The 143406-nt window shown below is 47.7% G+C and overlaps 1 protein-coding gene and 1 non-coding gene across 4 annotated transcripts; one reads left to right on the top strand and one right to left on the bottom strand.

Moving 5' to 3' along the window:
* Positions 1-43087: 43087 nt before the first annotated feature.
* PRDM5 (PR/SET domain 5) lies at positions 43088-141305 on the top strand. Of its 3 annotated transcripts, none has more exons than XM_066384510.1 (17): positions 43104-43220; positions 53025-53170; positions 55292-55375; positions 72950-73072; positions 85817-85997; positions 86863-87037; positions 88638-88730; positions 88983-89104; positions 91801-91880; positions 94585-94669; positions 95899-96056; positions 104513-104606; positions 108985-109145; positions 111539-111632; positions 117549-117634; positions 139559-139663; positions 140776-141305. In XM_066384510.1, the coding sequence occupies exons 3-17, from the start codon at positions 55328-55330 to the stop codon at positions 140938-140940; spliced, it is 1770 nt and encodes a 589-aa protein (XP_066240607.1). In that variant the 5' UTR covers positions 43104-43220; positions 53025-53170; positions 55292-55327; the 3' UTR covers positions 140941-141305. The 3 variants fall into 3 exon arrangements, with proteins under 3 accessions (XP_066240595.1, XP_066240607.1, XP_066240616.1); XM_066384519.1 differs by lacking the exon at positions 43104-43220 and adding an exon at positions 53393-53476 and having other exon boundaries at positions 53132-53170; XM_066384498.1 differs by lacking the exon at positions 53025-53170 and having other exon boundaries at positions 43088-43220.
* Positions 102916-103022, bottom strand: LOC136390330 (U6 spliceosomal RNA). Its single transcript, XR_010748735.1, has one exon. It is a non-coding gene; the product is annotated as a U6 spliceosomal RNA (small nuclear RNA).
* Positions 141306-143406: the final 2101 nt, after the last annotated feature.

Here is a 143406-nt window from a genome sequence, read left to right as displayed (position 1 = left end):
GAAGCTGCTAAAGTGAGTGCCAGGCGGGAGAAGTACAACCATGTCATCCTAACGACTGCGACAGGGAGACATTTGGCTGGCCTCGTTGAACAAACGGCGGGACCCACAGCACAAGGAGATCACATAATGGGCTCGAGGTCACCAAGTGTGGATCTTCCCACTCGCCCTTGCCTGGTGGTGAGAGTGAAGAGGGCTTCTCCACCTCTATAGAACACGTGAATGAAAGTATTTTCAAAGCTTGCCCTGGACTTTTACAAAAAATGTATCATTGGATAAACACAGAGGGAGGGCCAGAGACAGAAGGGAAGTAATTCACAAAGTGTTGCTACTTTCCTCCCACGTGTAGAATTTTCATTTTAAGGTGGACCGACACTATACCACAACCACCTTGCTTGGTGTTTGCCTACCACATAGAATTTGCTATAATGCTTACCTTGATACACTATGTCTGTTGTAATGGGATGCCAATAAACCTTTCTTTAATGTTTTTGTGCTTTTTAGCACACAAAGCGTGGTCTGTGGTTGTTCCTGGTGTGGTTTCTGTTTTGCCATCGTTGGGCCTTCTTTTGTGACAGCTTTTTTAAAACAGCAGATCGTGGCTGAGCCCCCTCCTAGGTCAGGCTCTGAGCTAAGAAGTGTATCCTAAATGGAGGCACTGTTGTTAATCCACGCTGAGGATGTCTCCATGGCCTCCCCTCAGGTGCTAAGATAGCTGGTTGCTGAGCAACAGAGCAGCGGCCCCCGATGGGCAGAGCATTGCCTGGTAGGGGGCTTGCTGGTTGGACCCAGGTCAGGGCACATGTGGGAGTCTGTCTCTTTGCCTTCCCTCCTCTCACTTAATTTAATATATATATATATATATATATATATATATATATATACACACACACACACACACACACACACACACACACACATTCTACAAAAATTGAGTTGTACAGAAAGGCACATTTCTGCAGGGAGTCATAGAGTCAAGAGAACATTCACCTTCATAAGTAGGGACAGCAGATGATAGCTTATGAGATCCTGGGCTGACTGTCACCCTGCTCTCCCAGATCTGTGACAGGTGGCGTATGGGAAAGAGAGTTTCCCACTTGATCAGGGATTGCAAGGACTGGCACACTCCCTGGAATCAGCGGCTACCCAGGCTGGGACTGGCACACTTCAGAGCAGAGGCTGCATGCTCCCCCTCCTGGGTGGTTGTTGATTGCTCGGAAAGCCATGTTTCCAGCCCATTTACTTTAAATGCATTCCTCTCCAAGGTGTTATTCTGCATGGCCAGCACTCCTGTGCTACCCCGGGCATGGGCATGGCGGCTGATTTCTCTGTAATTAAAATCCTCATGGGGAGAGCAGAATGCCGGCCTCTGACATCGTTTTCCTCATTAGTTTGGTTTTCCTCGCCTCTTGGGTCACCGTTCAGGTTTGTCACGGGGAAAATTTCACTGGGGTCTCTTGGCTGCCGTGTTGTTTTAGCAAAGTGGATGGAGTTCAGAAACCCAAACAAACACCTCACCATCGTTTTTGGCCAATAAAAGACGGCACTAAACACAATCACCATTTTTTTAAGGGCGTGACTTCCGTGATTCTTTATTCACCACTGGATCTTTGATGGCTGGTCAAGACCAGGGCTGAAGGAACGTTTACTAATGTGAAGTCAAGATTTTAAGGGAGCTCATTGTGTGTTCCACTAGATTTAGCACCCAGGCACCGAAACTCAGGAACATGGGAACTCCCGTGTGGTGTTGACTTCTTTCCCTGGTTACGGCCTGAGCCCTGATGGTATAACCGAAGACTGCTGCTTTGGGCCCATTGCCATCGTTCTGATTTTTACTCTTTTTGACCTCAGACATCTCTCCCCAGATTCAGTTGGTATTGCCAGGCTGCATGTGAATGCCTACTGAGGCGTCTATGGAGAGAGCTCTAAAATACATGTCCTCACACCCCAGCTTTAGACTCTCCTCGGTTGGAGAAGCCCGCGTCCAGTGGCGGCTACATGTGTCATTGCTGCTGGGTTGTTGCTAGGTCCCCTGGGGACAGAGCAGTGATAGCCACTTCCCTGGTCCTGCTGCTGCTCTGTGCTGACCTCTACCACCACAGTGGTCAGGGAAGCCTGGTACTAGCCTCCGCGTGCACACACGCGTGGGGCTAGATTCTACCAAGGAGCCATAAATAAATTCCAGGTCGCTGACACCCAGTGCAAACACCCAGGATCAAAAGAAGAAGTTGCCTGGAAACGAAACCTGATTTCAGATAAGAAAAACCTTAACCTTCCAATTTTTTTTCCTCTTTTGTTGACATATGAGTCTTCGTCACCTACATGTGAGCCAAGGCGAGGTCCTGAACAACACAGCTGTGACAATGTCTTGCAAAGTGCCCACTTGTTTGGCAGCTGTAAAAGTCTCCTGGCTTCTGGTTGCCTGTTCTGGAGCCACCGTGGAGAACGTGTCACTTCGATAAAGAAGGAAGAAAAAGTGTGTGTTAATCATAACCTCTGTGCCCAGGCGCTGGCAAAAACTCCGCTGTTGAAATGTATTTCCCCAACATGACACTCTACCGGGGCCAACGGAAACTGGCTATTTGCAACAGAGGGTAAATGCCCCTGTGTGGGGTCTGCTTAATGTCACAACATGAGCTTCTGTGAATCATTTCTTTAACACATGCCTGTTCTGAGAAGCTTAGGTAATAATGGTCCTGTGGTTTCGGTCCTAACTTATTAAAAATTTTCTGGGACCCTCCCCGCCCACAATACAGACTATGTGGGGGCCTGCCCAGTGCTGTAAATCTGCAACATTACCGAGCAGGCTCCACTGATGAGAAACGGACAGTGTTTCTAGGCAGCCATTCAGAAACAGAAGGGAGACAACCCCACCCCTCCACACTGAGTAATTCCTAGCAGGTCATAAAACCACAGAGAGAGAGGCCGTGTAGATAACTAACCCTACAAGAGCTCCCTCCACTTGTCCTACCTAACATTCTTGCTTTAAGGTTAAACAGGCGATCTCCAGGTGACACCACAGGTGGCCCGGGGTGACGCGGTGAGTAGCACAGCCTGTCCTGAACAGGGCTTTTTCTTTTTAATATGTTTTCCTTGTTTATCTCCTCCATTCAATCTCAAACTCAGTTAACAAAGTTTGACCTGAAGGTCATCATTACGTTTCTGAAGTATTCTCAAAGATCAAAACCCCAAAGGTCAACTTCAGACCGAATGGTAAATGTGACCGTCGGGAGCACAGACGTCTCTCTCTCTCCGTGTTTCCAGTTCACAGCAAGGCTGATCAGGAAATGCCCTTCCACGGAGCCATGCTGCAGACACAGCATTTACCCACCTGCAGTAAGAACGTTGAAATGAGAGACGGGCCTGTAAACCAGACCTCGGTCGCTCCACACCCTAAGATGCTCCACGTCTAGTCTAAGAGCATCTTCTCTTGGTAAACAAGTCCTGACCACTCTTTCTTCCCCGAGGGGCCAGGGAGGAGCGGTCCCTGGTCATTCGTTGTGTGAAACTCGCCAGGGGCCGGCTGCTTGCCAGCCTCCGGGTGAAACGAAGTCACTGCTTGTCAGAGCTGATGGCGGAGAGGACCAACAAAGGCCTGAGCTGGTGCACAAACAGGATCTCTGCCTCTTCATGGGCTTTAAAGTAAGGACCGGCCACAAACTGGCCAGTAGCAGCGGCGGCGGCGGCAGGGCAGCCTCATGGAGGAGCACGGTTTCTGCTGGGCACTGCCACATGCGGGAAACCGTGCCCAGGCGTCCCCGGGGAAGCCAGCCCTCACAAAGTGGGAGCAGGTGAAGTTGGCCATCCCCTTGGTTGTCAGAGGGGTGGGGAAATGGGAGAAATGCAGACAGGGGAGATAGTCCGTATATTGTGATGTGTCTGCAAGGGGACAGGTGACAAGGAGGAGAATTCGTGGAGGGCTCACGGTGGGTCAGATGTGCATTGTGTTACTGTGTGGCACCCGTGTGAGAAAACCCATGACATTCTCGGTTGACATGGTGGTATTTCAGGCACTCAGCCAGTGTGGCCGGACTTCTTGTGAGTGGGTTGATTGGTCAGAGCGAGTTTTAAGTCATTTGTCTCAGTTTAGCTAAAATGAATATATTGCACCCATACCACTTGTAAGGCTGGTGGCAGAGGCCAGGCAGGTGCACACTGGGTTCAGGCAATCGGCAGAGCCGGAAAGAGTCAGATCATTCCCGTTTAGGGGAGGCTCGCAGAGACAGGCAAGAGAATAAACAACAAAAGGAAAAGAGCTAATAAACAAAGGAAACTGCTGTTCAAAGTGAAAGGCAAGGGAGCAGGGAAAACCCGCAGCTCACGGTGGGGGGCGGGAGAGTGATCTGGGAGACTGTCCGCCAGGGAAAACACCCTTACCCTTACCCAGACCACACACACCTGGCCTGCCCCTAGCGCCCACGCACCAATCAGGCAAAGTGCTTGCAGCCAGTAACCCCGCAAGCAAGCCTAACACAGCTGTCTCCCTCACAGCACTCAGAGAGGAAACAACCTTGAGGGGATCTCAATCATTACCAAAGAGAAGCCCCTGATTCAGAGAAAACCACTGGGAAGGGAGAAGGCACCCTGCTGGAAGGTAATGATCACGTTGACAAAGCTGCTGCCTGGTCAGACAAATAAATCATCTGGTAGATTTTAGAAAAACTGCTTCATCACTCGACCCATATTTAGGCACCTGAACCGGCCGTGGTATGGAGTCACCCTTGGCTGGGTAGTTTTAAGGGGATTGCCAAGGATGTCTCTAGTGCACGTCTTATTGCCAACAACACAATCCTGCAAGACTCTAAGGATGGGTTGTGGGCGGGCATCCAACCTCAGGCTCCTGTGAAGAACTCTGACCCTAGTTCTCCTCCACAGCGGGCCGTAAGTGTCTTCCGGTCATTGTGTGCTTTTTCTCAGGATGCGCAGAGGGGTCTTGGTGGGGAAAAAGATTCAGAGGGGACTCTCAATATACTTGTTTCTGCTCTGGGGAAATCTGCCTCTCCACTGGCAGGGCACACACTTCCCAGGACTCTTACTAAAGAACTCTGCAAAGCCTTGGCTTTGACTAAAAAAACCACTCCTCTCCGCCCCAATCTCCAGTAGAAGTAGAGCCAATCAATGGAGTTCTAAAACTATGACTAGCAATGCTTTCAGAGATACTCAACTTCCCTCCGCTTATGGTGTTTAATTAGCTTTAGTGACAATAAAATCAACGACTGTGGGGATTCATCAGTTTCACCTTATGAATTCATAAGAGGCCACTCCTCGTATCTAGGATTTCACCTCCAGCCCCCGTGGCAAGCCCGTGTGGTCGGGGGCTGCAGTGGACTCCTGCTTCCACACAGCCTTAGCAGTAATCAGCCTCCTCAGAGCATACCTACTAAGAGACTCTGAAGATCTAAAAACTAAGAGATCAGTGTTTTAGAATAAGATTACCTTCAAATTTTGATTAAAAAACAACAAACCCTTATCAGGTAGTATTAACAATGGAACCACAGTAAGCACCTAGGTACTGGATCCTTTAATTCATGTTTTCTAATTCAGAAAACACAAACCACCTCCGCCCGGACCATCGGACATCCATTGCATCCAGGGACCTTACATTGATGAGTCTTAAGAATCCTCAGAGACAGAAGATGTTCAGAGCAAGGTTGTTAACCCGAGACCTGCAGGTCTAACTTCCATCTTAGATGATGTAACCAGACTATTATTTTGCTATCATGGTTACACCCTCTTTATCCTTTCTTTATCGTTAATCTTGCTTTGTACTGTACTTCGGTAACCCCTAGAATTCCCCCCCCCCAAAAAAAAATTTTTGTCAATATGTTGTTACATAGGTGCATAACGTCTAGAAGGCTGACCGGGCATAGCCCTTGCTCTACCACTAAAGAGGAGAGAATCTAATGGGTCCCTAGACTTGTCATTCCCCCATCCTGCTAACAAACATTTAATAAGTACTCAGTGAAAACATCAGAAGACAGTTGCTTTCCCTGGTCTCCTCAGGTCCTCACATGCACCTCCCATGACTAAGCCAACCTTCAGCTCTCAGGAACATACTTCTGAAACCCATGCAGCCATGTCAGCGGTCCTAATCCATGTTGAGAAAGATGTTGGAGCTATCATTTTGGCTGTCGTAGTTTGTCTGTTACTTGTTTTTGTTGTTGTTGCTTTTTTGTTTGTTTTTTGTTTTGTATCTTTTGTTTTTGGTTGGTTTGAGGGGCCTTTTTAGATTTTTTTTCCAGCCAACTCTGCAGGAACTATTTAATTCCACTGAAGGTATCTGCCAGCCAGGGATGAGGATCCCTAATTGACTCACTCCTACCGTGATAATCCCATAAAGATAATCACTCTGTGGACACCAGACTTGCCATCTCTCACCATACACAAAACTCTCTTGTGCCAACACGGGTTAGCTAGAGACTTTCAGAGGTGCCTCCAGAGTGAGTGACGTAGGGACTCCTCGGGGCCAGGTGGAGGGAGGCGTGTGGGGGTCAGGCTCCCCGGCTCCACATCTAGTGCACGGACTGTTATTCCAACAGTAGGCATAATTTAATTGGGAGAAAAAAAATGAGTGAAATGTGTTTTTAACCCAGGAAGAAGTTATTAGGAACATTGCAAGTTCCCTTGAAGTGCCCCCAACGCTAACTTAAATTCATTAACAGGGATTACTGTGGATCAGCACACACAGTTCTTGATTTTTCTTGGCGAGGCGAGGGGCAGGATGTGTCATCACTAACACTCCAGTTGCACCTGTGTCAACAGCACTAATCAGGTAAGAAAGCCTGTGGCTAGAATTAAAGAAAATTCCACCTGTTTTTCTAGAACAGACCCAACTGTACTATGAGTCCTATGTCCACGGCTTGGCTCTAGTCATCATCTGGTTTCCTGACTCCTCTGTCGTTTACAATGAGTGATGATCATTTGGGTTCTGGTCACTGTCTGCATTTCATTTGGCTGACGCCCCCTGTCCTGCATCTTATAGGACAACCTATAGCATCCGATGATTCAACAGCTCATTCTGTATCACAAGGAAGGTGGGCGAGGACCTTATTCTGTGCAAGAAATGCATACAAAGGACTCTCCTGCTGCCTTTTTAGTGAGTCCTTATCTCCAGTTCCTTTATGAGGAGTAACTCAAGTTGTACTTTGGAATCAACGATGTATCCTTTAATATGAGAATTCTCACACTTTTAAAGATCTGGCCACCGAAACCAATACATTTATACTGTGCCCCAGTAAGCACACGCATGTGTGCAAAATTGAAAAGGAGTTGTATAAAATAATATTTATTTACCTTACCTTGACTGATGCAGTATGATGTTTTCTATTTTATTTTTTAAATGATATTTTATTTATTTTGGAAAATGCCAGTTGCGACATGCTAAGTTGATGTCTCAATAATGAGCTGCAACCCAGCCTTTGAACTCAGATGTGACCCCATGTGACATTTTAAAGTCATGCCTGTCTATTCAGTTGTACAAGATTTTGTTTTTTAAGCGTTTTTCTACAAGTTTCTTCCCTACCTCATCCCGCCCTTCGGCCCGAGGGCAGAGCACAAGATCAAGGAGACCTGCTTCTCAGGCATTTGTGGCTCACGCAGCGTCGCCTCTTTCTCCCCGGGGAAAATCCCTGCATTACAGGTACTTTTGCAAACCTTAGTTGTGGCCTCGTAGAGGGCCCCCGTCTCCCTACTGAAGTCATCTCAGGGGACGCTTTCATGTAGAGGAGGGAAGGTAGCAACTTGAGTTCCCTGCTTAGTTAGCATCAAGAGGGGTTTTCATGAAAGACTCAGGCTTTGAACTCAGAGAGCAGAGACTGGCTGTAGTGGAGGAACCCGCACGGGAGGACTTGGGAGGGAACAGGGCTGGAAGCGTGAGCCAGCAAGCTCTACGGGCTCAAGTTCCAGTCCATGCTGGTCCAAGAGCGGGACAAGGAAAGACAGCTGTCAGAGACGCTCAAGAGGGGAGTGGACCATAGAGCATAACGAGGGTACCACTCTAAAATGTGTCTTTTCTATGCCTACCGGGACCATGCTGGCCCTTTAAAGATACAGCTTCAGATTAGGAGTCAGAACGGGAGGTGACTGCAGCAGGACGAGAGAGGGGCATGGGTACCAAAGGAGGTCCTTAAAGGATTGGCAGGTGGGAGGGGATGAGGGAGTCTAAGGATTAACAGGACAACACCTTCTCTTGTTTGCCCGTTTCTGTGGTCTGTGGTCAATAGAACCATGTTGTTGTCCAAAGACAGAGCCCCGTGAAGGGGAATCCCTGAAGATATCAGCAAGATAGGAGAGCGTGTGTGGAGAAATGCCCTAGAGGACTCGGATGGGACTGGAATAACTCAGGTGAGGGGTCCAGTTAGCTACCTGCTTGGAGGCAGAAGTTCTCCCCAACAACGAGGGAGAAGAACTCTGTGTGTATGAAGCACAGGCGTGAGAGAATAAGGAAATCAGATAGTTTCTTCTGCGTTCAAAGTGTTTTCACATTGATGAGCTCACAGTATCATCATGAATCATCTTCATGTGTGGCATTAACAAATTGAGGCTTAACAATGTTACGTGTGACCAAAGCTCCCCGGTGAGCAGCGACCCCGTGTTGCAGGAGTTTCCACTGAACCTCTGGGACGTGAGGCTCGCCGCACCCGCAGCCTCCTTGATAACCAGAAATATAAAAATGTAAAGTCATCTTTAATGAGGGGAAGAGGAAAGAGAACGCATATTTGGAAATGTGAAGCTTTCAGCATGTTTGTCATGAAAACCTTTCTTAGATATGGAGACACACTGATAATAAAACTTCAACGAATGCAGAGACCATGAACGGCCAAGTTCCAGTGAGACTCAGAAGAGCGTACAGGTCACGGTTTGGATTTTTTTTCTTTTCTTCTCTTTATGATTGTTTTTCTTTATGGTTTGTGGTTTTGAGAAATCCCTTTTTACCCTGAGATGATCAGAATAGTCTTCTCTTACTATAAAATTTTTTTTAATTTGCCTTTTATATTAGGTCATAATATGAAACCAAATAAATTAATCTATTTTATTAATATAAAGCTGGATAAAACCAGCAACCAAATATAATGTTTTTCTTTTTTTCCCCCATCAACTGCATTAAGGAATAACTCGCATGTAATAAAATGCACCCATTTAAAGTGCTCAATTCTACCACTTTCAGCAAAACTGCACACCCACGCAGCCACCACCACAGGGAAGATGGGGGACATTTCCATCACCCCAGGATGTTCCCTGTCCCCTGTCCCCTGTCTCCCAAGGCCAGGCAACCATGGGCGCATTCTCTCCCTTCCCGGTCCCCTGTCCCCTGTCTCCCAAGGCCAGGCAACCATGGGTGCGTTCTATCCCTCCAGATTAGATTGCTCGCTTCTCAGAGGCCATATACATAAAGCCACAGAGGCAGCACTCTCTGGAGCCCGGCTTCTCTCTCTCTCAGGATCACATCTTGAGATCCATCCGCATCACTATACCGATCTGCACACCGTTCCTTTTTATTGCTGAGGAGCGCTCGCGTGTATGAACAGACCACAAATCTCTTGAAGAGATTTGGGTGATTTCCAGTTATGGCTTTATTAAGACTAAAGCTGTTCTGCACATTTCTACATAATACGTTTTGTGGACGTACATCTTTATTCCCTCTGGGGTAAGGACCTAGAAGTATTGCAAGACCATGGGATAAGGATATGTTGAATTTTATAAAAAAACTTTGGAGAAGTTTTCCGAAACAGTGGTATTATCTTGTGTGCACACCAGCAACGTCTGAGCGGTCCAGTTGCTATACACATCCTTATACAAACTCACTAACCTTGGTATTGAGATTCCTGAGGGGTGTGTCTGTCTGTATATGTACATACATGTGTGTACATATGTGTGCACAAGCAAAATATGTATGTTTCTCTCTATCAGATAAGCCGTAAAGCGCCAGCTCCAATTGGCCCTGCACAGGGCCGTCTTCCGGGTGCAATGCAAGCATGTCCCACGTCAGTGGCTGCAGCCCATATGTGAGGAGCGGCCATTAAGATTGGAGTCACCACCTTATTAATGACAGAAAAAAAAAAAACCCCACAAAAAAAACACCCTTTTTTATTCTCCAAGACCAAACACCACGTGAAAAGGGGGCATGAGGAGAAACACCACCTCAGCTCATTTTGAGTGTTTGAAGATGTCACAGACATCTGTAATCACCTGGAAAATCGATCCTGCTTTAGGCTAGGGGTCCTTTGATGGAGAAGGGCGGTCACACATGCTTCCTCCCGGCACTCACATCAGATGGTCCACTGCCTGAGTCAGTGAGCCATGTCATCTGTTCCGCTCCGTGCCCCATCTTCCTGTTCAAAAATCTACATCCATACATGGAGGACGGGGGGTTCTGGCCAAGGGTACGGGGTCAGGTTTGTAAGTCCTGGCGGTTGGTTGCACAATAATGTGAATGTACTCAACACAACCGAACTGCACACTTAGAAATGGGGAAGAGGGTAGATTAAAACAAAAACAAAAACAACTGCCTTAGCTGAGGTCCGGGTAGGGACTCATGACACCACCCTCCCTGAATCCTGCCAGAAACAAAGTAAGGGACAGGACACAGCGCCTCCAGGGAAGACACTGTGGACTCAAGTTTGGGCTTCAGGAAGAAGAGCTACCCGGCAGGCAGAATGCTATTCCCAGCACGCTACTCCTGCTCTGGCAACCTCAGACCAGCCTCTAGACCCCCTGCAGTGAGCACAGGCACAGAGCCAGAGGGAGGCCAAGGGGATGCTGGTGCCAGCCCGCCTGACCCGCCACGGAGCAGAACTATTCAATGGATGTCGTTCTAACTCTTAGGAAACTGGTGTTTTGTTCCAGTGGTGTCTTGGGCTCCCGCAGGTTCAAAACCATCCGTGGTCCCCAGGTCCACACAAATTCTCATGCTGTGGGTCCCCTCGTCCCTTATCTGTCCCCCCTCCCTTTGACTGGACTCGCAACCTGCCTTCCATGAATTTTCTAAATTGCTGTACGATAATTGATGTCAATGTTCATATCTTTCATGGCAATAATTTTTAGAGAATTTTCATTATCCATAGAAAAATCAAGCGTCTCTTTTTTGGCAAATAAAATCTTCTTTTATAGAATCTTTGTATGATTCTGTGCTTATCTCTTTTTCTTTCTTTCTCTCTCTCTTTTCTTTTTTCTTTTTCTTAGTATTTGAGCTCACTTGATTTTCCTGTACCATTAGCAGGAGTCCCCAGTGGTGGACAAGATGACCCAAGGTCACATTCTGAAACTCACAGCTCAAAGCTCTCTTCTGCCACGGGAGCAGTTTTCCAACCCTGGGACTTGTTGACATTTGGGGCTGGATACTTCTGTATTGAGAGGGCTGTCTTGTACATTGTTGGATGTTCTCCAGATGTGACAACCAGAAGGTCTCCTGACATGGCCATATGTACTCTGGAGGGCAAAGTCACCCTGGGTTGAAAATCACCGTGCTGCAGTGAGGCTGTTTCTTTTCTTTTTAAAATTTTTATTTATTGACTTGAGAGAGAGAGAGAGAGAGAGAGAGAGGAACATCATTTTGCTGTTCCACTTATTTATACATTCATAGGTTGGTTCTTGTATATGTCCTGACCAGGGATCAAACCCACAACCTTGGCATATTGTACGGCACTCTAACTGAGCTACCCATCAGGGTGTAGGCTGTTTCTTTTCAACCTATGGGATAGCACTTTCTCTAACAGATGGGCCCTATTTATTTATTCAACAAGGCTTTTGCCACCAAACCAGGTTTTCCCAACAGCAACCTCCCCTGCCATGCACACGCACATGCACACACACACCAGAGGATTCTATTTGACCATCATCAAGAGACACTTTGCCTTCCAAGGTGACGAATGCACACACTCTCCTATCTGTATGTTACCAGCTATCGGCTCCCTCGGCCAAAGTTCTCACCTTGCTCTCTGCCCCCTGCTTTGTGGACGGTGAGCCTTGTTCCCGCCCCCCCCCCCCCCAGCACTCTTTGGCCTGGCTCTCTGTGGTCCCCCAGGGCGATGCCGTCTCCTTCTGGGAGTATTTTCTTCGTATCTCTGGCGTTGGCCTCAGTGCTTTACCTTTGCACACACATAATTTGCAGTGTTGGGTTTTTCTACATTTTCTAGCTTTGTAGAAAAGGCGGTTTGTGGGGCTGTTTTGTTTCCATTTTGCTCCCTTCTGTCTTTCTAGGGTTCAGGGGAAGCGGGGCACTTTGGAACTCAAATCCTCTGTGTCCCTGACGCACGAGAGTATGCTCTCTACGGATGCCTGTGGTCAGGTGTCAGAGGATTGTTTAAATACTGTCTCTGTGCAAAGAAAACAAATACTTCAAGAGAAGATGACCGAGGCAAATCGGTAATGCCACCCTGAGGACCAGCCGGGCTGGGAGCCTGCTGTGCCCGTACCTGACCTAGAGGTGTGCCCCTGGCATGGAAAGGGGACGCAGTACCCCGACACCCAGGCCAGTCTCACCACACACAGACAGGCGGCAGGGTGTCAGTAGCGTGGTGCAAAGGGAACAAGAATGCCAACAACAGGCGAAAAACGCCAACCTGGGTTACATCGGGCTAGTGACGATCCCAAGTCAGTGTCCCAATGGACTCTCAAGGGAGACTCGAAGTCTTAGGGACAGTCCTCAGTGGGAAGACGGGCTTCCGGGGATGACCAGAAAAAGTCACACTTTATCTACTGCACTCTGAAATACGGATAGGTTACGTTTGATGGAAAAGAATGATCAGGAATGTCAAACATAGAAGAAAAGGGATCTCCTGAGGGCTGTGTGGGCAGTGCAGCACCCCATCTGAGAAAGGTGGCAGAAGTGGAGAGAGCTTTGGAACAGGGGCGCCTTACCTGCAGATGACAGGGACCTCCGTCCCCAAGGTCTCTGTGAACACCCACTGCCCTCCTCACTGTCTTGGTACCCACCCAGCGTCACCTGGTTTCCCTATCAGCATCACTTCCTTTGTCCAGCAAAGATGACATGACCAAGGGCCACTGCCCAATTTATCACGCTGTCAGCACAGAGACATCTGAGTAAACCTCCAGCCTCTGGTGGACCACCCTGAAAAGAAACTTGACCTTCTAAGGGCATAACCATGGTTTCCTCTCTGAGAAACTGGCCAGCGTCTGTGCTGCAGCATGTCTAAACAGTTTGATGCTTCGTGTAAAGGTCAAAACTAAGTGCTTTGTTTCTAGGGTGCATGTCGGAGTTTGGATGCCAACAACGACCTTCTGAAAATACAGCATTCTGCTTTCAGTGTGGGTGCCCGGGACATCCTTTCCAACAAGGGACCGGATTGTAGTGCCACGCACGTCACTGGCTTTTACTGAGTCATGGTGGCTTGGGGGGGGGGGGGGTAGGTGAATGGACGGTAGAAAATCTGAGGATTCATACCCAAAAAGTTAAACTAAATGGGAGATGACTTAAGATAGCATTTAATTCTGAGCTGGAAAGGGGATCTGTTTGCTTGTTTCATGTTTGTTTTAACTTTATTTTCCTCTTAAGAAAGATTTCCTCTACCTATGTCCTCAGAAGAGACCAGGCAATTTTTTTTTTAAGAGTAAGGATGGTTTATTTTTTAAAAGAAAAGGACGCATTATTTTGGCTGTCCTACTTTGATCAGCCTGGCTGTTGGGTTTTCAGACATTGTGCAAATTAGCTTCCATTGCCTGGCCCGAAGCCCCCCACCCCCCACCTTCACCCCTCTGAGAAGCTGGAGAGTAATCACAGTCAATGCAAGGCTCTGCCCCACTCAGCCTGACACCACACTGTGCTCCCTCACTCTATCTGCCCTAGGTCTTTGGGAAGAGACTATTCTTTCTGGGTGGGGCGGAGGGCAGAACTTGATCTAGAACTTCCAGAAGTGAGCCTATCACAAAGCACTAATACATTCAGAAGCCTGCAATAAGTGTACAAGTACATACCCAAGTGAGAGAGTAAGGGTCAATTGTTTGCATTTCAAGGTAGGGAGGAAGAGAAGAAAGGGTCCTAGGCAGAGACACTGAGCAGGGTGTGCAAAGATCCTGGGGTAGGAAAAAGTTCAACACAGTCAAGGTGCTGAGAAAGGCCAGGAGGAGCTAGAGATTGGCTAAGGCAGTGATTTTCAACCTTTTTTTTTTCATGGCACAAACACACACTAATTACTAAGGTCAGTGCCCCTGACTAAATACAACCATTTTCATCTCATGGCACAAATAAATTAGTTACTAAAGAAGAAGAGGTCAGGGCCCCTTTTTCTTTAGTAATTAGTTTATGAGTGCATGAGAAACAAAGGTTGAAAATCACTGGGCTAAGGGACTGGCTTGTGCACTATGAGGCCAGCGTAATTGTAGGGCTTGAAAGCCTAAAATATTGACTCTCAGGCCCTTCAGAGAACACGTGTGCAGACTCTTGACCCAGACAATTGAGGGGCAGCAGCCAGGTGTGGCTGGTGAAACAGAACCTGACTGTATTCACGCAGGGTCCTGAGGGCTTGAGTTAAACTATTTTGACTTTCAGGTAATGAGCCGTGGGAAGCCACGGATGTGTTTTGAATGGAGAGCGCCATAACCAGGTAAATATAGCATTTCTAAGGCAGCACTCTGGCTTCTGTGTGCAGGACAGAGAGGCGGAGACATGAACGGAAGGAGATGAGGAGACCAGTGAGGCGGCCATTGTGGTCCTGCAGAGGTGGTGCCAGCTTGGGCTTGTGTGGGGTCAGTGAAACACAGTGGGGCTGAGACCCTCAGAATTTGGGGATGTATTTGATGTGAGGATGGAAGGACAGGGAGAGACCAAATTTCCCCCCAGTTATCTTGGTTCAAGAGTATCAACTAGACCCAGGCCGATTGGCTCAGTGGTAGAGTATCAGCCAGGTGTGTGGAAGTCCCAGGTTCAATTTTCGGCCAGGGCACACAGGAGAAGTACCCATCTACTTCTCCACCCCTCCCCCTCTCACTTCTCTCTCTCTTTCGCTTCTCTTCCCCTCCTGTAGCCATGGCTCGATTGGAGCTAGTTGGCCTCAGGTGCTGAGGATGGCTCCATGGTCTTCACCTCAAGCGCTAAAAAATGGCTCTAGTTGCAATGGAGCAAGGGCCCCAGATGGGTATAGCATTGCCCCCTGGTGGGCTTGCTGAGTGTATCCTATTGGGGCACATGCAGGAGTCTTCTCTACCTCCCTTCCTCTCACTAAATTAAAAATAAATAAAGAGTATTAACTAAAATTGAGAAAAATAGAATAGGGGATCCTAAAGTCCTCTTTGTTCTAAAATCTCATAATTCTGTTATGTTACCTTTGTGTTATTCTAGCTCTGTTGTGTGTGGTTATTATTTTATACTTACAACTTAGGGACCATTAAACATAATTATCAAACAATTTAAAATTATACCGTGGAGGCAAATACAAAGGGAATGCATATCAAAGATATTATTTAACTCATACATAAATGAAGGACCAGTAACATGCTATAATTGGTTCAAAGGACCTTGAAGCAATAAATGTCTGAAATTAAATAATAAAAAAAGAAATGTTAGAAAAATATTGCTAGATTAGATACTAAACTGGTTAGTATCTTGCAGGGTGATTAACTTTTGTGGTTATTGGTTCCACCAGACAGAAACTGTTTTCCCCTCGAATGGACAAAAATCTGTGATCTCACCCTTGTTCCTACAGAGTGGTAATCTACCCAAGACAATCAAACTTCAAGCCCAATAATGTCTTCTGTGTATTTTCAAGTTTCCTATCATTTTTCCATTAGGTGCGTTGTAGTGTTCCATCATGGAATAAACAAGACTGTTCATTTTGGCAGAATATACATTTACTGTAATTCTGTTTCTATTCTGATTTCCTGTCATCTCTCGATCACACTTGAGGGAGAAATGCAGGCGTGCTGGGCGGAAGAGCTGTATAGGTGGAAAGCGAGTTTTATGTGGGATGATGGTTGGAGGACTCTTTTCAGAGGCTGTGAGCTTTCTGTTGCTGGCACACTCACTAAAATCTACATCCACGAGTCCACTGTCAGCTACACAGACTCGGACGTGCGGTGGGGGAAGAAGCACTCCTTGAAACCGAGCTCAGACCGGAGGACGGCCGTGGCAGCCAGCAACAGAAGTGAAGGATATTTTCCTCGGTCGTTTCCTGCTACTATGTCCTGCCTTCTTGACAACATCCAAGTCTGAACATGTCCCGTGGTGGGCGGAAAGGCTGGGCCGCGTCCCCTGCAGAGCAGTGACTAGCAGCGGCTGTCCCTGCCGGTCAGCTTCACTCACACTTGTCTGTCTCGCGGCCACGCTGAGGGATGGGTGCTCTCGGACAGGATTGGTAATGCAGCACCTTGTCATTACATGCTCTCATGCTTCCTCGCTCCTTAAACTCTTTCATGCTCACAAAGAAAGCATGCCTTTGTGGGCAGTAGCTTGTGCGTCATTCTTTATCTGGCTTGCCAGGGGACGTCTGAGCCACAGGCAGCAAACCACTTGCCCGTGGTGTCCCGCTCAATACTTCAGGGAAGTGACGGATGCATTGTCCTAGGGGGCGGGAGGAATGGAAGCGTGGGGTTTCCTACTGGCCTGGAATCTGGGTCCCTGAAAATGTGTTCGAATGTCAAAAACAGAACCTCTGAGATGAATAATTTCCTAGAGAAATTCTAAGAAGCTTTGGCTTTTTCCTAGGTGTTGCTCGTGACAAATGAGGTGTTCTGTTGTGAGTTTGGAGAAGGGAACTCCCATGGGCACGTTCGTGCAATCCGGTGGGGAGGAGGACACATTGCGCTGCAGGATCTGACTTGGGAAATGAACATGGAATTACTCCCCGGGCTGGGGTTTGTCTGTCATTTACTACTAACTAAGCTCAAAGGCCCCATGCTCTTTCCCTTCTTGGCAAAGCTGATGCAAAAGGCAGAAGAAAGTTAACTATTTCTTACTGAACTCAGACTGTTCTAGCAATAATCCAAATGCTCCCATGATTTCTTTGATGTGTGGCGTGCGTGTTGGTCATCTTTGCACATAAACTCATTGTATTGTAGTGCACAGCCTCTCTCGTTTTCTGTGGGTCATTTGGAAAAACGAAATGTTGCCTTCTCACCAGCGCTTGCGGGAGCTGGGAGTTGGGAGCGGTCCTCTGTCGGTGACGAAACGTTCTTGTTGTTTTATAATGATCTCAAGGGTAAAAAGTAGAGTTTTCAATTAAAAGCACTTGCCATTACCTAAAACAAATTTAAATTCTTCATTCAAATATAGAAAGACACAAGTAACATGCTTCAAAACGATGTTTCAATCTCATGGATTATTATTTTTTTTAAGTAGAAATAGTTTCAGAATTCAATTTCCTATTTAAGGGGAAAAGCTCCAAAAGCAACTTGAATTTTCTCAGCAATACCCATAACTACAAAGACTCTTGTGGACATGTCTAAATATTTCAGAGTCAAGGTATACATACTTTCAGGCGACAGTCATACACGTGTCCCTGATTTTTAAGTTTCTGGGCATGTTACTAGGGGTGTGTCTCTCTCTTCCCTGAGGAAATGCGTACCTGGATCCTCCCGAGGATAGAGTGAAGCTATGTCACCTGTTGTGATATGGTAACATCCTGTCTGTTCCCCATGTCTTTCTCTTAGACAGGGTTCAGCTATTACAAGAAGTGAGTGGGTGGTCTCTGAAAATGGGATATTTCCCCTCAATGGAGAAAGAAGCAATGACCAAACCAAATATGGTAAGACCTGCCCTGGACATAACTTTTTTCTACTTTGGTGATATCAACAGCACTGGTGATGACAATGAGGATAACAGTAGCCACGGCAACAGGAGCAATGACTGAGCTTAACCAAGCTTCTGACACTCCCCAGGCCCAGGCTCACGTGGTCAGCAGAGGTCACTGACTATTGGCCATGTCCCTCTCTGAGGGGCCCACGGGAAAGCACACTCATTCACAGAAACACAAGCTACCAAAAAGAGCCATTTGTGGGGGCGCCATTAGGCATACTCTGATGTAGCTCACCATATTAACAACAAAAGAAACTTCAAAATCTCTTGTTTCATCATAAACATACAGGCTAACTTGACATTCTATTTCATAAGACATGTCTTTATTTTACTAGTAAAATGACATTTCAAATGACTTAATATAAAATCTATATTCCCTATCATTTGTGTTATTCACCTGATATTTGAACCTCACTTTCATTGAAGCCATCTTGCTAGATGAACTAAAACACCATCAGTGATTTTTTAAGATATGTGTTAAATAAAATAATGAACTAACCATTATCATGAGAATGAACAATTCTTTAATTCACCTGATTCAAGATTGTCGTCCTCTGTCTTTTTCTTCTACCCCTAAAATGTTCCCATGAGTTCAGAATCTTTTGACCAGCCCATCCCATGGCTTAGTCAAAGAGAGTGAGCAGAGGCTACCTGAGCAGTGAAGGATTTTGTGGCCACAAGTTGGTATCTTTCTCAAGTACAGACAGCCCTAGAGGACATCGACTGTGGCAATCTACTTCCTCCTCTCGGTCCCTATAACGGAGTCACCTGGGACATGGACCGTGGGACTCTGACCGTGTCTGCCCTTCCCTCTTCCCTTTTATTATCTCAGTTTAGATCAGCAGAGGAAAAGAGCAAGTTTGTAAGACACAGTTGAGTATGCCCAGTTCTCAAGTTCAGGGTTTGTATTTTCACACGCACAGAATTCCATTGATAGGTCCATCCTGTAGAGCCCGGCAGGAGGCATGTTGGCTTATAGTCAAATTTCTTGGGAGTCTCTCATGTGGCAACATTTTTTTTCTTCAATCCTTTGAATGAAAGAGACATCTTGAAAGGATTTGACATGTCTAGCACCTTGAAGTTTCTAATTTGCAAAGTAAGGAGGCGATCAAATTTATTGTTGATGAGAAGATTGTCAGTGGTGGCTGCTAGGCATTGGCCTGTGGGCAGGTAAAAGAGTGTGAGAAAATGGAGATGCTTCAGGAGACTTCAGGGGAATTAAAGCTCTTGCAGCATTGAGCTGTTTTCCCCAGGGCATCAGACAAACCCAGGCACGGGCAGCACCTCATCTGAGGAGGCATGGACACATTTCATCTTCTCACTCCTAGTGCAACATGAGCGACTGCAGAAAGATTTTATGTGATGTTGTATTATCATCATATGGGAATGCACTGCTTTCAAGGATAAAGTGGACAATCATTAGCATGATATGACAGCCTCTAAAATAACTTTAAAATCACTAGTAAAGAAGGGAAGTAGGAAAGCTGGACTTGGGTGACTTAGGAGGGGTTCCTACAAGGTCAAGGTCAACAACTCTCGGGTCACAGCGGAAGGAACATCCTAACAGAAGAACTCTTGCCATTCTGCCAAGATGACATCTCCCCTGTCCTGGACACAGTCACAGCCCATGTGGTGAGTCAAAACTGTTCTCCAGCACTAAGGAAAGAGGGAGACACAATGACACCAAGGAAACAGAGGCGATATGACCTGAAGTCCCCCTCGGCCCTTGATCAATTTTGGAAGCAAAGCTAGAGCAGGAAAAACCCCGTTTCCCAGTTCCTACTTTGTTTTCATGCTGCCTCCCGCTGACTGACAGCTCTGAAGTCCAATCCAAGCACACTAACCAGGCAGCTCTGCCAAAGGACCTGTTAGAAACCATTCTGTGGGCACCAGGCAATCTCTCCTGTCCCTGTACTTTTGTTCTATCACCCCTATAATTTGAACTTTACTAGTTTTGGATGAGAAGTGCACAGGATGGTTTAGAGCAGGGGTCTCAAACTCGCGGCCCGCGGGCCGCATGTGGCCCGCCAAACAATTTTGTGCGGCCCGCAGACTAATCCACGAAGTTCAAAATATTTTGGATAAAATTAAGTAAGCCTAGGGGCCTACTTGTATTTTTCATTTCTCTAGCATCCTAGCTAGATATTAGCTTAGTTAACAGCAGTTGTGATGCGAACTACAGTTTCTGGTCGTTTTGTGACACTGAGTAAACTGCATGTACGATTGTGCTTGTTGTACTGATTTTTTTTTGTTTTCAACTGCAGTGAGAAAAGTGTTGCGTAACAGTTGCCTTTTGTAGACCTAGTGCGGCCCGCCGAACGGCTGTGATCTTGCTCTGCGGCCCACATGCTGAGTTGAGTTTGAGACCCCTGGTTTAGAGCAAATAGCAGAATAGACTTGTGTAGTCAAAGATTTCAAAAACACACCATCCCAACTGGAAAGAGATATCATTTCTTCAGACCTGACCCTGGGACCCAGAGCAACAGAAAGCCGTCCTTCCCACGATGCAACTAATAAGCGGCTTTCCAAGGTCGGTTCTTTTTAGAGCTATCAACCGCTCCAGGGTTGTTGTGCAGCATATAGAGTATTTTCCAAGTGTTTCCTTCTGTCAGTATTCAATGACTCTACACTTCATCTGTCATGTGAAGAACTCGTCTTGGGGTCAATTTTGCAAGATATTCTTCATCGGGTATGGAAGAGACTGTAAAATTGAAGTAATTTTTTATTTTTTCTTACACAAAATATATAAATCCTTGAAAAATTTTTCCCCAATGTACTATAGTTATGAAAATGCTCAGAATGGATCCATTCTTGTGCCAGTAAGAATACTGTCTGGCAGTTATGGAACATAGCCTCTTAGGAGTTGTGTCTGTCTAAATAGCTATCTATCAACTTCCAAATCTAATCTAGTAAATGGTGGGGCAATCCACATACTTAACGCTTCACATTGAACCTCTCTCAGTGGACCTGTGTCTATTAGGAACGCTTCAGTTCCACAGTAGACCCACTTCTCTGGGAAACTCCCAACCTGGAATTTCAAAGTCCATGTCCTGTTCAATGGCACTACAGAAACAAAACTGTTAGAGTTCTCTCAAGGGTTCATAGTGAATTTGTTGTTGAACTGCCAAATGCAGAGAGAGAGAGAGAGAGAGAGAGAGAGAGAGTGAGAGAGAGAGAGAGAGAGAGCTGATAGACCAAAGCAGTCCCCAGGTCAGAACCTGATGTATAGGGTTTTCCAAAAGGACATTCCCTGCATCGGGGAAAACAAGTGAAGCCCCTGAAACATGCCAGAGCTACTCAATCACCTGGTTAACTCTTCCCACATGACTTTCAAGGTCACGTGCGCTTCCGGTGCCTCCAGTCCCTGCACCTGCATGTCTGCTGTGCTTGGATGGCAGAGCTGATGGCTCTGACGCGAGCCATCAAGAGCTCGGTGCAATTTGGAGTTCTCTTGCTTTCTTTGCTACTCAGTTTTTTGTTTGTTTGTTTTTTTGGCCTCAGTGACCCAGATCTTGGGTAACACCAAGCTCATGTGCTTTAATTATACTCAATATAACTGAAAGAATAACCCACCTCCATTTGACACTTATTAAGAGTTTGAAAAATCTCTGATCCTTGCTCATCACCCTCAAAGTTATTGAGCAGGGGCTATTGCAGCCTCTGTCAGAGTGCTAACTTTCAAATCTAGTTTTAAAATGCTACCCATCCATCCTTCCATCTGTCCATCCATTTATTGTCCATTCCTCCATTCATTCATCCATCTGTCCATCCACCCATCCATCCATCCATTCATTGTCTTTCCATCTTTTCATCCATCCATCTTTCCATCCATTCATTGTCTATCCATTCATTCATCCATCCATCTGTCCATCCACCCATCCATCTACCCATACATTCATCTATTTACCCATTCATTCTGCACTAACTGGGCACCTCTTACATGTAAGCCACTGTGCCTTAGCTGTTGCGGGTTTTACCATATGTAGAAGACAGCTGAAGAGAGTATGATTCTTCATTAAAGCCCTCATCCTGTCAAGTTGAAAGGTAATTCAGCTTCAGTCATTACCAGAAACTACATAGAGGAGAAGTTGGGGAGAGATCCTTGCTGTGCTTCATGACAAGACTTAACAGTTCCTTCATACCCAAACTTCATATTATTTCCTGGTTCTTGGTATATGGAATGATTAAACACAATTTCAACTTTGGAGGTTGTCCTGTGGAGTCAAACAAACTCAGAAACCAAAGATTCGATGATTAAACTATTCCCCAACTGAATGGACACGTTTCATTTGTTTGCCATTCACAGGCACTCAGTATGTACCCAGTCCTGCTCTGGGCACAGAATCTACAATGATAAAATAAACATTCCTTCCCTCTAAGAACCCGAGGCTGCATTTTTCTGACAAATAGCACAGCAATCAAAATATAGTATATAGGATACTATATACTTCTGTGTGCCTCTTGCAGTTGAAACAAATAAAAATATTTATAAAGGGTAGCAAGCTGAAGGAGTAGAAAGGTATTTAAAAGCTTGCATGGACATTTCTAGTGTAACTTGTGGCAAGTGGATTCTCACTCTATCCTCAGCTCTAAAACCTAACATGACGACCACAGCTCTGACCACTTTTCAACCATTTAAACTGACAATGTATGTACAGAAGACATGCATTTACACACAATTTTACTAACGGCCGTCTCTGAATAGGGTGTTGTTATTATTTATTCTTTATGTATTCCCGAATCCTCCAAGTGTTTTACAATAAACATACTTAGAAAAAATACTTAAAAATAAAATTGATCATATATATATATATATATATATATATATATATATATATATATATATATGTCATTGAGTTATCTTTCAAAAGGAGAAAGCACCTTGAATAAAAAGTGCTCTTACTCAGACTTTTCAATGGACCATTCTCAGGCGGTGGTATAAATTAGAGGTTAAAGGCAGGGACCTGGCACCCCTGTGATTTATCCCCAGAAATTGCATTAACCAAGTCAGGAGGACGTAAGCTCCTCTTTCAGGTCACCCTTGGTAAAGAGAGGGTAGCAGCCCTTCTTGGGGAATGACAACGGCATACTAGCTTCAGTCCCCAGGGTGTTCCAGAGATGAGCTCCCACGTAAAATTGCTTTGTAAATTTTGGTATGACTTAAAGAAATACGGGGGATGATAATTAATTATCTCAAGTATGGATATTCTTGCGTTTGAAAGTCAGTCAGGTGACATTGGAGTGTACACTCTTTCCCCAGGACCCACGCAACTGGTTCTTCTTTGATTTTATTTTTTATGAATTTTTGAGGCTGAGCGGGAGTTGGGGAATCTTGAACAAAAGATATCTATACTTTGCAAAATTAATTAAAATATGAATAGGATGGAGGTAATGTCCTAGAAAATCAAGAAATGGTTTTAGCAAAAGCCTCTTTCTTTTGGAATAGCAAGCTGACAGCATATTGCCAATTAAGTAAGCATCTTTCTACAGATCAAGAACAAAATTCTCCAAAGCTGACTCAGCCTAAATTTTACTTAGCGGCGGCAGGGGTATGGGGTGGGGTGGGGCGGTGAGGGTGCTCTAGTCATTTCTTAGGCTTAAGAAATTAATGGGCTAGCTTGAAATACTGATGAAAGTCAAACAGTTTTGAAATAACTTCTAGAAGCAAATGTCTACCAATTTTTACCTTTAAAAATCATTTGCTTGTTGCAAATCAAAATCTATCAGAGAGAAAAACATACCGGTATGTTCTTTGTGTCATCAAAAATGTGGGCAAAGACAACATAGAATTGGGGAGGGGGCAGGGTAGCCTTCTCCCTGAGGATGGAAGGACTTTTTCAGATGCTGACAAAGGCTTGTTTAATTGTTTAAGAAAGTAGATTCTATCTTTGATTTTTTTTTTTTTTTTTGGAGGAACCCAAGTTTGAAATCAGCAGTGAGCATGTGGTTTGTGTTGAGTTCCCGTCAATGTGATTGGTCCCAGGTCTTCTGTCTCTAACTGTCCTATTGCTATCAACCACCAGGCTGTGAAGGAAGAAGAGAAGTCACGAAGCTCAATCTTTCAGGAGCAGAATGCGCAGGACACGGGATGCTCCATGACCTTGTCCGTGCTCTGTGGTGATATCACATCCTCACATTAAATCCTTGCCCCTCCTAATGCCGCAAGTGGCCTTGTCTCGTGCTGAGCGATTGCTTTGGACACACAGAGCTGTCAAAGGCAATTTTTGTAAAGCAGGGTGTCACCTTGCAGACCCAAACCCTGAGTCTCAGCCCAAAACTGGCCGTGCATTTCCACGTACTCTCACCTGCGCCTGAGGAAACGGGCTCCCTGCTATAAAGGATCGCAGTTTCCTTCTTTTGAACTGGCTCTAATTTCCTTCTTTTGAACATTAGCTTGAACCTTCCAGGGGTTCCTTCCAGGCTGACAATTTTCTCAATCTTGCTCTCCCGTTCTAATGAATGGTGAATGAAAATATAACTCAGTGTTAGGAAGCACTAGTCACATATTTGCTGAAGATGTTATTTACATTGATCTTTTAGGAATATCAATAAAAGACAGTTTTCCAAAGGCCATGGACCTACCTCTTCTGTTAGGTTGTGGAAGAAACGTGCATATCCAAGGGTCTGTGCCTCATTTCAAGCATGTGAACTCCTTGCCTGATGTTTTCTGTCAACAATGTCTTAATCACCAAAATCAAAAGAAAACGTAAATATGGGAGAAAAATTTGCTTCCACTATTTCTTATGGTTCTTGCTACTGAATGCCTTGTCTCTGGGGTATACAGACTTTTGGCCAGTCAGTCATTAAAGAAAAGGTCCTTCATACATAATGACTATTATTAATAGTAAAAGTCTAAGTGCTGAGATAATATTAGGGTACAGAATGATGTGTATTTCAATACTCTAATATTGTATACAGTTTGGCATTTATATAAAGACCTTGCCCCTCGGAGATTTCTGTCTTTCTCAAACTATTTTTTTTGTTTGTGTGTTTGCCATAAACACTTAAATTTGAATAGCAAGTTAAAAGTGAACTGAACTCTGGAAAGTTTTCACACATTTATTTTTTATCACTAATTCTTATTTGCTAACAGTTTCCCTAAGAAGTCTGCTGGGAAGTTAAGGAGAATAATGATTTAGTTGCCTGAATAAAATCCAGGGAGAGGGAGCATTAGAAACCCTCTGTTTTAAAGATGCAATCTTAGATTTTTTTTCTTCATCCTATTAATTCCTTTCATATCATTATCACATATTCTTGCAAATGTATCCATGGGCTACTGATGGCAGGAGAGTTGAGATTCTAGAGTTCCCATTGAGTTCAGCTTCAAGAAATACCCTTTCCAGCAAACCTTAAGTATTATGCTTATCTTTCCTGAGCAGCACTGACAAAAGTGTTGACCACACGTTTGCAGGCCACATGCTTCTCCTATTTGTCTTCTACGCACAGAGGATTAGCACACGCTAGCTGTGACCTAAGTAAAGCTGACCTTGGCAAGGGAAAATTGCAGTGTTTTTTGTATTTCATTTTAGTTGCATATTTACTGATGGGCGTTACCGTAGGTTATTAACACTCGCCCATATCTCCATTGAGTTCCTGCCTGCCATGCTCCTGTTCCCTTCCCTGAGGAAGTTGTAGTGGACCCACCATGAGTAAAGTGATGGGCTGCTCGTAATTCAAGTCCTCAGAGATTTTTTTCCCCAAGTGCACAGTATGAATCACTTTTGAAGAGAGTACAGTATTATCACCATCATATAATCTGAAAGAATATATGCACCCCTATGCTCATTGCAGCATTATTTACAATAGCCAAGACATAAAAGCAAACTAGGTGTCCATCAACAGATGAAGGGATAAAGAAATAGTGGTGCATATAGACAATGGAATATTACACAGCCCTAAAAAATAATGAAATCTTGCCTTCTGTGACAACATGGATGAACCTAGAGGGTACTGTGCTTGGTGAAAAAAAGTCAGAGTGAGAAAGACAAGCACCACATGATTTCACTTACATGTAGACTCTAAAATAGTACAAATGAATAAACAAAACAGGAACATACCCATAGATATAGACAAGTTGATGCTGCCACAGGGAGGGTGGTAACTTTTTGTTTGTTTGTTTTTTTAAAGAGCACAGGCTGATGAATTTCTGCATTAGCAAGCTGTGGAAAAGGAGGTTGTGACTCAGATCAAACAAACAAACCAAAGTAATGAGGGGAGAAGGAAGCTAGAATAGCTCAGGAAAGAGAAGAGGTTAAAAATAAAATAAAATAAGAAGAAGAAGAAGGAGAAAGGAGAGGAGAAGGAAAAGGAGGAGAAGGAAAAGAAGGAGAAGAAGGAAAGGAAAAGGAGGAGAAGAAGAAAAGAAGGAAGAGGATGAGGAGGAGGAGGAGAAGAGGAAGAAAAAGAAGAAAAAAAGGGGGAGGGAGAGGAGGAGGAAGAGCAAGAAGAAGAAGAAGGGGAAAAGGAGGAGGAGAAGGAAATTTCAGGCTAGAGTGAGCCATTTCTCAGAGATGTGTATAATTTATGAAAGATTGTGTACCACCTACATAAATATAATTCTTTTAATGAAAAGGTTATTTGTTCATGGAAGGTGATTTTCCACAGTGAAACTGGAGTAGGGGCGCAAGATTCATTCCCAGCAGCTGCTTTAATATTGAAATCACCAGTGCTTCAAGAAAAAGGCGTGGTCTGAAGAAGCAAGGAAGACTTCAAGGTTCAGAATGGGAAAAAAAAAAAGGCGTGGAGAATGTTCCGGATTGAGGGCTGCACCTGAACAGATAAGAAGACAAGAATGAACTTACCTGACTGTGAGAAGATGCATCGAAGGAAACCAGGAGAAGAAATGGAAAGGAAACTGTTTAGAAAAATGACACCTGAATCCTTTAAAGGTTATTAACATGATATTTATACTAATGGAATTGAGGAAGGATGGATTCGATAAGCATTTTCCATTTATTGAACAAGAAGGTAGATAGAAAAGATGAGTTCGCCTTCACAATTCCTTTTCCAGTATTCTACCGCTTGAATGTGTGGACATGGTCTTTCCCCTAGGTTCTGGGAACTTGGGTGGACATCATTAAATGTGAATGTAGCAGTGCACACTTCTATAATACTGGAGCTTTCTAGGGGAAACACCCGGATGTGTGCACTATGTGGGGTGACCCAGAGGGAGAACCCTGGGGGTGGATGTTTAGATGCAAACACTTTACGTTAAGTACTGTATTTACTGAAATTGCTTCCTATTACCTGGAGGGAACGCAAGGGAGAATTTAGTTTAAAAGTGATAAAAACTTGCCTAAGTCTGGTTTAAATGACTTAATCTAATGAGTGATTTGCTTCTGAAAGAAGACCACTCATCCTGGCTCTCTGCAGGCTCCAGCATAATGGAAAAACTTCCTCACTGTTTTTCACACGACCAAGCAGAATCTGTTTTATTGAAGCAAATATATAAAATGACACACAAATATATATATATATATATATATATATATATATATATATATATATATATATATATATATATATATATATATATGGAAAATATTCTCTATGGTATACCACTGCTAAAGATGAGCGTTTTCTCGTTGACTAGCTAAGAAATAGTTGACTGTTGAGTTTTTCCAGAAGAGGGACAATTTTGTGTTTTAACTCTTTTAGCAATAAAAAAAAAAAAGGTTTGAAGAGGAATGGAAGGGAAAGGAAGAGAAACTGTTTAGTAGCTTTACATGTTATTAATAGAATTGGCAGTCACTCTTAGGTCTTTACCAACACAGAATGAAAGGAAACTTGAAAATCGTTGCACATTTTATATATCGAAAGGTTTTAGCTAGCAAAGAAAAAAAAAACCAGCTTCAGAACCTTCTTCAGCAAGTCTAACATTAACCATAAACTAGAAAATAGATGGGCACAATAGATTTTTTTTAATGTCCAGTCAGTATCTTTCATAGGTGCTATGGTTTGTATAATTTCATATTGAAATAAAAAGCGTATTTATTGGGAAATGAGCTATTGGAGTGACTATGCAATTTTACATGTTTAGTCCTTCAAATAATAGGTGACTCTAAGACCACTAAAAAAAAAAAATCAGCACGTGCCTTTCTTGGTTGGCAAATGGAATACTGAGCTGTGTATCTGTGCCTGTGAGCGTGTATATCTTACTTTTTATGAACGTCTTTGAATCCAGGGTGATGCCTAGTCTTTGAATCCAGGGTGATGCCTAAATAAAGACAGCCTGGGGAAAGTGCTGGCTAAGAGAGAGGACAGAACCCTGCTTGTGTGGAGCTTGGCAAGGAAGCGCCTCTCAGTTTTCTGTGCAAGTGAAGAGTCGGGGTGGGCTGTGGGGCCAGGGCAGGAGCCAAGGGAGCAGCAGCCTGAGGTACGGGACTCCATGGGGACTGGAATGCACTGCCTACGGTGGGATCCACTGACTTTCGGACCTGTGTCATTTTGTTCCTCTGGCCCCTTGGAATTCCTGGGAAAACTTATTTTCAGAATCTGACTGTTTGATTCAGAATGCAGAATTTATTTCCTTAAGGAAACGCAGAGGAGGCTCCAACAGGAGTGTCACAGCACTTCCTGAACATGACATAAAGACCTGCTGCCATCTTGACAGAGGTCTGGGGCACTGGGAACACTTGCGAACATCGGAATAGTTTCTTGGCTTGGTTTCTCCAGCTTGAGGAGTTAATGGGGATTTATCAAATCCACAAGCTTAGAGATGGGCTTCTGTGATTTAGAAAAGAGACGACAGATAGAAACTAGAGTATTCTGACAATAACTTGATTAAAAATCCATCAATGTTACATTTATTGCAGGAGACATGTACTTGATACAGTGCATTGGTTTAAATCCTTTCTCAAACCTTCATCACCAGATCAGCTCCACAAAGATATTGCATTTTACAAATTCCAAGAGATTAAAAGGAGGCCATTGGACGGGAGAAAGAAATGCCATTTAACTTGTTTTTCATGGAGGATCAGATTTTCAAAGGGACCTTTTTGGTTAAGTTAGGGTTAGGCTTAATATCAAGATCTATATTACTAGCCATATTATTAGGGCCTGAAAAAGTTGATTATCTCTTTGAAATGCAAATCACTGGGTGACTATTTTTTTGGCAGAGCCTGACAAATGGTCCCCATGTGCTTTAAAATCTTATTATCTTGTTCTCACTACATTTTTTTGACACAGGTGATGACAGCTGACGGTCAATGACACTTAATGTGACCTACGGAAGGGTAGTAGGACATTTTTGGGACTTTGTTATATACGGCAAGTCCTAGCAAACTATTATAATACAATGAATAAAAAAAAAAGTTGAAATCAAGAAATAAAAATGTACTGATTCCAGGCACATGCTAGTGTTATTAATTTTTAGAATTCAACAGTATCTTAGAGATGAACGGTTCCAATTGCTTTGCTCTGCAGTTGATGAAACCGAGTTATCGAGAGAACCCTGGAGCCCTTCTGTGGTGTAGCAGAGTAAGACTGGCCCATCCTATAGGACCCCGGTTCCTTGTCTTCTTCCCTCCATCGCTTGCTGTGTTTGGAGAGAAGTCCCTAGAACCCAAGGCCAGAAAGGCTCTAAGTGCCATAAACAATGTAGGTGAGTGTATCTGCTAGTCAGAGAAGGCAAGGATTATTTCCCTGGGAAGAGCAAGGAGGCTTCAGAGAGGAAGTAGGGTGTGGGTGTGGCTCTGCCTGTGTTTTGCTCCAAGTTTTAGGTTAGAAGAATACGCAAACAGGAGCTCCCTGGGGGGAGGCAGGGGCACAGGGTAAAGTCGGGAAAGGGGGGGGGGTCAATTTGAGGGATGGATTGGTTCCTATGCACATTTCCCAATATGTAAAGCTGGAACGTTGGCAGAGGCCGTGCTACCAAGACTCAGAGGACTGGGAGGGAGGGCCATGCTGTACGGATATGTGACATTAGACCTGGCTAGGGGAGGGAATTCATGTTGACCCTGGGCCCAGGTAACCCTTCTGTTGGGATTCATTCCTCTTCTCCCCAGCGGGAGAGACCTGCCGATGAGTGATTCAGACTTGATTATAACGGCATCCGGGAACTACTATAATTTTTTGCCTGCTTTTGATGTCTCAGACCTGGTTACATAAGTGATTGCATGATTGCATGTGTGCTCATAGGTGTGTGTGCCCAAGAGAGACCCCAAGTGAAGCCCCCACACATTACACATCTGCTCAGAACGTTCAATCTATTCTAGCTCCTCCCATGCCTTTTGGGCATTGAGAATGCCGTGAAAACATCCCAAAAAGTGAACCTCAGTTCTTTTTTTTCCTGAACTGAGAAGCGAGGAGGCAGGCAGACAGACTCCCACATGCACCCAACAGGGATCCACCCGGCATTATCACTAGGGGGCGATGCTCTGCTCATCTGGGGCATTGCTCCATTGCAGCTGGAGCCATTCTAGCACCTGAGGTGGATGCCATGGAACCATCCTCAGCACCCAGTCCAACGTTGCTCCACTGGAGCCTTGGCTGCGGGAGGGGAAGAGAGAGACAGAGAGGAAGGAGAGAGGGAAGGGTGGAGAAGCAGATGGGTGCCTCTTCTATGTGCCCTGACCAGGAATCAAACCTGGGACTTCCACATGCCAGGCCGACGCTCTACCACTGAGCCAACTGTCCAGGGCCAATCCTCAGTTCTTAAGGGATGATATCTATTTCTCCATAGACAGCTCTAAGGGGAGAATATTTTTTAAAGTTTTATACTTCACAAATACTCATCAACAGCCATTTTTATTATATGTGCACTAAGAATTCTTGCAAGTCAATGCACAGGTTTTCTATTGAGTGCACTACTTCTACAAGCATTCCTGCATGCCATGTAGGTCATGTGGCAGTTCCTGTGGAATGACGGTGCCTTATTTTGTTTATACCTATGTAGGTTATATGACTTTATATGTCTTTAAGTTGTGTGAGGAAAATGACTAATTTTTGAATCATGGACTAATTGACCTCAAAGGAAAGCGATAATACTTACTCTTTATAAATAACCACTCTGTCCTACCTTCTACCACCCCATCCCAAATTGTCAAAGATTCCACAAATAGTAATTTATTCCCACTTTTTTTCAGACTATTATCTTTATTTTTTAAAAGACTATATGGGTTAACTTCAACCAAAAATTTTTTTTTAATCTTACACCAGTAACTGCATTTAGACATATAGCTCTTAGACCATCATCTTTCTGGACACGCTGTCTCCACGGTGACTTGTATGCGGGCATGAGACTTTTTAAGGAATTATTATTGCTCGGGGGAGCGAGGTGCCCCAGGGGTTTGCATCTAAGAATTAAAACTGATCACAAATAATTTAGGAATCAATTTAGCCTTCAATGTGTTTATCTCTAAGTCACAGATGTTTTCTTTCCTCCTTTCTGCGTTAGATGTACTAGATTCCTCTTTAACTTTATAATCGGAGTTTAAATAAATCAAGGTTTTCGTGGGGGAAAGCCATGGACTTTCAGCAACGGTGAGCGTCACTGCATCGGTAAATTTATGTTTATTCTGCGGTAAAACAATAATGCACGGCCCTGGCCTGAATTCACAGATAAAATTTAATCTGTTTAATTGGGCAAGTTCAGGCTGAGGTCCTTCTGTCCTTCATAAAAATGGACACTGGCGGTTTACGACTCCAGCAAGCCTCGAAGAGTGAGTTATGATCTGGGGCTCAAACTGGGACCATCCACAGGATTATTCAGAAAGTAATACCCCAACTGGGGGCACTTTCTTTTTTTACAATGGGATATTTAATTTTACTGGGCCTAGAAATATTTGTCCAAGAAGCAAAAAATAAATAAAAAAGATTTTTTTCCCCAAAGACCTTTGCTTCTTTGCTCTGACTTTCCAGGATGATTAGTGGTGTAGCAGCCTCTTGGTTCCTTTGACTAGAAAACCAGTGTTTTAAAACCGTCAGAGGCATTTTAAAGTCAAAGCTACATTCAGGCTAAGAAATCACGTTTGAATTTAGGGCTTGAGTACTCTCCCATCCCTCTAGTCAAGTGTTTCTCAGATACATTGCACGTGGACTTGTGAACACACAGATTAGGCGCACCCTCAGAAAAAGGCTGAGCCCAGATTGTGTGCGTGTTGTCCTCATTAAATAGAAGAGAAGGAAACTGGTATTTTTTGAGCACCTACCACAGACAGACACAGTCATCTGTGTGTTATAAACATTAACGCATTCAATACTATTTATCTATATCTCTGTATATTATATCTCCCTGCTGGTACAGAACTATCACACATAATGTATATGATTATTATTACATATAATATATAATAAATATATAATTATACTTTATTAGCTAGTATATTATACTACATATACTGAATTATGTATTATAGATATTATCATGCTGTAGAAATTATTTTTCTATTATTATACTATATATACTAAACATAGTTCTATTATATATATTATAATATATAATAGTATTCCTATTCAGTAAAAGAGGAAACTAATGTTCAGACATCAAATAATTTTTCAGCGTGAAACTGGACACTAAAGCCTGATCTCTGTGGCTCTGAAATCTCTTTTTTCTTCATTTTTGTTTTTTAAAATTACCTATGTAAGGAAAAAAAATCCATTCTTCTTGGAAAACTCTAGAATAGTGTGATTAAACTAACGTGACTTTTCAAACCAGCTCTGATCCTGGTCTCCTCTTTTTCCTCCTCTGAGATGAACGATTTTATACATTTAATGTGTATTTTTCAGAATGTTTCTTACATATACATACCATAAAAAACAGAACGCACGGTGTTGGAGTGTTGTGTTATTTTCCCTATAAGACACAGGCAGCCCACATCATCATCCAAGTTGCTTTTCTCCCTCAGCATCACGTGTGTGAGACACCCGGTCTCCCTCCGTCGTGTGAAGTGCTCTGCCCTAGTCTGTCCTATTCGTGTGTGCTGCTGCAATGACAAGGAATGTTGTCACAGCACATCTCCTCGAGCATGCGTGCTTGTGCTCCTGGGAGAGGGGAACCCAGAAGTAGAACTGCTGGATTAAAGAATACATGTGGCCCTGGCCGGTGGGCTCAGCGGTAGAGCGTCAGCCCGGCATGTGGAAGTCCCGGGTTCGATTCCCGGCCAGGGCACACAGGAGAAACGCCCATCTTCTTCTCCACCCCTCCCCCTCTCCTTTCTCTTTGTCTCTCTCTTCCTCTCCCGCAGCCGAGGCTCCATTGGAGCAAAGTTGGCCCAGGCACTGAGGATGGCTCCATGGCTTCCACCTCAGGCACTAGAATGGCTCTGGTTGCAACAGAGGGATGCCCCAGATGAGCAGAGCATCACCCCCTGGTGGGCATGCCGGGTGGATTCTGGTCGGGCGTGTGCAGGATCTGTCTCTGTCTGTCTCCCTGCTTCTAACTTTGGAAAAATACAGAAAAAAAAAAAAAAAAGAGTACATGCGTTTTTAGGTTCAACCACTACTATGCTGTGTCTCCCCAAAGTGTCTGTCCAGTTCACCCTTGCAGAAACTGTGGGTGCGAGCCCCCACACGTCACCAATGCTGGGGGCTGTGCCCAGCTTGTCCGTCTTTGCCTGAGCAGTGGGATCAGAAGGTGGCGGCCCACGTTGCTGCAGTCTGTGCTTCCCTGGTGGCTCCGCGAGGTGATCGTGTCTTCTCAGTGGCCGTTTTTCCACTCCTCTTAGTTACTTTTTTTACTTTTGTCCAGTTTTCTATTAAAGTAGTTGTCATTTTCTTGCTGACAGGTGCTCCCTTATTTCTATTGCAAATATTTTCCTCAGTTCTGTACTTTGTCTTCTAACGTAATGATGTCTTAAATCATTTAGAAGTCTTACATTTTGATGTACCCTATTGTGTTGCTATTTTACATTAAAATGTTTATTCTCGAAGAAGGGTGACTCCACTCCAAAATCATGGAGATATCTTCTATTTTCTTTTTCCTAGTCATTCTAAAAATTTTTCTTTTTATACATAGCAATGTTAGACGATGGTGTGAAGTATTCATTGACATCTTTCCCCTGTCTCTTGAAACCTCAAGTTACCAAACAGTGTAAGTCTGACCGTGGGGACAAATCTCTGTTGAGACCAAGATTACTAATTTCTCCAGGGTCCAGTTCAAACAGGGCCTGGGCCTTGGCGTGATTTCTTAGTCCGACTGCAGGTACCAGGAAGGCTAACCGGCTTTGACAATTTCTAACCAATAAGAGAAAAAAGAGGGAATTTAACCGTTTGAATAGTGAATTTTTTTCATACTCGCTGACCCCCCGAGAGTTTTTTTCAAAAGATGAAATTAGTTCCAGTTAGAGTTTTATTAACTTAAAATTATGTTTGTTTGATAACCAATTTATGGAAACCCAAGAAGAACATACATCTGCCTTTTTTTAATGTTGCCTTACATATATTTAAAATAAATCAATCATACTCTGGATGGTCAGGAGGCACAAGGACGTACATGAACGTTTGTACTACTCAAAGGGTTAAAAAGAAAGTGCACTTGCTGCAAAATATGCTTGAAGTACAGCATTTTGGTCTTATCCCTATAGGTTAGGGCAGTGAAAGAGATGTACGTCTATTGAAATTTAAGGGGTTGCTTAAACATAAAGACAAGAGACCATTTGCCATGTCAAGAACGTGTAGAAGTAGAGGTCTAGATTGACATTCTAAACAACTTTTGAAGTGGAGGGGAGGCAGAGAGACAAACTTTCACATGTGCCCCAACCGGGATCCACCTGGCAAGCCCACTAAGGGGTGATGCTCTGCTCATCTGGGGCCGTTGCTCAGTTGCTCAGCAACCGAGCTCTTCTTAACGTCTGAGATTGAGGCCATGGATTCAGCCTCAGCACTTGGAGCCAATTCGTTCCATTGAACCATGGCTGCGTGCAGGCAGGGAGGAAAAGAGAGAGAAAGAGAAAGAGAAGCAAGAGGGGGAGGGGTGGAGAAGCAGATGGGCGCTTCTTCTGTGTGTCCTGACTGGGAATCCAACCTCGGACATCCACACATCGGGCTGACACTCTACTACTAAGCCAGGGCTGAAATACATCATTAAAGCCGGATGATTATTTCGTTTTTTAGTTTAATTGTTTTAGTATTTGTGTCTGTCTGTTCTTCTTAGAACCAGTGGTTCAAATCATCTGATTGCAACTAAATATATATAGTATAACATGGATCCAAATAGTGCTTCCTCATATAGGCAGTATAGCTTTTTCAGATTTTGCATTATGGAGGGTTGTCATCCAGAGTCTTACTGAGCTAGGAAATATTGATCCCATGAAAAAAGTGATGTTGGTGTGAATATTTTTGAATGAATAAGCACTCTTTATCATATGTGTCCTTTAAAATGAATTAAAGCTCTTCAATGATTGTTAAATTAGCTTTTTAATTGAATTTTGCTATATTATGGGGTTTTAATGTCTTCCCTTTGAAAGTTCTACAGTTGCTATACAATCATAAATGTAAGAAATATTTTACCCTACAATCATTTTAAATTTCATGCGCCAAATTCTCCCCTCATATGTACTTTATATTAAACTCCCACCGAAGTGACTGGTGGAAATATAGTTAAAACTATCTGAGGGCAAAATTGGAATCACATTTGTAAAGATATTGACTTTTCCTGACTCATGTTTTATTGAGCAATTGGACATTTAAATTGGCTAGGATTATCTGTAATAAAATATTTGAATGTGATGCCATTTAGACATATTGGGAAAAGTAGAAAAATAATTTTTCACTGTAAGTTGCTACTTTTTCAGATTTTTAACTTTCATTTCTCGTGGAAAAAAAATGTAAAACTGGAGAATTAAACACCTCCACATTTTTCCCTACTGAGCTTGAAAGTTAAAAGCATTGCAATGGCATGAGTAAAATATTTTTTATAGTATATAATAACACCGAGCTGCAGGAGGCTGGCAGGAAAAAGGAAAGAAAATAGAGGAGAATGTGTATGAAATATGGGACCCAGGAATCCAAAATAAATGAACTGAATAGTTTTCAGATTAACTCACATTATTTCATTTCTACATTCTCATTGTGTAGAAACTAGTACAAAGATTTCAAACAGTTCTCTCTCTCTCTCTCTGGTGTTGACTTTAATTATCTTTTCTAAATATTAGAGTCATAGAGTATATGTACCCAGGTGAAACTCAGCCCCAAGTAGACAGAATTCTTCAAGGGACACATCATTGTGTTGTCCCCGCTGGGCACCTGACTTCTGATGGCAAAGCACAGGCTGAGGTCATCCAGTTCTGCTGTTGACATTTAATTAATTTTGCAGGATTTTTTTTTTTTTTAGTACCTAATGAAAGATTTGTTCAAGGCGACGGTGCCCGTCCTCTTAAGGAGAAAATCTTCAGTGTGTTCCTCATGCCAACTTATAATTCACCATATGTCCGATTTGCTGTGTGTTCCCTGGGTAGACGTTGGGTCCTCATGTTGGTCTCATGTTGCCCATGCTAACCTTGTGGGGGAAGAATCAGGGCTGACCCCTGTGTCTGTCAGGTGTCACATGTCCCTCATCACGGTCCTCCCGGGACCTTTGCTCATGCACCTTGCGCAGCCGGAATGTTCATGCTGAGTTGTTATAACTAATGCGTAGAGGAGGCTCTGGGAGCTTCCCGTGAGCTCTGCAAGACATGTCCTGTGTCAGTGCAGGACCACAGGGTTCACCTGTAAGGTGACTGCTCCATGTCTGTGTCCCCTTCCAATTAATAAAGGGAATGCTCCGGTGATGGAATCACTGTCAAGCTGCCTCCTTGTTAGGAAGACTTGATTCCCCTAGGAACGCACTCCGCCATCAAGCCGAGTCCCTGTGCTGGGCCCATCCTTACAGATCCTGTGACATACTTGTCGCAGGATTGTGTGATGACCTAAAAGGTTTCCTTTTATAAATAGACACGGCATCATCCTTTTGAGTTAAAAAATCGAAGACCTTCTTAATAAAGCTTTTTAAATCAAGTGGGGGAATATCGTCACAAACTGCATGCCTGCTGACCATGCCTGGTCAGCACCGTTCACTGCTGGTGGGTTCATTTCCTCCATTCCGAAGAGACGTGCGGGGCCTACGAGCCGGGAGAACAATGTTTTCTGCAGGCTGTTGCGGGAATCACGGGAATCCTGCTCATCTCCATGGAAGCATCCCTGTCGTCTAGTCAGCATTTACAGATAGTAAAAAAAAAAAAAAAAAAAAAAGTCATTCTTGGCCTGGGAGGATGACTGGGGGCTACCACGCGAACGTCGCAAGCGAACAGACTCCCTTCTGTCTGATTATGGCAGAAACCCAGGTGGCTGGCCGAGGAGCATGGAAGAGGGGCTAGGAAACTCAGCCCCAGCCCTGGCGATCACAGCCATGCCTCCCTGTATGTGGAAACCAGTCCATGCCTGGGGCTCTGCAAAGCCACCAGGAGGAGGAGACAGGGTGTGGGCGTGGTTCCGAACCACACCTTCCCTGCGGGGGTCTCACGTGAATCCGTCTCCACTTGGTGACTCGATCACTGTGTTTCTAGATTCCTCAATCCTTGCTGTTGTTCCCATGGCTCCTGACTGCACCCACAGAGACCGAGATGCACCTGACAGGTAGGGCTCCCTGGAGCAGGAACAATGGAGGTGACCGTTCTGGCAGGTGCATTTGGAGGAAGAGGTTTCTGGAAGCTATGTTTGGTAGGTAGCCTGTATCATTTAGCACACACTCTGGCATGGTCTGTGTTTTTTATTTTTATTGTTTTTAAGTCTTTTGTTTCCTCCTGGCCTAAGGTTCTGTATAGCAAAACCTTGCAGAAACGTTCAGAATAGATGACTTGAGGAATCAGCATGATGCCAATTTTTTTCTCCCCGGCTGCATAGTGGCCTTCCGTAAAGAGACTTGCAACAACCCCACCCCTCAAAGCGAACAGCAGGGCAGGCTGGCTGGGTTGTAATTCATGGAGGAGACATCTGACCCGATGGAAGAAGGGAATCTGTTATTTTTGCCATATTTGATTATTTAAATTTTGGTGTCTTTTCTCCAGAGAATACACCTGTTACACAGCCAAAAGTCTTCCAATTTGGTTTGCTATATGTTGACAAGTTTCCTATAACAAAGGAATTATGTTATCTTCTGAGAGGTCATCAAGCCATCAGCACTCAAGTGTTGTATTTATTTGAAATAACAGTTTCTATGGAAAATGTTGATTCCTATCTCTGTGCTAAGGAGTTATGAAGACATTGTTATAATAATTATTTTTACTCTCTACATAGTTTCAGAGTATATAGACAATGCTCACGTAAAGAAAGAGATTCTTTATCACTTATTTGGAAGGATGTGTTAAGAAGGTGACTTTTAAAATAATACAAATTGAGCTCTTTAATCACCTTTTTAAAAAATTTATGTATTGATTATAGAGAGAGGGGAAGGGAGGGAGAGAAAGAAAGAGAGAGAGAAACACTGATTTGTTGTTCCACTCATTTATGAATTTCATTGGTTAATTCTTATATGTACTCTGGCTGGATCAAACCTACAACTTTGGTGTATTGAGGCCTGAACTACCTGCCCAGGGCTGTTACCATTTTATTTTTATAAGGGAAAAAGAAAACTAGTGAAATAAATTGTGAGTTTTTGACAAAGATAGGAATATTAGTATTGCTTTATTGATTGATTATTGATTCTTTTAAAATATTATTGTTTCTGTAGATTAAAAATTTGTGGATAAGCTAGGCCGTGTCATAAATAGGCCAGGCCACAAAATATCTGCCAGATTCAGGGAAACTTTCTGCAAAGATAGGATCTTATCTTACAGCCTCTCTCTGCTGAGGAGCTATTCCTGGAACCACATGACTCTGTCTTCTCTTGGACACAGGTGACCCTGACCTCGGCCAATCATATTGTCTTTCAGTTTTAAAGGAGGAGTTGGAGGGGAGTTGGGAGGGAAGAGGAAAGAAATGGAGAGGAAGAGAGAGAGAGAGAGAGATAGAACATGAACTGGAGAGTTCCATCTGTCCTGGGGTCTCTGCTAACCCTGGAGGGAAGTGTAACAAAGGGTGCCCGTCTAAGTCACTGGAGCTACACTCCAGGACATTGCAATCAGCCAGTCCTTACTTTGAATTACCGCCACCACTTCATGGATGTATGAAATTGCCTGAGATCAACCACCTCTCTGAGATTGTTTCTTCAAAATGGGGCTGTGAAAATTTACCTTGTGGGGCTGTGATGGAAGAGCCATTCGGGCTTTAAGATCATGGGTCCAAAGAACCCTGTCCAGTTTCTGGAATAGATGGGGCTCAATACATGGAAACTATTAGCCTCCTTGGATTCCTCCCCTCACGGTCCACCAGCTTCTGGTTACCCCTCTATACTCTGCTCCATGAACAGCGCTGACTTTTGGGGTGAGATGAGCTCTGACTTAAGCATTGGCTTTTCTTTTTATAGCATTCCTCACTTAGTCCCAGAAACTTCTAGGTTTTTTCTAATTAAAGGATGCCTGCATTCTTCTCTGGTTCTGTATCCGAGTCATTGGTGTCACTGCACAAAACCAAGAGATGATGAAAATTTGAATGTATGGATTTTCAGGGGCTGGGGGGCCCTATTTTTGGGGCTCACTGGCTCTTGTGCAATCCACGTGAAGAAGAGATGGTTTCAGAGCCCGCGTCCAATGTTGCATCCACCGGGTATAAGAACAAACGTCGGAGACTTTCAGGAGTTTAGATGTTACTTTATTGGCCAGTTTAACCTGCGCAGGGGCGAACTCCCAAGATGTCTGGAGACACTGTGCTCACGAGGAGCTGCAAACGGAAGCTGCGCCTGGCGCTTACAGCCAGGTCCTTATATATCCTAAGTGAGCAAGCATATACAGAAGCAGATGTGGCAGTTTAGCTATTGGCTAGGGAGGTCGCACGCAGCATAGCAACAGGGGCCGGCATAGCAACAGGGGCCAGTTTTAGCTTAGTGGAGAATTTCAAACATAAACTTCTGATAAGGGTCTCTGACCTTCTTTGTTCTCAGCCTCACAGAGGCCATATCAGCACTCCCTGTTCCTTCAATAGTTACACTCTTGGCAGCCCCAGAATATCAGTACTCCCTGAATCTAACATCCAACACTCAATTTTATTTTCAAGGATTTTTTTTCTTTTCGTGAGTCACACCAAATAAATCTTTATTCTTTTCTGCTCAGCAAAGTTGGTTTTATATTCATCCACTATAAAATCCTTGCGACTCTCAGGAAACTAAAGACAAATCAACATCAGTGTTCCTATCTGGCTTTTATTCTACTGTGATAGTGGGAAAGAGTCATTCACAACCGAGACACGATCAAAAGGGATCAACAGCAAGTATGGTAAAATAATTAACCGATACATAGTTATAATTCACGTCTTCCCTCGAATGAAAAAAAACAAGGCCCACGCCAGGACATGAGTTTGAATTCAATAACTATATATATATATATATATATATATATATATATATATTTTTTTTTTTTTTTTTTTTTTTTTTTTTTTTTTGCTAAAGCAAATTTAGAAGTAAAGAGAAACATGTTTGGAGTCCTTTCTCGTGTGTCAAGGTCGTGCAATTGTTTCTGGAATCAATAAGGCAGGAGCAGGGCAGTATTTTAATGTCAATATTTTGATTTTCTTTTAAAGGTTGGATTTAGACTTTTGCTGTAGAGCAGAATTTTAATTTCCCATTTTTCAAAGATAATATGGAAAGGTCACTTTCTAGCTCTGCAAGTTTTAGGAGATGACTCATCGAACCACCGCTGTCTTATAGGCTTCAACATCTAATTTCCAGCTGCCGTTGTGTGTTGTAACCTGGCACACATGTGTCCAACGGTTTCTCTCTTTTTTTTTTCTGTGTTGTAATAGAGATGATTTTTATTGCCGATTCCCATGTTTTAGGTAGTAGCTCATCGGAACTCTCCATCAAACAGATAAAAAAGAACATTGTATGCTTTAATGAAATACATGATTTGCTCCGTAACAAAATCCCTGATGGAGATTTATAAAAGATCTGGAAAGCTTCTAGGCTTATTACTTTCAGATTAATCTCTACAAATGTAGTTATTTAATTTTTACTGTGTCCTTATTAGGAAAAAGGACTGCATTCAGAAAGATGAGTACCTGGAGCTGGCCCACTGTGTTCCCCAGAAATGCAGTACGCAACCCACAGGGACATGGGCCCAGGCCAGGGTCACTGGTGAGCGAGGACTGTGTCAGGCTGAGACCTTTCTCTCTCTCATGATCAAGAGCTGTGGAAGCGTCAGTGCCCAAAGAGACGCAGCCAGACTGAAGGATAGTCTTCTGACAAAGGACACTTTTCTGTGAAGAGGCCATGGGCCACCCTCTGGTCTGATTCTAGGAGGGCCCAGTGTCCCAGGTCTGGGCTGGTTTTAGCACAGGTTAAAGGGCACCCAGGGAAAAGATACTCTAGTTCAGGTTCTCTGAAGCACAATGCTGAATTCTAGGGTCGTCATCGGCTAGTTTGAAAATCTCAGCTTAGCCTCGAAACTCACGTTCAACGAACAAATATTTATTGAACACCTATTATATGTTTCAAGACCATCTGATTTCAGATTTCCCCCAAACAAAGTCTGTGTTTGTGTATTGATTAATTTCCTCCGACAAAAGTTAGGAAGGATCTTCAATGGTGTATCAGAAAGGCCAAAATTCAGAGAATGATTCAGGTATCGTTTCTCTTACCCCTGGCATAGCCTCCCTGAAAAAAAATTTTTTTAAAGGGTCATTTGCTTTATTCTTTGTAATCTCCAAATATTGCTATTATTGATTTTTTTTCATAATGCTTAAAATAACACCTTTTTCTAAACTTTAATAAAATTCTTCTTCTTAGGAAATTAGGAACTGTCTGCATCCCAAGGCCTTCCTTAGTTCTAAAGAAGCAGGAGTCATTTCCATGGAGGTGCTATGAGAAACATGAGGACAGGCCCAAAATGGAGTCACTTATGCTAAGTACTGCAACCAAACTGAGACTAAACATATAGCTTGGGCTTCTCTAGAAATTGACTCTTAACACCAGTCTATCATGAGTTGTCTGATCAGCACTAGTGAAGTCACCTGTCTGAGACCTGCTGCCTTCTAAAAGAAAGTGATCTTGCAATAACCAACCTACGTTGTTGCCCAAACTTCCTTGGTCCCCTCCCCTTCCCTCCTGCCTATAAAAGTCTTTCATTTCATAAAGTTCCTCCGAGGTCCTATCTGCTATATTGGATGCTGCCTGATTCATGGATTGTTAGGTAAACCCAGTAAGGTCTTTAAAATTTATTTAGTTGTACTTTGTTGTTGTTTTTATTAAGAGTGCGGTCTTTAATTTTGCCAAATTTATTATTTTACTGGTTTATAAGGGACATTTAATGTTTATGGGGACATCCATGGTTTCCAAGAAAAGACCCTGCATAGAAAATTATCAAGAATATCAAGAGAAAAAAAGTAGAAAGCTCTTGGTTTGTCTTGAAGGATTCAACAGCCTTTTAAGTTTCTTCTGGGTCCATTGGAACACCTACTAACTTTATCAAAAACACTGAAAAAAGACCCGTGGCTTTATTTGATTGCTCTGACCGTGGATTCTACCGTTCCCTCCCAGGTCCCCTACCTCCACGGAGGTAGGTTTGAACATTTATTAGGTGGTTTTTTAAGCAAGAGAGGATTCAGGAATCCTGTGCCTTGGGAAATGTAAGAACTAAACAAACAAACAAACAAACAAAAAAACCCCAAAACAAAAACACTGGTTTCTACTCCATTTAAATATTAAACAGTTCAAGACAAATTCTGAATTAACTTTAAATGGATTGTTTGCAGGGGGTGTCCACCCCCTTCTCCTGTACATTAAACAACATACTTATAGGTCCCCTTTAACTTCAAAGTTCTCCAACAAGCATGAAAAAACCAAGTTGCATCACTCCTATGTGAAAAGGATCCCTATTTCCCGGCCCCCGGGGGCTGTGCTCTGGAGTCTGGAAGTGGGTAGAACCCTTTGGGAGGATGCCCGGGCTGTGGCTGTGTCAGGCCCAACTCCGTTTTGCATCCCAGGAGTCAAATCCCCGCCTGGCACTCCCAGTGTTTTCGGAGGGGCAGACCCAGAGCCGGACAGGGCGGGGGCGCTGAGCGGCCAGCGGCAGGCGGAGGCCCGGGTCAGCCCCGCTGCGGGCAGCGCGCCCGGGCGCGGGTCCGAGCCGCCACCCCGGGCCAATCAGGGCGCGGCGTCCGGCGCCCCTGGCCGGCTGGCCCGCGCCCCCGCCGGGGCAGCTCAGGCAGCGGCGGATCGGGGCGAGCCAAGGCCGGGGCGAGGAGGGGCCGAGCCGCGGGGGATCCTGGAATCGGCAGGGAGGTGGGGATTCTGGGAGGAAAGCTCCATTTCCTCCTTCCCGCCGCCTGGCCCCTGCACCAGCACCCCAAATTTCGATGTGTCGCCTCCCGCGGAGTGAGAATGCTGGGCATGTACGTGCCAGACAGGTTCTCCCTGAAGTCGTCCCGCGTGCAGGACGGGATGGGGCTCTACACAGCCCGCAGAGTCGCAAAGGTGGGTGACCCGACGGCCCGCGCGCCCTGCCCACCCCATGCGCCCCGGGCGCGGGCTTCTCGCCCGGGGTGCCGCCGGGCGGCCGGGGTCCTGCGGGGCGGCCTGGCTCGCCGGCCTCCCGGCGGCAGCGCCACGTCAGTGTCGGCCGCGGCCCGCTGCCCAGGCGGGGGGCGGCACTGCCCGCGGCCCTGCGGCAGGATGTCTGTCCTCCCGCTACAGGAAGTGTCCTTGTGCAGCCTCCTCTGGCCCGGGACCCGCGCACCCGCGCCTCCGTGATGGTTTCGCCCGCGGGGCGGGGTCCCCGGGCTTGCACGCGGCCCCTTGGGCCGTCCTTCCTGAAGAACCCACGCGACCAGAGCCCCCCCCCCCCCCCCCCCCCCCCCCCCCCCCCCCCCCCCCGAGCCGGGCCTTAGTCTCGTTCGGAGCCCAGGAGGGCATCCCTTCTCTGGCTTCTGGGAGGTGCCATCCACAGGATGTTTTTCCTCTGCCTCTGGCTTTTTCCTCTGACTTGGTCTTTCCTTCTATTTAGAAATTGAGAGGCAAGTGAGCAGGGCGAGCCCATAGCATTGCACTCACAGGACTGCCTGGGAACGCAGGACGGACGCTGAGAGCAAAAGCCTTAGGCGGAGCGGTAACTGGAAAATTCCAAACTTTTGCATTTGATAGACGTGCGTTTATAGCCCTTTCTCCGAGTATGTAAAATCTGGAGCCACAAAGGCAGGGGCGAGGTGCCCAGGGTAATGAGAGCCTCCGTTTACTGAGCGGATGCTTTGCTCCATGGCGGTACCTAGTACTCCACCTGCGAGAGAACCCTCACCAGCAACCACTCCTCCAGAACAGTGCTGACCATTCAGTAAGAGATGCAGAAACAGAAGTCCTGCAGGCTCTCCTTTCCTGCCAAGCTAGTGAGTTAGTCTTGGCACCCACAGCTTCAGGACGCAGAGCTCATGTTCTTTAAATGAAGGTCCCTTACCATCTTCCCCGCACCGCCCCCTCCCCCATCCCATCCTCACCTCCTTAACAGATATTTTTAGAAAGGGAGGTTTGGGCAAGGGCAGGCCTGTGCAGGCAAGGCATGCTGTCCAGCCCAGAGGGTCACTGGGATGCACCAGGGACACCAGGCTGCATTCTCTGAGTACAGACCTCCCACCCCTCACCTAAGAGCAGGTGGACCAGGGCGGACCAGTCCTCAGAGGGCTTCCCTGACATGACCTGTAAGCAAGCTGCCAGGGCCAGTCTGGAACAGAGAGGCCAGGTGATCCCTTTCTCGGTGGGAGTTTGAAAGGACAGCTCAGAGAAGGCAGGTATCTGAGTGAGAGGTGGACTCAGTAGATGCTTCTGCCAGATGGAGGAATGTTCAAGTCAACAAGCTTTCAAACCAGAAGCTGAAATTTTACTTTCCTTTCTCCTAGGATATAAAAAAGTTCCAAATGGATTTTTTTTCTTGAAGCTCTCAGGCTTCAATGTAAATACGTAAAAATAAAACTGTTCTTTAACTCTACTTAATGTTATTAATAGTAATGTACTAAAAAAGTTGGACAAATATTAGAACGACAGTAATTCCTATTTATTGCCTTATATGGGTAGGTTTTTAGGGATAGCTGGCCAGTGTACTTTCTTTTGATGTATTTATTAACTCTGACTTATTTTTCCATGTAGTTGATTACCTGGAAGTATTTAGTATTTGGGGGGCATAGCATGAACAGCTTCTAAAATCATCAGCCACCGCATTTTGCTATTTGCAGTACTAAATGCCCCCCCCCCATGTGTAACTTCTATAAACAGAACAGTCACATCTAGAATGCATACCTATATTTTAGGTGAATATGCAGATGTTTGCGATAAATCCAAGTGACAGTCTCTGTGGGTGACATAGATTTGTTATGATTATAAGATACAGAATCATACAGGCCAGTGATCTCAGACAGGTTTGTCGATGCCAGAAGGGATCTGGAAGCAGGTTTCAGCGCCCTTACCTTCCCAGCCTGAGGGGGGAACAGAAGCTGGATTCAGATTTTTTTTTAATTCTTTTTTTTTTTTTTTTTTTTTTTTGCACTTTTCTAAAGCTGGAAACAGGGAGAGACAGTCAGACAGACTCCCGCATGCGCCCGACCGGGATCCACCCGGCACGCCCACCATGGGGCGATGCTCTGCCCACCAGGGGGCGATGCTCTGACCATCCTGGGCGTCGCCATGTTGCGACCAGAGCCACTCTAGCGCCTGAGGCAGAGGCCACAGAGCCATCCCCAGCGCCCGGGCCATCTTTGCTCCAATGGAGCCTTGGCTGCCGGAGGGGAAGAGAGAGACAGAGAGGAAGGCGCGGCGGAGGGGTGGAGAAGCAAATGGGCGCTTCTCCTGTGTGCCCTGGCCGGGAATCAAACCCGGGTCCTCCGCACGCTAGGCCGACGCTCTACCGCTGAGCCAACCGGCCAGGGCTGGATTCAGATTTTAAATGAATGGTTAGGCTGACACTGAGGATCCAAATGCCTTTAACCTAAGTGCGTATAGCAGGGGTCGGGAAACTTTTTGGGTGAGAGAGCCATGAACGCCACATATTTTAAAATGTAATTCCGTGAGAGCCATACCACGACCCGTGTACATTACACATTATCCAATAAAAATTTGGTGTTGTCCCAGAGGACAGCTGTGATTGGCGCCAGCCACCTGCAGCCATGAACAAGAGCAGTAGGAAATGAATGGATTGTTTTATATTTTTAACATTATTTTTTTTATTAAAGATTTTTCTGCGAGCCAGATGCAGCCATCAAAAGAGCCACACCTGGCTCGCGAGCCATAGGTTCCTGACCCCTGGCGTATAGTTTCTTGATTCCTACATGTCTCCCAGGTTACCTGTACCAGACCTCACTCTGGGCCTAAGTCGAGGGGTCTGAGAAGAGAGTATTTCAGCAGTTCATTAAGGACCTTAATTTAAAGTTTTCGTATTCTCTAACCGGGTTATGGAATAGATCAACTTTAGACACATACGTTTGTTTCACAGACATTCAGTCGCCCTTGTAAGAACACAGAGTGGCGCGTAGACCGCTTGTTTGAGAAAAAGATTGCTACCGAGCCTCTGTTGAGTTCAGATTCGGAGAATTGAATCCAGATGGGTCCTGGGGTCAGGGAGCTGGCTGGAGACTCCCCCCCCCCCCCCCGCTTCCTTCACCCCTGCCGCTCTACACCTACCACTTGCTGCTCAGTGTGCCTAGAGTGAGGTCCCCGGCTGCAGAATCGTGACATTTCGGGTCTCTACCTTGGTCCTACCAGGTTTTTTCTAGTTGGTGATTATTGCTCTTTGCAGGCCTGTTGGCTCTTGTATAGGGGAGGGGAGGGGTAAAATCTAAGGAGTGACAACGAGGACTTCCTGTCCTTGTCTTTACTTGCCATTATGGGAACTGGATGAGGAGGGCCACCTGGTAGCTATTTTCTCCTGTAAGCCCTGCATTGTGGTTGGGGAGACAACGGATGAGAGCCCGTCTCCAGGTTACCTGCGCCCTGTCTTTCCAATCAAGGCCCGCACCCAGTGGAGGGCTTCACATAATTTAACGACTGGTTCTCTGCCCTAATGACCTTTTCAAGTATAAAAAAAGATATACCGAAACGTAGTTTATTATTTCATGCATTTAATACTTAAATAAGAACAATAGAAGAGGTACACAAAACTAGATGATGTTATAAGAGTTTTAAAATATTAATGAGAAAATATTAAATAATACCTGACAAAAAAACAATAAAATTGTTATTTGAAGATATTTCCATATTGCTTCTTGATGGGCGTCCTCACTTGCAATTTTTTTCACCTGTGGACGGAATGAACATGTCCACAGGCGCTTAGGATACGCTGTTGCGCAGATGAAGGTTAACAAAGAGTAAGGAATGTTAATTTGTGATTTCCACACTGGGTGGCTGCCCAGGCCCCCACCTTAGAGAGAACCCTGATGACAAGTGCCATTTTAACAACCGGTTCGCCAAACTCAACAAAAAATTAGGTATCGGTTCTGCTGAACCCGTGTAAACCAGCTGACTCCCAACACTGCCCACACGTGTCAAGGATCGTTGCCTATATCCTTTTCACTGAAAAAAGAAAACACTGAAAACTTTCTCTATTTTGATAAAATGCTGTGTCTGTGCTCATAGGGCGAACACAGACACCCAGGTGAATGCTTTTAAAACATTATTTTGCAAAAATGAGACCAGCATTACACTCACTTCATCACCTGGTGTGTCTCAGTTTTCTTGAGGAAATCCCTCTTAGTAATCTTCTTTGGCTCCCGTGTGTGGTTTTTGATGACTGACTGTATTTCTGTGCCGTGGATGTGCCATGATTTTCACTCACGCGGGCCTTGCCTCACGCCGTTGTTCCATACTGCTGCGTTGGCAGCTCTGTGCTGGCCGTTTGGAGCATGCTGGCGAACCAGACAGAAATGCTGGTGCTTGTGCAGCTTGCATTGTAGGGAGGGCAGAGGGAAAATAAACAAGGAGCATAGAAGATCAGTTTTGTACTGTGGTAGGTCGTGATCAGAGCTATGGAGAAAGGAAAACGGGGAGCTGGGTGAGGTTGACTGGACCTGGCAGGATGTGTGGGTGTGTACATTCAGGATGCTCTCATACCAGGTGAGCCAGTGCCCACCACACAGAGAGATCCGGGCAGGGATCGCAGCCAAACGTGTTTCTAGGGCAGAGCATTCTAGGCGGCAGCAGTAGGGCCTGGGCCCTGTGATGGGAGTTTACCTGTTGCGTCCAGATGAGGAGGCCAGCGAGGCCAGAATGGATGAACCAGGGGGCTGGGTGTAAGGGAGGAGGCCAGAGAGTCACTGAAGGGGAGAGGCACAAGCCAAAGAGCCACTTGCCTTCGACCTTTCAGGCCCCTGTGATGACAGTGCTTGGAGTGAAACAGGAGGGCTTGGAGCAGTGGAGGGACGTGTTCTGACTTGAGTTGATCAAGGGTCACCCATCTGCTGGTGAGAAGAGGTGGGCCCAGGGCAGGTGTGTCAACTGGAGACCGTCCGGGTTCTACAGCAGTAATCCACGGGAGAGGTGATGGTGGCTCTTAGACCAGGATGGTGGCTATGCTGGTGACAGACTATGCTGCTGGGTTACGGGTGAAGGAAAGGAAAGGACCAAGGACATTGCAAGCATTTTTGCTCGAGAAATGGGCAGGGTTGGATTTTCCAGTTTGTTACTCAGCCCCCCTCCTGGTAGAGAAAGCCTCGCACCAGTTCTGGGCCAGGCCCGAGGCTCCCCCACACCCAGAGGCCTCTACGTGATAATAGCAGTTGTTCTGCTCACGAGAAGCAATGAGTTTAGGGTTGGGGTTAAGGGAAACAGTGGTGCAGAAGGTCACCGTATACCTAGACTCTCTCCTTCCTTACAACTCTCCCATACAGTACTTCCCATTCCATACTTATTTCCTCTGTGCTGATTGCTTCCTTTTTTTTTCCTTTTTTTTCTATTTTCTGAAGTCAGAAACAGGGAGGCAGAGAGACTCCTGCATGCACCCGACCGGGATCCACCTGACATGCCACCAGGGGGCGATGCTCTGCCCATTTGGGCCCTTGCTCCATTGAGGCTGGAGCCATTTCCAGTGCCTGAGGTGGAGGCCATGGAGCTGTCCTCAGTGCCTGGGCCAATTTGGAGCCTTGGCTGCGGGAGGGGAAGAGAGAGAAAGTAGAGGGGAAAGGTGGAGAAGCAGAGGGGCACTTTTGTGTGCCCTGGCCAGGAATCAAACCTGAGACATCCACACACTGGGCCAATGCTCTACCACTGAGCCAACCGGCCAGGGCCCTATGCTGTATTTCTTAAAGAATAATTCTGTTATATCCTGGGCGTTCCTTCTCCCTCTGACTTCCACTGTATCAGCTGAGAGTGATAGAAACAACGCCAGTAACCTCAATCTTGGGGGTATATCTTCTCCCCATGACAAGAAGTTGGCAGGTGGACTTTTGCTCTCACTTCTGTGGCTCAGTGTCAGGGTGGGAGGCTCTGCGATTCTTCTGGCCCCAGGGTGGCTGCGGCAGCCTCAACCGTCATGCTGTTATTCCAGGTGGAGAGAACGAAGGAGTGACCAAGGCTGACCAGCTTACCCTAGCTCTCATTAAAGAACTTTGGTGGTTTCTGCTTGGCAGTTGTTAGCCCTCCTCACTGTCTCAGTGGGAAGGCAGTCAATGGAGTTTTGCTACCTGGGTACATTGGTACCCTCGACAAGGTCAGCGCTGCAGATCTCAGGAGGATGGGGATAGGGAGGGAGGCAGGTTGTCTCCCCCAGCAGTCACAGTAGGGAAGGAAGATTGGATATTTTTCAGAATTGCACTTTTTTTAGAACTGTACTTTGCGGGAGGCCCTATTTGTATTGCAAGAGCGCAGGCTCTCACAGTCACTTACTGTTGAAATACAATTATGCTGCCTGTGGGGACGCCGGGTTCCTCCTGGGAAAAGTCATCACCTCGCATCTGAAGCGATTCACTTTAATTTATTTCCACTACATGTATATATTTTTTATTTGCCAAACCATTTCAGAGTACATTATAGACTTGATGACAACGTACTCCTCAGTGTTGCAGGGTCAGGGCATGCTCCGAGGGGGCCAGGATGCCGATTTAACATCCCACAGAAATAACAGTGATTTCCTGCTGTCTTTATTTATTAATTTTGTGTGTGACAGAGAGAGAGACAGAGAGAGGAACAGATAGGGACAGACAGGAAGGGAGCTGATATGGTACGAATATCTATATCTCTATCCACCTTTTGCCTAATGGTTTTAGCCTCCTTTGATAATCCTTGCCTCCGTTACATTATTAGGGATTTCTTTCTTTTTTCTTTTTTTTTTTTAAGCACGCGCGAGAGACAGACAGGAAGGGAGAAAGGTGAGAAGCATCAACTCATAATTGCGGTGCCTTAGTTGTTCATTGATTGCTGTCCCATATGTGCCTTGACCGAAGGCTACAGCAGACTGAGTGACCCCTTGCTCAAGGCAGCAACTTTGGGCTCATGCCAGTGACGATGGGGTCATGTATGTGATTCCACACTCAAGCTGGTGAGCCCATGCTCAAGCCGGCAACCTTGGGGTTTTGAACCTGGGTCCTCAGCATCCCAGGCCATCACTCTATTCACTACGCCACCACCTGGTCAGACTTAGGGACTTCAGAATGGTGATGTCACTCAAATATTCCTCCTCTGTTTGTACTCTGGTGATCGTCTGTGAAGAAGAGCTTTCCTTTATCACTGACTGTCATCCTGTCATCCTGACCTACGGTTGTCATGGAGGAGGAGGCTGGCTACCCTGAACTATGATTGTCATGGAGGAGGAGGCTGGCTACCCTGAACTACAGTTGTCATGGAGGAGGAGGCTGGCTATCCTGAACTACAGTTGTCATGGAGAAGGACACATGCCTTGTTCTTTCTCTTTAATGATTTTACTAAGCTGTTATCCTCGAAGGATGGCAAATGAGGTGTTTCTTTCATTTTTAATCAGAAGTTTCTTCTTTCTGACGATCATTATGGCCGTGAGCATGAACTAACATGCCTCAGCCAGTTCTGCTCTGTTCTCTGGTTCTCCAGTTGCTCTACGTCTGGCCTGCGAGAGCGCTTTCTAATAGAATGTGAGCGCTGGAAGACATCTTAGAAGTCCACTAACCCAGGTCCCTGAGTTTTATCAACGAGGACACTGAGGCACAGTGGTGTGTGGCTTCCTGGTACGTCAGACAGCTAAATGAAAGACCGATGGACGGGTTCAGATCTCTTGAAGCCTCAGCTGGCGTGTACCCAGCGTGAACCCCTCTTCTAAGGGGGTAAGCCTATGGTGTCTTGCTTTCATCTTCTTACTAATTATGTTAAGCAGAGGAACAGAAAACGGCCCACATGTTTGCAATCATCCATTTTTTTGTTTGTTTATTCAAAGTTATTGTCTAGCTCAGTGGGTGGCAAGATTGAATGGATTAATTAACTGCTTTGTCCAGAAGCACCATGGTAGGCGGGGCATTGGGCCGGTCTGTGAGGTGAGTTTGATGTGGACAGTTTGCAGGAAGCGAAATTGGACATCCAACCACAGACAAGCCGAGGACAGGTCGGGCGGGGGTGGCCAGGAGGGTGCACCCACTCGGGCCGTTTTTCTGTTTTCCTCTGGAACGTCGTCAAAGAGCCGCGGATATTTGAGAGAAGCCTGTGAGGCGAGGGAGTGTGTGAAGTCCTCGCCTGGGAACGATCTTGCCATGAGAGCCCAGACCAGAGGCCGTGGTGATCATGCTGGCACACAGGAACTGCCGGAGGTGGGGCGGGGAGTTTGCCTACAGCTGGGATGGCAGCTTCAGCCACTCATACACAATGAATCATGTAAACATTTTTCATTTCTATAAGTTGAAAATGGTCAAGTATTGACAATTTCATACGGTGCAACCAAAAGAAAAATTACATATATATGTGATTATATATATGGTGTGTGTCCCAAATCTTTCCTTCATTGATATAGGAGAAACAACTGTGTTAGGGCTTGTTCACTGGCACTTTGCATGATTAGTGCGTGGCCATGTGCATGTAGCCTACCTAAGGTTATGGGCATACCCTCAGCTCGGATGCTTATCTGTAAAGGGCGGTGTTCCTGGTCATCCGCCTGCACGCTGCTGTGAGGAGTGGTGTCCCCCTGCCTGTGGGCTTGTCCGCTGTTGCAGAGACTCTAATAAATGGGGATGATCCACCGCGTTCCAGCTCTGCAGCGTCTCTGCTGTCTGCCCGAATCTACGTGGTCCTGCCTGGCCATGGCCACTGGCATCACAATAGGTGTGTTACCCAAGTGGGATTGGAGCCCACAGAGGGCAGAGACTTCATCTCCTAGGGTGGGGAGCAGAGCGGTGGACACAGTGAAAGCATGACTCTGAGGAAGTGCTGCTTGTAGGGTGGAAACCACAGTGCTCAGAGAGGTGGAGGAGGGGCGGGGGCCAGGCGCTGGGGTCCTTCGGGAAGCCTTGGGGTGCGAGTGGGCCTGGGGAGCCTGAATCTTCCTCTGAAGAAGTCAAAGGTAAATCGTGTTAATTACCTGCAGGGTTTCTGAGTGCCATAGCCATCCACGGTTAAGAGTTGGCCATCCAGGTTCTTATAATCAGGCAGCCGCAGGAAACTCCAGTTGACCTGACCCCCTTGTTCCGGTGCACTCGCAGCTGCACTCTGAAGGCTGTCTCTTCCGATCTGGGGTGCTAAACACTCTTACCAGTCTGCCTCCTTGGGGGCCTGTTTTTATGTCACTGATTTTCAGACTGTGGCAGCAACCTGTTGGTGAGTTGTGAAGTCAAGTTCCTGGGTCGAAACTCGTCTTTTAATGAAGGCGATTAAAACAGACTAGACTGGCCTGACCAGGCAGTGGTGCAGTGGATAAAGCGTCGGACTGGGATGCAGAGGACCCAGGTTCGAGACCCCGAGGTCGCCAACTTGAGCGTGGGCTCATCTGGTTTGAGCAAAGCTCACCAGCTTGGACCCAAGGTCACTGGCTTGAGCAAGGGGTCACTTGGTCAAGGCACATATGAGAAAGCAATCAATGAACAACTTAAGGTGTTGCAATGAAAAACTAATGATTGATACTTCTCATCTCTTCGTTCCTGTCTGTCCTATCTATCCCTCTCTCTGACTCTGTCTCTGTCTTTGTAAAAAAAAAATAAAAAGAAAGTAAAACAGACTAAACTGTGGGAGTGCGTGCATTGTGCAGAGGAAGGCTAGGAGTGTTTCACAAAATTTCTGTTTTAGTTCTGCATGTGTGCGTTTCTCTGTGTGTATGGGGCCGTATGCTCAACAGAGATGAGAAATGTCTCTCTCACTCAGGGTTGAGGAGAAAACAGCAAGCCGCATCTCTCCTAGCATGGGTTTGTGACAGAGTGGCCGTCCACCATCACTAATGAGGAGCCAGAGCCAGAGTTCTGAGTCTTTATGTTGAAGATTCAAAGCGTTGAGTCCTGGAAGGCACTTAGGTGGGTTTCCATATTCTTGAGTCCTTTGCAGAATTGATCGAGTCATTGTGTTTCTTCCAAATTCATCCTGACTGTCCTGGGCCGATGGGGTGCACTGACATCAGCTTCTGCAATGGGTGATGAAGGCTGAACACGAACACGTGTCCAAAGGGAGTACACATGTTAACACCACATCCTCCCGTGTATTACCAGAACGTACCGAGTCCTTGGTCTGTCTTCCAGATTGGCTTTATCGTCCGTCCGTCTTCTCGTGCCGTCCAGCGGTCAGTGAGCTGAGTGACTGCTGTGCACAGGCTGCCGGCCGGGGTAATGACGACATTGTCAGTGGGGCTGTGCGGTGATCTGTCCACGTTGGGACAGGTAGCGAGGGGCAGTGGACAGTACCTGTGCTGAGAAGGAACAGCTGGTTCCCTGTCCTCTCTCTGATCTTGGCCAGGTGACTGACCTTTGTCAGTCCAGTGATTTACACTCTTGGAGTCCCAGTGGCCTTCACTGTTCCCTGGGGACATTCTCACATGGGATTATTTGGCATGTGGCACATCGAGGTTCTGTGCATATTCAGTTCCCTCCCTCTTCTTTTGTTTCTTGTACTGCTTTTCTTAACTGCCCTTCCATACTGGTGAGGTCCCCTGTCGAGGTGACAACGATTCCCTTCTATAGAAGCCTCTTTGGGTCTGTGGTGTGTTCTGCCTGAGGAGTGGTCCCAAGTGTCCAGGGTCAGCGTGGAGTGGCGGCATGCAGGAGCATGGCCGCTTCTAGCCTCCCCGACCTCTGTTCCCTAACCTCTGCTCCCCAACCTCTGCTCCCTGACCTCTGCTCCCTGACCTTTGCTCCCCGACCTTTGCTCCCTGACCTCTGTCCCGTTCCGTGTGCTGCTTCCAACCTCCCTGACCTCTGTCCCGATAACTGTGTGCCGCTTCCAGCCTCTCCGACCTCTGCTCCCCGACCTCAGTACCCTGACCTCTGTCCCGATACCTGCACAGTCCCTGTGTCTTTGGTGAGCCCCTGTGGGGTTGTTAGGGTTAGAGTCCTGGCTTGAGGGATCTGAGCAGCACTCTCCGCCCCGAGGTCAGCATTCCAGAGGCTCGGCCTCTGTGGGTACTCAGGGCTTCTGGGGCCCTTTCCTTCCTCTGTGAAGTGGGGGGCTGGGGTGGTGGTAACACTTGCTGTCCCCAGGGGCTGCGTGTTCTGTCCAGCATTAAGTAATTCATCTTCATGGAATCACGGCTCTGCCGGCTGTTGTTCTCCGTAACTGTGTCCATCAGAAGAGTCCCTGGAGGTTCTGGGGCCCCCAGGTTGTACAGAAGGCCAGGCCAGCGCAGGGCCGTGTCCTCTCTGAACACGTGTCCACTCTCCTGTCCCCCCTTTGGACGCCTCAGTGAGACAAGCGTCGCTTTCCTGTGGCGCCTGCCTCACAGGTCCCTGCAGGGCTGACTGCAGCCCGTCCCAGTCCTCCAGGGGCTCTCACCTGGGAGCCCGTGGGAAGGCTGCTCCCTACGCCCCGTTCCAGAACTATGATTCAATCAGCCGGGGCTCCCACGTCCGAGAGTCTCGTGCAGGTGGGCCACAAGCAGGTGTGTGGAGATCGCTGGTTTCCGGCTGCCCCTTGGCTGTTTGGAAGATTGGCAGGAGACTTGAAACTTTATTTACGATGTCTTCTTCTGCGAGCGGCAAGCCTGCCCCTTCCTTCTCCACGATTGGGATGAATTTATGATCTTTATGGAAACCAGGTGATGTTCAGCCTGGTGGGCTTGTCTCTCAAGTCAGGCAGCCCCCCGCCCCCACCCCGTGCTTGTCATCTTAGGACCCCTTCCAGGGCGGCCACGCAGAGCCCTGTCGGAACTTGAATGCTACAGTTTACGTCATTTAACCCTTTGATCTTGGCCTCTCGTATTTTGGATTCAAGATCTTAGGCTGAAAACAGATTACATTGGATTTAAAAAATGTAAATGCTTTTTTTTTTTTGTACTGGACACGAGTTAATATTTTAAATGTGTCTCAATCATGGGGCCTGACGATTTAGAGATAAAAAGAAAATACTTTCCAGAAGAGAAAGAATAGTTTATTTCGTTAACTTTGTTGTACTAATAATGCCTTTTCAATCTGATTGTCACTGTGCAGGGCGAGAAGTTTGGACCGTTTGCCGGAGAGAAGAGGATGCCGGAGGACCTGGATGAAAACATGGATTACAGGTTGATGTGGGAGGTGAGGACAAGGTGGCTCTTTTCCACATCGTGTAAAGCGTGTTTCTCTGTGTGCGGTTTAATGCACTGAGTGGGTGTGCGTCGATATGTGTTGGGTCAACGCGGACGGTGGCTGCGTTGTCGTGGCTCAGCTCCGAGGAACCCGGATCACTTAAAAGACCAGCAATTTGAAGAAAAATACTGTTGTTGAACTGTCTTACTAGACAGTTGGAGAGCTCTGCAGTGTGTGTAGCTCACCACCGGAGAAGAAGTTCTCCACGCAGAGGATGCTTGGATATCAAAAGAAGCACGTTCTTGTTCAGGATGCGGGACATGCTCTCTGTACGTGAAATTGCGCTTGTCCCTTATTTTCCTGTTGTAGCTCTGACAGCATGGCAACAGTTCTGAGCTCCTCACTGGAGTGAAACATCCCGCCCTCCCTACACCATCCCTGAAGGATGTGATACAGTGATAATAACGTGTCTTTCTCAACACAAGGGCTTTAGGGAAGAAAAGAAAGCGGGATCTAAATGTTGTTTTGCACCCAGATGATGCTCTTTCTTACCCTCCAGAAGGTGTGGGCGTCTCCCGGGCCCAAAAGGACACGTTTGGGACACACGGAGCGCCCCGAGATCAGTCTTCTTTCCCTGCCCGAGCCCCACTTCCTGGCATTTTACAAGTTTTACACTTGCTGAATTTTCTAAGTCTTTCCCCTGGAGGATTGGTGAGTAAAAAAAAAAACAAAACTGCTATGTTTTGCATCTGAGGCACGTTGCAAAATGCAGAACATCAAGGTGTGATAAGAGTTGTTTGTTTTTCCCACCAGAAAAGATTTCCGTGCCTCCTGCTAAATGGCATGTTTTCCCAGCTACAAATCCCAAAGTGCATGGTCACAAGATTGGCCCATGTGTCTTGTGAGAATTGTTCATCTCTATTTATAGCAAATTGTTACTTCATCATAAATGTACACACCCCGGTGGGCTGGGGACCCCTATGACATAGGGCTGTAAACATCATAAATAAGGATTATTTGGGGAAACTTCCTTCCCAAACCCCAATTGTCTACCTCACATGCACACTTGGGTGGCTCTTCATTAAGAAGTCCCCTCTCCTTGCGGCTGACCGAGGAAGAACAGGTAGGCGCCAGGTGAAGACTGAGATAGCCACCTTGTGAACAGGCACACCAGAACCCATATGTGGCTCTTGACTCAGGACAGGCTGGCTGGGTGGCAGAGTATGACTTGGCCCCGAAGGCAGAGTGTGGACTTGATACTCTGCTTCTTTCATCCTGACCCTTGAGCCACACGTGGCAAGTGTTGGACCTGCAAGGTCAATTCTGAATGCATTAGCCTGTTGACAGCATGGACCCGTGTGGCCCGAGTCATGTGGGGGACACCAGCAGGCCTGGCCGGGGCTGGTCTCGGGAGCCGGCTGAGAAGGCACACTGGAGTGGCGAGAGGGAGCCCGGCCGAGAGAACTAGGACTGTCAGGGTCTCAGCTGTCACGGACCGGAAGGCACCATGCTGGGGGGGCACACCTGGAGTGCATTTACTTTCCTCTCTCTGGGAGGAAAGCAGGACGCCTGGGAAGGGGAGGGAGAGGTCACACTGAGAACACATACCGGGAGAATCCAGGTTCCTTTTCTCACCCTGAGAAAAGGAGGCGGATGTTTGGAAATCTTCCCAAAGCAGGACCAGGCCCGGTGAGCGAGGCCTGGAAGCATGCTCTGAAGGGTCAGCAAGTGACCCAAAAAAGGGCCATGAGTTACCAGGCAGCTCTGAAGTGGAAGGATGAGACTGTCGGACACTGAGCCTCCTTGTAAAGGAGTCCTGACTCAACACTGTGGTACTGATGCACGGGTGGACATGTGACATCGTCTTTCGTGAAGATGGTGTTAACAGCATGGTGGGGGGAGTGCGGCACTTAACAATAAGAGTGTTGGGTAAAAACAATATCCTTGCAGCAAAAAATTATCCTGACCCCTAATGCACATCCTGTATAAAAATCAAGTTAGTATCCTTGTAAATGTAAACACACCAGGTAAAAACAATAAAGCTTTAGAAGGAAATGTAGACAGATACCTTCATGATCTTAGGGTAGGTGAAGGTTTCTTAAATAGTAAGAAATAAACACAGTGGCCTGACCAGGTTGGTGGCGCAGCGGATAGAGTGTCAACCTGGGACACAGAGGACCCCGGTTAGAAATACCTTGGTCGCCAGCTTGGGCGAGTGCTCATCAGCTGAGCATGGGGTCTTCAGCTTGAGTATGAGATTATAGACGTGACCCCATAGTCACTGTCTTGAGCCCAAAACTTGCTGACTTGAAGCCCAAGGTTGCTCGCTGGCTTGAGCCCAAGGTCACTGGCTCTGCTGTAGCCCCCCCCCCCCCATCAAGGCACATATGAGAAAGCAATCAATGAAACAACTAAGGTGCCACAGCAAAGAATTGATGCTTCTCATCTCTCTCCCTTCCTGTCTGTCTGTGTCTCTCTCTCAAAATAAACACTGTGAAGGGAAAAATGATTACTTGGAAACCAGTAAAATTAAGAACTGTTCATTGGAAGAACCATGAAGGGAATGAAGAATCAGGTAACAGAGGGCGAGAAGATATCTCAAACTCATCTGTCTGCAGCTGGATCTGTGTTCAAAACATAGGAAGAACAACAAATTGATTTCACAATAGAAAAATGGGCAAAACACTTGAATAGACACTTCCCGGAAGGAGATATCCAGACAGCCAATAAACCTGCTGGAACCGGAGACAGAGACAGGCAGACCAGCAGCAGACATCCGTCCTGGAGGGGACTGCATCAGGGACCTGGTGTGATCTCTGCGTGCCTCGGGGTGGGGGGAGCCCTGGGTCTGCTGGGTCCGACCCAGCCAGCTGAGGAAGGTGGGAGTCCGCAGGGGTACTAGGAGGGAAGGAGTCTGTTTGGTGACCAAGGCAGGAGTGATTTGACAGGCGCTGGACTGGGGGCCTCCAGCGTGTGGTCAGTGAGGAGTGGCCGGCTTCTGGTTGTGAGTGGTGAGAGGTAACTCACCCCCCATGGGGCTTGCTGATGGGGGTGCGTGTCAAAAGAGGCAAGTCTGGAACGACTTGGAAATGTTTGGCCTGTGCCACGTGGGTGGAAGGTGGTGGCACACTTGAGACAGGGCTGTTGGGGAGGGTGAGTGGCAGGGTGGGAGCATGGGGTGGGCTGCTGCCCTGTGGACTGTTAAAGACGGTATTAGCAGACTGATCTTGAGTGCCTGGGATCTAGAACATCAATATACTTGGATAAAAGGAGAGTTTATGTCACAGTCAATATTTAACAACGTGTTAATATCTAGTAAGCATACTGAATAAATGTATGTTATTTTTACCGCTGGCCTTCTTAGGAAATGTAGAAGTTAACAGGAGAAACGGCTTGTCACTTCCCCTGGTGTTTTACCGCTGTGGGTTTTTCTGCTTGGTTGAGGATTTTCTTAGTCGCGAAGACGGTGATTTACTGAACTGTGGTTTGCAGAGAGGCTGCTTGGGTGTATATTAAAGTGGACATGTTGTTTAGATGTTTTTCTCTCTCTCTCTGCAGTTATTTTGTGATTACAGCTGTTCTGCTGTTGGGGAACTTGATTCAGCACCAGGTTTCCAATGTGTTTTAGTTTTGGGAAAAAAATGTTCTCAATTGTTTAAAATCTTTTATTTTCCTTGATTGTTTATGGAAGTCTTTTTTTTTTTTTTAGGTATTTGGAACCAAGAATTGTCTTCACCAAATGTTTTTCTTTTGCAGACAATAACATTTTGTTTCAGGTTCCAAATGGAACCACTTTAAGGGTCGATAGATATCAGTGGACAGATACCACCCAGGAAGCCCAGTTGGAATGCTGGGAATCCCAAAACACACGTCGTGGTCCCCTTGACTCGGACCTTGGACACCCGTCCTCTCATTGGGGATGAGGCAAAGCAACGGAATGTCATGTGTCTTTGGGAAGTTCCATGTCAGGTTTTTTGTTTTATTTTTCTATCAAGAGTCAGGGAAGTGGAGAGACAGATTGCCGCATGCACCTTGACTGGGATCTACCCAGCAACCCCCATCTGGGGCTGCTGCTCTGTTGTTTGGCTACTGAACTATTTTAGTGCCTGAGGAGAGGCCATGGAGTCATCCTCAGTGGCTGAGGCCAACTTGCTCATTGCTGCGGGAGGGGAAGAGAGAATGAGAGGGTGGGGGAGAGAGAGAAAGGGGAGGAGGAGGGGTAAACAAGCAGATGGGCACTTCTCCTATGTGCCCTGAGTGGGAATCGAACCTGGGACTTCCACATGCTGAGCCAACCAGCCAGGGCCTGCGATGGTTTTGTGGTTGCCTTTTATTTTGCTTTTCACAAGAAGTTTTCTACCTGAATATGTTAGCCAACTGCTGGCCGCTCAGCCAAACCTGACATCTGATTAGAAGAGTCCTGGGAATCTAGGCCAAGGAGCTTGGTTGAAAAAAAAACCCCAACAAGAAACACAACAATATCTGCATTGTTGTTGGCGCACGTTCACCGTATTTGAGGCCTGATCATAACTTACAGTGCTGTAGGGATTTTATAATAGATGCATCTGGCTCCAAAAACACAAAAACTAGCAACTACATCTCATGTAAACAAGGAGGCAAACGTCAAATCATAGGAAATTCTGGATGGTTGGTTAGTTAGCCGGGTGATGCCACCCACCTTATTCTACCCCTTTGCTGGCCTCCACAGAGGCTTCATCCTCAAGCTGGTGGCAGGTGGCAGGCAGGGCTTAGACAGGTTGTGTCCGTCTGGGGAAGACGCCTTGTCAAGAGCCAGGTCCTCCCTTGCGTTTCTCATACCGGTGGAGCAAAAGGAGGTTCCCAGCTGTTCCTATGGAAAACCATGCAACCACTAATGAACAGGAACCCAGAAATGAACTCCATGTTCCGTCTCCTCCTGACGGTACACCCACATTTGCCCCCTCTCCACTTGTTTCACTGGGTTGTTCCCTCCTGTGGTCGCCCTGGAACTGGCCGGTGGGGAGGGCAGCGTTAGGGGAGCATGGACACGGGAACAAGTTCTGTTCTTTGAGGAAGGAGGACGGCTATCCACTCCCAGGCTCCTTTCTCCACGGGATGTACGTGCTGGTTATTTGTCCGGTCAACAACCACTGGGTCTTGAATGCTTGCTCCATCCTGATGATGACGTGTCAGGGGCCGGGTCCCCCTCGAGGGAGATGCAGTGCCCAGCGAGGAAGGCCGAGCTTCCTGTCCGGAGGGAGTCCCGCGTTGGCCTCAAATCCTTCCTAGGTTCTCCGGGGTTTCGAGGGGGGGGGCAGTGTGGAAAGCACGCAGATTGGAAGCCGTTGGGTTTTTAGAGCCAAGAACGGTGGTTGCCCCTGGAGGCTCCTCCTAGACGTGGGGCGTGTCACGTCAGGCGGAAGTGCGAGGGAAGACAGGGGACGGGTGGACCAAGGGAGGAGCATGTCAGCCAGCCCGGGGGGTGGGGGTGGAGGTTCAGGACACTCCTTTTTTGTGACAGAAGTCATGTAGGAGGACGTGATGTCAACCAGGAGAGCGCTGGACGGGAAGTTCTAGTCCCCCCTGGTCTTCCGTGAGCTCACGCTCACGGGTCATTTTGTGTGCATTTCCGTGTGTCTTGAAGACCAGCGGGGACTGTGTGGGTTTTGATGTTGATCTCTTTCAGCATGAGCGGTGATGGGATAGCTTCTCTGACTGGTGATCTTCGAGTGAAGCTTCTGTTATACATGTTGGAGGCATGTGTGACACTTCTATAGCTGCTTCACTGAGATGGCATTCACGTGCCGTAAAGTCCGCCCTTTACAGTGCGCGAGCCAGTAGGTTCCAGCCTACTAATAGAAGGTTGACGTCATCACCCCTCATCTTAGACTATTTTTCATCACTCAACATAGAAACCCAGCACCAATGAGCAGTCGCTGTTGAATGTTTTGGGTAAATATCACCTTTCTTATAGAATATCTCACGGAAAATTGCATTGTCAAGAGCCATGGCTCCCTCAATGAATTTCAAACGCAGAATTCTGGTCATTTCCTTTGCGAACTGATTTTGGCCCCGGGCTTCCTACATGGCCAGTTTTCTCATGGAGACTCGGGGGATGCCGCGCTCACCTGACCTGGCCCTCGGAGGACTGGGGGTGTCGGGTCGGGCTGCCCTGCGAGGCGTCTGCCGTGCGTGACTGGCTGACAGCGGTTCAGGAGGAGCTCTGATTGCGCCCTAGTGGGCACATGGGGCCCGGCTCCTGACCCCATCTCAGCACCATGCCCCAGCACCACCAGTGAGCCACCGGAGTTGGCCTGCAACCCAGAGTCTCCTCCCCATCTTTGTTTGCATCTGTTTTCTGTGTCTGTGTGGTGTCGGCCTTGGTTGCTGAGGGCGCCTGAGCCAGGGCCCTCATATGGGGGGACGCTAATAGGAGAAGATGCACCATGTGCCTTAGGTCACCAGATCTGGCTGGCAGGCCACTTCCAATATTCCTGCCAGCTACCCAGGGAGGCGCAGGCCAACCCTCCGGACATCACTGTGGGCTGAGAACCCTGTCCACTGCTGCCCAGGGCAGACAGGAGCTTGTCTGCAGCCTGTGGTGGGGCCTCCTACCTGAGAACCGGGCAGGCGATGGGTACCCAGCTCCACAGACCACCTTGAGATCTGGGGCCATCTCCTCCTTCCCGCCGGGGACCTGCCATTGCCCCACAGGCCATGGCTGTCATCTCAGGCCCTTGGAAGGACACAGTCCTTCCGTCAGGGCTGGTACCTGAGAGAGACAGAGACGAGCAGCAGGGGACCAGTGTCTTCAGTGTACCCACAGGGCTGCCATTCCTGGCGAGGCAAAGACAGTCTCTGTTTATTTTATTTTATTTTAATTTTTTGGCACTGGCTACAGTGTTTAGAGTAGTGCGGAATAACAGTGGTCGTAATGAGCAATCTTGTCTTATTTCTGTTCTTTAATGTTGGTGCTGGTGTCTTTAGCCATGAAGATTTAAATTGGCTCCGGTTTTTATATGAAAAGTGCCTTTTTGTGCTTTGTGAGCTACTAAGAGGTTTTATTGGGAGTGTGGTGTAGAATGGAACCGGCCATCAAATAGAGTGAATTCAGATGATGTTTCATTTGTTTTCAATCTCCTCTTGTGATCCTGAAGCAGAAATCCCAGTTTTAATTGTGCATCATTTAATCTCTATTTCATCTAGTGAGTAAAGACAGAAAAAAAAAATAACATTTCACATCCCCGGCCTCCCACTTTCTCCTCTTTCCCGGGCTGTGTGTGTTGATCTGGGATTAAGCCATTATTATAGAATTCACATTATCAATCTTCTGCTTCAATAATACAACCTTTTCCTTGGTGGGATTTTTGACTTCCTGATTTTCGATTATGTGGTCAATGGATTGGGAAAATCTTCATTCGTGGAAGGGACCCCGAATCTGCATGAACCTTTTTTAAAAGTGTGTAATGTTTTTTTATAAGGCGTCCTCACTGGAGATTCCCAAGGGAGACAAGGACCTGTTTAAATTAGATCGTGGGGCCGAAACCAAGGAGCTGTCGTTCTTGCAGAAGCTTTGTATTCGTTTTTTGAGACGTCATGGAGAATAGAGCAAAGGAAGTTTTGGTTGGGGAAACGTTATCTGGAAATGACCCAAGTTCTTCAACTAATTTTTGAGTGAAAGACCAGACATATTGAGAGTAGTTAGGAGAGTGATGGCTCCTAGAAGCCCATAGGATGGAATGGAGAGTGAGTTAGACCTGTGAGAGTTTTCAAGCCTGGGGAGTCCCAGAGACGTGACAAGATTTGAGTGTCACATTTGACAGTGGCTGTCACGATGACTTTGTGCACAAGATGGTGGCAATGCGGCTAGAAGGGTGGACAGATGGTTGACCCCTTACAGCCAGGGTGCTGCTGGATTTTAATCTAAAAGGAGGCTCTGTCTTGGCCCTTCCTACCCAATATGTTTTATCCAAGACTCATGAAAATCGAGTACCTCATCAAACCAAAGGTATGCCTGAGCCAGGGTCACAGTGGAGAGGGGCAGGTAATATCTTTTCCCTTTTTTATTGTGGTTAAAAAAAAGATAACAAAATTTACAATCTTCACCTTCTCTTAAGGGTACATTTCAATCGTCTTAATACATTCACATTGTTTTGAAACAGATGGCCAGGAGATTTTCATCTTGCGGATCTGAAACTGTAACCCACGGACTTTTGCTTCCTTAACTAACCCCAACTCTGGTGACCATGGTTCTACTTTCAGGGGTTTGGTGGCTTTAGAGACCTCGTATAAGTGGACTAGTCAGGATGTGTCCTTCTGTGACTGTGTTTCTTCTCACTTGGCATGTCGGTGAGGCCAGTCCGTGGTGTAGCGAGTGTCAGGGATTCCTTCCTGTGTGAAGGCTGAGGATTATTTCAGTGTGTGGCTAGACCACATTTTGTTTATCCATGCATCTGGTAGTGGACATTTGCGTTACTTCCACCTCTCGGTCATTGTAAATAGTGCCGCTGTGAACATGAGTGTGTGCCTCTCTCTTTGACACCTTTCTTTCAAGCCTTCGGGGGGGGTGTCTAGAAGGGAGATTCCTCAGTGATACTATGATCGGTCTATTTTTAATTCCTTGAGGAACCTCCCTACTGTTTTCCACAGTGGCTGCACCATTTTACAATCCCGCCAACTGTACTCAAGGGTTCCGATATTTCTACAGCCTAACACTTGCTGGGTTTTTTTGTTTATTTTTTGTGTGTTTGTTCTTTTCTTTGTTTTTTGATAACAGCCATCCTAATGAGTGCGAGGGATAACATAAGACATATAGTCAGTATTCAAAAACTGTTGGTAACTGGAGTGTTGTTTCTATGACGGAGGTAAGCATGGATAAATCTCAAGTCAATTTTAACGTTTAATACGGGTGATACCAGACCTGCTATTGACTCACATGCAGATGCCTTAATTAAGGGTTTTTACTTGATTTTATGGACACTTTGGTTAGCAATATGACTTTTCAGAAGCTGAGCTGCCGTAAAAGAAGTGGGATGGAGGTTACAGGAGGGAACAGTACTGTCTCACTGCCGGGACTGGTCAGGGGGGTTGAGTCAAGTGTGGGGGTTTGCTCTGTGTCTGGACATTGCCGGCAGTGCACAGGGCCGTACACAGACAGAGTCTGGAAATGCCCTGTACGTCAGCTGGGGGAGGGAACTGGGCTCCTAACCTGAAGAAGAGCAGAAGCAAGGTCCTATTATTGGCTTCCCTTCCCCCTCTTCCTCCTCTTCCTCCTCTTCCTCCTCTTCCTCCCCTTCCTCCCCTTCCTCCCCTTCCTCCCCTACCTGCTTTTAGACTGTGCTCGCTGTCCATCTTACAGCCCAGCTCTCGGGCAGAGTCTGGCCGGCTCTTCTGTGCCACAGCTCGGGCATTGGCCACCTGAGCCCCGGCGCTCCCCAAGACCTTACTTAGAGGCACAGGTCTCAGAGGTTCCGGGTCTCTCGGGTGTGGCTGCGAGGGTTTCGTTTCTCTCCTGTGGCAGGTGAGCTTCCAGTCCACCGTGTTCAGTCTCCACATTTGCCATTTTATTCAGTTGTCTTTCTATTTTTTATTTCTATTTTTTTTGTGTGTGTGTGTGTATCTGTGCCAGTCTCCTGATACCAACCATCTGCGGAGTCTCCAGTATTATAGCAACACAGGCTGCGTTTGTATGCAGGGTAGTTCACATTTCTGTTTGCCCAGACCTTTTGCTGTTATTTATGCGGTAAATTAAACGTGAGAACAGCAGGCAGCCCGCAGGTCTCTGAGCAAGCAGCTTGGTTTGTTTATGTCGGAGTGGATACACTGTTGTGTGGTTACTTAGTTTCTTTGGTCTATTTTAGTAACGAATTATATTGCTAATTTATATATATATATAAATATAAAAGTGGACTTAATGAATCTTTTCTAAAGTTAGGTATGGTATTTTATTTAAATCCAAAAACACTGGCATGCTTGTGACAGCTCTGTAGACACTGGAGGCCCTCCAAGCACTGCTGAGAGTTTGCACCACACTCTACCTGAGGAATTCCATGTTCTCATTTTATAGAGAGAAGATTAATGTTCATGGACTTGAATAAGTTCCCTTTAATGATCTGGCCTATAATTTCCTTACTGTATGATAAATGAGTCCTCGGAAAGGACTTTGTTCTTTGAAGAATTTTTAGGACAGCTCCAATAATTAATGTTTTGATGTGCATATTTGTTACTTTCTAACTTTTGTTTAATGAATCATTTTTTTTTTAATCTTTCCGTCTCAGGGGCCCTAGAGATCAACTGAAATACATACAAATTCTTTTGTCCTCATTCAAGATGGTAATTTTGTATTTTTCAATCTCAGACATTTCAAAACCCAAAGGGAGGGTAAGTGTTGACACCCTGCCCAGGTCCTGCATGCTGTCTCCAATTTGCATATTCATGGGTAGATTGCTGGTGACCCGAGAAAGGGATTATATTCTTAGGTACAGACGAGACTGTAGAGCTGAGGATCCCTGTTTTAAATCCGTGGGCTTCACCACCATGCAGAGAGAGAGTGGGAGATGTTCCCTACCAGGACGCTTTCTCCGTAGGACTGTGTGCTGAGCCACCCTGTGCTCGCCACCTTGTCAGACCCCCAGCACTTGAAGGATCTCTGTGGCAGGCAGTTTGCATGTTCTCTGTGAATTCTGTGACCTTGCTCTTTCCCTGGGTACCACTGCGGAGCACCTGTCAGCATTCTAATAAATTTATCTCATCCCCGCCGAGCAAAAGGACTCAAATGGGTCGTCTCATCATTTATTTTAACCACTAGACTCATAGACACTCACCTGGAAACCTGCAATCCAAAAAGTTCTGAAAACCAAATAAACCAAATTCATTCCTCCCAACCTCCCTCCCTCCCTCCTTCTTTCTCTCCTTCCCTCCCTCTCTCCCTTCTTTCCTTCTTTCCCCTCCCTCCCTCCCTCCCTCCCTCCCTTAGCAAAACCTGACTTGAACTTAAGTGAGGCTGCTTGTAGCCTTTTGTTTTCTCCTATTTAGCATGCCTGCTCATACACTGAGTTACAGAACTATGAATATTTGATTATGGCATGGTATTTTAAGTTTTGGGGGTTTTTTTTGAGAGAGAGAGACAGGAAGGGAGAGAGATGAGAAGCATCAACTTGTAGTTGCGGCACCTTAGTTGTTCATTGATTGCTTCTCATACGTGCCTTGACCAGGGTGGGAGGAGGGCGGGTGGGAGGGTGCTCCAGCCGAGCCAGTGACCCCTTGCTCAAGCCAGTGGCCATGGGATTATGTCAGTGATCCCATGCTCAAGCCGACGACCTGGGGGTTTTGAACCTGGGACCTCAGCATCCCAGGTCAACGCTCTATCCCCCGCGCCACCACTGGTCGGGTGGTGTTCCAGTCTCCTGATACCAACCATCTGCGGAGTCTCCAGTATTATAGCAACACAGGCTGTGTTTGTATGCAGGGTAGTTCACATTTCTGTTTGCCCAGACCTTTTGCTGTTATTTATGCGGTAAACACTTTGTAAAAGTGTTTTGCAAACGCAGTATAAGTACCGTATTGCCTTTCTAAGACAAATTGTTAGAAAACTAGTTTTCCAAAACAACTGGCTGAGGAACTGTGATATTGTATAGGAACATCTCCAGTTCTTGCTTAGGTAAAAGTCCAAGAACTATTGACCTTCCTGAAGGAGGGAATCAGTAAAGGCAAATATAATAGGGGAACAATACTGAGTAAAGCAGTAGATTTTAGAGTCTGGAAAGGGCTCTTTGTTCATGGAAGTTCATGTCATGTATATTCATGAGATAGACATGGTAATACCCACGTGCACAAGCTGTTCTGTCTTCCGGGAGTTAGTTGCAAACAACAGGCTTGTTTTGTTTCCACTCAGTGATACCTTTGGGTGGTGAGATCATGGGGACAGGAGCGGGTCCTCAGAGCATAACACCAGGGCTTTGACCTGTGCCCAGGACACGTTTTCTCTCTCTTGTGCTAACAGCTGCCACTGAAGTACAGTATCTCTGGACGGGGAAGGTGTTTTTGTCACTTTGTAATGTTAGATGACTTATCTTAAAGGTGGTTTGTTGCAAAATTAAAAACAATCTCTTAGGGAAAGCCCACTTTAAAAAACTCAAAACCGATGTCACCTAATACCTTTTGAGTATCAGTTTCCCCAAATTCTTTTCTCCGTTGTGCTCTACCTTTGTATCTTTAATGGCTTAGTGTGCCTTTATGAGGTGCAAATATCATAGAAAAATGTTTGTGGCCAGTCGTTTCCTTATGTGTTACATTCTTGATGTAAGTTTGATATCTCTATACACACCAGTGAAAATGTACTCAGGCAGCTCTATAATAAATATTAAAAAAACATAATTTAAGATTTGCAGGAAACCGATGAAATGGGAAATGTAGAAGAATATATATATATATGTTTAATTTTATAAGGGAAAGTGATGATAAAGACTTAGAGTTAAGATTTAGAAAGACCATGTAGCAGTCTCTTTCCTATTCCGTTCCCTCCACTTCATTTAATATAAAACTAAATTCCTTACATTAAATATATGTTTATATTCTATTTAAAGGCTTTAGCATTTTCTTTTTTTTTTTTTACACAGCATTATGTAAGTTTAAAATCATCGTTTATCATCTCAACTAAAGTAAAAGAAGCAAGAACGTGTGGGCCTTTATGGGTCCTGCAGCCCCGAGAGACTGGCATTGGTCATTACCCAGATGGGCTCAGAGGCCAGTGCCCGCTCAGTCTTCCCCGTTAAACCTAGGCAGAGACGCGGACAAAGCACCTAGAATCCTGACCCATAGAACAATGAGACAAGTGAGAAGATTGTTTTAAGCTGTCCTGTTTGTGGTCATTGCTGTGCAGCAGTCCCAGGCTAATCCTGATGTTGGTACCAGGAGCAGCTGTTGTTGCCCATGACAAATTACCCCAGATACTTCAGTGGCTCAGAGCAATACCCTTCTTGTATTTTATCTTGCAGTTCTGTAGGTGGGACATCCGGGCAGGCTCTCTGGTTCAAGGGTCTTGTAGACCTTGAACTCTACCCTGGTAGACTGTTGACCTGGTGTGTGGACATCCCGGGTTTAATTCTCATCCAGGGCATACAGGAGAAGTGCCCATCTGCTTCTCCACCCTTCCCCCTCTCCTTCCTCTCTATCTCTCTCTTCCCCTCCCACAGTCAAGGCTCCATTGGAGCAAAGTTGGCCCGGGCGCTGAGCATGGTCCATGGCCTCCGCCTCAGGTGCTAGAATGGCTCTGGCAGCAACGGAGCAATGCCCCAGATAGACAGAGCATCGCCCCCTGGTGGGCATGCTGGGTGGATCCTGGTTGGGTGCATGCGGGAGTCTGTCACTCTACCTCCCTGCTTCTCACTTCAGAAGAATACAAAAAAGAAAAAATGAAAACTGTGGCAACTGCAGAATAAACACCTGAGTATAATCTACTGGTGAAATTGATACAGGGTATATAAGCCCTGGGTCAGGATTACTAGCTGGTACTGGGTCGGGGTTGGGGGTGGAGGAATGAGGTTGATATGCTATGTTGATGTGTGTTACGCACCAGAGCAAGAAGGATTTTAGACGGAATCCTTTGAAACATCAACAGGAGCAGAAGGTGTGCCCTTTGCTTAGAAAGGATAGATCACAGCCGTTTTCTAGTGATGAGCCCTGGTTTCAGTCCGCCCACAAGGCCTGTCAGTACCCATGGCCGGAGCACACCCCGCTCTCTCCCGTGCTCCGAAAGAAACTCTGACGTCTGGTTAACTCGACACAGAGCGAAGGCATCTGGTCTCATTAAAAACAATGGCAGGAGGAAGGCCTGTCATGTGAAGGAGAAAATTGTGACATTTTATGCTCTGAAGACTTTAAATCGCAGCACTTACGACTAACCTTCCTTGAAAAGCTTTGTCAAGAGAGATGGGAGGGATAACACGTTCTCTTTAAGACACAAATCACACCACCTAACATTCTGTGCCTTCTCACACAGGATGCTGTGGCTTTCTTTTGGGGAAACTGAGTCTGTGTCGCTGCCGTTCCGTCTTACATTAAACTGTTCCGGTTGCATGTACCACTGGCCCGCGGGCAGACCTGTCTGCCTGGCTTTGCCCTGGGCTCTGCGATAGGCTGTAGGCAGCGCCTTGTGAAAAATGTCCCGGGCAGTCGGAACCACTGCAGGGCAGTCATAAAGTAACACTGCAGACCCTTCTCCTGTAAAAATGAGCAGTCCCAACAATACATGTGCTTCTCTGTCTACACTTGACCTCATTTAACGAAGACAAAATGTGAATTGAACAGTTTGTATTGATGATCTGTTTGTTGTTGTTGTTCATTTACCTGTCAGGGTGTTCTCTTCCTGAGCCAAATCTTTCTGTGATTTCCTCTGTCCCTGCTGGGCAAGGAGACCAAAATCCGTGGTGACATCTTCAATATGGCATGTTGTCCATCGGGAAAGGGACAGAAGGGCCAGGATAGCATGTCTGGTTGCGTGGAAAGCGGTGTGAGCTGTGTTTTAACAGGAGGAGGGGATGAGGACCTGGCACGTTCCTGGACAGCGAAAACTGTCATTTCACACAATGTACAAAGTCATGGAGGGAACAAACAGCTGTGTTGAAGCAGGAGGGTTTTCACTGTCACCTGAGGTTTCTTTTCCCTTCCTCCTTCGGCTGCTTTTGTGGACCTGGTGCAGGCAGCCTGTGCACAGCCCACGGGATTGGGATTCAGGTGGTTTTACTGCAGGATGAGCATGTCGATCGACTTCATGACAGATCCCAGGCAGGAGGGGGGTTGGGGGGGACAACCATCAGTAGGACAGTGACTGATTTGTTGTGTTTCCATGAAAATTCACATGAAAGGAGACAGACAGTCTTTGGATGATGAGTTTTGCTAGGGAACAAATATATATATTTTAGCTACAAAGGTTAGTTAGGTGCTGGAACGTGATACTAAGAGGAATTCTGACTCTTCTTTATTTGTGAGTCTGTAAGAAATGGTGCATTTATTGACTTGGGGTTTTGTATCCCATTAACATAGATTAAGTGGAAACTTGAATAGCAGCCGTCAGTCTGGAGTTTGTTGATTTGGTGGCTGTGAGACGGGAAAGGCCGGGTTAGAGTGTCCCTGGGTGTCTCATGTGGATATTCCCAGGAGGAGGAGGCCGTGGGCAGGGCAGGATGATTGAAGGCTTGTGAGTGGATAAGCCACCAGCTTGAAGGGATGTCCACAGAGGATCTGTGGCCGGGGCATGGCCTGACCTTTTGCCAGTGTCTGATCTCAGCACCGGTCTCTTCCTCCGCGGCTCTCTCTATTCCAGGCCATGGCCTTGTGGCTGTTCTGCCGGCAGACCTAACTTGTTTCCAACTCAGTGCCTTATTCTCCCTGCCTGGTATGTAGCTCTGCTCCCTCTGCTCCCCCACCCTCCGCTGGAGGGGCCCCTTCACTGGGAACCTGCTCGGAGGGGCTGTGCCTGACCTGACTGCTGCATCCGGCTGGCCGAGCCTGTGTCCCCTGGCTCCATTTCCTCCTCTTCTGCTTGTCGTCGAGTGCTTGTCTGACCCTGCAGCTGGTGGCGGCCACGCCAGCTGCTCGGGTGCCCGGACCTCAGGCTTCCTCGCCCTTGTTCACTGAGAGAACCCCAGGCTGGAAGAGCGTTCCTGGCACCTAGCAGCGACTCAGATATTTGTCAAATGAATGAACGATTGTCCGAATGTATCAGGAAAGTAGATTTATTGGGTTGGGGGTGCTTTGCTTCATAGAGTACAATTTTGGAAATCTGGAATTTGTTTTCCCTACCCCAAGTCTACAAAAATGAATTTATGGTCTTTTTTTTTTTAATTGACTTTATTGATTAATAAACTATATAGGTTTCAGCTATATATTCTGTCACACATCATCTATACACTGTGTTGTGTGCTGACCACCCCAAGTCCAGTCTCCTTCCTTCACCATGTACTCCCTTTCCCTTTTCTCCCTCCCCCATCCCCTTCCCTTAGAGTCTTTATCTCTGTGTCACTTGACATTGGAGATCTGGGAGCTGGTCACTCATTCCCTGTCTCTCTTCTTCTGGATTCCAGTTGCATAGCAACATGACAAGACCATGGGCTTAGATGGTGGATGTTCTGTTCAGCGGACCAAGTGCCCAGTAGCTGCAGTGCAGGGGTTTTGGAGAGGTCACATTCGAACAGCTTGGATTCGGGCATGTCCAGCAGACTCCCCACTTCCGAGGCAGGCACCCCCTTCCTCCAGCGGAAAGCCGAGTGGCTCTGATGAGGAGGATTACGGCATGAACCAAACACAGAGAGCTCTTTCCACAGGGTTGGGTTGGATGGGAAATAGGATCTTTTGGCAGCCAGAGATGTTCAAACCACTTCTAAAATTATGTATGACATGCACTGGCCCAGTGGATCCAGCCACACATTTAGAGCAGATTTTTTTTTTTTTTTAACGTGTAGGAATTCATTTTTTTCTTCAAGTATCTTTTTTTTTTTTTTTTTGTATTTTTCTGAAGCTGGAAATGGGGAGAGACAGTCAGACAGACTCCCTCATGCGCCCTACCGGGATCCACCCAGCACGCCCACCAGGGGCGACGCTCTGCCCACCAGGGGGCGATGCTCTGCACCTCTGGGGTGTCGCTCTGCCGCGACCAGAGCCACTCTAGCGCCTGGGGCAGAGGCCAAGGAGCCATCCCCAGCGTCCGGGCCATCTTTGCTCCAATGGAGCCTTGGCTGCGGGAGGGGAAGAGAGAGACAGAGAGGAAGGGGGGGGGGTGGAGAAGCAAATGGGCGCTTCTCCTATGTGCCCTGGCTGGGAATCGAACCCGGGTCCCCCGCACGCCAGGCCGACGCTCTACCACTGAGCCAACCGGCCAGGGCCTTCTTCAAGTATCTTAACGTATTTTTGTAGTTTCCCAAGAGGCAAACTCATCTCACAAGGTCTCAGTCCTGTCATACTGTGAATTTATGGGCCCGGTCTGGTTCTTTGCAAGTGTTCCTGATACCAGCCGTGCCCACAGGCGGGCCGCAGAGAGACAAAACCGAACTTGGTGTGGTTGCCCACTAGTTAGAAACGGGGAAACGAGGGTCCCGTGGCTGTCGGGTTCTGCTGGTTGGGTCAGCATATCCTCCTCGTAGAGAAAGGGCTCAAAAAGCAGGTGGAAAGAGACACTGGAAGGATTGTTCCAGCTTGCCACCCCCAGTTGGGGGAGCCAGACAGTCAGTACCAACCTCTTCTGCTGAAAAAAAGAGGGTGGACTGCAGGCTCGGTCAGCCCCCCAACAGTCGCCATAGCAACGCACGTATAAGGCTCTACCTGCAGCTACGTGATCTTGACCAGGAGGTAGCCGTTAGCACAGGGTGTCTCTGGGAGTGGTGAGGGCCGCTGTGAATCATCTGGACGTCTGCCCAGTGACCCCCAGGCTCTCTCTGTACCCCCGTTCACAGGGAGGAAGGGGTGCAAATCCAGCATCGGCTCAGCTCCAGTGGATGAGAGAGGTGTACGCTTAGGAAGAAACGTCGTACGTGTTCTAGCCTCGATGCGTTTAACGCACGGAGGACACGGACTTGACGGGAAGACTCATGAGCCCCTTTTCTGTTCCAGGTCCGCGGGAGCAAGGGAGAAGTGCTGTACGTCTTGGACGCCACCAACCCGCGACACTCCAACTGGCTGCGTTTCGTCCACGAGGCGCCGTCGCAGGAGCAGAAGAACCTAGCTGCCATTCAAGTGAGTGTCTCTGCTTCTCGTTTTCTCCTGTGCCCAGGGTGGAGCATGAACTCATCTGTCACTGTACCCTGTGCTTTTGCTTAATTTCCCGACGACCTGCTACAAAAGGGAAAGAACGGTAACCCACTCACAGAAGCAGAAAGAGCCCATCTCGTCGGCTCCTGCAGGAAGGGCAGGGTGCATGGTGAACACACACCGGATCCCTTACTTTATGGGAATTCCTGGCAGGGGTTGGGGGGACAGATCACAGGGTCTGAAACTGTCTTTGGCAGGCCATGCTGTCAAGCACTTGAATCCATTCCCCGAGTGTCTGCTGACAGTTGTTTTTTTTTTTATTTCTCTGAAGCTGGAAACGGGGAGGCAGTCAGACAGACTCTCACATGCGCCCGACTGGGATCCATCTGGCACGCCCACCAGGGGCGACGCTCTGCCCACCAGGGGGCGATGCTCTGCCCATCTGGGGCGTCGCTCTGTTACGATCAGAGCCACTCTAGCGCCTGGGGCAGAGGCCAAGGAGCCATCCCCAGCGCCCGGGCCATCTTTTGCTCCAATGGAGCCTTGGCTGTGGGAGGGGAAGAGAGAGACAGAGAGGAAGGAGGGGGAGGGGTGGAGAAGCAGATGGGCGCCTCTCCTGTGTGCCCTGGCTGGGAATTGAACCCGGGACCTCCACACGCCAGGCTGACGCTCTACCACTGAGCCAACCGGCAAGGGCCGACAGTTTTTTTTAAGTTTGATGGGTTACTTGGCTCACAGCACAATACTCTGTGCTATTGTTGGGTAAAGGCTTTCCAGAGAGCATAAACTTGGGTACAGCCCCGCAGCCAGACTTTAACATCTTAAAGGATAGTGCACTGGTCAGGGCTCTCCAGAGAAACAGAGCCAGGAGGGTCCCTATCAGTCTGTCCATCTGTCTAGAGACCTACCTAGAGACAGAGGGGGACACAGAGAGATTTATTGTAAGGAATTGGCTTATGCCACTAAGGCTGGCAAGACTGAGACCCATAGAGCCGCCATCCCACTGTGAGTTCAGAGGCTACCGGCTGCTCTAAAACTACTACCAAGGTCGTCAGGTTAGAGGAGCTGACGTTCTAGTTGGAAGGTCATCAGATGGCAGGAGAATTCCCCTTCCTCAGGGGATGGTCCCCTTTCTGTTCTCTTCAGGGCTTCAACTGATTGGATGTGGCCCACCCACATCTTTGAGGGCAATCTGCTTAAGTCTGTCTAGTTAAATGTTAATTTCATTCAGAAACACGTAGAATAATGTTTTGATGACTCTCTGGGCACCTGGTGGCCCAGTCAAGTTGATGCACAAAATTAACCCTCCCAGGTGGGAATGATGGTTTTTTAATTTTGTATTCCCATAGCCTAATATTGTGCTACATAGAACAATAGGCTCTGGTACAAACTATGAGCTGGACTTACATGACTCCCCTAGGTGTAAATTAAAGGAAGAGGAGAAAAAATTAAGGTGAGAAGTTTTTGAAGGTTTTCAGAGGGGCTCTGTTAAAACTCATTGAACAGATGATCTAAAGAATACAGAAGTGTTATCTTCTGCTGAGAAAGGGATCACACGAAAAAATCCAGCTTCTGGGTTTTGCCTTATAGAAGAGAGAAGGGAAAAGAATAAGGGAACTAACATTTCTTTGAGTGTTTACTTTATGCAATGTTCTATTTATTCATAAAAACTGAGAGCTTAGTATTTACTGAGCCTTGTGCTGATGTCACTCAATTCCAAGTATAAAACCACACAGTGGCAGGAGGGAAAAAATGCATAGTTAGGTTTTTAAAGTAACCAGTAGACACAGTCATCGAGAATATTCCATTTCCTGATGTCATTAGCTATCCACATTTTTTTTTTTCTTTTCAGTACAAATAAGTATTGGATAACCTATGTGACTACAGCCTCTTCTGTATGGAAAAATGAGAGCTCTTTCCACAGGGTTGGGTTGGATGGGAAATAGGATCTTTTGGCAGCCAGAGATATTCAAACCACTTCTAAAATTATGTATGACATGCACTGGCCCAATGGATCCAGCCATACAATTTAAGCAGATTTTTTTTTTAACATGTAGGTATTCATTTTTTTCTTCAAGTATTTTAACATATTTTTGTAGTTTCCCAAGAGGCAAACTCACCTCACAAGGTCTCAGTCCTGTTATACTGTGAATTTATGGACCCGGTCTGGTTCTTTGCAAGTGTTCCTGATACCAGCTGTGCCCATGATGCTCTGAAATCTTACTTTGCTACCTGTTGTTCTGTATGTTCTTGAATGTTGGGTTTTCGATACTATTCTTCTTTTCAAACTAGGTTATCGTTTTCTTCTTGTGCTTGAATAATGGTCTGATGCTTTCCCCAAGTTCCTTTAGTTGAGGAATACTTTTCCCCTCTTTTCCTGTGATTTCTGTCACATAAGAGCTCTCTCCGTTGACCCAGACTTTCAAGGTGTTACATGCTGAGCGTTGGGTTTTACTGTGGAAATCCCCAGGATTCCTTTTGTTCCCTTTGAGCATTTTGCTTATCCTGTGGATAGAATGGCCCATGAGGACATCTTTCCCTCCATCTTTTATTCCCCACACTCACCTCCCTCTGGGCTCTTTTAACATTTCATGTAACTGCAGCCTCCTTGCAGGGGTCTCTGAGTTTGCGCCACTGTTTGCGAGACCCACCACGGCCTTCGTGCCTGTGCTGTGCATCCCAGGGGGTGGGCAGCACTCTTCCTCAGCATTATCAGCTGTGTGTCTTTTCCTCGAAGAAAGCAGGAATCTACAGAAGGTGACCCCTGTGGCTTCAGGGCTCCTCTAAGACGTTATGGTCCGACTTCGTGAGAGGTGAGGACCCTTGTGGGGTTAGAACGGGGACTCTCAGCGGACCAGAGGCTCTGTGGAGCTTCACACCAGACATTCCCCTTGCTGTTCCAAGGCCCCGTCAGAGTCTGGGGTGCAGAAGTGGGTGGCGGTGCCTTGATTCCTTAGCACCCTGCTTATTTAGCTGAGAGGAAGGTGGGGTGCATGGTGGCCACCGAGCAAAACGTGGGTCTTTGTGAGCTCTCCCCCAGTAATGTTTTTCCTATCTGAACAGTAGCTGGAGCAGCGGGCTGCTCAGGGCTCAATATCCCATCTTCCCTGGGGGCAGAGAGCTTATTCTTTGGGTCCCATGGCTGATAGTGGTCAGCCTTCTGATCAGTGGGGACAGCTCTCCCAAGGAGGCTGGCATTCCAGAAACGCTGAGTTGCTAAGAGGCGAGCAGAACATTTTCCTGCATAGCATTATGAATCACAGGCATGCCAAGTTGCATCTGAAATTTGGAGGGTTCAGGAAATTTTTTATTTGTGCCATGGGTCCCAGGAGGGGAGTAAATGAGAACCATTTGTGGCGATGTGGCTTTCTTAGTGGAAAACGTCAATATCTGGTCCAATGTGGTTTTGGACACGGGATGAAGAATCTGAGGTCTGTTCTGGCAGGGGATAGAACGTCTTTTCAGAGACGTGGTTCTAGCTCCGGTTTTGCAATGTGTTTGGTTCTGGAGACGTTTCTTTGGAAATGAGGACTTAAGTATCTGAGTTATTGAAGAAGGATTTCATAGGCAAACGGTTCTTCCTGCGGGCACACCTTTGAGAACAATCAGGTAAACTGTGCGTTCAGACCTCTGAAAAACCATTTCCAAGTCAACCAGAACATTCTAAACAGGAAAGATGTGGCTTACCATGAACCAAAAGAATCCTTAAGCTCTACGAGAAATGGGTGATTCTTATTATGTGTTCATTTTGTTACACTGAAGGAAAAATGCATGTGTTGTATTTGAAACAAATATTAGACCTCGCTGTTTGGCAGGCTTTCAAAAAAACTTCTGCTCTTTTGTGATAGAAAACTATATGTTTAAATACAGAATTAGGTCACATAAAGGAGAAACTTGGCATTCTTTGGACATTTCAGAGAGAGGGTTCCATCTCATGTTCTTAAGGATATATTTTCCTGAATCTTCCTTCGAGACTCTTATTTTTCTTCAAAATATTATCAACATAAATGAACAGGCGGCTTGGTGTTTTACAAGAGTTGTGGAGGGAGAAACGGCTGAGTCAGGGTCACCTCCTGAGGGTATCTGGCCATAGGGGTGGTCTAAGTCAGTTGGAAGGGTCTGGGGCTGAGCTTCTAGCATCAACACAGCTCCACCTCAATTCTAAAGTCAGCTCGGACCCATGACCAGGAGGTTGGTTGGACGACTTAGAGCTGTTCTCCTTGCTTCGCCTCATGTGAGAACAGAGACGTGGGCAGGTCACCCAGAGCTGGGAGATCAGAGGCGAGTCTCCAAACAGAGCCACAGTTTGGATGTTTTTGAGCTCAGATAGGACTTTCGCCATTGTCAAGCTGTCGGGGTCCACCTGCTTATCAGCGGTGCGGATGCAGAATTCAGGTAGCCGTCGTACCAAGCAAGCAGCCAAACAGCCCACAAAAAGAAATCTCAGAATAGCCCGGATGTTATTGTTCCCTCCAATTTTTGTGGTTTTTTTGTTTTCTATTTGTTTCTTACCAGATTTACACAAGGAAATTTCTACAATGCATTGTCTTGTGGTTTTTCTTCAGTAATACCATTAAAATATCAGTTAAATGGCTTGTCTTTTAGTGGTGTTTTTTTGTTTTTTTCAGCCTTTTTACACCTGGGGACCCATGCAAATAGAATGATTTCAGGGACTGCGAAGGCAGAAATCACCCTGAGCTGAAGCAAATTTGACTAAGATCACTGGGTCAATAATCTTCATACAACATTAGGGTGGTTTAACTTTTTCATGGACCAGCACAGAGTTTCTGGCAGACCAGTCCGTGGACCAGCAGCTTAAAAACACTGGTTTAATGTGTTATCTTATGGTAAGGTATGTGTTTGTCTTTCAGTAGGGTAAAAGTTTAAAGTCAAATGCCTAGCCCTAGGAGGTTTTAAATACCAGCCCTGCTGTGATTGTGCGTTCCAGGGGGGCGGGGTAGGGGGAACTTGATTATTTATCAATTTATTATTTTCAATCAGGTCGTCTGTTGTTTATTGGCAGGGCGAGTGAAGTCTCGTGGTTTATGGCAACATAGATCTCCTCATTCGCACAAGTGTGGGCTGCTGCGGGCTCGCCCCCCAGCTCGGTTCCACGTGTTGTCTCAGGAAGCGCTCTGACCAAGGGACATGCATTTTCCAGGTAGAGGGGGCAGGAGCAGTGGCCCAAACACACGCGAGTCTTCGAGCTTTCTCTTGGACATGGTTCACTTCACTTGTAATCACATTTCATGGGTCAGTGCCAGTCACCTGGTGAAACCTGATACCTACACCCCTGTCAGTCCCCCCTCGTCCCCCCACGGGCAGCACACTAAGCCACATGGCAGCTCCTACAGGAGCAGGGTGAGCACTGGATTGTAAAGAGAGGAAAGGAGACAGACAGAAACATTGATCTGTTCCTGTATGTGCCCTGATCGGGGATTGAACTGGCAACCTCTGTGTTTTGGGATAAAGATCTAACCGACTGAGCCATCCAGCCAGGGCAACAGTGCATGTCATTTGAAGCGTTTTGGTTTTTATCACTAGATTAATATTAATATGTTAATGTCACCTACATCGTCCTGCGGAAATGGTTTTTTCTCCTGATGGGCGTCGGCTTTGTCTCTTGAGCCCTCTGCAGGTGATACTGCGATACCAGTTGAGACGGAGGAAGGGTTTTCGTAAACAAGAGCTACGCGAGAGGGTATCAAACATGAGATCCTTGCGTGCTCCTTTAGTATTTTCTCCTTCTCTCTGCCTTCTCTGACGGTCTCCTTGTCATGCTGCTGCTGATCAAGGGGGAGTCCGACCTCCACCCTCCCCAGGCACCAGCCTAGACTGGTTCAGTTCGCACGCCCAGCGACTGCTCTGAGGTCTATCCCCTCAGAGTGGAGAGCATCATCATCATTTCAGTTGGGCAGGCTGGGTTTCCTCAGCGCACCACTTTTTCAGTACAGCACCTGGTGCCTCTGCCAGCTTCCCGCTCACGGCTTTCCTCACATTGTTCACATGCGGACAGCGGCCTGCCAGCCGGTCCTCAAAAGCCAAGCCGAGTCACAGATGGATGCAGGGGAAATACCGGGTCACCTGCGGCCTCCCCAGCAGCCGGTGTATTTGCGCACGGTGGAGAGGGGTGTTTTCTTGCAAAATGGGGACAGTGGCTCCGGCGGTTGGGACATAGCACCACTGAGCCTCCAGTGCGTGAGTCTGTGGAACTCATCCTCGAGGGGCATGGCCACGGAGAAGGGACAGTGGGCATGTGGTTGGAGGACGCTGTGGCGTGTTAGTGATGTGGACGGGAGAGAGGGACTTGGAAAGGCAGGTCCATTGTCTCGGGATCCAGGGTCACATGTTTTGAGATCGTGATAGAACAGAAGCAGACGGAGGGCGCCGTGAGTAGACCTGGCCCTGGCTACGGCCGCAGTGCGGAAGCCGTCCCATTCATTAATGTCTGGCTGCGCACGGTGTCCAGTCTCCTCTGTCATTCTGCTTCAGAGAAGGGGCCTTCTAGCCCGACCAGGTTGTGCGATCCAGCTTTTCTTCATCAGCCTCCCATGTTGATGTTTCTTCTCATACCCTAGCACTATCCCGGTCAGCGGGGTGAGGCCTGAGAAGGGAGGGACAGCAGGGGTCACCTCAGCTTGAATGTGTCCTTGCCCCTGGAGAGTTAGTCATTCACGGGGCTCTCGCTTGTGCCTGACGCCGGCCCTGGGAGGGATGAGGTGATGCCGTCTGACTTCAGCATTTTGCAGATGGAGTAGAAAGAGTTTCAGAGATGACGAGAGACTTGCCCAAGGTGACAGAGTCCCGGTGGGAAAGCCAGTAGCAGCACAGCGCTCTTTGGCTCCTCTGGTGCACGGCGGGTGGGGGAGGGCCCTCCGAGACTGTGTTCCACCCGAGGGTGGCAGTCCGCGGGGTCCAGCTTCTTCTCGTGGGTGCCGATGGAGGCAACACAGGAAATAAAGGGTCCTGAGCCCAGGTTCTGACCCCAAAATGGAAAATTATTTTGTGAGTCACTGAAAAGTGAACAGAAAGAAAAAAAAAATTAGATGGAGGCAAATTCCCTTTGGCCCTTAATGTGTCAGGTTATTTTAGGCTCACTGGGGACAGACGTTATCCAGGGACACTGAGATTTTAGCTGCATAGACTGAGTCGGCTCCATTCTCACCACAGGTCATGACAGGGGTCCTCCTCAGGTCCAGACAGGCTCTGGGATCTACTGGAGTGGACTTGACTCTCAGCTTCCCCGTGCGGAGAGGGCGGGCGGCAGGTTGCAGGCGCTGTTGAAGCCGCACCCTGTTGCTGACCGTCTGCTCCATGCCTGCCGCCGGCCCACTGCCGGGCACACTATCTGTTCTGTGTCATCTGATCCTCACAGCAGCTCTTCGAGGTCGGTACTGATGGCCCCAGTTTACAGTGGAGGTACCTGGGACGAAGAGAAAATGAGAAAACCTTCCTGAGGACACAGCTAGTGAGGTGTGCACTGGAGGGGGGGCAGGTGGAGCCTGTCTGACCCCCTTCTCCCTCCCCCCAGCGCAGCGTGTCTGTCCCGTGTGCCTGACATGTCCCGTGTTGACCTGGCGAGGGGACTACAGTGATCTGATGAAGCAAAGCACAGGGACCCCTTCAGGAACCCGCAGAATGCCAGATCACTGGGACAGGCCTGTTTCTTTCAAGTGATCTCAGCCACGTGTCGGAAATGAGCAGTGGGGTCCAAGGCACCAGTATGTAGAGGTTGTGTTCTGTCTTCTGCTTGGCGGATGAGGAGACTGAGGCTGCGGAGATGATGAAGAGGCTCATGTAGCCAGTTCGTACTCCTGTGCTAAAGCCGACCTCTGGCTGCCTCTTCCTGCCCCGCCCCTGCCCCCCAGCTGGGCTCTTGCTCCTGTGTTGGGGCTAGAATTCCATCACCAGGGGGACTGACCCTTGTGACGGAACTGTCCAGCCAGCATGTGGGGAGACCCTGCTAAGAACACTAGTGTGGGACAAGAGAGGTACAGTGTTTGTATTTCTTTTTTTTTTTTTTGCATTTTCTTTTGCATTTTTCTGAAGCTGGAAACAGGGAGAGACAGTCAGACAGACTCCCGCATGCGCCCGACCGGGATCCACCCGGCACGCCCACCATGGGGCGACGCTCTGCCCACCAGGGGGCGATGCTCTGCCCATCCTGGGCGTCGCCATGTTGCGACCAGAGCCACTCTAGCACCTGAGGCAGAGGCCACAGAGCCATCCCCAGCGCCCGGGCCATTTTTGCTCCAATGGAGCCTTGGCTGCGGGAGGGGAAGAGAGAGACAGAGAAGAAGGTGCAGCGGAGGGGTGGAGAAGCAAATGGGCGCTTCTCCTGTGTGCCCTGGCCAGGAATCGAACCCGGGTCCTCTGCACGCTAGGCCGACGCTCTACTGCTGAGCCAACCGGCCAGGGCCGTGTTTGTATTTCAAAACCATTTACATCAAGTTAACTACTCCAAATTCATGGCCGTTGACTCCAGCTGTATTTCCACGGCAACTCCTCTGTACTTCCTACATTCAGAAATGATGACCATGGTGACCAAGAGTGTTGGTGGGGTCTCTGCCTCAAAGGAACCCTGTCTAGGGGCCAACGTGGATTTCATAATGGGGGATGTTACTAAAATGGTGAGTCTAGTAAAATCTCAGCCACTACCCTTTCAGTTTCACTCAAATAAACAGGTCAGAATTCTACTGCGCTTTTTTTTATTATTATTATTATTTTATTTTTTAGGCCCTGGCCGGTTGGCTCAGTGGTGGAGTGTTGACCTGGCGTGCAGAGTCCTGGGTTCGATTCCCGGCCAGGGCACTCAGGAGAAGCGCCCATCTGCTTCTCCACCCCTCCCCCTCTCCTTCTTCTCTGTCTCTCTCTTCCCCTCCCACAGCCAAGGCTCCATTGGAGCAAAGTTGGTCCTGGGCGCTGAGGATGGCTCCATGGCCTCTGCCTCAGGCGCTAGAATGGCTCTGGTTGACAGAGCAACGCCCCAGATGGGCAGAGCATCGCCCCCTGGTGGGCATGCTGGGTGGATCCCGGTCGGGCGCATGTGGGAGTCTGTCTGTCTGCCTCCCCCCCAACCTGCTTCTCACTTCGGAAAAATACAAAGAAAATTTTATTTACTTTTAAAATTAAATTTATTGAGGTGACATCAGTTAATACGATTATGTAGGTTTCAAGTGTGCATGTCTATGACACATGATCTATAGACTGCATTGTGTGCCCACCGCCCGATGTCACATCTTCTTCCATCACCATATGTTTGACCCCTGTACACTGTACTACCCACACCCTCTTCCCTCTGGTGACCACCACACTGTTGTCTGTGTGTGTCTATAAGGTTTTGTTTTTCTTATTGGCATGCATTGGCTGCAATTATTTTGTGATTTAAATTAACTTTTTTTGGTTAGTCATTACACATGAGTCCTATTTTGCAGACTGGTGAAAGAATACCTAATAAGACAGTGTAGAAAATGGCTGAATTGACTGATATCCTTTTTTTTTTTTTTCAGGGGGTTGGGAAGGCAGAGACAGATTCCCGCATGCATCCCAATGGGGATCCACCCAGCAAGCCCACTAGGGGGCAATGCTCTGCCCATCTGGGGCATTTCTTCGTTGCTCAGCAACCGAGCTCTTTTCAGCCATGGAGCCATCCTCAGTGCCCCAGGGCCAACTCGCTCTAACCAGCCATGGCTGCGGGAGGGGGAGGGAGAGAGAGAGAGAAGCAAGAGGAGGAGGGGTAGAGAAACAGATGGGCACTTCTCCTATGTGTCCTGACTGTAGAGATAGTGAGCTGAAAGTGATATACACATGAAACAAAAATGAAAGGAGACTAAAAAACACAAAACATTCAGAACGACGAACAATGATGTGGAGATGGGTAACACTTGTGAGACCAGGCCTGGTACTGCCTCCCAGTTCCCAGCGTGATGGAAGCTCAGGGCTGAGCCGTGGTTTCCTCAGAGCAGATTGTGAGGTTGAACAGCCTCCTTTCTGCTGAAGTGTTTTCTGCAGACTCATGCAGAGCTGGTGACAGGAACCCTTAGTTGTCCCAGGGAGGTGACCAGCCCCTGAAATGTTAGTGTAAGGAGTGACTCTGTCATGGAGGAACCAACTGCAGGGCAGTGGTGACCTGTTAACCCAGCAACCGGGCATCATAACTGAAATTTTTTTTTAAAAAGTGAATGTCCGGATACAAACATTAAAACAGTCATCCAAACTTGAGCATCAGGTTGTAAGTAACCAGGCTGATGACCACAGGGAGTTGATACTGAGTCAACGTTCCTTGAATCCTTCTTGCCCAAGGGGCAGGAGGTGAACTGGGAGGGGTCTGCAGGTGCCAGATATCAGAAAACTACCCCAGAGAGCTCAGGAGGAGAGCAATCTGGCGGGCTGCTCTGACCCTGGGAGGCCCTGAAGAAGGACAGTGATAAGATGAAGAGTTGTTGGGTGATTCAATCAGTTAAGTGTAGGCAAGAGAGCAATTTAAGAGGATACTTCTTAAAATTTTTGTGGTAGTGAATGAAAAGGAAGAGGCTCTTGGTCTAGGCGGCAGCAGCAGTGAAACATAGAAAGATGTCTAGATCGCTGCCTTAAATAAATAGATTGCAGTCATAGACGTAACGCCGTTCCTCCTCTATCACGTATGCAGCACACGGATAAAACCGGTTGTTGGTTCTTGGAGCCTACCTTGCTGGCATTATTCTTAAGAACGTGAGGTTTTAACTGCTATCTGAACATTTTTCTTTTGTTATAGAGTCCTGGAAGAGGCATGCTGTGTCTTGTGATTGCAGTGTAAGTTAACATATCATGTTTTAAAATTAAAAATTGCCGTCTTTTCTTGGCGCTTAGGAAGGCTGACACAAAATGAATGGCTAACATGCAAGACAGACATTTCAATTAACTTTCTGGGATATTGATCAGATAAGCACGAGATTTATGATTGTATTCGGAAATCTTCATTAGATGAGTTCTTGGTTGCTTCGGGTAACTGTTAGCAAGTGGTTTCCCAAACCCGAGAAAGTACCGCACCTGGGTTCATTAAAAAAAAAGAGAGTTCTCTTTTGCTGAGTGTCTACGTTGTTGTTTTGTTTGTTTGTTTTTGTTGCCCTCAGAGTCACAATTGGGTGGAAGTTAATTCAGTGTTCTTAATTAAACATCACTTTTCATGTCTTTGGAGGTTTGGAATCCTGAAATTCCCAGGAATACTCTAAATATGATAGCCACCTCCTTTCATGAACTGTGTAGTGAATAGTCAGATTTGCTTCAGAGCTTTGAGCCTTTGGAAGCAAGCCTCCCTGGTGCAGTCTCTGATGGATGTGATCATCATTTCTGTCTCTTCCAGGGCATGTTGCAATAGATATTTTTAAATTACAAAGTAATCTGGTTGTGTCTGTGGAAGAGGGGATTCTAAAAGAGCACTGAATAGAGACTACCCCTTCTCCCAGCTGCACAGGGTAACTGCCTAACCGAGAGATGCACAGTTTTACAGTTTTACACGGGGGTTGTGCTTGTGTACACGGACATGCATGCCAGCATACATCCATATATACGTACACACACACACTTTCCTCTCCCTCCCTGCTGACCTCTCCCACTCCTCCCTGGTCCCATCTCCTTAACACGGGTGCTATGATGTCGCCGAGGAGAGAGGTCTGCTCTGTGCTTCCTGGAACGTGGTGGGGAGTGGGGTCCTCGTCCCCTCCTCTGCTTGCTCACTGCCAACGTGCAGCCAGTGCAGGCTGTGCTCTGTTTCTCCTGATCCCCAGCAGCCAAACCAGGAGCCCACCCAGAACAAATCCTCCCGTGTGGAGAAGACGGCCATTCTGGGTGCCCATCCTGGGGGGCTAAGGAGCCTCCTTCCGGCTTCCCTGGAGCTTTGTCCCAGGCCATGCGGGGACTTTGGCCTTGATTCCAAGTGTGAGCTTCCCTGGGGTTTCGCTGGGAAGAAGGTCCTTCTCTGCAGCCTCCTTCTTTGTCCATTTGTGGTAGAGATTCATTCTGCGTTAGTTAGGTCCATGTTAGCCCGTGTCTGAAGTCTTCTAGAATTTTCCAGGAAGCTTTGGTCTGTTGATGGAACTTTTCTTCTCTCTCCTGTCCCTGTAGCAGGATTTCAGTGCCAGGAGGACTCCATCGATGCTTTGGACCATTGAGTCTTTTTTTGCTATTTCTGGTCCGGCGTTTGGAAATTCTTTCCGGCATTGTTTGCAGTTCCTTTGGTTTGTGTTATGACTTGAAAGTTTATTCTTTCATCCCATTTTGCATTAAATGTTATTCAAAGGGATATCACTGCCTGCTCCTTGCTCTCTGTGTGGGTGGGGAAATGACACCATGACTTAACAGAGTTCTCCTTGACTGCGTTTCTGAGCCTCCTGGCTGGACTGCGTAAGGCCGATGAATGATGCAGAACTCACTTTTACAGGTTTAAATAATGATTCTGATTTCATTTGCTCTGTACTGATGTCACTACTATCATCTACATTTGCATTCTAGTTGAAGGTGACCAAATATTGTCAATTTCCTTTTTCAACATTCAGATGAGTCGGACCTAGAAAAAAAAAGGAATCGTAACTTTTTAAGGATGTGTGGTCCTCAATGCATCTTAAAATGTTTCTTAATTACTATTAGAAGTAAACGAATGGTTCGGCAGGCTTATTATTATTATTATTATTATTATTGAGATATATGCATTGTACAACACCATATCTATACGTTTTTTTAATTTTGCCTCAGGAAGGGGAAAATATTTTCTACTTGGCACTTGAAGACATAGAGACAGACACAGAGCTTCTGATCGGCTACCTGGACAGCGACATGGAGGCTGACGAGGAAGAGCCGCAGACTATACCCATGACCCGGGAAGGGGAAGGTGTTGGTAAACATGGCCAAGGACAGCCGGCCCCCGGCAGGGCAGGTACTGCCTCTCGTCGGGGATCCCAGCGAGCGAGAGCGGAGGGGACCCATAGCTGTGGTGGGTCACGGTTGCATGACCGAGGGTCTTCTCAGTCTCTAGTTACTTTGGTCAACTCAGCTCCCACAGGGCGTCCAGCGGTGTGCCCACCACACATAAAATGTGGGTGCCCAGGACACAGCTCAGACACCAACCGATCACAGGGCTGGTCTCTCCATTGTGGGGTTAGTGGCGGTTTTTATTTTCTTTGTAATTTCTGCATAGTCTAAGTTTAATCTCATTTGATAATCAGAAAAACATATGTCACTTAAAATACACACTTTGGGGCATCTGAGCAGAGCCGGAGGAGTCCGGGAGGGACTGACCAGCCCGTGGCAGTGGAGTCGACCGCACTTGCTGTCAGTCACTCATGAGCCTATTGTGTGACGCGGCTCCACTCACACAGACGTGACATTCCCCTTGAGGCTTCCACCCCGTTCTCCTCGACCAGGTGTGTCTCTCTGTGCATCCCAACGTGAACTCGAGAGGACCCACTTTAGGGGAAACTTAAGTTTTCCAGTTCAGCACTTGTACTATAACGGCTCTTTGAAGTGAATGGCTCATATGATGGGGTCCATTAAAAACTGGTTTTGTAATCATTTGGTAGAACACACGTGAGATGTGGAATAGTTAAAAACACACAATGTATTTCTCCCTAGTTAACACTTCCTATTATTTTCCGTGGAAAACGCTATCGATGTTCACAGAGATAATAAGAACCTGCAGCTCCTAACGCCACCAACACTATCAGTGGGGTTTTAGAATGAGGGGGACCGGAGCAGTTCCTTTCCTTTCTGGCCAGTGAGCCCGTGCCCCTGTCCATGCGCAGACTGCCTCGGCTGTGACGGGGACCATGCCTGCCCCCAGTGCGACTCCAGCTTCACCAGCGAGGAGGTCCTCGCCGAGCACCTCCATGCCCTGCACCAGACGCCTGGCGGGGACAAGGAGTTCAAGTGCAGGAGCTGTGGGAGGAAGTTCCCCGTGCGGCAGGCCCTGCAGAGACAGTGCGTACAGAAGGGCGGCTTTCACGCCTGCACTAACACTTCCTTCCACCAGGTCTCTAACTTGCACGTGTGTGTGTGTGTGTGTGTGTGTGTGTGTGTGTGTGTGTGTGTGTGTGTGTGAGAGAGAGAGAGAGAGAGAGAGAGAGAGAGACAGAGAGAGACAGAGAGACAGACAGAGAGACAGAGAGAGAGACAGAGGCAGGGAGAGGGCATCACGCTCACTGACGTCACCGTCACGGACTCGTCTGCGTGTAGCAGGTTGATTTCTGACACGTTCTGGTGGTGAGCTGAGCGAGGAAACATTGCGGAGGAGAGTCAGTCTCTGTCCACACCCCAGATGGCCATTCAGTGTTGAGCTCGTGCGTTGACTCATCTGAAGTGAGAGATGCGACATGTAGGTTGAAGGGAGGGGTCAGGCCTCAGTGTTTGCATTGATATCTCCACTGAAATCAATCAGTACAAGAACAGTTTTAAGAAGCATAGAGTTCAGCCTGACCAGGCAGTGGCGCAGTGGATAGAGCGTCGGACTGGGATGCCGAGGACCCAGGTTCGAGACCCCGAGATCGCCAGCTTGAGTGCGGTCTCATCTGGCTTGAGCAAAAAGCTCATCAGCTTGGACCCAAGGTTGCTGGCTTGAGCAATGGGTTACTCGGTCTGCTGAAGGCCCATGGTCAAGGTACATATGAGAAAGCAATCAATGAACAACTAAGGTGTCGCAATGAAAAACTGATAATTGATGCTTCTCGTCTCTCTCCGTTCCTGTCAGTCTGTCCCTGTCTATCCCTCTCTCTGACTCTCTCTCTGTTCCTGTAAAAAAGAAGCGGAGAGTTCAGAGCATAAGGAATTCGGGACATTATGGGAAGCCCTGTATATTTTGTAGCAACTTTGAGGAATCACTGAAAGGGGAATGTGTGTAAGGAGCAGGAAGAGGAGATGAATGAGACGAGATCACATGTCACTCTGCGCCCTTGATGTCTTTCTCTGTATGTTAACCGCGTATACATGTATTTTCTCACGCAGACATCCTCTAGTGTCGTGAATGATTAAAAACGAAAGAGTCAAAACAATAGAGTCAATACATATTATATATTCATCAGCTTCCATTTTCAGCAGAATGTCACTTTGCATGACGAGCAAGAATTCCTTGACATTGGCTTACCAGTTCATTTGCTTTTTCTTTTTAATTGACTAAAATAAAATTCTGAAGTGTGTGCTACATTTTGTAGGAAGACTGATGGCCGTAGATTGTACCCATCCATGCCAGCTTATGAAATTCGAGCTGAAAAATTTCTGCTCAGCACAGAAACTTAAGATACTTCATTTTCATCCTAACAAGAGATGAAACATTTGGACACTCTTTTATAGGCACTTAAAAAGAGGGGGGAGGAAATGAGGGTGATACACTTGAAACTGACCTGGAGACTGCATCCAGTCAGGTTGTAGTGAGTTGAGCATCCTGTGTTCTACACCAAAGACACTTCGGCTAGACACCGAAGGACCGGATGGCGGGGTGAGCGCTCGCACAACTGGGCTCAGAGTCGAGGGCTGGCTCTCGTGTCGGACAGGCCGTGTTTGTCCCCTGTCCCTCCTGTGTCCCCAGTGTTCTCCAGTGCCCAGCAAAGAGCAGTCCGAAGGATTCCTCCCGAAATGTCCAGTGCTCCATCTGCAGCTCCTCCTCCTGTGCGGCCTCCAGGTCTGTGTCTCGGGGGTCAGGGGCTGCTGGGTCACTGTGGGTCCCTTTGGGCGTGCACACATTCTGGGCCTCTGAGTGGTGCAGGGTCCTTGGCGACAGGGTGAAATGGCTTTCTTTCTGGCCTGCCTAGGTCCTGCACGTCACGACCCCGAGCATCTCTGCTGGGTGTGTGCCTTACAGAAGCCTCTCTCCCCCCCCCCCCACTCCCCACCTTCCACCCTCCACCCCCGGCCCCTTTCCTCTGTCCTGCAGTTGTGAGCAGCACCAGGAGACCTGCCGGACCAAAGCCAGGTTCGTGTGCAAGGCCGGCAGCTGTGGGAAGAGGCTGAAGAGCAGGGACGCCCTGAGGAGACACCACGAGAACGTCCACGCTGGTGAGACATCCCGGGACGGTGTCCTCAGTGGGGCTTCCCCTGTCCGGCCGGCTGCAGCTGTCTGTGTGTCCTTGTCACCGTGGAGCAGAGAGCTGGCCTCTCCCTGGCAGCACATGCAGACCAGGGGCTCTTTGCTTTTCCCAGACGCTGTTCCTTTTTCGAGTGGATTTCAGCAGAATTTGTCATTTTCCTGTCTGAGTTCGTCGAAACCGAAACCCTAAGTGAGGATCGAGTCGTGCTTGCCAGTCAGGGGCACGAAAAATTGGTATTTTTAAAATATTAGTAATGATGGTTCGTCATAGGAGATTTGTGACATTTCGTCACATGGAATCTTTTTTAGTAGAGTGACTTCGTAAACCAGTACACAGTGCCCTTCTGCCCTCCTATTTTTACTGTAAAATCCTATTTTTACAGTAAAATCTTATTTTTTAAACGCCTCTTGTTTCTCCTGTACTGGAGAAGGTTACCGACCATGTTGGATTTAGCAAAGCTCAGGTGCTCTTGGGTTCTTTCTGATGTCTGGATAAACAACGCAGCCAACATAGCATGTGACCGTCACCTGGGTCTCATCTGCTGAGCGCAGGGCACATTGGTTCAGGGACAGAGCCCATCGCAAGGGGCCAAGCAGATGGCTACGTTGTTGGAGTTAACGCCTCACTCCGCAGGGACTGTCCCTCAAAGGAGGCGGAGGTTCCTGGAGCCCCCCTCCTGTGCAGACCCTCTCTTTGGGGGGGTACCCCCCATGTCCTGGGCTTTCAGGAAGTGGTGGAAGGTTTCTTCTCTGTACCCCCCCCCCCCGCATGTGCCCTCATCAAGGGAAGAGGATGGCTGGGATGGGCCTCAGAGTCCCCCTGTGTGTTGTCTTCCTTGCTGCCGATGTCCTGGGGGCTGGTGTGAGCATGACTGCTGGCTGCCCATTAGGTTGTGAGCCCTGTGAGAGCCCCTTGGGGCTGACCAGGCAGCCTTGCCAGACGCAGCCTCGGGTGCGGCCCACCACCCAAACCCTTGGCTCTTCTTTTTTTCGCGTGCCCGAGGTGCGGAAGGCGGCGTTTTTCTGTGCGCACCTGTCCTAGGGTCTTGGTGGTGCCGGTGATAGTCCGGCCCGACTTTTCGAAAGACCTGTCTTTGTCATTTGCAAGCGGTTGTGCTCCAAAGGCTGCCTTGAGTTTTCTCCCCCGTGGTCTGCAGTGTGTTATAACAAGTCTTTCTTGGCATCTTCACGGTTGGCTCTGAAAAGCTGGCCGCAGAGACCATCTCTGGGCACTGCCATTACTGCCCGCGATGGGACGCACGGGGTCTTCTGGCTGTGCTGTGTTAGCCTCGTGTCCTGGAGGCTTCTGGTGTTCAGCTGGGACAGCCTCACGGTACTGGCACTGCGAACTCGTGGGGATTGTGTAGGAAATGGTTTACAGCAGTGGTCCCCAACCCCCGGGCCACGGACCAGTACCGGTCCATGGGCCATTTGGCACTGGTCTGCAGAGAAAGAATAAATAACTTACATTATTTCTGTTTTATTTATGTTTAAGTCTGAACGATGTTTTATTTTTAAAAAATTACCAGATTCCCTCTGTTATATCCGTCTAAGTCTCACTCTTGATGCTTGTCTCAGTCACGTAATACATTTATCCATCTCACCCTAAAGGCCGGTCCATGAAAATATTTTCTGACATTAAACCGGTCCGTGGCCCAAAAAAGTTTGGGGACCACTGGTTTATAGAACCAATTTTTTGAAATTATGTTGCTGTGTCATTGTGGGTCGTATAAAACGTGCATCTCACTGTTTTCAAGCTGAGGTCCTCGGGCCCACCCTCTACTGGGGTGGACCCCACTGTCTGTCTCCGCTGTCGCCTCTGCCTGGCTTCTGCCTCTGCTCTGGGGCCTCTGCAGGCTTTTGGGGAAAGAGTGTTCCCTGATCTGAAGCAAAGCCGTGTTCGCACATGTGGTTGTGGGAACCTTTAACCAGACAGGCGAGGGATTCCCAGAAAGAGGGTCTTGTGGCTTTGACCATGGGTGGTGACAAGTGGTCCTTGTTAGCAGCCGTTTGAGCTGAAGATTCTGAGAGCAGAGAAGCTGAACTTGCAAATGAGCACCACATTTTCCCAGAGAAACTGCACCATGTGTGGCCAGGTTCTCGGACCAGCTCCTAGAAGCATCTTTCGCTCACACTGGGCGGACGCCTGCAGTACCTGCGTGTGTGCTCCGTCCAGGTGTGTTCTTTTCTCGTGCATCTCTCACCTTTGTGGTGCACCTGTTCCTGTTTCTGGAAATTGGATTTGAGAGTCCGATATCGGATTGATTAGAATGCAGGAAAAGTACAATAGTATAAAAGCTAGTTCCGGCTTTGTGGGTGCTGCTGTCGTTGACCCTAGGGATGCCGGTGGGGTGCTAGGAACTTGTCACGGTTCCCCAGGAGGAAACAGAGTGAAGGGGGTGACTTCCTTAACCCACGTCCCAGGTTTAGCCTTGGCTTAGACTACGGGGGATGTGAGCTGCGAGGTTTTGTATTTATGGGAGATCATATGGATCTATAGTCTCAGGTGAAACGTCAGCTGTCCCCATGTTTCTTCTCAGAGAAATGAGGACTCCAGTTCTGTAACAGAAGATGTGAAGGAGAGAGAAATGCTTCGAAACCTTGCCTCTGATGCTCCGCTTCATGTTGCCACTTAAATCATGATGGTATTTTGTGTCTATTTCAGGGGATCCTAAGAAAAAGCTCGTGTGTTCAGTGTGCAATAAAAAGTGTTCTTCAGCATCAAGCCTACAGGAGCATAGAAAGGTCAGTAAGATTAAGGTTAATGCTCCTCCGAGTATAAGATTTTTTTTTATTTATTTCTGGCACCTGCTGTGTCTATTTAAGTTGATTTTTTTTTAACTGTTGTAAAGCCAGAGCTTGTCACTCATTTACATGCAAACGTAGTATATAAAAACACAAGACTGGTCATGTAGAGGAGCAAACCCTTCCAGCGAATATTTTGAGTTCTGTGGCTCAGAATTAGTAGAAATCGCTCTTGAAGACTATTGTCATGTCTAGCCAGGTCCTTCACTTGCAAGTTTCATCCGGGGCTGTTTGTTCAGATCTCAGTAGATCTAAATCCTACCTGGTGGCGGTGGAACAGGGCACCTGGGTTGTCTCTACAGGAGTATTAGTAACCAATCAGTTCAAGGCAGCGTTTCCTCCGCATGGCAGCACAGCTCCATCTGATGTCTCATAGAGGTTGGTTGCAGTACTTCACGTGGCCAGTAGATGGTGCCACGTTCCACTTACTCCACGTCTTGTTTCCCACACCACTCTATGCAATCCCAATGTTTCTCAACCAACCACTGGTCTGCCAGAAATTTTGTGCCGTTCTGAGAGTCACCCGCCCTGCCGGCATCCCTGTACTTTCCAGTAAGATATCCTGTGCTCCTTCTTGAAAATTATTAAATTTGGGGCTTGACATTTTACGTTATTACCCCTCCATATCGATTAGTACACTGGGGACGTTTTACACAATATACTTAGCATTAGGCATAAATGACATTCCCGATCATTTTCCCTTTAAATCTGATGTTTTTATTACACCTTTGTAGGCATTTGGAAAACAGCGTTGGCCTGGGTTTTCCATAAAACATGAGATATTTAATGCACAAATGCTTTCGTGCACAACAAACGCTTTCTGGTTTATAAATTGGGGAATACCAGTTCAGGTCAACCTTTAAAAAATGTTTTTATGTTTCAGAAACCGTGAGAGTTAAGAAGTAAACAAAAACGATTACTATGCTGCCGTCTTTTTTTTTTTAAACAGCTTCCATTTTATAGATCCATGAGTCATCTTTTACATTTTATTTGTTAATAAAAGTTTAACATTAAAATGAAAGTAAAGTAAATACGATTTCATTTATGTACAGCTGAGAAGGCCGAATATCCTTCTCAGAGCATCCTGTCATCATAAAGGGTGTTACTATGTATTGCAGACACATAGGGTTTAAGACCAGACATCTGTTTTTGAATAAACAGCGCACGTCATAGCCTTGCGCCCCCATGGAGGGGTTCAGTCAGAGCCTCTGTGACGGCCTGTGGTGACCGGAGAGGCTGCTGGTCACCTGTCTCAGGCTGGAGTCCTTCTCCTGCTCCATGCGGCTTGTGCCTTCTGAGTGGGTGACCATATGCCACTCTGCTTTCTGAGGGACCATGGATCCCTCTGGACACCACACGGCCCTCTGATCAGAGGAGCTGTCCCTGCATCTAGGGACAAAGGCCAGGCCAGTGGGAGGACCTCTGTCTGCTTCTGCTCTGTCTCTTGGCCTTTTCCTTGCTTTTCTCGGCTGTGTTGACAGGGTCCCCAGGAGTTGGCTCCAACGGGAGCCGTTAGGCGGGTCGGCAGCCTGTGACCTGCCGTGTGGTGGGTTGGGCGCAGAATGAAGGCCCAGACGGCAGACCTGGGTCCGCCCCCCCCCCCCCGCACACCTTGTCCCCTCTTTTTAGGGCCACTTGGATCGGGAGATGACGGTCTTCCTCCCTCATCTACTGCTCATTACTCACTGATGTACCTGGTCAGGGGCCTCTGCCATGACCTCGCTTGCGGGCAGGGCCCTCGCTGCCCTGCAGGGGTGCGTGGTGCCATGGCTTCCCTCACAGGGCCTCTACTGGCCTGGGGTTAGCACGTGAGCCCCACCTGTAGCAAGGCTGAGCCAAACCCAGGGCTTCACCGCTGTCACTTCTGTGTCCCCAGCCACACACTGTGAGGCTCCCACTTATCAGGAAGGTCAGGGCGCCTCACATAAGGCTTCACCCAGCATCCTCCTGTTAGGACTCACTGCACTGGTGTCTGTAGGAAACCAGACTCACTCTTATCATACATGCCCCCTGGGCTTCCTGACTATTGGTGCGGGAAGGGACGACCCCAGGATGTGACTGTGACCTCCGCGTCAGCCAGGCGTCTGCTAAAGCGATCCCCCTTATCTGTTGAGGCTTCTGATCCTTCCTTTTCCTGGTGTCCCCGTCACGCGAGGGGGTACTGCACACGAAGGGTTTCTCAGAGTCACACATCCCCATGGCTTCCCCAGCCATCCACGTGGTGTTCTGTGCTGTGTACATTTAAGCTTCAAATGCCTTCGACTCCAATAGCAGGACTGTTACCACCTGCAGGCCACTTGTCTCCCGGTCTTCATCTCTGCATAACCGAGGGTTAACACAGCAGGAGGATTTTTTTTTTTTTTTTTTTTTACGGAAGGGATACATTTAATACTAAGTAGGTCAGCAGTGTTACATATTTAAACAGCTACGTCTTACTTTCTTTTAATGACATGTGTTCACTAAGTAACGTAGGCTCATTGCAATTTCAGCTGATAGTGGGGGAATGAACAGGGGAGGGTGGACAATGACAGGCCATCTGGTTGTTACTGTAGCGACTGCCCCACAAGTTCCTGCTGCCCTCTGAGCTCTGTGTAATTTATTTCGCTTTGACAGTGGATGTAACTGTCAGCTTCCCCTTTGGCAGGTTCACGAGATATTCGGTTGTCAAGAATGTAGGAAGAAATTTATTTCAGCGAATCAGCTAAAACGTCATATGATCACCCACTCAGGTAAAACACACACACCTATATATTTTTTATTTATATTGAAACCACTCCAGTATTCACCTTGTCATTTCTAGGAGCTCAGAGACTGGTTATCAGGAGACCTGGCTGTTAGTTCTAGCTCTGTATTTACTAGCCGTGCTATTGTGAACAAGTCAGCTAACTCCCCCCCCCACCCACCCATCACCCCCCGACCTCAGTCTGATTATATAATATATAGAGCAAAGCTGGCCGGACTAGTGGAGTTCGAAGATCTTCAAAGCCAGCACTGAGTTTGTTCCTGAGTCCTCCTGGCGCCTCAGTTTCTGCATTTCTCATCTGCGAAATGGGATGCTGGTTCTTCCACTTCCAAGCTGCCAGGATTGCGCTCATCTGGGGGTCGAGCCAGCGGAGGGTCCGGCACTGAGGGCCGCGTGAGCGGTTATGGTTCCTACGTGTGGAGATGCTTCCCGTGTTCTAACGATGGGACTGATAAACACTAGCGCGACGTTTACAAATACATTTTGAGGATGTATGTTTTAAAACTTGTAAAAAACATCACAAATAGGTCTGTCACACAGATTTGTAAAATCTCAGTTCTGAAGAGAACTCTGGCTTTATGAGGTCTCTTTCTAGAGTGCAGGACGTCTCTAACTTCTAACTTGAGGCCACTGAAGTCACAATGTTTTTGAGCGTCCACTCTGGAGATAGGTATAGATATTTTGGTAAATGAAAATATGAGATTGGGAGCAGGTGACCTTCAGATATGCTTTGTTTGAAATGCAGGGTGTTGTTGTTGTTTTTTACACCTACTTATCAACATCACACAAATACTGTGTAAGCTGCGTGGGGGTCAGCGGGCTGAGCGGGAGGCCAGGCCGTCCTTTCTGTCCGTCACTGTCGGGCCACTCCTGGCCTTGGGGCCGTGACCCAGATGTAAACTCACACCTATTAGCAGATGTTTCACCGGCCAGTAGAATTTCTTCACTGAATTTTAACTTCACCTTTCTATCTAAGCTGTGTGACCCATTGAGTTGACCAAGGGGGCCCTGCGGAGAACGAGATTGCGTCTCTCTCGCGGCCAGGCCCGTGTCCAGCGTGGGTGCCTCAGGCCAGGGGGTGGGGGTCAGCCGTTTTGATTTTGGTCATGTTCGAGACACCACGGCCCTGAGACATGATACAGGGTGAGGCTGCTGTTCCCCTTTGTGTCCTGTTCCTCGTGTGGACGTGAGATTGTCTGCTCTCACTTTTCACAGAGAAACGGCCCTATAATTGCGAGATTTGCAATAAGTCTTTCAAGAGGCTTGACCAGGTGGGCGCTCACAAAGTCATCCACAGTGAAGACAAGCCTTACAAGTGCAAGCTCTGCGGGAAGGGCTTTGCTCACCGGAATGTGTACAAGAATCACAAGAAGGTAAATGCGATGAGCAGTGTCACTCTCCCCCCCCCCCCCCAACATGATTTTCCAACTGTTTATCTTTTAAAGAAGTTTCTGAGCAGCAGGGCAGGCTGTATCTGGCACAGTGGGAGAACCCAGTGCGGTGACTTCACCCCTCCCTCGGGCCCTGAGCCCCAGGGCCCCGGGGTCTTCCGTTCTCTGTCGGGGGGGGTCTTCTGTTCTCTGTCGAGGGTGCTGTCCTCACAGGCACAGTGTCCCCTGCCTTGCTGTGCTCTCAGGTTGTGTGAATTATGCTGCCTTTGTTCTCCTCCTCTGCATGAGGTCTGACGCCTTTGTCCCCGTCCCCTTTCTGAGAGTCTCTTCGCCCGCGCACGGTGCGGTCTCTGCTGAGGAGTCTTCTGTCCATCCCTCTGAGCACCGGGGTCCTGACCCTGGGGGGTGGAGGCACCCTGGATACTTTCTGCTGGACCTCTTCCCACTCTTCCGTGTCGACCACAACCCTGACTGCTGCAGTCCGCTCTAGACGGGTGAATTCCAAATGACTCGTCCTTTGAATCCCAAGCTTTCGCCCGACCTTTGTGTGCGACTGCTTACCTGATACATAGCTGGGTGTCTTTCTGACCCAATGAATTCAGCCTGTCCCCGGGTGGCCTTTCCATTCTTTGTGCCTCATAACCTTGCTTTTGGAAGGTCCCTATTTCAATACTCCGTTCACAATGACAGTGTAGATGTGTCCCTGTGTCTTTCTGTTAGTCTTAGCCCCGTTTTTGAAGTTAGAAGGCAGTTCTTTAAAGAGTCTCCCCTCTGTGTGACCTCACCACCTTCCCAGCCCTATGTCCCTTCACCGTCCCTGGTGGTGGCTCGTTGTCACGATGTCTAAGGAGGCTTCTGGTCTTGTCACTTCCCACTCCAGTGCCCCCTCCAGGTAGAGCATCCCAGAGCACAGCTCTGATCGGTCCCTCCTGTGCTCTCTTGTGGTCAGCAGGTTCCCTACACCGAGAGATAGCACAGTGCACACACCTCACCCTGTCACCTGGCTCTCTGCACTGTGGCCTCAGTATTTTCCAAGCTTTCTGTCCTTAATTCTCTGTGTAACCATGTCTAAAACTGCTTGACATTTGTCTTCATTCGGTGTGACCTCACTGACTTCCCTCTTCCTCATTTTTTTTTAAACCAATCTTTTTTTAAAGATTCTGTTTATTCATTTGAGAGAGGAGAGAGAGAGAACGAGAGAGGAGAGAGAAGGGGGAGGAGCAGGAAGCATCAACTCCCATAGGTGCCTTGACCAGGCTAGCCCAGGGTTTTGAACCTGCAGCCTCAGTGTTCCAGGTTGACACTCTATCCACTGTGCCACCAAAGGCCAGGCCCCTCTTCCTCCTTTCTAACGGGACTCTCTTTAAATCGTCATCCCTTCCTTCTCTGTGTGGATTTCTGTTTGCATTCTGACACTTGACTCAAGCTCTTGGCTCCAGAATGTATCAAATTGTGTTTGATTGAATTAAGGGGGAAATTGTCCAAAGAGACTGGACATCTTAGAAATGTATGTTCAGATGTATTTCTGATGTGATAAATATTTGCTTATTGATTTTGGTGGATCAGGAATCCTATCTTTTCAAAAAACTCGTTACTTACTTACTTTCGACTCCCCAAGAGCCAAAAGGCGGATAGCCTCTTGTTGACAGGAAGCCATACTGTGAACATAAACAGTCAGTTAACACGTATATTCTATGTTGATATGTGTTATATGCTGCATTCTTTTTTTTTTTTTTTTTTTTTTAATTTTTCTGAAGCTGGAAACAGGGAGAGACAGTCAGACAGACTCCCGCATGCGCCCGACCGGGATCCACCCGGCACGCCCACCAGGGGCGACGCTCTGCCCACCAGGGGGCGATGCTCTGCCCCTCCGGGGCGTTGCTCTGCTGCGACCAGAGCCACTCTAGCGCCTGGGGCAGAGGCCAAGGAGCCATCCCCAGCGCCCGGGCCATCTTTGCTCCAATGGAGCCTCAGCTGCGGGAGAGGAAGAGAGAGACAGAGAGGAAGGAGAGGGGGAGGGGTGGAGAAGCAAATGGGCGCTTCTCCTGTGTGCCCTGGCTGGGAATCGAACCCGGGACTTCTGCACACCAGGCCGACGCTCTACCGCTGAGCCAACTGGCCAGGGCTGCATTCTTCCAATAAAGGAAGAAATTGAAAAGAAAAAAGAAAATGTTAAGAAAACCCTAAGGACATGAAAATACATTTATGATATTTACTGGGGAATAAAAAAGCCCCACGTGTTCATGGAACCACACGGTTCCAACTTGTATGGTGCCAAGGTCAATGGTCGGGATGTCAGTATTTTGGGGGACTTTTCAAAGACAGCTCTTTTGAGGTCACTTAAACAGTTATTATTTCAGTGTCCATATTAAAAAGAAAAGAACAACAAAAGGCAGATATAGAGGAGAGTGCACAGGTTGGTAGAGAACGTCTGGATCTCCCTGCGTGATGTCTGGCTGCCCGCCTTCTGTGGCTCGCCGGCGAGGCGTGCCCAGGGGCAGGAGCGCACTCGTTCCCATGGCGTGACGGGGACATGTATCTGGCTGATTTCCTGCCCTGTCCCTGGAAGCCTCTGGTTCTCTCTCTCTGATGAAACTGATCTGCCCACACGCCTGAGTTTCTCACAGCATGGTTGACGTGACGTGCCATGTGGGAGCCTTGGCCCGGGGCCTTCATGCCACTGCCTGTGCTCTGGGCCCTAAATCAGTGGTCCCCAGCCCCTGGGCCGTGGACCGGTACTGGTCCGTGGGCCATTTGACACCAGTCCGCAGAGAAAGAATAAATAACTTACATTATTTCCATTTTATTTATATTTAAGTCTGAACGATGTTTTATTTTTAAAAAAATGACCAGATTCCCTCTGTTACATCTGTCTAAGACTCACTCTTGACACTTGTCTTGGTCACGTGATACATTTATCCATCCCACCCTAAAGGCGGGTCCATGAAAATATTTTCTGACATTAAACCAGTCTGTGGCCCAAAAAAGGTTGGGGACCACTGCCCTAAATCATCTGAAAGTAACAATGATGCCTCGGGAAGGACAGAAACAACGACACCTGTGGTTTCCAACGGGGAGAGCACATTCGACCTGCTGTTGCTGCTGCTGCTGCAGACAGAGGGCTCTGCGGACTGTGTGACGGGCTCCTGTGTGTGTTCTTGCCGCAGTTGTGGGGAAGTGTCTGAAATAGCCTCCAGGAGTGAGGCGATAAAACCAAATCAACTCTTTCTTCTGTTGTTCTTCACCAGTCGCCAGGTGGGATGTGGAAGAATAGGGGGGACAGGTAAGGAAAACGGGGTGGGGGTGGGGTGGAAATACCATTCGGAGTCGGACAGATCTTCCTCATGCAGCGTGACTGAAGGTGGTTATTTTAAATAACTCTTTATTGCACATGAACTTTTTTGTTGTTGTTTTAGTTTTGATGCTGTAACTCAGGGGTAGTCAACCTTTTTATACCTACCGCTCAGTTTTGTATTTCTGTTACTAGTAAAATTTTCTAACCACCCACCGGTTCCACAGTAATGGTGATTTATAAAGTAGGGAAGTCACTTTACTTTATAAAGTTTATAAAGCAGAGTTACAGCAAGTTAAAGCATATAATAATAATTACTTACCAAGTACTTTATGTTGGATTTTTGCTAAGATTGTCAGAATAAATCTTTATAAAACAACTTACTATAGTTAAATCTACCTTTTTATTTATACTTTGGTTGCTCTGCTACCGCCCACCATGAAAACTGGAGCGCCCACTAGTGGGTGGTAGGGACCAGGTTGACTACCACTGCTGTAACCCATGCTTTTTTATTATGCTTATTTGATTTATCTTCAGGTCAATTATCTTAATGTTTAGGTTTACTTGCAAAGGGGGTGTGGTCCTTCACGGGGATCCTGACAATATGTAGTGGAGTTGGGAGGGAGCAACTTCCGTTTCCAAAATCGAGGTGCTTGCTGGTGCCTCCTGTTAGTCACATAGGCCGGCATTCCTTTCCCTCCCCCTAGTCCTCTCTGGGAGCCACGGGACCTGATGCGTGGCTGTCCTTCAGGGTCTAGCTACAATAACAGATGGCTTCTCCGGGTCCAAGTGTACTTAAAGTCTGTAAATCACAACTGGACCAATGTTTCGGAACCCCTTGGACAGAAACCACTCCATTCGTCTTCCCCCTCCATTTGATTCCCTATGAAACTTGATGCGATGCAAAACTGGGTGAGGCAAACCTCTTCCTCCAGGCAGGACGCCGGGATAGACTGACCCAGCTCAGACTCTGGGGCTGGCAGTGCTCGCTTGAGGGTGGAAGTGTGCACAGAGGACATTTGTCCTGAGGAAGTCCCGGGGTGGGGGGTTGGCAGGGTGGGGGGACAGGGATGGAGGAGTGTCCAGTCTAAAAAAAAAAGACCCTTTTTCTTATCTCTTTACATAGCCTTCCAGAGGGGAACTTTTTGAGCTCTCTCAGGACCTCTGGTCACAGTCTTTCTTGGAATATAGTATACTATACAGTGACTTCCAAATTTGGGGCCATGACCACTTTGTGTTTAAGGGGCCATGGCCAGTCCATTAAAAATAGCACAGAGAAGGTAAAAAGGAGAGTAAGGTCATTGAATGAAATAATATGTGTCTGGCGTGCATGTGCTGGATTTTTGTTTGTGTGTGTGTGTGTATGTGTGTGTGTGTGTGTGTGTGTGTGTATCATTGACTTGGTCACAGTCAGTTTGAAAGATGCCACAGCTCAGACTTGGCCTGGGTGGCATTTTATCAGACCTCAGAGAATGACAAGTCTTTCAAGAGATGAACGGATTGGGTTCTAACACCGTAATGGCTGGCTTGCGTTTCACACAGTGACAAGAAGAACGTAAGTCCTTGAAAACACCTTAGGAAGGCGCCGCTCTCACTGCAGCTCTGCGTCTGGTCTCTTCCCTTCACATCCGCCACGGGCGCCGCAGGGGGTCGTACAAGGGGGCGACAGGTTTGTACAGCACCCACCGCCCCTGAAATCTAGGAGATCAGAATGCTCTCCGGATGGTGGCTGAATAGGTGTGGCTGTTGTCCCCATGGAGTCAGAGCTTCCCTGAGGGAGAGAGAAAGCGCTCATTAGGATCCAGGAGCTAGTCCACGGCCATCAGGGGCAGAACTTCCATGGGCACAGTCAAGGTAGCGAGCCGGCCAGGTTCTATAGGAAGCCGTGTTGCCCGGAGCATCCTTGGTCAGACATCGGGGTGGCATCTCTGAGCACATCGTAGAGGGCACAGCGCCCCGAGTGGGGGTCCGTGCCTGTCTTGGAGGAAGACCTCGGACAGTCTGTGGTGACTCCCCATTGGCAGACTCTGTGCGCTCTCAGGGAATGCTTCAGGCCAGAGGATTTAGTCATTGGCTCCCCGCGGGGTGGGGAGGGGGGAATGGCTTTGTACTAATGGAGCTTTGTGTTGTGGGCGTGGCCCTGCTGGACTCTAATTCTGTAGGGACATCAGCTAAATTGTATCCTCTTCATTCTCTGAGGGGGACGAAGGCCTTTTCCTGACCCGAGCTTAAAGAAATGGATTTCTTCTCTCTCTCTCTCTCTCTATTAGGTGACCCAATGGAATGGTAATGTGCTTATGATATGCAGACTTGAGACTTCAATGACCAAATTCTTAAAGAAAGAAAAAAAAAAGAAGAAGAAAAAGAATAGTTCTAACCCATATTTCTGGAATATTCAAGTTTTTTTTTTCTCTATGTATTTCTCCTGAATTTCATGAAAGTTTTCTTGCTTTGCACGTGGCCATTTCCAGTAAATACTGTTACCTGTGGAGCTACCATACTGAGAGTCAAGGTTCTCACTTTTCATTGTGAATGGCCCTGGTGAAAATTTTACTCTGCTCTCATGCAATTAATATTTAGTCTCTGTGGCTACAAATGTACTAATTCGGTAGTCACTCTATGAAAAACCATGCCATAAACCTTCTGACTCATCTTGATGACATCTTATGAGGTGTTATGAAGAGTGCAGCAAATTTTCTCCCGTGTTTTTTCCATCAGCAGTGGTCATCAGACTCTGTGCACACAAGGATCTGTTTCATCACACATGTCCGTGAGTCCGTCCCCTTGTTCTACCAGCAGATGTTGGTGTCATCAGTGAACTTGGCACTCAAACAGGGACACCCTGTAACTCAAGGATCATGTGATTCCTGTTGGGGAAACATTTGTTTCCCTTTAAAGATGAAAAATGGAAGCCTAAGGCACCTTTAGAAAAAAAAAAGAAGGCTACATTTTATCCAGTTCTTATAAAATGTATCTAGGAGACAGAAGTCATCTATCCACACTAGGGGCTGCACTCTACCCCCCTGACTCAGGTCAGATAGCCTCCAAGGGTCGTCAGAACAGTGGCACCTGTGGATTCTCTGCTGCGCCTTCCCAAAGCCACGCTGTCTCCACTCCGTGCGTGGAGTTGCAGCCTGGTGACAGAAGTGTTTATAGTCACCTGCTAGGCACTGACCGACTATTAGTTAAAATATGCTGCCGACTTCAGGCCAGCATCTCTGAGTGGTGGTTTCGGTTTGCTTAAGCGGGTTGCGTGGCACATTGCTGTCCCAAGTATTTCATAATCGAGCTGCTATCCATATCCATAGGTGGTTTTGTCCTGAATCGAGAAAAAGAGGAAGCATGCGTTATGGTGGGATATGATATTTTCGGAAGGTTAAAGCAACCCAGTGTTTCAGACCTTTTTTTGCCTTGCATTTTAAAATTTAATTCTTTCTCTCATATGAATACCTGGGTTTCTGACATGCTGAGGAAACTTTCTCCACTCAAAAATTATATATATATATATCATATATATGATATATATATATATATCATATATATATATATCTAAATATGGAACACTCCATGAATTTGACTGCCATCCTTGCACAGGGACCATGTTAATCTCTGCATTTTTCCATTTTTTTAAGTATATGCGCTGCCAAAGCCAGCACCAAAAATCATTAAAATTTACTTATATTTATATTTCCTTATAGTTTGCTTAGGGTTTTATTAAAAAAAAAAAAAGACACCTGAATTGAATTGGAATTTATCTTGCAGGGATATGGAACAGATCGAACTTATTTTATTCCCCTGAATGTCTAATAGAGTTGCCTAAACACCATTTACTAATAAACATGTTACAGTTTTCCTGTCCATTTGAAATGCCTTATTTTTCTTTGCTGAATGTTAGTATATTTTATGTAATAAAAGGAACCTCTTCTTCTTCTTTTCTCTCTCTCTCTCTCTCTCTCTCTCATATTGATCTGAGTTCACCTATCACTTCACGTTTCTGGCTGAATCCATCCTTTCTCGATAGTTTTCACAGCTGAAAACAGGCATGATGGGTAGGTGCCTCTCTCACCAACCCGGTGTTCATAGGACATGCTTGTATCCCTAATGTCTTCGTATCCACTCGCCCAAGAAAATATGCCCATCCCTGTGTGGTGAAATAAGCAACTTCCTTTAGATTATTCCCTTGATTGGTATGCCCCATGCATCATAAAAGCCCCTCAGTAACACAACCTGTTTCATTATAAGGGGAGAGCACAGTCCAATGGTGGATGTCATGGTGTGCCCTTGCTGTCCATGCTGCCGTCAGGTTTCATCCACAGATCTGTGCCGAGTGGATCGGTGCCGGCGTGTGATGCGGAACAGGTGTTGGCTTAGTGGTGGGTGTTTCCGAGTCTTAGATCTTAGCAGGAGGTTTCTGTTGCTTCTCGTGTGTCCATATATTTTGTTTGTCATGTGTTCAGCAGTGCTTGCTGCATCAGAGCTGTTGGATATCCAGCCCGTTATTGAAACGGTTTGAGCTTATCGGTAAATGGGGATAATAGTCGTATTGTTATTCATTGAGTGACTGCTGGGATAAAGCAAAATAATTCATGGAAAGTGTCTGGCCTCGGACACAAAATGAACATCTGACACATGCTCCCTAGCGTTAATCAGCGATGAGTTAATCAGGTTCTGGTAGAATTTAGGGGGAAAGCGTCGCCTAGGGTTAAAATTGATCTGAAGTTCTTCATTGGAGCTGAGTGGGGAGGGGGCCAGCAGTCTCCCCAGTTGGCTTTCTGTGGACAGTGCCCAACCAGCAGCACCACTAGAGGCTGGGCCGTGATGGAGGAACTTGTGGCTCAGAATATCAGGCGTTGATTAGACTTGAAGTAGAGCCCCAAAAATCTCCACGTGTGTCCCGAACAGTATTTTGTGATGATAGGCACAGCTGCCTTTCCCATTGATCAGATTTCTAATTAACGTGAGCATTGGAACATACGGCGTTCTCCTGCAGACGCAGCGGCATATTTGTGGGGACAGTTTACTGGTGGGAGAGGGTCACCAGGAGGAGGAAATGGGGTCTGCTTTCCCATCTTGTCTCCTCGTCTCGAGCCCAAGCTCAGATTCTTGCAGGCTTGGCCTCCCCCTGACTCGGTTTCTCTGTCTGCAGACCCACTCTGAAGAGAGGCCATTCCAGTGCGAGGAGTGCAAGGCCCTGTTCCGCACACCATTCTCCCTGCACCGGCACCTGCTCATCCACAACAGTAAGTCCGTCCAGTGGGCGCGGGCGGCGGGGTGAGCCCGTTGGTCCTTGTCCCCCTGGAGCGCGGGCAGGCACAGGAGGGTGGACCTGAAGTCATCGTCTGCTGTACACCCAGGACTGCTTGGCTGTGTCTGATAGGGACAGACAGGAAGGGAGAGAGATGAGAAGCATCAGTTCTTTGTTGAGGATCCTTAGTCTCCTTAGTTGTTCATTGATTGCTTTCTCATATGTGCCTTGACTGGAGGTGGTGGGGGCTACAGCAGAGCCAGTGACTCCATGCTCAAGCCAGAGAGCCTGGGCTCTAGCAAGTGACCTTTGGCTTCAAACCAGTGACCTTTGGGCTCAAGCCAGCGACCATGGAGTCATGTCTATGACACCACACTCAAGCCAGTGACCTTGGGCTCAAGCTGGTGAGCCTGCGCTCAAGCCGGTGACCTTGAGGTTTCAAACCTGGGTCCTCTGCATCCCAGTCCTATGCTCTATCCACTGCGCCACCACCTGGTCAGGCTCATCTTTCCTTTCTTTATCCTTGCTTTAATTTCCCACAGTGAGAGCAATCATTTCATGAGATGTCATATTTCATATCACTTCTTCCCACTATTTAAAAGTTTGGGTAGGAAAACATTTCCTATGTTCCAGAAGGCATCTTGGAGATTTGTTCTAAAGCAGACGTTTTGGTCTCTTTTCACTGGAACGATTTTACATTCTCGGGTACTGACATGTTTTGGGTGTTGACCCAAGCAGCAGTGACCTGGGTGTACGTGTGTGCGAAACGCTTGAGGGGTGGCCGCTTCCCAGTAAAATAATAAAAGCAACGATAGAGGGAACGTAGCTGACTCTTTAAAACATGCCGACTCTGGAGTGATTGCGTGAGCTCATGGAGGTTGGACGTTGGGAAGGGTCGGAGTAGTCATCAGACCTGAGCCCTTAGAGGGAGGGGTTGAGAAGGACTGAGATGCAGAGAGAGGCGGGGGCATCCTGCAGGCCCAGCGGGGTGGGGCGGCATCCCGTCATGAGCAGCCAACGGTTTCCCACTCACCACACAGCCTCTGGGGCCTCACTTCTTTGGCAGGGGCATGTGTTTGCTTTTGGTTCATTACACACATCCATCTGCACCTTGAAAATCCGTGTGGGAGTCCCACATAGAGCTATTTTTAGAATACAACAGCCACATCACCGAAGGGCATCGCTTTGTTTCGGAGAAGATGTTCCTGCCCAGCTGAATTTTAAAGTGGGTTCACTGCTCAGGTGTTAAAGTCACCTGAGATTTCCTGCACAATCATATCTAAAAATCAAAGCAAAAGTGGTCATGACCTAGTGATATGTCTCTTTCTGGCTTTTAATTTACGCCGTTTTAATTAGCAGAATATCCTCTTCACGTGCCCCCTCTACCGCTGATTAAATTGTTAATATGTCTGAGGAGAGCTGAAGGAGTTATTCTCTCCTGACAGTTGATGGGACAGCATCAGACAGCATCTTGGGAGGCATTTTCTCTGGCCAGAAGACATATCTCAAAATCAAAACCGTAACGATATTAAGGTTGTTAGGCACACGGAAGGTGTGGAGGACAGTGGAGTGCACCTTCTCCCATAGGCAAGGGCTGTGTGATCTCACTGTTCCCTGGACTTCTGGCTGCTCTGGGGATGTTCTTAGCGTGGCTTTCTGTTTTCCTTATACAGAACAGCTGGACCCTGAATAAGCACAGCGTGTCGTGACGCCGCGGGGATGCCCGTTCTGTGTCGCTGTCACCGCGGTCAGAAAGAGAACTGTTACAAGATGAGTGGGTTTCAGACTAGGGATATAGGCAAGGGAGCCTCGTTCACTTACAGGCCTGGCCCCAACACTCAGGAGGACATCATTTTTCTTTGCGGAGAAGAAATTTTATTTCTCATACCAGCAAGGGAGTTTCCACGGAAGGAATCCAATACTTTTTGACTTTGGCCTGTCGGTTCTCATCCCTTTGGGGGGCAGGGGACCAAGGTGACCGAAGACGGAACCTTGCCTGTGTGTTCAGCATCATGGTGACCAACTCAGGGGGCAGGTGGTTCCTCATGCCGCATGGGGACACTGGTTAGGAAGAGGAGCTCTGGAAGTGAGTGAGTGATGTAGGGTGACGCAGACATCAGGTCAGTGAGCTAGAATGATGGGGAACCAGACATGGCCCCGATGGAGGACAGAATACCACGTCTCATCCTACACGGCAGGAAATGGGAACCTGTCAGAATTCACAATGTGAAGGCGGTTATTAGAAGCTTGCATCAGAGCTCAGGACACAAGGAACACTCGCCACAATTACCTGTGGAAATTGTTACTATTTTCTGGTACCCTGAGAACCAAAAGGCAGGTTGCTAAGCCAGCTTCTTGGTTGTGAGGTAAGGACAAAGCCTGATAAATTTGAGGTAGAGAAATCTGGCAAAAGCCGATTAAAAAAAAAAAATCTCATGTCAGAATTTAAAAATTCTGATAAACTTTAAAACCAAGCTGTCTGGACTTAAAAATTAAAAGAGACAGGTGAGGACCCCCATGGGACAGTTTGAGGAGGATTTTTCTTAGGAAGCAGTGTTTCAATTCACTTGACCGTTGAATGAAAATGCTTTGATAGGAGCCAGTCCCATCCTGGAGGGTTTGTTTTTACATTCCTTTCAGCGCCTGAATAAGATCGAGGATTAACATTTGTAAACTTAGGCCAGTTTATTAATATTTCATTCTCCTCTCACTGGTTACTTCTTTTATATCAATACAATGTTTAGGTGGATCTAAACAGGTCCATGAAGACAGACGAGGTCACGTCAGTAGCCTCTGCCACACAGACGAGCCAGGGCGGGGACAGGCAGCTCTCGGCACCTGCCCGATGCCTGAGTGATCTTTACTTTTGCACGTGACTGTTTCCAGTTCAGATTTCAACAGGCCTCTGAGAGGCTGTACCCAGCCATCATTCTGTTTGAAAAGACAATGGGAGAGTGACTTGTCTTTCTTTTCTCTTTTCCTTCTTTCTGTCCTTCCTTCCTTCCGTTGGCTGTGAAGAAGGAATGGGCTCTCATGTTACTTATCCGTGTGCTGGTTCCAGTGCAGGGGAGTCCAAGGGTTGGAACGGGGGTCCCCTCTGATGGAGACGTAGAAAGTGACTGGTGTGCTTGGTCTCAGAGTGCGTGTGTGAATCAGGGCTAATGGAATGGTCCTCTCACGAGGGACGATATACCTGAGCACTGCTCTGCCTTACCCATGGGACTGTGTGCTCCGTGCATCTTACAACTTTCTGAGAGCTGTCCCTGTCTTCTGATTGTTGTACATTCATCGCTTAAAATGTATTGCCGTCGGATTGTGGAGCGTTGGACCTATGTGTTACGAGGAGTGCTACAGAGGTGGCATTCTATGAACGCTGAAAAAGTGCTGTGAGCTCCCTGAACACAGGTTCCAGGGAGGGGGAAGGCCAGGCTCCCTAATGGGGCACCCCAGGGCTCTAGAGCAGTGGTCGGCAAACTCATTAGTCAACAGAACCAAATATCAACAGCACAACGATTGAAATTTCTTTTGAGAGCCAAATTTTTTAAACTTAAACTATATAGGTAGGTACATTCCTTATCGAGGTAGCGCCCGCACGTGGTATTTTGTGGAAGAGCCACACTCAAGGGGCATGTGGCTTGCGAGCCGCAGTTTGCCAACCAGGGCTCTAGGGTATGAACCAGAAGTTGCCCCTCTGGGCTCCCCTGCTCTCCACAAGGTGTCAGAGAGCCTGTGTTGAACCCCAGCTGTTTGACAGCTGACTAAGGTCCCCTGTAGGGGCCTCCTGTCCATCCAAGTGCCGGAGACCAAGTCTCTGAGACTGTGCTGAGGCAGAAAGGGGGTGGAGGGTGCCCCTGTCCTGACATGGGAAGGCTGCTCGGACCCACTTCTGCCTGCCTTTGGGGCCTCCCTCCCCAGCTGGCTGCCTGTGACCTGGCCTGACCATACCCCCTTTTCAGAAGACCACGGGAATCATCGTGGGGTTCAGGGGAGAAAGGAGGGGGAACCCCACCGCCTCTCACTGCTTGACAGAGGCCTCTGGTCACCACGAGACTACTTACCTCGAAGCCCAGCCCCCACCCTGCACACTGACTTTTAAAGAAGATGCATGGTACCTCAAGAAAAGTGATCCCCACCTTTTTTCAGTTGAAGGGAATGAGACTGTACATGAAGGTCTTCTCCCCCCATCCCCACCCCCTGTCACACAGTGATTTAGCAAATAGGGAACCAAAATGTGTGGTGGAAAAATGGCCTTTTGTAGTGATGACAAGTTGTTGGAGCTGTGACGCTAACTTGTGGGGCAAACACAGGCGGATAGCGGGCTGGACCCTCCTGCTGCATCTCACCTTCCTCCCCTGTGCCCTTTGATCTCTCAGGTGAGAGGACTTTCAAGTGTCACCACTGTGAGGCCGCCTTCAAGAGGAAGGACACCTTGAACGTCCACGTCCAGGTGGTCCACGAGCGGCACAAGAAGTACAGGTGCGAGCTGTGCAACAAGGCCTTCGTCACGCCGTCCGTCCTTAGGAGCCACAAGAAGGTCAGTCTCAAAGCCCCCTGGGCGTGGGGGGCCTGGTGCGTCTGTCATCCGGGTAGTGTGGGTGCACGCAGTGGGGCACATGCGAGAATCAAGATGGCGTTCACTGATCCACAGATGACTGCAAACTGGACAAGGAACGCATGAGTTATATCAGCTCTTCGGGACTTGTTTCCTTCCCTTTTTTCAGAAAAGATAGGTTTTTTGTAGGAAAGGAAACCTAGCATTGAGGAAGAGGCCACACAGCCCCTGAGAGCTGTGGGGGCAAGGCGGTCAGAGCACTCTGTGCATGGGAGCCCCCCCTCTCTTTTTATAGGTTTTTGGATTAACACGGGTGTTTTTAAAAACAAAACAGGAATTGCCTTAGTCATTGCATTATTCAAAGCTAATTCGGATGTCGAGTGACAGGTTATGAGGCTGTCGGGTGAGCAGGTGGCAGGCCAGGCCTGTGCATTGCTTTACAAACACCTTTCCGGTTTTTTTCTTCATCAGCCCATGTCGGTTCAGATAATAATACTTGCCAGTTGTTTGTAGAAAAACAAGTGTGAATGCTGGCTGTGTGAGCTCGGATTTATGGGTCAGCCCAGAGGACCCACTGAGTGCCCTCTCCAGGGTTCAAGCTGTCTCTGCAGTGGAAAAAGTTCTGAAAGCACTTTCATAGAAGACAGGCCGGTCCTTGAGGTGACGACCTCTGTGCCCCCTCCCAAGCTCCAGCCCCTCCCTCTGGTGCCATGGCCTGTTTTGATGTTGGCACAATAACTGTTCTTCCCCAGGAGATGATGAGAGGAGTTTCAAATGCTTAATCTGTCTCCTCTTTTTGGAGAGATCCGGTTTTGTTTTTGTTTTTTTCTCTTTGAACTTTGTAACATTGTATTGGAAATTGTTTTTAAAAATTCTCAGGCTGTGTAAGTTTCAGGCATGCAGCCTTATGATTGGACAAAGTGATCACCAGCACAAGTTCATTACCATAGGTTTCACCCCTATACCAATCCCACCTCCCCAACCTCCTCCTCACTGCCAATCTGTTCTCTCTCCTCTGAGTTTATTTTTGTTTTGTTTGTTTCTTTTGCTATCTTTAGAGTACACACAGGAGTGAAATCATACGCTATTTGTTTTTCTCTATTTGACCTATTTCCATTAGTACAATACCCTCTCCGGTCCATCAATGCTGGTCACAAATGCCAAGATTTCCACCTCCCCCCTTTTTATGGCCAAGTAATGTTCCATTGTCTATATGTATCACATCTTTTTTTTTTTTAATTTTTTTTATTCTTTTTTTTTTTTTTTTTTAGAGAGGAGAGAGAAAGGGAGAGAGAGAGCCAGAGAGGGAGAGAGAGAGAGGAGAGAGAAGGTGGGGAGGAGCTGGAAGCATCAACTCCCATATGTGCCTTGACCAGGCAAGCCCAGGGTTTCGAACTGGCGACCTCAGCATTTCCAGGTCGATGCTTTATCACTGCACCACCACAGGTCAGGCTCACATCTTCTTTATCCAGTCACCAGTCCATGTAAAGTTACATTGTTTCCCTTTCTTGGGTGCAGTAAATAACGCTGCAATGAACATGTATTTGTGAATCTGTTTCTTTGGATTCAGTCCCAGAAGAGGGATCACTGTCAGAAGGCAGTTGAACTTGTAATTTTTTTGAGGCTTCTCCATACCAGTTCCCACAGTGGCTGCGCCAGGCCGCATTCCCAGCAGCGGTGCAGGAGGGTTCCCCTTTCTCCTCCTCCTCACCAACACGTGCTATTTGTTGTCTTTTTGATGACAGCCCATCTGACAGGTGTGAGGTTCTAATACCTGCTTTGGAGGAAACTCATGTAGCTTTCCTTGTGCGGTTTTTATACCCATTAAAGGTATATTGCAGACAGCTATGGTCTTTCAAACTGACTGACCGCTCGAGTAACACCTGCTGATTTTAAAGGTTGAATTAGTCAAAGTGAGTCCAGTTCAGACAAGCAGGATGCAGGTAACCTGACTTCACTGAGATTGAGTCCGTCCTCAAGGGTTAAATACACCCAAAGAATGTGGGCCATGCATCCGAGTAAACATTCCTTGGCAACAGCCAGGGGCAGCTGGAGCCCCATTCTGACCCTGTGGCTTGCTGGCATAGACTGGCTTTGTTAAGAGCTGAGTCATTTTAGGTGGGGGCCCCATAAAAGGCTTAGAAAGTAAACTGTGGAATTATTTTCAGCTTAACACTAATGCACGGTTCTGAGAGCTTTTGCTTTGAACTAGTGGGAATACCCATGATAAATAGTTGAAAATCTCACTGTGCTATTAAATCATCTTAATGAAACATAACCCAGGAAGAAAGGATTTACCGTTGTCAGAAGCACTTAATCATCTTTACCTAATTCTTGACGTTTATCCTCAACCCTTTCTATCCTGTCCCATTTAGACACACACGGGAGAAAAGGAGAAAATCTGCCCCTATTGTGGCCAGAAATTCGCCAGCACCGGGACCCTGCGAGTTCACATCCGTAGCCACACAGGTACACACGCGGTGACTGGTGATAAAAACCACCTCCTCCAGATTCTTCCAGAAAGACCAGGAACGATAATACGAAATATCTCCCAAATGAAGAATTAACCTGGCTGTTTTCTCTCCCTTAAAAGTTTTATAAAAGCCAATTTCTTCCTCTAGAAAAATGTTGAATGCGTCCATGTTCTGCAGCTAAGTGGAATAGCTAATGTGAAAATGATCTGATCACTGCTTGTTCTATGACGGCACTTTAATTGATACACTGTCCTCATGGACAGAAGAGGGAAGAGAGGATGCACTTTCTCTGGAAGGCTGGGGAAGGGGACCTGCTCTGAAAAACATCCCTCCTGTAAGACTTAAAAAGTGGTGTTTCTTTAAAAGGCACTGTCGTGTAGAACTTAAGATCACTTCCCAGAGCGTGTCCCGGTCTGTCATGTTCAAGTCTGTAAGCGTGACCCGCACTTTGCTCTTTTCCCTAGTCCTGTGTGATTCTGTCACACAGTGCACAGCTCACTTGGGAAATGTCGGCTTCCTGAGGGACCCGGTCTCCCTCATGCATTAACGTCATTACTGGTCTCACTCCACAAGGCTGCCTTTGAGCATGTGGTGGCAGATACACCGTTTTTACCATTCTAGATTTTGATTGATTTTTCTAATTCTTATATTTAGTAAAAAATTCCTTCCTTCCTTCCTTCCTTCCTTCCTTCCTTCCTTCCTTCCTTCCTTCCTTCCTTCCTTCCTTCCTTCCTTCCTTCCTTCTTTCCTTCCTTCTTTCCTACCTTCCTTCTTTCCTTCCTTCCTTCTTTCCTTCCTTCCTTCTTTCCTTCCTTCCTCCCTCCCTCCTTCTACCTTCCCTCCCTCCCTCCTTCCCTCCTTCTTCTCTTCCTTTCCTTTCCTTTCCTTTCCTTTCCTTTCCTTTCCTTTCCTTTCCTTTCCTTTCCTTTCCTTTCCTTTCCTTTCCTTTCCTTTCCTTTCCCTTTCCCTTTCCTTTCCTCCTTCCCTTCAGTACACAGCTGTTATAATTAACACAATATTCTAAAATGCTTTGACACTCTTCAGGATAAAAGACGAGGAATGAAATTCTAAAAGGCTTCCCTTATTTCAGTAATTTGAAACTTTTATGCTTCAGTGCCAAATGAGAGGTGTTTTCAAAATACTCTTAACATTCCCACGTCCCTATACTCCTGTGTCACCTTAATGGTGGTAGTAACATACAGAGAGAAAAATGATGATTCAATGCAGTTTCACCAGATTCCTCTTTTCAGAAACGGCCTTTATGTTTTAGAGCAATTTTAGGCTCACAGTACAGTTAAGAGAAGGTACAGTGATTTGCCCATCAATCTCCTGCCCCAACATGCATAGCTCCCTGATATCCGCCTTCCCAGCCAGAGGGTTGTGTTTGTTACAACTGATGAACTTACACCAACACAGAAGAACCACCCAGAGTCCATAGTCTGCATTAGGGTTCCCTCTGGGTGGTGAATATCCTGTGGGTTTGGACACATGCACACTGGCGTGCACCCACGATGGCAGCACCCACAGTGTAGATTCACTGCCCTCACATCCTCTGTGTTCTGCCTGTTCCCAGTAACTCCCGACATCTCACTGTCTCCACAGTTGTTGTTTTTCCCCCAGAATGTTACCTGGCTGGATAGATGACTTTATTCCTAGGAAATGCTGATGAGCTGATAGACCTGGTAGTGAGGTGATGTACCTGTGAATGCCCGGCGATAGGAGGAGGTCTTAGTGGAGGTGATGACCGTCTTCCCGTTTTCCCTCACATCGAAGGGGTTGGTTTCGTTTTGTTTTCATTGTCTGCACACTGTCCCTCAGTATTTTGGGAAGCAGATTCCCTTGTGTGGTCACAGCTGCTAAGGTATATGAAGAGGAAACCGGACTGTGGCCTGGGCCTCCTCCTTCCGGTATGCCCACTGGTGTCTCTCGTCACTTCCTGTCTAGTGTAGGGACCCACGTGGTGTCTGTTGTGTCGAAGGCAGTTTTCTGCCTGTTCACTTTCTCAGAACGGGTCTTAACTTGGCTGGCTCATGGCTAACAGTCATGTGTGATAACTTAGCTACTGAATTCCTCCTACCCGTCTGTTAGTTCTGGGTGGAATCTTAGTGTTTATGCCTCTGTTGAAAATTTTTTTTATTAGTGTTTGAAGGAAACATTAAAAAGAAAATCCCTCTGGTTCTTCATGTTTTGATTTTTTTCCCCTTTTACTGCTAGATAACCAGCCAGTTGTATCCTTGCCTTATCTGTCTCTTCTGCATGCCCCATCTCTCCCCCCAGCCCCCACCCCCGCTCTATTCCCATTCCCACCCTCCTATACTGCTCTGGCAAAGTCTGACAAAATTTTGTTGTTGTTGTTTTTTTCATGAACCTTGAAAATATTATTTTTTCATAACTTTGTATCTACGATCTAAAGTCAGCTCATTCTTCATAATTCAGTGATTAGAATAAGGGCACATGCCGCGAGTGTGCATGCAACATTTGCTTTTATGGATCGTTAAAATAGAATATTCTTGATTTTGGAAATAGGAGGGAATTTCAGAAAGTTTCCCGTTCAAGCCTCTTGCTTGAACAAATGCCCCTTAGAACACAGCGACTAGCTCAAGTTGCACAACTTGTGTCTGGTTCATCGAGGACGTAGCTAAGCCTCAGCGTGTCCCTCAGTGTATCACGCCGCCAGTATTCTTATCTCTTAGTCTTCAGCAGTGCTGCCTCACCCTTACCGAGGTCCTGGGGCTCTTACCGTGGAATTGCATACATTCCTTCCGTCATGTGTGTGATGGTATTACCTTGGGGATCAATCCGTTGAGGGTAATAATCTCGACTGGGAAGCTTGAGGGTGTGCCGTTTGTCAGTTAGGGTCTACCTGACACTCCCCACATGGAGAAGCTTTTCCACCACAGAACCAACTCCCTCTCCTCCCTGCGTACTTAATGCCGGTCCCTGTGCGGAGCGCGGGTCCTGGAATCCAACTACCGAATTCCGAACCCCATCTTATGCCTCTCCTCCCTGCATGAGCTTTCTTCAAGTGCTTACATCTCTTCCAAGCTTCGTTTCTGGGTCTGAAAAGCAGGGGTCGCAGAGCCCCAGCCTCCCAGGGCTGGTTCAGGACTCCACGAAGGTGCTTGTGTGTGTGCAGGGACCGTGCGCGGTGCCTGGCAGCAGGTGAGCATGCCGTCACCCGGCAGTGATCTGGGCTTTGTGGCGCTTCGTGCTCACTGTGCCCGCTTGGGTTGGATCGCAGGTAGGCACACTCCCAGATACGCTGTCTGACCTTCTGTTCCCGGGTCCCCTACTTCCCGTTTCTCTTGAGAACCTCTAGCAGCAGCACGTAGATCATCTGTGAACACACAGAAGAATAGGGGTGTCCGTTGTCATCTGGGGCTGCGGCGAGGCGAGGGTGGGGGCGGGGGCACACTCTCCCCTCGGTGAGGTGCCTGTTGTGGTCTGTGCCTGGCCGGCAGCTCCATCATCCATCACCAGGGGTCCTGGGCTGGAGCGACAAGGAGGGTGCCCTGCGGGTCAGCTGACATCGCCGGGCACCAGCTCCTGAGGGTTTATAGCTGCTCAGGGTCAGTGAGAACCGGGGTGAATTCCGCAAGGGAGTCCACAGACTGTGACATGAATTCCATCAGTTGTTCATAAATTATGAAAGAAATTCTAGGAACTGCTTTTAGGGTTTTAAAGCTGTAGGCCAGGAGGTTAATTACTTGCCTATGGTTCCAACCAGCTTTCTGTTTTAATAGATACCGGCTGTGCTAGCCTTCTGTTCTGGGCTTGTGTGCACACTGGTATTTGAATGTAGTAATAAATCACTGTCCTAGGAAATATTTAATTTTTCAGTAAATACCTGTGATCAGCTTGGAAATAAAGGATCGGTATATTATATATTATATAATATAATTCGATTCTCCTTGGATTTTAGCTAGCAGGTTTTCTTCTCTAATACATTTTGCTGTAAAGAATTTTATTCGTCCTTTTCAGAGTATTTGTTCACAATTTTAAAAGCAGTAGCTATCAATGATTACACGTAACTATACGATAATCACCAGCAAACAAAAGCAGACAATTAGCAAAGTATAAACACAAGTGAAAAATTAAAACACGTTCTTCACATTTTTATAAGAAGCAGAGAGTCCTGATATGGTGAGAGGGGAAATTATTTCTGCCACGTGTATTTTCTAATTGGTTAATTACCAACATTAGGCCACATCGAATCTTCCAATACCCGCGCTGGTCTGTGAGCTAGCAGGACAGCTGAGCATAAACTCTGTGTAGGAATGAGTGATCTCACCTCAGCATCACGCCTGAGATCTCAGGTTTCCCCAGAGAAGTCTTATTCAAAGGTGAATTTGTGGACTGCAGGATTTTTGTTTCCTCTGTTATTATGACACTCAGATCATTTCTGACCACCTACCCGTGGAGTGTCCTGTTTCTTCCTCCTTCCTCCCCCCACCCCCACTCAGTTCCTCACAGTTGATTTTGGGTTAGTTGCAAACAAACGTATCTAACGAGAGAAAAAGAGAGATGCTCATTGTGACTTTCTGTGATCGTCTGATTACTTTTTATTTTACCCCCCCTTCTGCCCCCCCCTTACTTTTCCCCGTTGAGCTTGGAGAACCGAGAATGCCCCCATCTGTGCCTCAGAAAGAACTGGTGTGTCAGCTGTCACTTCAAGGAGCCGTTTCTGTCAACAACCTGAGAAACTCTCACCTTAGATGACACAGACGACTGGCCTTGTTCACTATTATCACCTGACAGGACAGTGTTACGTCAGATTAGATTCTGATCCCACCCCCCGGTAGCTGGGTCATCCCTAGCAAAGTGTGCTCACTCTCTCTGTTCCCAGGCTTTCCTCACGGGTAGGGTGCCTGGATCGGAACGTTGTTGCCAGAATGAAAATCGTGACCAAAGCATCGGGCAGGCTTGTGGTGGTTATTCTTTCTGTTCAGATGAGTCTTTTTATCTTCCTTCTCTTGGCTAATGTTTAGATGAACTGACTTTTCACACAATTTGGAATGTCGGGGTTTAGCCTAAACAAAACGGAGTCAGTGTCCACATCTACAGGCAACAGGAAGAAATAGCAGCTGTTGGGACTTGGCGGCCTGTAGTACTCAGAATCCGCGGCTGGGCGTTCCCCTGAGGAAGGCGGACGTGGATTCCTAGGAGCTCATGCAGACTGAAGGCTAGAGTCTAGCTCCTGTTCCTGCCGTAGTAACTTTCTGTGTAGACAAAATACTTCCTGGAAACATTCTCATCCCGGAAATTTGAGAAAATGAAGGAAAGCATAATATGTGCAATATGAAAAAAAAAAAAAAGAAATAACAGTTTAATGTGCAAATAAAGCAAAGGACTTGAATGTTTTTTAACACACTGACTTGTACAGTGTGCAGAGTGTGTGGCCAGGCAGACGGATTAATTCTCAGAGTCGAAGAAAGGCAGGATTACCCACTCTGTGTCTCTCTCCCCTCCTCGCTCTCTCTAAAACTCAATTAAAAAGTAAATAAATAAAAGCAAAGTATCAGTGAAACAGAGGCCTTCCAAATGAGCAGTAAGTACAGTGCTCATTGCTTAATATAGCTCGAAAATAAATCAATGATTCATATAAAGTCTTTTACTCACAAATTTTTCAAATGAGGAGATCTCATAATGGCTCACATATTGAAAGGAAAATGCCTCAGGCCTGTTTCTGGGGAAATGTCACCTGTTTCAGAGCCCTGGACACGCTCTGGGCACGGTCCTGGGTGGCGGGAGGGAACACCAGCGGTCCACCCGCGCTGCCCACGGTGCGTGGGCCCCGCTGTGCCCCCAGCACAGAGGGGACCGGACCTCGGGTGGGCTGGTGAGGGCTGGTGGCACGTGCTTGGTTTGTGCGTCCTGTTTTTCTGACACGGAACCCCCCTCTGTCTCGCAGGCGAGCGTCCCTACCAGTGCCCTTACTGCGAGAAGGGGTTCAGCAAGAACGATGGCCTGAAGATGCACATCCGGACTCACACCCAGGTAAGACGGTTTCTGTCTCCTTCCAGCTGATGACCAAGACCACGCTTCCCATGCAAAAGTCAAGGCCATGTGCCTGAAATGACGTGTATATATTTATGATGGACATGTGGGGGATACATATTTGTAAGGACAAAACAGTGAAAGAAGCAAAAAATCCAAACCCCCAAAGGGTCCCTGTCCTCTGAACTGTGTGTGACTCGGTTTCCGGGAGTCATAGGAGTTACTAGTGAGTGACAAACTTCCGCGTAAATGGGTGGCAACATTTTGGTGCTAAGAATACACTGAAGATGCCCTCTTTCTGAGTATTTGCTAGGAGCCATTCTTGAACAGAGGCATCTGTCCACATGGTTAACACACATGTTCGCAAGAAAGCCATTGGAAACAATGTCAGTTGTTGGGGGAGGTGGAAGGCAGGGACAGCCTGTTGATGGTCAGGTGAGCCTGGCGATGTCCGTCTCTTTCCCGGGTGCCCTCTGTGCTATGCTGTGCACCCTTCTGCCTGGATGGTTGTCACCCCATCCTACACGGCTTGTCCAGACGTGTGCACGTGGCTGCCTGACAGCAGCTCAGTCCCGGCCCTTTGCTGAGGGCTGGGCGCCCGTGGGTCCTGTGTATGACGACTCGAGGTTGTTTCCAGGAGTGCTTCTTGATGGGGCTCCTTTGCGTTGTCCTTGTAGCCTCTTTCTCGCAGCTGCTTTGCAGTTTGGCCTTTAAAGGTGCTTCCCGTCTGGATATACATGACATGATTTGTCCAGATTTTTCAGAGACCTGCCTGATCTGCTGAAGAATGACTTGCATTCAGGCCTCTCCTGGGTTTCCCTGCATACCTTCACTGTAAAATAAAAGCTTTAGATAAAACACATAAGAATAATGACGTCCTTCCAGGGTGATCGTGCGCGGGGCCTCCACGCAGTGTCCTAGGCCAGGAGAGATGCCCTCTGAGGTCCCATGGGGGCAGTCCTCTTTTTTATTTTTTGAACGGATGAGAGAGAGAGAATGCCAATCCTCAGTGGGTTTGCCCTTCTGATTTATAACATCATGTTCCTGTTACATGACGATTAGGCACTGGTCTACTTCCTACATATGAAATTACTCCCAATAAAGTGACTTACAGTATACATATATACTCAAGATATTTAATTCACAGTGAGCCTTGTTCAGGAGTTTTAAGCCTGTTTGCGTGTAGTTTACTTTTTTCTTATACATGTGCAGCTGTTACAGACGTTCCAGTAATGTGTTCTAAAGATATAGGCATGTAAAGATGCCACTGTCCAGGCAAAGGGGCCTGGTGCCTCGTACCAAACCCTGGGCATGCAGGTACTGCCGTATCCTGTGGTCACCGATGACAGACATGCCACAGAAGAGGCTGTTTAAGTCACTGCAGAAGGAAAAATAGCCTTTGGGTTTTCTCCAAGAAAGAGGGGTATTTCTTTTTTTTTTTTTTTTTTTTTTTTTTTTTTTTTCTGAAGCTGGAAACGGGGAGAGACAGTCAGACAGACTCCCGCATGCGCCCGACCGGGATCCACCTGGCACGCCCACCAGGGGGTGATGCTCTGCCCCTCCGGGGCGTCGCTCTGTTGCGACCAGAGCCACTCTGGCGCCTGGGGCAGAGGCCAAGGAGCCATCCCCAGCGCCCGGGCCATCTTTGCTCCAAAGGAGCCTCGGCTGCGGGAGGGGAAGAGAGAGACAGAGAGGAAGGAGAGGGGGAGGGGTGGAGAAGCAGATGGGTACTTCTTCTATGTGCCCTGGCCGGGAATCGAACCCAGGTCCCCGCACGCCAGGCCGACGCTCTACCACTGAGCCAACCAGCCAGGGCCAAGAGGGGTATTTCACATTCAGCTAATTTGTGTTCTACTTTTGAATAGAAGTTTATAAGTGAGCCTCATAAACAGACAGGTACATTCTAGTGCCTTCCCGTTTACTAATTCAGATAAGCCTCAGAGTTATTCATCAGTGCATTCCTGGTTCACTGCAGCCCCTGTGGGTAGGGGTGATGTTCTCTTTGGCTCCCACTTCTGGAAAGTGGTCATTTATCTGTCACAACCTGGGTTTCCTGGGCTCACCTGTTTCACTTGGTGACTATGGTTAGTTTTCTGCTTGGGGCCTGATGAAGACAGAAATTCTGATGTTCTCTGTCCCTTCCATCAGAGAGGTGCCCTCTACAAGACCCCGTGGGGACAAAGTCCCCATGTGGCTGTGGCTCTGAGGGGAGTTTCTCCAGAAGGCTAAGTCTCCCAGGTGCACAGTGGTCCAGCGGCCAGGACAGGGGCCTTGTCGTGGGCCGGGTCGTGGGCCGTGTCTAATCTCTCTCCAGTATCCTTCTGGTGGGGGGGGGGGAGCGGCGCCTCGGTGGGGGCCGGTTTCATACTTCCGACTCTGTGGCTTGACTTGAGACCAAGGCTTGAAAACACCCTTAAGAGGAAATATGAATTTTCCCAAGGCACACCGCCAGGGCTTGCCCTCTGCACCCTTGCTGTTTCCATAGGAAAGGTCAGTCTCCCCTCCCGGGGTCTAACCCCAGCAGACACATCTCAGGTGAACTCCTTGTGTAACGCCTGCAGTCCATTTGCATGCCTGGCACTTAGAACCGACGGGTCACCTGGAAGTCGTGGGCCTTAGCTTCTCCTGTCTTAGACCCGTTGAGCTGGAACACTCGCTGTCCTCGCTGTTGGTGCCTTAGGGTTCATGCGCATGAGTATCCATTTTATAAACATCAAGTTCAATAGAAATTGCTGTTTGTAGCCACTTACCACAGAAAGCTTTGTGTCTCGTGTACTCATTTTTGATTTTCAACATGAGAAGCACCCGGACCCATTAGAAAGTTATTTCAGAAACTCTGCCTTTGGAACTCCACTCTAGAACCCCGACTCACTGACCCGGGTTTGAGGAGCCCATTCACGGGGGCAGCCAGGTTCATCCTTACAGATAGTCAAGTGCGGTTCATGGCCAGGGGTTAACAGCAGCAGGGGGTCTCTTTGGCTGCTATTTCAGTCCTTTTCTTTTAGGAAACTTCCTGTCCCCTGACCCTCAGGTGGTTCAGCCTGTCGGCGGGTGTGACCAACGTGTGCATGTGGCACTTTGTCCTGACTTCGTGCAGCCCACCCTGGAGCTGTGTCCAGACTGTGGTCTGAGTTCCCAGGTCTCAGGCACAGAGAGTGAATGCTGCAGGGGCCATGCAGGCCGGATGGGGAGGAAAAGGAAGAGTGACCATTGTGAGGGGCACAGATGCTGGGGGAGGGGGGCGTGGCGTGGGGCTCCTGTGGCCCGGATGAGACCAGGAAAGGGTCTCGTAGGGGGGAGAGTCAGCGCGGAGTCCCCATGGACGCATGGGGAGGCCCGCATAGAAAACTTAGAGATGAATGCCTAAGCCGGTCTGTGGAAGCATCTGACTCAAGCTTTGAGGAAATGGTGTGTGTGTTGGGGGGTGGGGAGTCAGGCACACCTACCCACCCGGACCAGGACCACGTGAAGGCGGTACCCACAGCCCTGTCAGGCTGGCCTGTCCCCTGTGGCTGAGCGTGAGGATGCGCGTTGCGGTCTGAATGCGTCCGGGGGGAGAGTCTGGGCTCGAGGACCTGGTGCGAGTTCTAGAGGCGTATTTTGGTAGCTGCTTTGGAAAGGTTGCCGTAAAGTCGTGCTCAAGGGGGGAGTTGAAGGAGGCAGGCCGCGGCCGGGTGAACCGGACAGGGCACCGCACCAGGGTGGCCGTGGGCAGTCTGTGAGAGACTCCTGTGACAGCGTTGACAAGGCTTGGACTAGTAGTGTCTGTATTCGGTGCTGAACCACAGGGTGAGGTCCCGGATGAACCTGGGGCTCCCAGACGGGCGGTGCAGGGCAGGGGGATGTTCCTGTAGGGTTAGAGGGATACCGAGGGCTGGGATGCCTGGGCCGGTTCACCGCTGGGAGCATGCTCACTGCTTCCCTAACACGGCAAGAGGACGAGATAAAAACAAACGGAATAACTCTTCAAAAATGTGTTACAATTTCAGAGGAAACCTTTACATTTGTTTTTTATTTTTTTTACGTTCCTAAATGCCGTCTGCTTTGTGTTCTGTGTGGACCTGGGAGGAGGATGTGGCTCATTGCCCTGGTTTGAAAATCACTTTGATTCGGTTTGATTGTTTCTAGAACCCACATGTTTCTCGGGGGAAGGGGGTTGATAGGCCTGGTAAGTGACTCATTTAAGACAAATGGCTTTAAGATACGATTGTGTTTTGTTTGGCTCAGAAAATGCACCTGCGTGAAACTGGACATTCTTCCTCCAACACAATAAGCCGCCTTTCCTTTTGTAAAACGGTGAAATCCATGGCTTCCTTCTCAGGGACCAACAGTGGCGTGTTCTCCCTGGGTCATCCCTTTTTCATCTTGGTGACAATTCTTTGTGATGGTTGTCAGCCCATTTGGCAGAGAATGCCTCCCCTTACTCCATGTGGCTATGCTGTGAGCTGGTCCTCCCGGGCCAGGAAGACGTCTGTGGCATGCCGGACAAGGTCCCTGAGGTCGGGAGTCTGATCCAGGTATTCTAGAATGTGCCAGAGGGTCCCGACCTTCCCTAGGCTTTGAGGGTGAGAGGTGAAATGTTACAATAAATCGGATTTCATACTCTTTGACACGATTATTGGGGTAGGCAGATGACGCTGTAGGAGATGAGATGAAAGTCTTTTGGGACATTAAGTTGCTTCCCTATAGGTAGGTGTCCTGGGGCGAGCAGCTCTGATGTGAGGGGCTGACCAGGACCCGGGCTTGAAATGTGATTTTTTTTCCAGCTCTTTTAATGACACGTTAGGTTTAATATTTCAACAGACCGACGTGACAAATTGGAACAAGCAACCAATATAGAAGTTCTATCAAATACATTTCAGTTCACTAATGAAGCCAGAGAAATGGGTGTAATTGCTGCCATGAGAGATGGTTTTGGATTCATCAAATGTGTGGACTGGATGCTCGTATGTTTTTCCACTACAGTGAGATTCTGGATGGGAACCAGCTTCATTTTCATTCAGTATTTCTGTGACTGGTTTTATTTGGGGAGGAGGTGGGAAGAAAGCCAGTCCTGTCAATCTAAAACATAGTACATACCATGACAAAATAAATGACAAAAAATAAAAAATAAAGACCAAAAAGATAGAGAAATTAAAGACAAAACAAAACAAAAACACAAAAGATGGAACGTAACGTGCACTGATCAGAAGGTCGGGGTGGGTAGTGAGTTGGTCTCAGGGTGGCTGCTGTTGTCACCTCCCTCCCTGAGGGCCCTGTGCCCCTCCTCGCATCTGCAGGCCGTCCGGCTTCCTTCCCTGTGAGTGACAGCTTGGCCGGCACAGTGAAGCACACGTGACAGTCCCGGACGTCAGAGGCACGGCTGTGAGAGCCCTGCAGCTCTCCCCGGTGTCTCTGGGAACCAACCCCCAGGCTGTGAGGACCCAGGTCACAAGAGGAGGCTACAGACAGCTAGTGGGAAGTCCTTTGAATCCTAAGATTCCAGCTGCAGCCTCCCGGCTACCCCTGCGGAGAGGCTCTGAGCGGGGACCCAACCACGGGCCCGGGCAGCCCACAGAACCGCGGGGAATACGTCCGTTCCAGCCCCCGTTAGAGGTGCAGACCGTGGAATCGGGCTGCGGCACCTTCGGCAGTAGGCCACTGGCCCTGGTGCTCAGTGTTGCACAGCGGTGAGATGAGGACAGTTTTAATTGTGTCTGAAGTGACCCACTCCTTCCCGCCCTCGTGTGGTCCAGGACACAGAGACAGACGGACAGATGGACATTACAGAAGGGCCGCCTCCTTTCCCATCTGCCCCCTGGCCCTTGGGGGGCCTTCAACACAGCCGGATTTACCGGATACTGTAACTGAGGTACCAGTGGAGCTTTGAGTCCGCTCTCATCGGAGCCAATGAGTAACATACGTTTTAGACAAGATTTCACTTGTAGGGATTAGTCAGGGTACATGCAGCTGTTACCGTGAACAACGGGAATAACGTCAGATCTCTGTGTGGGAAGTCGCAGAGACTGGTGACATGTGGTTTTCTCGATACCCTCAGGTGATCTCTTAAAAATTAAAAATGAAAGAATGTATCTTCGGGGACTCTGTGACCGTTCCTGTTTAACTTTGCTCAACAGAGACCTCAGCAGGCCGTGGTTGGCTGCACGGAGCACCCCTGAGGGAAGAAGTTGTCTTTGACGAGTGGGGTGCATTCCGATGATAATTCTTGTAAGATTCAGAAGGGTGCACTTGGGCTGCCTTGGCCTGCACGACATCTTATTGAGTCCACTTCTGTGCTGTGTGGTGTTTTCAAAGAAGGGTGAAGGGACAGTTGAGGCCCTTCAGGATTCAGGAGGAGGGGCTGATCAGACAGCACATGAACAGGACCGGAGAGACGTGCCCCTGGGGTGCTGTGAGCCCCACAGAGGGAGCACCTGGCTCTCCGGGCAGAGAGCACGGGCAGGAGGTGGTCTCAGGAGAGACGGACTGGAGGTTAGCTGGCAGGAGGAGACCGCCACTCACCTGTGAGGTCACTGTGGAATGAGCAGGAACCACTGGGCTGCAGGAGGCCGGCCAGCAGCCAGAGAGGCCGACAGTGCCCCCGGTCATGGCAGCCTCCGCCAGAGATGGGGGGGGTGGGGGTGGGGGTGGGGGGGTGGGAGGGAGGCTCCCTGAGCTGTTTCGCATCTGCATCCGTGTTTCTTCAGCGTATCAGTGAAACTGTCCTTGTGTTCTGTCTTCTTCATGGTCTCCTGTCCCCTCCTCCTTCCTGGTCAGGTGTCAGCTCCCGTGCAACCGTGGATGTGTTGACTGACACATTCATTCGTTACTGTATCAGCTCGGTGTGGCCACTTTTGGGTCCTAGTTTTCCTTCTCTTTCATCTTCCTTTGGAGCCAATTAGTTCCTATTCATTCAGCATGATCACTGTATACTTATCCGTGCTGGTGTCTGTCTGTCTTTTCTGTAACAATGGACTTTCCAAACAGATCTGTGTTGATGTAGAAAGGACCAAACCTCTCATACCCGGTCGCCGCCCCGGAAGTACGCTGTGCCCTCAGGATGGAGGGAATCGGACACTAAGGTTGTCCCACCAGTTCCTTCTTCAGAGCAAGGACTGGGCGTGGTGGGAACATTGGCACTTGGGAACCAGTTGGCACCGTGCCCAAGGGAGACTGGGTGGAGGTCACTGAGCGAGCTCGAGGTGGGTCAGAAAGCGTGATGACAAGTTTCTAGGGAAAGGAGCAGAGTCGAGGGGAGGGTACTGCATGCTTCTGTGCGCAGGTGTCAGGTTGTGCTTGTGGCTGGGGAGGGACCCGGGGCAGAGCCCAGGGATGGGAGCAGCAAGCAGGACCGGGCAGGGTCCACAAGCCCGGGGTCTGCTTTGCATGCTGAGCAAAGACACGGTTGAGCCTGTAGGTTGCAGTGAGTCCGCACAGGCTTGTGTGTGCTGTGCAGTAAGAGATGAGCAATAATCGTAGGTGTCCCTGCCTTTTAGAAACAACCAGGAATAAAGCAAACATTCATTCCAAGCCACTCTGTGCCCTGAGATCACTGTGTGTCACCTTCTATATAACTTTTTTTCCCCCACATGACAAAAACGGTCTTGCAAGGTAAGACTCATCAAGTTCTAACTCAATTGCTATGTCTGTCATTATTACTAGGAATACTTCGAGAGCGAAATTTAAGGAAGATGTTACTAAAATTCCTTTACCAGTTTTGACCTCTTTTGAGTATTTGTGGAACCCATGAGAGAGCATCAGTTAAGAACAAGTGTCAGCACAGAGCTTTGAGTCAACGGCCATATTAGTCCCAGTGTCATTTCCTATGGCAGCTGCAGGGGAAAACTGACTGATGGCATGTGTCCCCGTACCCAACTGGACCTGTTCCATCCGGCCAGAGGACAGCGGTGTCAGCAGCCTCGCACCCTGGCTGGGCAGCCCGTCTGTGACAATCATGCACATCTTCCCCAGGTATCCACAGAACCCCGTTGTGAACTCAGTATATCACCACGGAGCACACGCAGAGCAATCTGCAGACTTAGGTAAAATAAAACTCTAGAAATATTTGCATGGAGGCCGATGGCGCGGCTCTGCCACCAGGGTGTTATCTTTAGACTTTAATAACAAACTTCAGGATGTTAGGAAAGTGCATGCCATCTGAGATGCATATAAAGAGAAATTTTCTTTGTTTCTAAGATAAGCAACTTCCTTAGGAAAGTGATTCATTTTCTGTACTATTTCTCTCTGAAACAGAATTGTATATCCATCTTGTCCTCCATTCAGGGGGTTTAATTACTAAAGGAGCAAGTAAGAATCTTGAAATAAAGGACCACGTAATTGCGTGAAGCATCTTGACATAAAAGGCCATCTATTTATGTGACTGGATTCCAAAAACAGCGTGATTATCAGGAGATTCATACATTAATTCCCTTTCTTCATCCAAGCACTCACTCTATTTATATAAAGTACACCCTTTTTTATTTGGATTCTATTATTCACATACATATTTTGATAACTACGCAGATGAAAGGAGGTTTGTCTAACGCCTAACCTGTCCTTCTCGAACTCTAACTGTGGGCCAAGCCTTAATGATAAGCAGACCACGGGACACAGGCACAGTAATAGCTCACGGTACAAAGGAGGGGGGTGGGCTGGGAGAGGGTCAGCTGGCCTGTCCCGAGTCACAGGACTGGTTGTGGGTGGCGCGAGGATGGGAAATTAGATGTTTTCGTTGCTGAAGGCCATATTCTTTATTACTATGTATGCAGCTATTGAGATGTTGTAAATTTTTAGGTTCCATATTATATGAACTGATCTTTATATAGAAATTCTAAGAAAACAGGTTCTGATTCTCCAGTTCAAACATAGCTTGCTGCCGCTGGGTCTCCTGAACCCGCTGGGACCCTCCTTCCCCCTCCCCCTCCCTCACTGGCTGCATGGAGCCCAGGTCTCGGGCTCCAACGTGTCTAGCAGGAGAACACCCCAAGGTGCCTGTCATGAAGACAGCGCCCCCCGCCCCTCACCTGCAGAATTATTCAGCAGCCCCGGGATGACCTCTACGAGCACTGTCCCCTTCAGTTTGCACGTTTTAAGCTATTTTCAGTAAATTATTGTTAGTTATTTTGAAAGCCACTGGGGAACCCCTTGTAATTCATTTCAGTAAGTAACATTTCATTGTGGGGAGACTCACGCCCTCACGTTTTACCTACATTCCTCATCCTGAAGTTTCTATGCGTCCTTGGAAAACCCTGAACAGCACTGTGAGCGTGCAAACCTTCCAGACCAACGGAGGTGGCTTTTCTAGGAGTGACGTGTTCCCAGGGAGGTATGCCCGAGCCAGGAATGACTCGCAGGCAGCGGGTCACGCAGCGAGTCAGGGTCATGGGCAGTGGTGAGGCCGAGGGAATGGTGGCCTACAAGAGCCTGTCGGGCCTGTTGGTCACACCACCTTCCTGGAGGAGGCTGGGAACAGGTTTTCCATGATTTGATCTGGGTGTTATCTAGAAAGGTCTTGAGGTGTGAAAGGTCCTTTATTTTAGATTCGGGTAAAAGTCTAGGCGTGGCCCTTTTTCTCCATAGAAGGGAAAAGGCTTTGATGTACTTTTCTGTCTAAAAGAGGCAGGCCGTGGGTGGTTCTAAGAACAGGAATGTCATTGACAAGTTGACTGACCCAGACCGTGCCGATGCTCCTGGACACCTGCTTATGCAGAGGAGCTGAATCCCTGGCTGTCTCTACCTCAATCTTCACGGTACAACACACTGCGTCCAGGCCACTGCGTCTCATCAGAGAGGGGTCGCCCCCTTCTGGGGCTCGGGTCCCAGCTTCCAGGCAGCCTTCTCCCCGCTGCACTTCTTCTAAAAGTCCACTCTGCTTTCAGTCTTGTTCTCAACTGAGAATGACCGTTTTTTCTCTTTTTATTTGTTTATTTTTTTAGTCACAGATTTGGGTGTTTTCCACTCCAGTCCCAGTGCTGTGTATTTTCAAATTAATCTTCTTAGGGTGGGAAACACGTAATGCGAAGCTACCCTTTCCTGCGTCTCAGTCCTTCTGGAAAGGACGTGAGCAGAGACACACTGCTCACAAACATTAGGGGGTGTTTCAGAATGAACACGAGGCAATACAGTATCCTGTAAGTTGTGGGAGCAGGGTATTATCAGGCTAACAGCACGGGTCTGATGCGGCACGCGGCCGAGGACAGACGTGGTGGGGGGTGTTCGGTGGGGAAGCGAGAGAGCAGAGAAGCTGCACAAGTTCGAGGACATTGTCACACCCTTGCGGAGAAAAGCAGGCGTTCGTCTAGAGAAAAACCAACTGGCCCTTTGACTCGCGTGCATATTCGGATACTATTCAATGTAACGAAGTGTTCCCAGAAACCACCCTTGTGTGGACTCTCAAGCAGAAAGAATATATGTGAGTAATGTTATCTATAACAACAGCATATAGGAAGTAGATATATAAAATATATAATTTTGTAGTGTTATTTTATAGATGTATAAAATATGTATTTTTTTAGTTAACTAAATAGGAAACACAAATTAAAAAATGTAAATATATACTATTTGTATAAACTTACATATACTGCTAGATGCCTGTATCATGGTATGCTCAAGATTTTAACTAGGACTCATAGTGAAGCAGAATCCAGAGGAACTGCCCAGACACGGTTTTGTTACTGTTATTTACCTATACGGGCAAAGACCTGTCGGGCAGAGGGGCTGCTTCCCCAAGTTTCTTTTCCTTTGTAAGACTGTAGTTTCTGGCGCTCGTGCTGACAGCTCGTGGCCATGCTGCTGGGTCATACCGAGTCCACCTGAGAGGTTGCTGGCTTGAGGTGTGGCGTTCTGGAAACCCTGATGCAGGAGTGGGCAGGGGGGCTTTGGGGACCAGTCATAAGATCTGGGCCTTTCCCTCGGGGTCCGCAGTGGAACAAGGGTAGGTTGGGGGTGATGTGAGACGTGTCGGGGGACCGACCCTTATCCTGACGGAAAACCCCTGGCCCGAGCTTCTGCTCTGCTGCTTGCTAACTGCCTAGGACTGTCAGCCTCATCCAAAGTGACGCACATTTGAGAACCTCCGTAAGCTTCAGGACGACCACCCCCGGGGCTCCCTGTGTGCCTGCCCATCCAGCCCTCCGGCCTGCGCCCCAGGCACTGAACATCCCGCATATTCACTCCAGATGCAGGCTGGACCGCAGCCCGCAGCAAACTCAGCATGTCTGTGGGGGCCGTCTGTGGGGCTGTCCCAGGACTGGTCTCAATATGCATAACACTCTGTTAACTCCGAATGAATCCCATCTAACTCCAGCCTTCGTCAGTCCCATCGACACCGCACCTGTGTGTGCAGTCAATGTGATGTGCACCCTTCCCTTTGTGTGTGGTTTGCTCCTTCTGCTCAGCAGGTGAACACGGGCAGCTCACGGTGCCAGGATGAGTTACAATGCACATTTCACTGGAATGGGATATGCCCGACTGCTCTGGAATATTAAAGCTATTGGCTTTGTCGCGGCAACAGAAGTAAACCAGCTAAAACTAACATGTGTTTTTAGACATGTTAGCAATGTACCGAGCCACTGCCAAAAAAAAAAAAAAAAAAAAAAAAAAGGACATTCCCGCCGCAGCAGAGTCTGTAACATGCGGGTCAGTTTATTGCCACATAGTATATGACTTGATGGCTGAAGTGTACATTTTTTAAATATTAAATCCTGTTTCTGTTTCTCCGTTGGCAGGACATGAGTGAGTTCTCCAACATCTGTCCTGTTTAGGTGCTGGCCAGCGCCGGGCTGCTGCAAGGCTGCATGCCTGTTCTTTTCGTGACATCTTGAGCCCTGACCCCAGGTTCACTTCCTGCCCCGACCCTCATGGGTGTGACTTGAGGTGACCTGTCTAGAGAGAGAGAGAGAGCTTTGGAGATGGTTTTTTTGTTTGATAGGCACGGAATACGTGCTCTCACTGGGCACTGAACGTTGGGGCTCACTGGGGCTCAGTTGCTGGGTGTGCAAACAAGAGTTCCATGAGTTGACTCTTCCACCAGGCACCTTATTTGTGTTGGTTTGATGGATGTCTGGCTACTGGTACTGTCGCTGCGATTGTAGATGAGAGAGCGAATTTCGGGGAGATTGTCCTGGCTGGCAATGTGGAAATCTCAACCAAGGAACCAAGGCAAAGGATTCAACCAACAGGGTAATCTCAGAATGCTTCCCAGTGGCCACTGTGATTCCAAGCAGATCTCTGTCCTGGAGTTTACCAAAAACGAGGAAATTACCTCAATGCAAAGTCGTCTTTTATCCCGTGTATTCCGAGAGAAGGAGCCGGGCAGTTTCCGAGTCACACGGGCAGTTCCTAAGTTATGTCATTCTTCTTCCTTTAAACAAAACAAGAGATGAAATCTGGGCCCTGCCCCTGAAGCTCTGTGTTTCTTATCCCCTCTCCCCATGCCTCTCATCCTGTGGCCTGTGTTCTTGAAACTCCAACCACTGTCCCCAGTAGGGTAGTCCGTACTCTTCCTGGGTAGCTGTGTTCATCCTGTCACAGGGACTGTAGACTGACTAAGTGACACACACACAGGAGGCAGGACCCTGGGAGGGGGGAGTCCTGGGGGGCCCTTGTATTAGCAAAGTCCTTGGTCTATTGTCTTGTCAGGTGACGGCTGGTGGATTCAGAGGATGATGCCTACAGTTACAGCTGTAACTTCCCAGTTCAGGTGGCGGTGTTCATACAGAAATTGATCCGGCCCCGCCATGCTTTTCGCCCCACACTGAGGTGGGACTTTCAGGGCCGACACAGGGCTGACCCCGGGGACACGGGGACCGTGGGGCATACTCGTTGTGGTGCTTGAGAGAGAGAGTCATCAGAAGTCCTTTCTCTGGGAACACACCGAGCCCCCAGCATTCAGAAGCTAGTGGGTAAAAACGTCACCGTTAACGTTTCTTTTCAAAAAGTGCCCTCTGGTTGAGTTTCTGGTTCCTGCGGCCGATGGTCAGTCATCTTATTTTGGGGAATGCGGGGGTGGGGGGGTGTTATTTTGCAGAAGGGAGCAAGTACCTCCAAAAATCAGTTTCCACAAAGGACCTCACTTTTGAACAAGGACAGAGCTTGGATGTACTTGCAGAACAAAGCTGGACCTGAGAAAAAGGGTCAAGCGTGAGGTGCTAATTAGATGACTCAAAATGATGTTCTGCGGTCACTGCTGGGATTAAAGAATGTGGACAGTGTTCAAGTTTGTGGAAACAGAAATAGCTGCCTGTACTCCAGCAGTCCTGTCCAGTAGTCTTCCCCTCTCTCTCTCTCTCTTTCTTTCTTTCTTTTTTTTTTTAATTTGGCCTTTTAGGTCGACTGATACTTTGTCAAAAGTCTCGAGGATCTGAGCACATTGAAACCTAGTGACATCTCTGCCAGGACAGCTACGGGATCCTCATCTGTGCAAATAGGCGGGCTGTTTTGTTTTTTTTTTTCTCCCCCTAAGCATTTTGAGGTTTGAAAGGAGCCGTTTAAGCTACTAGCTCCCTGCCATCTGGGCAGTGTGTTGACTCAGAGATGTAATTTATATTGATGATCTGACTTCCTACAACTTCTGCCCGCTCCGTGATGGCTTTGTTTTCACCTGTTGACACGAACTTGGCTGAAACGAAACGCCGTCTTGGCCGTGGGTGAATTGGTTGCATGTGTGATCGTACCTTTCCGCTGTGTTCTTATTACTTTTAAAATGCTGTAATGAGATAAGTATGTTATTTCTTTAGAATGAGAGATCCTTTTTTTCTGAGGCTGTGCATTTACATAATTCCTTTCTCATGCGGACCTCGGCATAAGCTTATGGTTTTTATTCGAAGATGGGTTGCGCTGGCCACCAACACGTCTGTCAGAAAGCACGCTTGTTGTTTTTGGAAGGAGGCAAGTTGAGTTAAATCAATTCTCTGTGGGCTGATTGCTGGATCGGCCTCTACTTCAATGTAGAGTCTGGAACCAGACTGTATTCTTATTTCTCACTCCCTGCACCCCACTGCTGTGCCCCCTAAACTGGCGGGGGTACTCGTGATGGGGCGCGTACCCGGGTTTCTGAGTAGCCCGGACAGCTCAGGCCGATGGGCAGGTCCACCGGACTCTGCCTGTGCCTCTCCCTTTGTGCTTTTGCATGTCTTTGGGACTCCTCACCTAGAGGACGAGGACCACGTCGTAAACTTGTGTCTTCTCCAGTTCCTAACGCCTTGTCTTGCTCAGTACACACAGCCACATTTGCCGCTGAGCTTCCCCGCAGTTACATCACCGGACGGTGGGGATTATCCCCACTGCTTTGGGCTCCCTTGTCCATAGAGCTGGAAACGTCTCAATTAATTGGTTTGTAAGCCAAAAGTGCTAGGTCGTCAAGTCGAGCAAAGGGCCTTCCTAGAGGAAGTGGTTAATCTTTTCCTTCCTGAGTTTGCTTTTGCTGGGGGATTACTATGTCTGAGACTATAAACTTCTCAGGAACATTCCAGTGTTTAAAAAAACAAAAGCTCCCTGGAACATGCAAATAAATAAATAAAGAAACCAAAAAGCCCACTTAGGCTACCGTACACTTACTTTGATTTTCACGAGCAGGTTTTTAGGACACAGCCAGCTAAAATGTTGGAGACTGGATTTGACAAGAGAAGGCAGGTGCATTAGCCCCTTGAGTGTGATCTCACAACTCTGACCGTTTGTGTCCATAATCAGCTTCCATTCTGACTGTTGTTTAAAACTCAACATTTTTGCCTTGGACACATACACACATATATTTATGTGACACACATACACACATATATTGTATATACACATACATGTATGTATATATGTATGTATATATGTATATGTATATATGTATACATGCATGTGTGTGTATGGATATATGTATCTTGTCCTTATATCCTCTATATCTTCTATTGTATTTTTTTCTTTACCATTATTTTCTTATATTTTCATTATAATTTATACTTCAAAGTTTGTTTATAATTTTTTTTTACCTTGTGAGCATAATTTTTCTTTATAAGATGTCCCTGCTTGCCTGACCTGTGGTGGCTCAGTGGATAAAGCGTCGACCTGGAAATGCTGAGGTCGCCGGTTCGAAACCCTGGGCTTGCCTGGTCAAGGCACATATGGGAGTTGATGCTTCCTGCTCCTCCCCCCCTTCTCTCTCTCTGTCTCTCTCTCTCTCTTCTCTCTCTCTCTCTCTCTCTCCTTTCTAAAAATGAATTAAAAAAATAAAAAAAAGATGTCCCTGTTTATCTGATTAGTCTTCTTTTGTAAGATTTTTGAGAAAGAAGAGAAAAAATCTCAACAATTAGTTGTTATGCAGGGAAAGAAATATCTCAAGTTTCCTCTTAGATAATTTAAATAATAACAGTCTTTCACTGAACGAGCATTCCTTTTCTTCCAAGGATTACAAAGAACCTCCTTTATGATGCCCAGTTCTCACAGTGTTCTCAGAATGCCCAACAGCAAATATATTTTCAGTTCCTTTTAAACTCCCTTCAAGAGGCTGCCATCTGAAAGAACGCCCCCCTGCTGTTTCTAGAGCTGGGTCCGGGGACTGTGCTGTATCTTACCACGTCTAATAGACAGCCACTCCATGGGGTCTCTATTCACTGCTGCAGTTTCACCCTTCCCTACAAGCTAGTCACGCAGGAGGGCGGCGGGTCTCAGCATCAGCCCTCCCTGAAGCTCCCCAGGGGATCCCATAGGCAGGCAGACCCGGGGTCCAGGCTTGGCCTCACCAGGAATCCCTGTCTTGGCTGGCTTGGGGAGTCTCCTCTTCCGAGCCCTTGACCAGGCGGACACGTGAGCACCCACGCAGAGTCAGGGTCCTGCCGGCAGAGACTGTAGAGAAGGGGGAAGGGATTGGGTGGGTAGGTGGATGGGTGGGAAGCCACCAGGTCACTACAGACGTTGGCCCTGGAGTAGGTGTGTCTTGTAACCTTGGTTACATTTGTAAGTTCTTATTTCTCCATCTGCAGAGGGACCCTGGCCATTCCAAATGTGCAGCCCTTCTTGTCCAACACGTCAGTGGCACACACTGTGCCACGTTCCAAGCACGCAGCCAGCCAGAGGGAGGAGGGCAGTCAGGGAGCCTGGGCCACGCTGTAGCAGGGATGGGTCAGAGGAAGGGAAGGACACGCCAGTGGTGCCATTGTGCTGATTGTTACCATTACAATGACCTGGAGGGGACAGGGGCCTGGCCAGCACCCCCCGCTGCTGGTTGCTCACGGCAGTAGCTGGTGATGACCTGGAGGGGACGGGGGCCCGGCCAGCACCCCCTGTTGCTGGTTGCTTACAGCAGTAGCTGGTGATAACCTGGAGGGGACAGGGGCTGGGCCAGTACCCCTCGCTGCTGGTTGCTCATGGCAGTAGCTGGGAAGCTTTTGCGGACTCAGTTTCACAAGGCTCGTGGGGCAGGCCCAGGCATCAATGTTTTTTAAAAGGATTCCCAGGTGACTAAGTGTGCAGGCGAGGATGAAGTCCTCTGGGGCGGAGAGGTGGAGGGTCTGAGGGCAGAGTCCAGTCTGGTCGTTTGCATGGCTGTCCCTCACGGGCTGGTCTGAGTCACCCCGGGAGCCCTGGAGAACAAGGTTTTCCACTGGTTTGGGTGACTCTTGGCTTCATCCCAGATGAGCTGCCCTCGGACCTCAAAGCCAGGGATAGGGCTTCTTCTCTTGCAGGCATTCCATTGACCCACATGGTTCTGTGGGCTTAGGAGTGGGTTATCTCCAGAGGGACTGAGTGCCTCCCATCGCTAGGTAACGTCTGCACAGCACTTGAAGGCAACTTCCTATTCTGTTTACTGGGCTTATTTTTACTTTTCTCTATGGGAGCCGTGTGTGTTCATTTTTTCTAGAGAGCATGTTTCCCATTAGCTGCGATGTGAGACCGAGGACGGCGTGTTGAGTAGGAACCTGCTCTAACGTGTAGCTTTCTTTCGGGTTTCCTACGAGTTATAGTTTTTAGGTGCATGGTTTATGGGGCCATGGGTACTCTGTGTCATTTGTTGAAAGGTCACACCAGCTATAAAAATAAGATGGTGAATGAAAAGCCACAGAGGCCGTGAACATCTGTGACGGGAGGTTCCCGGCTGGCTCCTCGTGAGAGGGAGCACCGGGCTCCGTCTGCGAAAGTGTGTAGCCACATGCAGTTCCAGGACCCATGAGATAGATGGCCGGGGACTTGTGGGCCGCCCCCTGTCCCCTTGGCTGTGTGTAACAGCACAGTGGGGACACCCTCGAGCCCTCCGCTACATTGCTGCATTCCACCTACAGCTCGTTGTGAATCGGATGTTATATGGAACTGGGAGTCGTCGGTGTCACTGAGGGAATTAGCCAGCCCCTAGGAAAGCAGAAAAATCTGGAAATATCAGTATGGGCTTCACAGCATCTGCCACAGGGAGGAGTTGAGGCTGACTGAGCTCTGGTCAGTGGTCACTGCAGGACACTGCAGGGCTCCCTAGGCTCGGAGGAGGTGCCGAGTGACATCCTGAGGGACATTACTGGGGACACACATCTGAGTGACCGGCTGGGCATGCTGGGCTGGCTGGTGGGCGGGGAGGGCTGCGGCTCTGTGGCCGACAGTCTGGCTGGTCCCAGGGGCACCGCACGGGCCCTGAGCAGGCATTTCTGAGTCACAGTTTCTGGTTTCTAACGGTTGAATGTTTATACAGCCCACCTCCCTGACATCAAAAATGGCGCTTGCAAAGAGACAAGATCTTTGGAGCGGAAGGAGAGGGGTGATGTTTTTAGTTCTAGAGTTTCTCTTAACTTTTCATAAGGAAAATGTCAAACCTTGAGGAAGGATAAGGAATCCCCAGGTGGCCTCCCCGGGTTCAAGGAGAATCCATCCTTTTCCCATTTATAACCTCCCTGCTAACCCAGCCTAGGACTTGGCATTTCTACACATAACATTAACATGTTATTTCATTCAGGGTTTAGACCTAACTCTGATGGTAGGTATCTTTTTAGATGAGGTGCATTATAGGAATTGTTCACCTGGATGACTCCTGTGACTAGAGATATTTTTATTTGAAATGAGTTGCTCTTCCAAGTGGGGCTGGAAGAAGCTCCCGGCCTATGAACTCTGTTTCTGGACCGTGACAGGTGCCGAGTCGGAGAGGAAATGTTCAGAAGGTCGACAGCATGTTTGCATGGCGCACATCGATGTGCACGGTCATTACAGAGGCATTTCCTTTGTATTGGATTTTACGAAGTCAGCAACACGTGTGGAAAAACAGAATGTGTCACTACAGACAGTTTGAGTTGCATCCTTCCATATGGTGCTTCTGTGACTTGGCCTCTGGAAGGGGGAGACATGTGGCCATGTCTGCAGACATGTTGCATGTTGAGTCATGGCCTGAGACCCCACCCTGGGCCACCGCAGAGGCCCGGCTGCTATGGGCCCCATCGAAGGGAGGTTTCAAATGGGCCTTGCCGGTGCGGAGGCTGGAGACAGTCCAGGACTTTGTGTAAGAGCTCGCCTCACATCTGAAGCTCCATGTTTTCCCCTTTGGAAATCAGGGAGACGTCCTGCAGATGGAAAAGTTGGAGGATTAAATAAATGACTTTGCCCCAGATCCTTAAAAAAAACCAACTAATAACTCAGCCCTTTTAGTCACAGATTGCTACTTCCTCCTGGCCGAGGGTTCTCGTTTGTCTAGCAGGAGAAAGTGGGCCACAGCCATGACAGCTGGGACAACGGGAAACTAGGAATTTAGACAATTTTTGCTTATTTAGAAGTTTTATGTTTAGGAAATTCGTACCAAATCTCTGCTTTATGAGGTTTCCTTTTTTTTTTTCTTTTTAAAGATTTTCTTTTAAATGTAGAATATGATCCTCCCGTGCAAGCCATCATTTTTTGGTGAACTCGAATAGGGTAAATATTTCTGCCTGTGTAATACTTGAAGCTAGAAAAAGAAATCAGATGAAATTAATTGGAGACAAAAAATAACTTTTATGTCCTAACACAACGCTGTTGTGGGAGGGGGGGTGGAGAGACATTTCTTTCTCTGACTCCTCATTAGTGAGTTTCTGCTTTAGAGTGTATCTGACACTCAGGTGGTTCACCCGGACGCTGGCTCATTCGCAGTGCAGACACGGTGGCCTTGTCACAGCTCTGAGCAAGACAGACAGAACAGGTTTGTCCTCCAAGTGGAGTCACGTACAGTGTAACAACCAAGGAGCCTAGGTTTTGCTCACAAACTGAGCCTTCTTTTAAGTAAACTGTGTGGCTATCACTCCAAGCACTGCGAGCTCTGTTGGTCCTCACTGCACTTTTTAATTCCCCTTCCTTCGTTTCATGGGGCGCCAGCTGCTGCCGTCACGTACCTTTATTAAGCATTGTTCTGTGATTTCCTGACACCAGTTACCTTAACCTCCGTTGACAAGGGGGGAGAAAAGGGCTTGTTAGATTTTCCGTTTCTGTTTGGTGATGGTCTAACGTGGTAATGACGACAGGGGACATGAGGATTCTGTGCCCATGGCGTGCAAGAACTCTCTCCCCGCGTGATCGGCCTGGTATCTGGGTGTCTGTGTGGAGGAGACATACGTCTTTTCTCCTGCCAGGCCATCCTTAGCTAAACAAAGACGAAGCCTCCTTCCCATAAGCTACATATTTCAAAGAACTCCAATATGGCAATCCCTCCAAGATTGATTTAAAACAACAACAACAAAATGTGCCCTGGTTTCTCCAGAACTCTGTGACGTGGTATTGAGATGTACTAATTCAGTTTATGTTGGCAAAAAGAGAACATTTGAAGTTACAGTTCTTTTACTGAGACGGGCACTCACAGCGTAAAAACACGGAGTCTCAGTGGCTGTATCGCCCGGTGCAGGGTGGAGCACTCCGTAAGTCCCACCTTCTGCATGAAATCTGCCCAGTGCTGTCTGATAGAGCTAGACCGCGCTTCTGAAGAAATTACACAAAGCGTGGGGCAGAGAGATGGATGAGGTAAGGAGAGGTCAGGAGGCAGGAGAAAGGGCCTACTGTACTCTCATGGAGTCGGCAGACCGCATTCTACAACAGAAGAGGAAAAGAGTTGTTTTCAATCCAGGGAAAACAACAGACTCTCTGCAGAGCCTCTGAAGGTCAGGCATGTGTAAGCCAGCGGGGAAAAGTCAAGAAGTTGTTGCAAGGTATGAAGCCCCACCGCACTGATTGTATCAAGTAGTTAATTCCATAGGAGGCACTAAAAGTTCAAGATACAAATAAAATAGTACTGCTAACATATACCAGGTGAGCTGGGAGCATTCTACAGGATGGGTTGTTCGGTAGGAGGGACACCAATAGATGACGCTGCGATGGTGTGAAACGCACAAAGGGTAAAACATGCTCAGGGTAACAGAGGTCAAGTTCATAACTTCTGTTATAATATAGGTGGGAAACTAACAATCCTAGTCGTGCAAGAAAATAGAGGAGAAAATACTTAGGAAACAAGCCAGATAAAAGTGATATATAAATATATATACAGTGTGTCTGTAAAGTCATGGTGCACTTTTGACCGGTCACAGGAAAGCAACAAAATACGATAGAAATGTGAAATCTGCACCAAATAAAAGGAAAACTCTCCCAGTTTCATACCTATTCAGTGCAGTTCAATGTAGGCTCACACACAGGTTTTTTTAGGGCTCCTTAGGTAGCTATCCCGTATAGCCTCTACAGACTCGTCACTGACTGATGGCCTACCAGAATGGGGTTTCTCCACCAAACTGCCAGTTTCCTTCAACTGCTTATCCCACCGAGTAATGTTATTCCTATGTAGTGGCACTTCATTATAAACGCGCCAATATTCACGTTGCACTTTGGTCCCGGATTCGAATTTAGCGAGCCACAGAACGCACTGAACTTTCCTCTGTACCGTCCACATCTCGATGGGCATGGCCGTGGGCTGCTCTGCTGTATACACGGTGTTACGTCATCATCTGCGCATGCGCACATGCTGCCATATCATTCTACAGAAACTGGGAGGGTTTTCCTTTTATTTGGTGCAGATTTCACATTTCTATCGTCTTTTGTTGCTTTCCTGTGACTGGTCAAAAGTGCACTGTGACTTTACGGACACACTGTATTAGTACCTAACGGGAGTCTCACCCATACACACATTTTGCAGGGTGATGACCACCATAGTGTTTGCTGACAGTTTCATCCTGTCACCAGTGCTATTACCATTTTTTGTGTGAGGAGAACACTTAATATCTAGTTTCTTAGCAGCTATCAGTATATACTACAGTGTTGCTGACTATCATTGATGCTGAACAGTAGATTTCCAAAACGTACTCATCCTCTAACTGCACACGTGTACCCTTCGGTCACTGCCTCCCAATTTCCCCACCCTCCTCCGGTGAATACTAATTTATAAAAGCTTTTATAGCTGTGTTGAGACCACGTTGATTTTAAGGTAAAAAAGGATTTTTACAGATGAAGATCACTTCAAAATGCACAGAGGTCCTCTATTTCCAGGAGCACCTTGGCTGAAACTTACAGTCACAGGAGAGGGTGTCTAATGGTACCGAACGGGAGTCCCACAGATTGTCTGTAAATCAGTGATGGGCTCCACCCACGAAAGTGGGGGATGGGTTTTCACGTTCCGCCCGTGGGAGTGGGAGTCGGGGTTTCACACTATATAGAGCTCTTTGGCCGTTCCTGTGTACCTGCCGAGAGAGCTCCACCCCGAGACCTAAAGGAAACCGGGGTGCAGTTCGCTCAGGGGTGAGACCGTTGCCACTCGGAGTCTCGCTTTGCCAAGGTCGGGCTCCCCGAGAGACAGGTGCGGCCCTGCATGGACCTGGGAGCCCCAAGTCAGGTGCATTCAGACTGCCCAGCGGATGTGAGGATTGCTGTCCCCCAGAAGCGGAGAATCATGCACGGCACCCCTGTGAACTTGCTGCAGCACCGCCCGCACTCCACGACAGGGAGGGCGCGGCCGCGGGGCTCATGGTGGTCTCCCTGTTGGTGCAGGAGAAGCCATACAAGTGTTCCGACTGCAGCAAGGCCTTCAGCCAGAAGCGAGGCCTGGACGAGCACCGTAGGACGCACACTGGGGAGAAGCCGTTCCAGTGCGACGTGAGTGGGGCGCCACCAAGAGGGGCGTGTGAGAGGCGTGCGCCTGTGTGTGCATGTGCACGTACCTGACTGCGTGTGCGTGTGTGCCTGAGTGGGTGTGTCTCAGTGTCTGTGTGTGTCTGAGCATGTGCGTGTGGACTTTTGTGTTCATGCATGAGCATGTGTGTGTGCCTAACGCCCAGTCACACTCTTCTGCTATTTTTATGTTAGAGATCAGCATCCATGTGTTTTCCCGAACAACTGCGTTACTTCTGTCCATGGTCACTTCTGTCCATGGTGGTCTCACCCAGGAGGACCATGGCACGGCGACCCAGGAACCTCTCCTCCTTAAATTAATCCATTCTCTGATTATTTTTACTGATGGTGGTCGTGTTTCTTCCTTTCCTCAGCAACGTCAACAGCTGCGCCAGTGACTTTGTTTCTATTCAGATGTCCTAAACGGGATACCTCAACAGCAATAGAGCTGTTCAAACAAAGGAGCTGGTGCATGCTTTAGAAATGCGTGTATCTATGAGCAGTTAAATCTCTGCTTTAGTTTTCAACAACCGTCAAAACCTCCTTCCTTCCTTCCTTCCTTCCTTCCTTCCTTCCTTCCTTCCTTCCTTCCTTCCTTCCTCCCTCCCTCCCTCCCTCCCTCCCTCCCTCCCTCCCCCCCTTCCTTCCTTCTTCCTTCCTCCCTTCCTCCCTCCCTCCCAAAAGGGACGAAATTGAAGGACTCGCTAGTAAGACAAGTCTTGTGCTGTTGATGCCATTTAGAGAGGTGCCCTCTAACCCACAAGGCACTTTGTTTAAGAGGTCTCATGGGAAAGTGTCCATATAGTCCATCATGGGGGAAAACGTCCTGTTTTCAGGCCTTGTTTCCTAGACATGTTTGAATACAGTCACTGGGGGGAGGGTGCTGAGGACACATTCAGTGCAAATAACTCTTGGGAACTACAATTAATTTTCTTTCTCCTTTAACTGCTTGTTAAATTCCATTCATTTCAGGAGCAGTGTTGCCTGCCGGACCATCTGGAGCACAGGAAGGGGCGGGATGTCCCTCGGATGGACAGTGAGCTGTGTGACCGCAGAGGTCTCTGTGTAATGTGCCTGCTGTGTTTGGGCTCTTCTAGGTTTGCGACCTGGCGTTCAGCCTGAAGAAAATGTTGATCCGGCACAAGATGACTCACAACCCTAATCGTCCGCTGGCCGAGTGCCAATTCTGCCACAAGAAGTTCACAAGGAGCGACTACCTCAAAGTGCACATGGACAACATCCACGGGGAGGCTGACAGCTGATGGCAGCGGAGGGGGCGGAGCCTGTGAGGAAGGGAGGGGCCCAGGGAAGAGGTGGGGCCCTGGGGAGTGGTGGGGCTCTGACAGGAAGCCCGGGTTTCACCCACCCCATCAGTGGAGCAGAAGTGGCCAATGTCATTCCTCCAAGCTCATGGTCTTTCTGGGCCTACCTTTAGTCTGTAGCTACATATGCAAAAATAAAAAAAAGAAAATCCTATTTTTTTCCAAGAAATGGTAGAAATGGAAAAAAGCATAACTTTGTAGCCTTATGAAAAAACTACTTGTGCTCTGTTCTTATAAAAATGGGAAAAAGAAGTCACGGCTCTCCTTGGCCATCCCTCTAATGAAGTTTATTAACATGCTCCTTAGTAAGCCTTTTTATTGTTATTTTTGTGGGCGTGGGTGTGGGTGTGTGCTACGCATATGCTGGTGATTGCAACCGTTTATTACTAATTTAGCCTTAGAGAAATTAAGACATCCAAGTGATTTCACGGCAGGTGAGGAAAAGGGCAGGAGTCTTCAGTGTCTCGAGCAGAGTTAACAGGATCAAACTTGCTGTGATCGAGTTGTGTGGCACAGACCAAAAGTGGACTTCACTTATTAACATCTCCCGACAGCAGGTTAATTTAAAATAGAGAGGAATTTAAGAACTAAAATGGCTATGGGAACATGGCTCATTTTCAGCAGTCCTTAGAAGACAGCACAACTTGCCCTCACAATTCAGAGACAGATGCTTCCAGCCTGGAACACTTTGGTTAAGATCTATATACAAGTGACCATCTATATACAAGTTACCAAGCCAGGCCCCCCGCGTATCTACGAGTTCTCTTTAGAAGTGACCAACAGACACACACACACACCCCTGAAAAGGGAAGCAGGACAGGTCCCCGGGGTTGGGGGACCCACAGGGGCAGCCCAGAAGTGTCATGACAATGTTCAATAGGATGTGTCCAGCCCTTCCCTCTCGTCCCACAGAGTCACAGGTCATGAGCTCTCAGGTGGGAGTCCTCAGAGCAGTAACATTCTGTTTTGTAAAAGACTGTCTTCTGGAATCCTGGGAGGAGCGATTCTGAAACCCTTCTGGATTGCTCCCAATCATCCTGTGTTACCAGGGATCCAGAATAAAAAAAAAGCAAACCTGGCAATTGTTAGGATTGAAGCGGTCACTGATGCTGAGGAGAGAAAGTGAAACAAGCCTAATTTCCTCCTTTAGGTGACATTTCTCAGCGGCGTGTTTGAGAGTGATGCAGGACAGACAGCTTGTTTGGGGAGAGGAGATGAGGAAATGCTATCGTGAGGTCAAGTAGCATCCATGGGAATCCAAACCCAGAAAAAAAAAAGAACTAAAACAAAACCCACATTCTGGACTGTTCTATGTGGGGCCTGCTCCAAAGAGAGGAAGTGTAGTTCTGAGAAGTGACTTGAGTCTCATGACTTAAGAAGAAAGGTTAGACACAAATCTTTTAAGTCGACTCTTGTTTTAGTATTCTATTCATGCTCAATTCTAGTTCTGGGGAGGGGGGAAGCCAAAAAGATTCAATGTGGATATCTAAACTCTCTAAAAATACTAAATTTGCAAACTGAGCAGAGATCACTTTAACATATATCTACAAATTCCTAGCTTATAACACAGGAGATCTCTACACCTTCGTGGTGAGATGTAGCATTCTGCGTCAGAAGTCATGGACCGTTCAGTGGGACGGGTTTGGGTCCTGTTCCTCTCGCGTCATTTGTCCCAGCACTGTATTTTAAGATCCTGAGTGTCCATGGTCTGACCCAACTGGGCACCAGTACCCTCTGAATAGAAAGAGACAGCTGCACAAGAGGGTTGTGTGCACAATTCACATGTCTGCACATCCCTCGGGGCGCTGCCCTCTCTGGGCGGGATGCTTCCCATCCCAATGCTGTGACGGAAGTGAGGCTTGAAGCCAAATACCTAGCTGGTGCGAGCCTCCGTGACTCCCACGGGGTGGGGCTGCTGAGGGGATTTACTCGGAGAACCCGTGTCACCCTGTGCGGAGTAGTGCAGAGTGGTGTGGCCAGGAAGAGGTGCCGGGCCTCACCAGGCTGAGGGTTGGTAGTCAAGGGAGACTCCATGAAAGGTGTGGAAAGACCCGCCATCCCGTATTGAAGTCACTGCCACCAAACCGGGTCCTCTGGAGACTCGTGTGCACGCTGTCAAAAGGACGCAGCGTTGTGGATCTAGCACCGTTTGTGTCCTGCAGCGTTGAGGTCAGGTAGTGACAACAGAAAGATGACCCCATTTCAAGATGGATTGAGAGCTGAGAAGATCAAGAGTCATGGAGGGCAAGGCTTCTGGGCACGCAGGAGCACAGGGACCCACAGCGAGGGGTCTTCCTCCTCTTTCCCGCTGGGAAGGAGTGTGACTCACGTGCTCGCTCCGGGGGAAAAGGACAGACCCTCGGGGACCCATGAAGTCAGAGCTCAGCCATTTTTAAGAGGTGCTCG

Source organism: Saccopteryx leptura, chromosome 1 (genome assembly GCF_036850995.1).
Source record: "Saccopteryx leptura isolate mSacLep1 chromosome 1, mSacLep1_pri_phased_curated, whole genome shotgun sequence".
NCBI lineage: Eukaryota > Metazoa > Chordata > Mammalia > Chiroptera > Emballonuridae > Saccopteryx > Saccopteryx leptura.
The sequence above is the reverse complement of the archived record's forward strand: the minus strand, read 5'-3'. Positions and strand labels throughout refer to the sequence as shown.

Coding starts and splice junctions, on each gene's coding strand:
- PRDM5 (XM_066384498.1), top strand. CDS start 43,128: ATGCTGGGCATGTACGTGCCAGACAGGTTCTCCCTGAAGTCGTCCCGC. Junction 43,221..55,291: donor CAGCCCGCAGAGTCGCAAAG/GTGGGTGACCCG, acceptor GTCACTGTGCAG/GGCGAGAAGTTTGGACCGTT. Junction 94,670..95,898: donor TCATATGATCACCCACTCAG/GTAAAACACACA, acceptor CACTTTTCACAG/AGAAACGGCCCTATAATTGC.